Source organism: Stegodyphus dumicola, chromosome 6 (genome assembly GCF_044657685.1).
Source record: "Stegodyphus dumicola isolate Sdum_Otavi_A_Nest chromosome 6, ASM4465768v1".
NCBI classification, from domain to species: Eukaryota; Metazoa; Arthropoda; class Arachnida; order Araneae; family Eresidae; genus Stegodyphus; species Stegodyphus dumicola.
Window position 1 is genome coordinate 156,975,073 of NC_140773.1, and position 144,179 is coordinate 157,119,251.

The 144,179-nt window shown below is 33.5% G+C and overlaps 1 protein-coding gene across 4 annotated transcripts; it reads left to right on the forward strand.

The window, feature by feature from the left end:
* The first annotated feature begins 28,445 nt into the window (after positions 1-28,445).
* Positions 28,446-84,872, forward strand: LOC118179493 (uncharacterized). Of its 4 annotated transcripts, none has more exons than XM_085819093.1 (4): positions 28,446-30,499; positions 47,479-47,532; positions 48,734-48,788; positions 67,798-68,172. In XM_085819093.1, exons 1-4 carry the CDS (start codon positions 28,659-28,661, stop codon positions 67,879-67,881), a joined length of 2,034 nt encoding a protein of 677 aa, XP_085675219.1. In that variant the 5' UTR covers positions 28,446-28,658; the 3' UTR covers positions 67,882-68,172. The 4 variants fall into 4 exon arrangements, with proteins under 4 accessions (XP_085675219.1, XP_035204560.1, XP_085675217.1 ...); XM_085819091.1 differs by lacking the exon at positions 67,798-68,172 and adding an exon at positions 82,621-84,872 and having other exon boundaries at positions 28,457-30,499; XM_035348669.2 differs by lacking the exon at positions 47,479-47,532 and having other exon boundaries at positions 28,447-30,499.
* Positions 84,873-144,179: the final 59,307 nt, after the last annotated feature.

Sequence of the window (144,179 nt, forward strand, 5' to 3'; positions counted from 1 at the left end):
GTTAGCTTGATAGCTCTTTTCCCCATAAGAGCGATTTGTGTTTCTGGTCTGTTCATTTGAGGATTGCCTTCGGAGACCTTAAGAATACGATGCCCCTCTAGCTTTTTCCGCTATTCTGCGATTTTGGAACTTGACCGCCAACTGGAAGAGTTCCTGTAAGTTGCTTGGGTTTCGAATTTCGAAGTAATCTTGAACAGCACGTTGCAATCTTGGTAAGATTATTTCAATAATCTCCGCGTCTGGTTTCTTCCCATACAGCATATCCGTCAGCTTAATTTTTCGCAGAATAAAGTCAGTCAACCCTTCTATATTACGTTGATAAAAATTATACAGTTCGGCTTCTAGCTTTGCTCGGTCTTTCACTATGGGGAAGGCCTTTAATAATGATCTTTTGAAATTTTCAAAGGTATATGTTTGGCCTCCGAATTCCCCTAATAAAAATTTGCCTATATTCTTCAACCATAGTGAGGCCTGTCCTCTTAGTTCAGACGTGGCAATGGCGACTTTTTGTCTTTCAGGTACAGGGTATAGCTGGAAATGATTTTCTAGGCCATCTAAGAATATCGCCACCGAATTTTTTCTGTCGAAATTGACGTTTGGCTTGATTGATGCTCTCATCGTCTGGACCAGGTATCCAAATCCTTCTAATGGGTTCATTTCTTGTTGTTGGACTTGTACAGGAGCTTCCATCCAGTTTTCGGCCATTTCAGTTCGAAAAGTTTTCGGGTGCCAATGTGGTGTTGCGTGGCCCCAACTTGTCCGCAACAGTAGTAGTGACTGCTATGAACTGGAAATTACACAAACTCTTAAGAAGGGTTTAACTCCCTTTTTATTCCACTTTAGAAGTTACAGATGCGTTCACTTGACGCTCACAAACTACGCCGACCCGGCGGTTAAATGAAAATAAGAAAGTACAACTAAAAATATATAACAGGCTGAATAAATAAAGAGGTCACTCCCTACGAGGCTCTATAAACGTGACTAACTTAAACGCGTTCTAAGATACAGCTGAGATTTCAGCAAACTTTCTGAATAAGAAGCTGAAAGATTCAACTAACTGCCGAAGTAGGCACACAGGCCGAAACGCGCGGTTCTTAAATTTCTACCTAGCAACCTTCACGCTCGTGAATCAAGAAAGCACACCTTTTTATCTCGCTTCCCTTCTATTTAACTCAAATTACTTCTGCTAGAAATTTGAATACTCTGCGCATTCTACTAAAATTTACATACTCTGGCATTGGCAATTCCAGGGGAAAGTAAAGGCTTGACAGGAAAGATAGCTTAAAATAAATGTTAGTTAAAATAAATATAAACTTTACAAGGTTACTAAGCCGACAGTAACGTTTAACTGACACGTACCCAAAAATTATTTAAACTATCAATTTCAAAATTTCTGGACTACTCCATAAGTTCAATATTTAAGTCATTTTTTCACCTATCAGTAAAATTCATTTTTCGATTCTTAAAGATCTCATATTATTATTGTGTTAATTTAGCATTGTTTGATATGTATCGTGCTGTTTGGTGTACATTGTCCAAATTGAAAAAGCGCTGAAATTTCTCGAAAATGAATAAACAAAACCTTAAAGAATATTTTACTTCTAGATTAAACATTATGCACTAGTTTAGGGCTATAAACATTAACCTAAGTAAGTATTTTAAGCGAGTGGCGTGGTTAATAAAATGTTACAGAATTTTTATCTCAAGAATGGTGGCATGAACTGCAGATTATAGAGGTCGCAAATAATTTATACCTTTGCCTGTCTTAAAAATTCACTTTTTTTTAATTGTTTTTAATAACAAAATAAAATATATTTGCTAAACTAACCCTCACCACCATATGTTTCTATAAAAAGTATAATTCAAGAATAACAATAATTTTTATTGCATTATTTTCCCCAGCCTGGGCAAACTACAAAGCAAACGAAATTAGCAAACTCCAAGTGCTTCAAAATAAGGTGCTAAGAATCATCACAAAAGCTCCTTACTATGTTCGGAATAGGACTCTCCAATCCGACTTGAAAATAGATACTATTCAGGACTACCTCAGCAGAATAAACAACAACTTTTTTAATAATATTATCAATGTGAATCCCGCTAATTTCACGGACATTCTTATCTACGAAATCCTGCCTGAAGACAAAAACCTCCGCCCATTTGCCGCCCACCTCTTGAGTTCAGAATTACAAGTTCCAGTTTTCTGGTTTTCAAGCAGCATCAATCGGGGTCAGTTTCTGGGAGGGTGACCTCCCACGTGACTGGCTCCGACGAATGAACAGTTAGTATTCGGGCTATCCTACACAGGTCATCCGAAGTTTCTTTCTCCGGCCCCTGCTTGGCGGGTCAGGCCCCACATGGGATCACATCAGGAACTGGCAAGAGCAGGACTTTAATTTCCTGCTGAAAGCCAGTATAACCGCAAAGTTCCAAAGTTCCATTGCATTATTCAGATTTTTCATGACAGGGAAAGAAAATTTCATTAGTGGGAAGAGCCAAACGATTTTGTAAGAGAAAGAATGTAACAGGATGTGATGTGTAAAATAGTAATGAAACGTAAAGGTATTAAAAATTTGAAAGCATTTGGAAGAGCGAAATTGGAAAATTAATATCATTAAGTAAACAAGAAACATTATTAATGAAGTGTAAGTGTTCAAAAGAACCCAGTTGATTAAATGAAGAAGCTTTATGGATAATTTTTGAAGATCTCACATTAAAATGTAATTAAGTGGCCGCCATACATAGCTAAAAAAATTCTTTTTTCCTTTCGAAATTTCATTCATATTCCCTGAGGAGAAATTTCAGCGTTTTATCAATTTCGCCAATATATACCAAACAGCACGATACATACATGAACCTTATAAGAGATAGACTAACCCAGTGGGCGGAGCGTGCGTCGCCCACGTGGCCGTAAGAAAGAGTAGGGACGATCTGGCTTGCTTTAACGCGGAAACCGCTGGCGTTTGCATCACATAACTGTTCTTAATTATTAAATGTGATACGTTGTATAAGTTATGAGATTATGAAAGTCACAGGTTTTGCAAACAAGATTTAACATATCTCATAAAAGCACTTTTTACTGCTTTTCAAGCGTAATTCTTGTATAAATTTCTACTTTAGTAAAACGGTAAAAATTCTAAACGCAAAACTTATGAACTTGTTTTTGTGTACAAGTAAAATTAAATAATACTAACAGCATATGATGCTTTGAAACAAATAAGGTAAAATTAAACAAGATCTGCTAATTTTCTTTGATTTTATGTGCATTTTCAGGCAGTAGTTTTTAAAATTGTTATAGCATAACAAGACGATCATTTATTTGATTATATGAATATTAATTATTAACATTACAAGATGATTATTTATTTTAGTAATTCATAAAATTCGGAGTATAAACTTTTCTGAGTGTAATGAGGAAAAAAAAAAAAAAAAAAAAAAAAAGATAAACTCTGGAAGCACTCAGATTTGATTTTATATTAAGCCCAAAGGAGCATTTCTTGTAACGTTTTGCTTGTTACCTTTATTTATTGAACATCATGTTCTTCGCAAGTAAACCACATAAAATTTAATTCAAGAACAATATCACAAAATATTCGAAAATGACATATCTTTAGAATTTCCGCGCTAGAGATTGTTATTTTCTGTACAGGGTTGCCATTGCTTGCTTTGAACTCGTTGACTTTCTTAATCAAAACTTCGTTAAAGTTACAAAATATCAAATGGATTAAAACAAATTCGAAATTAGGCCGTTCAGGTGCCCATGTTCGGGTGGAGGATTACGTTATTCAAAATTTTATGGTTCTAAATTCTGTTGTTTTTTTCACAGTGCGAGAGAAACATACATGCATTCATGCAGATTCTTCATTATTTAATTTCTTTAAATTTAATACAAGGCGATAATATTTGGTGGCAACAGTTTGCAAAGTGAAACGGACATTTATAGTGAAACAAAGCAAAATGCCGTTTCGAAACTAATAGCTTTTCTGAGCTGCCGCCCCTTTGGGTTAATAAAATAAATTAGCAATAAATAAGAAAATTTATGCAGAACTAGACATAAATTTAAAAAATAATCACTATAAAATACTAGCACAATTAATTATTACAGTTAAATTCAATTTTTAACATTAGAATAAATGCATAAAAATTATTAAAATGCTAAAAGTGTTAATCACTATGATGTATTAGAAATATTATTGAAATAAAACTCCTTTGTAGAATATTATGCTATAATATTCAGATATACTTTTAAAAAAGCAGTACAAATAAGAATTTTAAGCAAAAACTTTCAAAAATCCATTTTTTCGATTTTAGTATTTTTTACTTATTTACACCAATAAAAAGCATAAAAATTGTAAGAGAAAATTGTTTGTTTGAATTTTTCGATTAGTTCAGATTTAAAATATTATTTTTTAAAAGAAGGAGATACAAATTTCCTTACAGCATAGGAAAAGCTAAAAACATATCCAGCCCTTTAAAGCATGAAATAGCTTTATAATTATTTGGAACGTTAATTATGCTTGATAAATATGCTAAATTTTTAAAAATCAATCTCAGTTTCAAAAATAAAAATATCTAAAAATTCTAATTTGTGAAATGAGTGCTAACACCAGGTTTTTTTTTTTTTTTTTGAAAATTATACGCGCTGCGATAGCCAATTATTGTTAAGTTTCTGCAAGTCGTCCCTACTCCTCTGGATGAAGTCAAGCTGACAGCTGGCAATACGCCAAGGCAATGGAGAAAATCCATTTGGGTTCGTCTATTTCTTATAAGGTCCATGGATGCATATCAAACAATGCTAAATTAACACAATAATTAAAAGTATATATGAGATCTTTAAGAATCGAAAAATGAATTTTACTGATAGTGAAAAAATAACTTAAATATTGAACTTACGCAGTAGTCGAGAAATTTGTAATTGATAGTAAGTTTGAATAATTATTGGGTATGTGCCAGCTAAACGTTACTGTCGGCTTTGTGTCCTGTCGAGTAAACGTGTTGATAATTAAGTGTCTCGTAGTTAAATGCCTTGACGGCTAACTCTCTGTGTCAGCTAAATGTCCTGTCGGCTAAACTGTCCGTATCGGCTAAATGTCCTGTCGGCTAAGTGTCCTTGTCGGCTAAGTGTCTTGTCGGTTATCTGTCCGGGTCGGCTAAATGACCTGTCGGTTAAGTGTCCGTGTCGGCTAAATGTCCTGTCGGCTAAGTGTCCGTGTCGGCTAAGTGTCCGTGTCGGTTAAGTGTCCTGTCGACTAAGTGGTTGTCGGCTAAGTGTCCGCGACCGCTCTGCCATCCAACCAGTCGAGGAGCTGGTGTATCAACTGACTGCTCGTCTAGGCTATTCAACCATGCATGTCAATGCCTTGATATGGAATAGGAATGACGAGAAACTGAGTCTAGTGTTAGAACTGGGGTGCTGAAGGCTACGTACTAAGGTTCTGCAGAACATCTCAGGGCACTGAAAATAAGACATACGATTTAACCAGACTAGCCAATTCTTTGATACGAAATAGGAGTGACCAGAAACCTATCCTAAAGTGCTGGAACTTCATCGCTGAACACCACATAGGAAGAAACTGCATAGAACCCCAGGACACGAAAAATAAGACCACACCCCAGCAACGACGCAGGAAACTTATTAGTGGCTGTCTCGCGGAGCGAATTAGAAAGATAATGAGAAACTCCATTTCAAATCGCATCACATTTCTGCAGTGAGTGTCGTCAGTAATGGACGTTTCACCATGGAGCATATCAATGGAGTTTTTTGCAGCATGACCATCAACCGTTTAAAAATAAACTCATTTTGGACGCCGTCCTGCTTTGCCTTCCAGACTGCATCTGGTGATAAAATCGAAATTGATGGGAATTTAAACGTAAACATCACGTTTGGAAGTACGGCCTAGAATCACATGGCATATGTGGCAGATAATAGAAATCCCTGTCATACTATAATTGGACCTTCTGAGAAATATAATTTTTCCTTTGGCTTTAAGAATAACGAACTGTATTCAGCCTCCGATGACATAACTATCCGTCATCGCGAGGGATCCTCACCTGAAAACGGCGTAGGCTTCTCTGGAAGACCCTGCTCAGAAAGCTGCCGATATTGTCCCACGGTCGAAGCGAAATACGAGCTGCTGAATCGATTCGCATGAAAAGTTGCAACTTCAACACCGGCTGATAGAGACCTAAGGAGTGAAAAAGAAAAAGTTGGGAAAAACCAGTTGGAGGAAGGCCTCCTCATAGTAAATTTAATGGAATCTTCAAAGAAGAAACCTATCTGGCAGGACATTTCATCCATAGGCCTAAGACAAAACAATCCTGGGCTCTCTCTCTGGGACTCATTCCATATGAGAAACGTCCTCTTGTACCAGAAGTTCGAATCGGATGATAGAAAGGCTTTCCGATGACAGCTGATAGTTCGAAGATCCCAGCTCCCGCAGGTTCTTAAAAAATTGCGTAACAGTCTAACGGGCGGCCATTTTGGACCAATGAAGACTTTGAAGAGCTTTCGAGAGCGCTTCTACTGGAGTAATGCAAGGGATGACGTGCAAAAGCGATGCCAATCTACCGTTGGCTGTGCGGGCCAGAAAGGACCAAAGAAAGGCAACCGAGAGAAGCTGAACGTCACAATGTAGGAGCGTCTTGTAAAACGCATCGCTTTTGACATTCTGGGACCACTGCCATGAACTGTTGATGACAGCAAATACATTTTGGTTGCCATTGATTATTTCATTAAGTGGCCTGAAGCGATCCTATTCCTGATCAAGAGGCTGTCATGGTAGCAGAGGTAATTATACAGCATTGGATTTCCAGGTTCGGAGCGTCTGTTTAGTTACATTCCGATCAAAAAAGAAATTTTACCTCGGCTGTAATTAAAGAACTTTGGAAGCTACTCGACACTAACAGAACATCAACTACGTAGGTTAGTTGATGTTCTATTACTATCAGGTAGTACTATCAGGTTGATCCAAAAAAAAGTTTACAAGCAGAAGCATTTGAAACGCAATAATTGCGGAGCGAATATTTCCACCCAGGATGGTTGAAAGATGGCGCTAGTTGTCCTACAGTGGTTCTACGAGTAAGCAGCTTCAGTACGCAGACACTTAAGAGCGATAGTAATGGCACGATGTCTAGAAATGTGGTCTTCCATACAGGTGCGAGCCGTAATTTGATTTTTATGGGCCAAGAATGTGGCCGCATCCGAAATTCACAGAAAAATCGTTGAGGTATACGGGGACAAAGCAATGAGTAGACAACAGGTAGCGAAATGGTGTCGTTCTTATCAAGCGGGCAGGGAGCATGTGGGAAACCGCAATATGGAAGAGAGCGGCCGTCCAAGTTCTTCATGGACGGATATAAACACGGCATGTGTTGAAGAAATCATCCAAAGGGATCGACGAGTAACCGTGCGGGAGATTGTCTCAGAGTTGGACCTGAGTTATGGTAACGTTCAGCGTATCGTAACCGATGAGTTGCAATATTCCAAAGTTTGTGCCCGCTGGGTTCCACGTGCGTTGTCCGCGGAGCATAAGGCCACTCGAATGATGTGCAGCCTCACATTTCTTCAGCGATACCATTCAGATGGCCAACACTTCATTGATCGCATCGTAACCGGTGATGAAACATGGTTTCATCACTTCCCCCCCCCAACATCCAAAAGAGCCACGATAGAGTGGAAACACACTGGATCACACTGGACGAGGAAGGAGTTTAAGGTCACACCCTCTGCCGGTAAAGTGATCGCAACCGTTTTCTGGGACACGACTGGTGTTATCCTAATCGAGTATTTGGAGCGTACATCTTTACATCAACAGTCAGACGGCATGGCAGATAGGTTTAATCGAACCATCCCTAATAATATCTCGCTGGTGGTTTCCAGAAACCAACAGGACTGGGTCAAGAAGTTACCTCTGTTTTTACTGGCTTATCGCTCTGCTGTCCACAAGACTACCGGCTATTCCTCATCTCAGATGCTCTTCGGTCGTTACCTTTGTCTGCCTTGTAACCTCTTGTTTGTTTCCCTTCTTGACGCGCCTTCATTGCCTAAGAAGAACATCCGAGATCTCCAGACACGTTTGAAGTGATGCACAATTTTGGACGAGAGCGAGTCAGCATGGCGACGGATATCTTGAAGACTCGATATGACACGAGAGCTACTGGGTATCGATTCAACGATGGTGAAAAGGTGTGGTTTTGGAATTCCATGGAAAGGACTCTATCCTAAACATGAATCACCCTTGGATGGTTTTTATATACCCCTAAACAGGCTCAACGACGTTTAGTTCGGATCTCATCAAATTCCAAGCTTAAAGTAATTGATTACGACAGGCTAGTTCCTTACTATGGCCCTAGTACGTAGTACCCATGGTGTATATGCCGGGTGGCCATAATTAAACTGACAGTGCTCATAGTGTTCTTTAGCGCGATCTATTTGCGAGAATGACGCCACATTTTGTAGGAAGATTAAACAAGCCGGGGGACGAAGGATTCCGCGAAAAAAAATTAGTTCCAAAAGTCACCGCTAGGGGAATATTTGGCGCTGTGTAATAGAAAATAGAGTGTTAATAAATGCAAATTAATACGGAATAAAATTACCTTTTATTATGGATATGCCTTACAGTACGGTATGGAAAATCTTAGGAAAAATTATCAAACTCTATCCGTACAAGATCAGCCGTGTACAGGAGTTACTGTACCCCTACCATGATTAAGCGATTGACTTTTGCTCTCACCTTTCTTGCCAGAATGGAGGTGGATGATGCTTGGCCGTGATGGATGATCTTATGGGGAGGACGAGGCCCACTTTTACCTGAATGGAACTGTGAAAACCCAGAACTGTCGAACTTGGGATGACAAATCACCACATGCAATCACAGCAATTCCCTTACATTCACCAAAGGTAACTGTTTGGTGTGGGTTCACAGCGGAATTTATCGTAGGTCCATTCTTCTATGAGAACATTACCGCGACAGGACCGGAAACCTGTTCTGTTACCGGAGAGAAATATCGCCACATGTTGAACAGCTTTGTCATTCCGGCACTTCAGCAAAGGCAATGAATGGGGAAATCATTTTCATGCAAGACGGAGCCCCTCCACACGCTGCTGTACGGGTGCAACAGATGCTAGAAATTCATAACAGAAAGAGTCATTATCTGCTACTTTCCAACTGCATGGCCACCTCGATCGCGTGATCTTACCCCATGCGACTTCTGGATATCGGGTTACCTTAAGTCCAAGGTCTATCAAGGAGTGGTCCAGGACCTGGCTACGTTGAAGGATAACATATCACGGACTGTACGGGAGATTCCTGCAGACATGTTACTTTCTGCTGTTGTGCATACTGTGCACAGAATGCAATATGTGGTCCACAACAATGGCAGCCACATTGAACCTCATTTGAATGCAAAATAAAAGGTAATTTCCGTATTGATTTGCATTTGTTATCACTCTATTTTCTATTACACAGAGCTAAATATTCCCCTAGCGGTTACTTTTGGAACTAATTTTTTTTCGCGGAATGCTTCGTTCCCCGTCTTGTTTAATCTTCCTACAAAATGTGGCGTCATTCTCGCAAATAGATCGCGCTACAGAACACTGTGAGCACTGTCAGTTTAATTATGGCCACCCGTTATATAGATACTAAGACCATGGTCCTATTTATGTCTAAATTTGTAAATTTGTGCACTTATTTATTTATTTAGCATTTGATTTGTTTTATGTTATTTACTGAAATTATTAAGTATTGCCTTAGTTGTAAGTGTGGCTTCCTCTCCAGGGATTGAACTGCCCTGGAAGCGCTGTCATTGGGAAGGGGCAGTACCACGAATTTCGTACATAGATAGATGATTTTAGTGCAATTATATGTGAAATTGTTGTATTTTTCTGTGTAATGTAACATGAAAAATCTAGAGAGAAAAGTTATACCAGAAAAGTAAGGATACTCGCGAAAGTCCATTTAACATACAGTAAATGGGTATCTCGGTAATGTGGCGAGATATAGCCAAGCTGGCAAAGGTTTTGACAACTTATTTTGTCACCGAATTTGTTAAGAAATCGCTGAAAATTGCCAAATATGGCGACCATTTAGCGACATATTTGGTCTAGTCCCTGTATCACCGTAATAGGTATTGTAATTGAATAAATGTAATTTATCACTAATTTAGCTATAACCGTAATTGAACCGTCATATTGCTTTCCAGTAATTTTGAGAAGCAAAGTAATTGAAATATCTTGGTGGCCGGTTAAAAACTACATAAGGCCGGAGAGAGTATCTGGCTCTTAGTTGTTGCTGGTAGAAAACTATATATATATAGTTTATATATATATATAATTTTAAATTCATTTAGTTCGAAATCAAATTATTCTAAGTTATTCATATTAGGAGATAATATAATCAATATTTCTTTAGTAAATAAATTATATATATATATATATATATATATAAAATAAACTGAAATTGAAATAAAGACATGGAATAGTAAAAAGTGAAATCCTATGTCTTCTTTGGATACCACTTTAACACTCTGCTACAGATTTGATTATACTCTGCTACTCTGCTTCATCTGCTACTCTATTACAGTCATGTGCCACGACTGCCGTGTCGTCACTTTTTCAATTTGGCCAATGTACACCAAACAGCACGATACATATCAAACAATGCTAAATTAACACAATAATTAAAAGTATATATGAGATCTTTAAAAATCAAAAAATGAATTTTACTAATAGTGAAAAAATAACTTAAATATTGAACTTATGGAGAAGTCGAGAAATTTCGTAATTGATAGTAAGTTTGAATAATTATTGGGTACGTGTCAGCTAAACGTTACTGTTGGCTTTGTGTCCTGTGGACTAAATGTGTTGACAGTTAAGTGTCCCGTAGCTAAATGTCTTGACGGCTAACTCTCTGTGTCAGCAAAATGTCCATTCGGCTAAATGTCCTATCGGCTAACTGTCCGTGTCGGCTAAATGTCCTGTAGGCTAAGTGTCCTTGTCGGCTAAGTGTCTTGTCGGCTAACAGTCCGTGTCGGCTAAATGGCCTGTCGGTTAAGTGTCCGTGTCGGCTAAATGGCCTGTCGGCTACGTGTCCGTGTCGGTTAAATGTCCTGTCGGCTAAGTGTCCGTGTCGGCTAAATATCCTGTCGGCTAAGTGTCCATGTCGGCTAAGTGTCCCTGTCGGCTAAATGTCTTGTCGGCTAACTGGTGTCGGTTAAGTGTCCTGTCGGCTAAGTGTCCGCGACCGATTGCGGCGTACGCAAAAATGCATAAGTGCCAGAGTTATGAACGCAGTATTATGCCCATCTTCAGGCTTTACGCCTATTTTAAAATAACCAGACATTAAATCTAGTGTGGTCATGTATCTAATGGAAGTTATATTTCTCAAGATTTCCTCAATAATCGGTAATGGGTACACCGGGTATTTTGTAATGCTATTCAATTTGCGATAGTGTGTTGTGAAACGCACCTCTTTGGGTGCGTAAGCGGGTATTCGTTGTTTTCTTAAACAACAGTACTGGCATAACTGCTGGAAATTGGAGAAATGATCTTCTTGTTTAGCATATCTTTGATATGCCACTCAGTAATTTTTTCTTTAGCTTTTTCATAGCGGTAGGGCTTGTGCCTAACCGGTTGCGCATCTTAAGTATTTATTGGGTGGTGTGCAACTTATGTAAAGCCCAGTGTGTCACTAAATAAAGTACAAAACTCATCACTTCAAACAACTTTTCTTCTTCTTCACATGACACGTTTGCAGGTTTAGTGTGGGAGGCTCCGCTTTCACTTCTGGGACTAGCTGCATCAATAACTTGAGTGACGCTTGCTGAAAATCTAACTGGGCTTCGGCTAATGACACACCCCCATGATAATGTAAGCTTGCAAATTTTTAACTATGAGAAACATTATTTTTACTTTCTCGTCCTTAATACGGATATATATAGAGGTAAATTGCCGTTGCTCTTACAACTTTCTGCCTGGGCAGCTATAACCGTAGCTAAAGACCCTATATCAGAGAAAGTCGATGCAGAAAGACTTAGCGGGTGCAAAACAAGACATCTGTCTACTATGTCTGTCTGTCTGTTTCTTAAAAAAAAAAAAAAAAAACTTCTGAAATAAAGCTGCAGTGAGCCCCGGTACCCAGGAAAACGATAACAGTGATATTATTCAACAGAACTTCAATTTTAGGCAAAACTGAATTTTTCACGATGAAGGTATTAAGCTTCACTACGCCCTCCCGTCAACAGAAATCCGTGTCAGTTTAAATCTTCTTTTTTATTTTTTCAGTGGCCTTCTCCTTTTTTCGCTCACCTTCGTATTTTTTGTCTGGCTACTGTTGAATTCTCGACGTTCGCCAGTTGCTTTTGAAATTTCGTTTTTCTTAGACCTCTAATTCGACTTGCTTCCGTATTTTTGTTCTTGGCTTTGCTGTGGCCTTGCCGCATGAAATTGGCTCCGTTACTCATATTGGCGTCTTCTTTCGTTGTCCGCCGTTCTTCTACTTTCGAACTGGATTGCGAGCTCGAATAATTTATCCAGTGTAGTGAGATTTCTTAACTCGATGAAAGCTTGTGCCTGGGCTAGTAATCTTGGTAAAATAACTTGGATTATTTCAGGATCCGGCCGGCTTCCATACAGAAGTTTGAATACTTGTATTTTTCTCAAATAAATTCGATAAATCTTCAATTCTTTGCTGGTATGCACTGAAAAGTTTCGCTTCTAACTTGGCTCGATTTCTTACTACCGAGAAGGCCTTTACTAAGGAAAATTTTAAATTTTCATACGTGTAGGTTAATCTTCCTGGTTCATCCAAGAGATTTTTTTCCCGATGCCCTTGAACCAGTTAAGCGCTTGACCCATCAAGGCGCTGGTAGCTAAGGTTACTTTCTGAAATTCATGCACTGGATATAGCATGAGATGGGCATTTAACTTCTCCAAGAAATTGTTCACCGCTGGCTTTCCATCGAAACTTGCCGACGGCTTCATCGAAGCTCTCATGGTCTGAATGATGTACCCGAATTCTTCTAGGCTGGCTGCTGGCAGTTCGGGATTCTGAGGAGATGCTGCAGGTGCATCAAATTCTTGATTTTCGGCCATGGTTTTTCATCTTCGGGCGCCACTGTCAGGACTGCTATTCCTTCTAATTGCCTTGGAAACATCTAGTAATCCTGAATGGGAACAGGGAGCTTACTCAAGCTATGTTCATGTGTGCGAATAATAGATAACGCAAGCAAGAAGGGTTAACTTTACCCTTTATTTCTCACAGCGTGCAGGCGCTCCCGCACTTATTATACAGAAACCAACATTTTTTATCTAAAACGTAGAAAATAAGAAATATTCACTTAATAAGAGTTATATTCTGTACAAAGACTATTAACGCGAAGATTGGCCTTTTGACACTACGTTAGTAGTCAGCGAATACTATAATAGGTCAGCAGGAACTAAGTTCTGGCCTTAAAAGCAGACACTGAAATGCACGAGCGTAGCAGGGCAGCTGGAAGGCTGTTCTCTCTCTTGGCTGGAAGCCACTTCTTAAATACCTACACAGTTTGCAAACTCATTAACATAAAAATCGTACTGGCAGGAAATGGAAAATAAGAGAGGATAGCAAAGTTTTAAAATAAAATAAATGTGCATAAAACTTAAAATCTTTATAAGGTAAACTTATTTTTTACACATTTTACACACATAAACTTACATTTTATACAGTTGTACCTCGACATACGAGTTTAATTCGTTCCGTAACCTTGCTCGTTTGTCAAATTGCTCGTATTAAGTGTCTTTGAATAAGAAAAATGTATTTCCAAGAAGAAACATTTATTTATTCACGCTGTGCTAATTTTCACCTGCAGATCGTTTAAAAAAAACTGTCCAAGGAGGTTTGTTTCTTCCTCCCTTTCAGGATATTGCGGAAATGAGTTATACAAGTTTCGGTGAACAAATCCGATACACGACCTTTTGCAACTTTTTCGGGGTGATTTTTATCCACGAACTCTACAACTTTCTCCCACATTCCCAAGATCTCCTTTATATCTCTTGTAGCGATAACCTCCTTCATCTCTGGCTCCTCTTCAAAACTAGTTTTTCGTTGAAACACCGTATGCTACTGCGAATGTAGATCGTACATTCGCAGTACAATGCTGCGAATGTTATGTAACTCCTCAGTTGTCAGCTCCTGAGACTGTTCCTCGACGAGTTCGTTCACATCTCTCTCATCCACCTCCAGACTCATGGATTTTCCCTGAGAAACAATCTCCTCCACCACTGACACTTCGGGTTCCAATCCTTCGAAGGCCCTTTCAGCTACAGCTTCTTCCATGTAGAGGTTAAGGTCCTCGTTGTAACACCCAGCCAGCCCTGATCAATAATTCTTAGGTATATCACGATGTTAAAGTGGTCCTTCCAGAACCCTCGAAGGGTAAGGTTTGTGTCACCTGCTGATCCATGGGCTGCAGGATAGGAGTGGTATTGGGTGGTAGGTAGAGAACCTTTATAAACTTGAACACTTCGAGTAAATCATATTCGAGATTTGGTGGGTGAGCAGGGGCATTGTCGAGGACGAGAAGGGCTTGCACGGGTAGGTTGTTTTCCTGTATATATTTTTTAACCGAAGGGCCAAACACCAGGTTTATCCACTCGACAAAGAATTTCCTGGCGACCCAAGCCTTCGGATTTGCTCTCCACATAACTGGCAGTTTTTCTTTTAAACTCTTATGTGACTTAAAGGTTCTGGGATTTTCCGAATGGTATACTAGCAGAGGCTTGATTTTGCATTCGCCACTCGCATTGGTGCAAAGTGCTGGAGTTAATCTATCCTTCATGGGTTTGTGACCTTGCATCCCGTCTTCTCCTCTGCCGTTATGTAAGTCCTATTAGGCATGATTTTCCAGAAAAGCTCTGTCTCGTCACAGTTGAAGACTTGCTAGCGGATGTATCTTTGGCTTCCATCAGTTCGGAAAACGTTTTGATGTAAACCTCAACTGCCTTCACATCCGAACTTGCTGCTTCACCATGCCTGACGACGGAGTGAATATCAGTCCTTTTTTTAAAGTTGTCAAACCAGCCCCGACTGGCTTTAAAGGAGTCTTCCGATTCCTCGTTTGTGGAAGTGTGTGGGATCTGCTTCAGCAAATCACCGTAAATCGCTCGTGCCTTTTCACATATGATGCTTTGTGTTAAGGTTCCTCCTTCGAGGTGCTTCTTTGTCACCCACACCATCAGTAGTTTCTCCGTCTTTTCATGGAGAGAGTCCAGAGCTTATAAATTATTGTAAAGCCCCTTAGCTGGCGTTGTACCTTTTATCAACTCTTTCTGTTTAAGCACAGTAGATATCATTGATGTGCTACGCCCGTACATCCTCGCCAAGTCAATTACTCGGACACCTTGCTCGTGGTTTTCATGCTTTAATTCAATAGACATCATCTTCTTCTTCGGACCCATGGTTATAAAAATAAATGTGATAATGTTTTGTAAATGTACAAAAAGCAAAAAACGCGAACCCAACTTATCGAAAATGCTTCGAAAACGAGGGAAACAAGCACACAGGGTCTAGTCTGAGGTGGGAGAAACTGTTAGGCGCTGCACACGACACCAACATGCGCGCGCATGTTGCAGTAGTGTGCAGCAATGTAGTGTGCGATTCCTCGTATCTCAAATCTTACTCTCATCTCAAAGCAAAATATCGCTCGCTCGGCGGCTCGTATCTCAAAACACTCGTATATCGAGGTACCACTGTACGTTTTCTTTAATGTATTACACGCAGAAATCATTAAATATTTTACATTTCTGAATTTAATAAAAATATGCTAGATTTTTCACTTCAGTGAAAATAATATGCTTAATCTTATATAGGTGTTACATTACAGTTCTTTAACATTTTGCTATTCTGTTGCTCTTAAAACTATTCACAGGAAAGAAATATTACATAAGTACTTATAAACTTTCGAAATAAAATGATTAATGGTAGATAGGGACAGCTCATCGGAGGAAAGAGCTCCCAGACCCGGCTGACTGAAAGCCGCCTTACACGGCTAAAAACGCCTCATCTTCCAGAGGCCATAGGAAAGGGTAATAAGTTATGTATTAATCTGACCATATCATAGAAAGTATAATTTTAAAAGTGACTCCATTAGGGCGCCCCCATCTCTCAAATTGCGGAAGTATCAAAATTTCTTAAACCGGCCCTACCCAAACCCACTACAGCAGTGTCATTTTGTGTACAAAGAAGGTCAAATTCTTTGTACTTATTTCATACCTTTTGCTTCTGTTGTCATGTACATCATATGGTGTCCTAAGATATGTTTATTGCATTCTCATTCTTCCAGAATCAGGTTCACACTAGAGACTTCTTTCAGAACACACAGAAAAGTGGAGGTGAAGAAACGTGAAAGTGTGTTTCTTCAAAACTGGAATGTGGTTCCTAACATCTTAAGATTGAATGAATTTAAAGTTTATTCATTTTTACGTAAAAACTCTTAATATTTTAAAAGAGATACGAAAAATTCAAAAACAAATCGATTGAAATTGTTCGTACACTTTTCTGTATTTAATTTTTATACCTATGTAGATTCGTTACAGCAGAGTGGCATAACATTCAATGTATAGGAAACTGAACGGAATTAAGTGATTTATTCATTATTTCCATGGTTTGTTATAGCGGTTCAACTGTATTTAAAGAAGGTTATAAATACTTCAAAAATTAAAAATGTAATGTGTACGGATTTTTTTATAGGTTTAACTATTTTTTATAATTTTTAATCATTTTTATTATTTTTTAAAAATTATTTTACTTCCAATTTTTTATAGATTGAAAGCTTTTAAGCAAACCAATTTGGCAAAAAAAATTCGTTTTAAGTCATAATAAAAGTAATATTTGGTTAAGGTAGCCGACCTCGTTCGAAGGGCGTTTTTCAAAATGTTTGTTCTATTTTTGAATTTAAGTAATTTTTAATGAATTGTACTCAAACTTAAATGTAATCACTGCAAAAGCGATAAAAACATCATTATTTTGAGAAATGTATGCAAAAAACTGAAAATTTTATATCAGAATTAATAAAAATATCAACCATCACTGACAGGAAAATATTGTTGATAAAATTCTATTTTCGGCTTTATTTTATACATACTTCTTAGAAACATGCATTGAACCAGAATAATTTTAAAATATTGATTAAGTAGCAAAATATGGTCAAATATGTCAGTAAGCACTAAATTTTTTTAAAAAAGACAAACGCTATTGAAGAAAAAATTATGTAACTTAAATTCTATGGGATTAATTTTTTAACTTCTAGTCTATATTATGCATAATAATGTATAAAACGTGTGTGCAAAATTTCAAGTGATTATATAATGAACGTTTAGAGTTATCATGGTTGCCGTGAACAGAAATCACGAAAAAAACAACTAATCAAAAATCACGTTTAAAGTTTTCAGATTGTTACATGACATTATATACACAAATATTCACTAAAAATGCTCTTGCATTATACGTGACAAAGTGAGAGTATAAAATTTAAAAGAATAAAAACCTCAACATTATGATTGCCTTCTAATTCATCAAAATCACTTTTTTCATTTGCAATAAATGTTACAGATAATTTCATAGACAGATGTTTTAGTTTCATTGTGATTATCAGCATCAGCAGTCACATATTTTGTGTATTCGTCGCTGTAAAATTTTCGCCTTTTTGAATGACTACGTATAAATTTTGGCATTTTCGAACTTTCAATTATTAAACAGAATAAAAAAAGTGCAGAAAAATGAATCTTTAGCTGATAAATTAGCGCCGGAAATTTATACACAAAACCGAAATACCGAAAGCTCAATGTAAACAAAACAATAAGTTTGAAACGTTGTTGCCAAACGTTAGAGAAAATACATAATGAAAATACTTTGCCAGATTCTCCAAACATATCGAAAGGCTTAAAATTATTTAATTTATAAATAACACAGAAAAAAGTGGAGGTTGCACCTTTAATTTGTCCTTTAAACTTTAACTTTCGGTGTGGCAAACAGTTACTTCCGGTCTGTTGTATCTCAGAAAAACGGGTATATCTCCACTTCTAATCAACATATCAAGAAGAGAAAAGCTGTTTTCGATAGCTAAGAATATGGCCTTAAAAAATATTAAATTTAAAAAAAATGAGGTTTTCAGTCGAAATCGGCCTTTTTAACGAGGTTGGTTACCGTAATAATATAGTTTTAATCCGACGTTCAGTTATTTGAAAAATTTACAATTAAACTCTAACGTTGTCCTTTAATAACAAAATATTTTAAAAGAAAACACAAGTTTTTGTGTGTGCTGAAATAACAGAAATTAGTACTGCATTTTAAGGTAAATTAACGAGCTTAATATTCTTTAGAATAAAAGCTTTTTAAATTTTTTAATGGTTCTAAGTAAATGTTTAATTTCTGGATATTTTGTTAAAATTTTGTGCACTAGAAATTGTTTGTTTAAATCATAAAATCATAAAATGCAATGTTCAATGCTTATAACCTAGATTTAGAATATTATCATTTAGGATATTATTTCTAAGCACGTATATATAATGGAAACATTTATTTAAAAAGAGATTAATTCTTAATTTTGATTAAAAATAAAAATTAATGCTGGTTTCTTCCAATGATTTTAATTTGAATTTTATAAGTAAATAATTAGTCTCTTTTGTCGAAATTCCGTTTAATGAATGGGAACGTCGCAAGTGCAGAGCTGGCTAGGCCTTCGGATAGCATATCGCCTTGGGCAAAATTTTGCACTTTCTTCTTACGTCCGAGACTGCACACGTCATACTCAATCTCTCATGCATCTGAGGGCTATTCATGTAGTTAGCTACACTTTAGCCTTTTGAGATGAATTTATATTGTTTAATTCCATAAATGTTGAAAAAAAATAATAATAATTTTGATTTAAATCTGCCTCTTCGAAATTTTTTTGTCTGCTGATTGTGTTGTTTTTTTATATATATGTTGGGTATGTGCTCAGTGATGATTACCAAGATGTACACAAACATTGTTTATTCTACATTGCTCATCTACTATTCTATATGATTAAAGATAATAATAGATACAGTTACAGTTACATATATAACATCTCTCTTTTTTATAAAAAATAATAATAGTAGTAAAATTAAACATATTCTTTTAAATAATAAGATTCCTTAACAGTCCTACAAGATCGAGTAATGTAGTTATGTCCATTTGAAAAATTTGATGATACTATACCTCTTTCGCTATTTAATGACACAAGACTTCTGTTACATTTTGAAGGACTTACAGGCACATCTAAAGTTGTAGTGCTCCCACTATTTTCATGTATCTCGGGTTCATCTATAACTTCATTCTCATAGTTGTTTTGTACTGCAAACTCTTTCTGATTATTTCCTTTAATAAGATCTCTTCTGTTCCTTTCTACAATTCTTCCATCTGTTCTTATAATCCTATATGAACGTGGTCCTTCTGCTTCTTCTATAATTTTCCCTTTTTCATTTAGTTTTTTCCTTTTCTCTTTTATGTAAACATGATCTCCTGTTTTCAGTGGTTTTAATGGTCTTGCATTCCTATCATAATAACTTTTTTGTAAGGTTTGTCTCTTCAGTAAACGTTGTTTATGGTCTTCATATCGTTTAGCTTGGACGAAATTCTCTTTTATAGGCATCAATCCATTTACTTTTCTTCCAAACATTAATTCTGAAGGTGACTTAATTGCATCTGAAATAGGAGAGTTACGATATTCCAGTAATACTAAATATGGATCCCTGTTGTCAACTACAGCTTTTTCTAACATTCGCTTGACAGTTTGAATATGTCTTTCAACCATTCGATTAGATTGTGGGTAATTTGGACTTGAAGTTCTGGTTTCAAAATTCCATCTTCTTGCAAAATCTTTATATTTCCTGCAATTATATTGTGGACCATTATCCGAATATACTATTTTCGGAATACCATGTCTTGCAAAAATTGATTTCAATTGTTTTATTACTGCTACACTTGACAAATCTTCAAATGTCCAATTTCAACATATTTGCTAAAATAATCTATAATCATTTGTCGCGCCACGATCAAACTGCATGAGAGGTAAGTTTCTCTGTTACGAAATGGCAACGAGAGAGATCGTTGTTCAAAAGGATAGATGATCGAACTGCGTTGTAACGATCATTTTTGTGGATGTTGCGTATTGTAAAATGAACCTATTACACTGTGCTAAATAGTATTAAAATGCTATATATTAAAAGATCTTTCATCTGATCTAAATTTTAACAAACCACTCATTATTTTCTCTTAAACTCACAATGTTCACGACACCATTAGATAATACCTTCCTTGAAAGTAAAAGAGATCTGCTCCCAATACTTCCCATGGACCATTAGGTATTTCTTTAGATATCATTGGTTCTTTAGTATTAGCTTTTTGTAAATTTAAACATGTTTGACAATTCACTACCAAATCTTCAATTTCTTTTGACATTCCTGGCCATTATATTATTTCTCTTGCTTTGATCTTGCATTTTACTACTCCTAAACGACCATAATATGAATTCTGCTTAACATATCATTTCGTAAACTTCTTGGTACAACAACAAAGGAATTAGAAACATTCCTAGGAATGATTACATATGTTTCTAGATTTATACCTAATGTACATCATGTTTAAGAGATAATAATAGATACAGTTACAGTTACATATATAACACTGATCTCCTTTCAACTCCCAGTCTTTACTTTGCAAATTCAAATCAAATGTCAAATCACATTTTTAAACCCAAGATTTCTTACATGGGATCACCCATCAAGAAAAACTGATTTGACTCAGTCAGCTCACAACGTTTTTTTCAGTTTCCCTTTACCAGTCAAAAATTATGAGACCATCTTGGTACACAATTTATTCTTGGGTTTATACAAACACCGACCTTTTTTTTTTTTTGGAAAACCGGCTTTCAGGGCATCAAATAACAAATATTCTTTTATTCGTTGCCTCAAATAATGAAAACTTAGCTTCCAGTGTCGTTGGATTTGTAAGTTTTTCTTCGGGGTCTTCAAGAAACTTATGAATTTATTTTTCCATGGCTTCTTTTAAAAAAGCATTACTCTGATGAGTAGTTTCTTCGATTTGATCTTCATCAGAATCGATTTCCACATAAGAATTTGGTAATGTTCTAGACAATATCTTTCCAGATAACTTAATAATTTCGACTTTTGAATCTAAAGAAAGTACACTAGATTTCTTCGCTCAACTAGAAATGTTTTGTGGATTTTGCAAATACAGCAAAAGAGTTGCTAATTCTACTTGTATTCTTTCTTGAATTCGTTTTTCTAAAGCAGATAATAATTTCAAACTTATTCAGTGTTTAAATGTTTTAGTTCATTTAACAGAAATTCAAATATGCCTTCACTTGTTAATAAATTTGCATCTCGTCTCCCTAAGCCTTCAGCTGTTGGACGAATCGGTCCCAAGTTTATGAAGTTCTAAAAGTTTGGGATATTGAGCTTTATTCCACATATAAGAAGAACCAATATCATTCAATGGTAAAACAACAATGATAACATTCTTTTACTGCGAGAAATCTTGGAATCATGTCATCCATACTATTCCACCTTTTTTTTACAGTCAAAAATTAAATTTAATTCCTTTCCTTTTTTGATGTAATTTTGAAGAATGATGTTTCTCACTGCAGATTTTCTAAAGAACTTCCAAATTTTTCTAATTTGTGAAACTGATTGCTTGTAATTGTCAGAAAAATAGGAATAGAATGTTCTCGGTTACAAACATAATGAAGAGAATCTTCATAATCGTTATATTCGTATTCGTCTTCATCTTCGAATTCCTCACTTGAAAAATTTATTTCGGTTTCAGCTTCAGCCAATTCTTATATTTATATAACACATCAGTAACTGCTAAGTGGATGGCTTGTGAATAATATAATTGATTAATTATAGATGATAATTTGCCAAATTTTTTCATAACAGCAGCACCATTATTTGTTGCTGCAACTATGTCAGTTTCTAGATTCAAGCTGAAATTTTTTAGCCTTCCAGACACAAATTCTAATGTTCTTTAAGTATCACAGAAGTCAGCTGTTGGCACTAATCCCAAATTGAAATCTTCTGCCAAGTGGTGTATATTAATGTTTAAATAGCTATGATTTATTTTGCTAGTCCACTAGTCTAAAGTTATACAGTATTTTTTCCCTATTCTTTTTTTATTAAATCTAATTCATTAATCGTTTTACGTTTAGCATTGTCATATGACGCATGAATGAGATCCATTACTCTAGAATTGTTTCTTAGTAATGAATATCTTTGTTGTTGAAGAGACTATCGTATGAATGAACTATTTATAATGCTATTAATAGAAAATCCATCCATAGCTTCAAGTTTTGATATGATTTCTTCTAAACTACTCCTTTTCACTTTTATAAAATTTAAAGGATTCGTGGTTTTTTTTTATTATTATTATTTTATTTTGAAGAAGAGGAATATCCACCCTTTTCTTCTTCGTCGGTCGTTTCTGGTTTCTTTCCGATAATTATTTTATGAACTGCTTTCAAATGATTATGTAGATTGCTTGTAGATGATTCTTTACAGATGAATATTTTATTACAATAATTGCAAATTGCCTTCTCTATCTCTAACTTTTGAAACCAGCCCAAACTTCTGACTTATTCATTTTTATCTAAAAAGGAAATTAAATTTATTAAATAAATATTTTTGAAGTTTATTTTATTATTTTTACTATTAATATTAATCTAATTTTAAGAAATCTAGTCTGCATATTTTTTAGGAATTTTGGAAAAATATGCATCTTCTTAATCTAATTCCAAAGTTTGGTAAAGACATAATTTATGTCTAAACGTTGCGAAAGAAAATATTAATTATTTTAACACCCTGTGTTTTATTTAAAATCCCATTAGACAGAACCCAGAACTTTTTATTTTATATGAATTTTTGAGAAAAGAAATTTATATAATAAACTTAAAGTTTTCAAATGTAAAATACATAATACAAATATAGAAATTAGAAACATACCTAATACTTACGTTATTCTTACCAAGTATAACATTTATATGTTTTTGTTTCCAGTTTTCGCTTTATAATATTAATCGAACCTGTCGTGATTCGTAACGGATTGCACATATGTACTGACATAAAATAAATCGGTTAGGCACATCTTTTTAACGTGTGCCGTATACTCCTGGCTGATCTGTCATCGAAATTAAAATTTCTAACTGATGCTGAAGCTAAACGATTATTACTACACATTATTTTTGATCTGCCCTAATGCATTGACGCGGGCCCTAATGCAGCTAATGGCGCGAAAATCTCAACGTTTGGTACAAAACTTTCATTAATTTTAAATCTGCGTCGTTCATTTATGAAGAATTGTTCCCTTCCTTACCACATACATTCGGTGCATAATTGGAAGCACGTCTCCATAAAATCGGAAGATCCAGAATTCGAATTTTTACGAATTGTCTCATGTTTCCTACTCCAAAAAATTCTAAACATCTCTACAAGTGGCGGCCGAAATAAAAGGTGAGGGATAATAATTCGTCACCACTTGAATTTGGTATCTAGATCCGTCTTCTTCTCTGTCACCCATTAAGTGAGTGAAAACATTAGGAATTGTTTCCTTCTCACTGTCTGCCTTCATTGTGCGAAAGCAGATCTGGCTAGCAATCGCTAGGTCTGAAGTCAGAATCCAGCTACAGCATTGCTGATTTTTCACGTTTTGTTTCGAAAATCTTGATGGACTACATTTTCACTTGGTCTTTTATTGTCTTCCACAGGACAGCTAGATGTCCTAGCTGCCCTTCAACTCGCCCACTGTTGATCTTCGGTATAACAATATACAAGTTGGCATTTTTGTATTCCTTGTTTAGTATTTAGTATTCTCCATTGTGACAATGTTATTCTAGCATTTCTTTTGCATTTTAATATGCATTAAAATGAGATGCAAACCAAAATTTTCAAAGACCTAATTATCCTTTTCATGAAGAATGGGAATTTATTTACATTTTTATGATAAATGTTTTTGTTTAATGTGTAGTGATTTCATAGCTTTATATAACAAGAATCAAACAGATTATCTATAAAACAGTGACTTGAGAAAAAAATAAAATTCGTGGTCTTAAAGCTCAACTAAGAGCTAATCAAAATGTTTTAAAAACACTATTTAAAATCCCGTGCAATGACTACTGCATCATTCAAAGTACGGCATATTCTAGCCAAGAAGTATAAACCACTTTCTGACGGAAAATTTATAAAAGAAACTTGGAAGTGTCGGGTTCACGTTTTTCCCTTCGTTCAAAACATCAGATTAGATTTTTCATGAATTTAAGAGTATGACTGAAATTATTGTTGCAATAACATATTTATAATTGTCTCGAAATACTGTAATGCAACGAACTGATATGAATGAAAATATAATACTTGACGAATCATCAGCTATTAGTGACACAGCACATTGCTTATTTTTATTCGTAGAATTTAAAAGATTACACATCTAAAGAATTGTTTGGTATGATTTTTTAATGGAAAGGACTAGAGTTAAATTATATTCAAGTTTTTTAAGAACTCTCTCGTTAATTTGAGAATACCAATTTTTGAATTAATTTCAATAACAACAGATGCAGCAATAGCGATGATAAGCCTCGTAAATGGATTTATGACTCTGTGTCAAAATGATAACGACTTTACAAGTTTTTCATCCAGCGTTGCGTAATTCATTGAGTGTTAGCAGAAAAGGATTAAATACAGAAGAAATAATGAACGCAGTGCTCAAAATTGTTAATTCCATCTGAGGAAGTTCTCTCAGAGGGCATCTGCTCCAATTAAAGATTGATGAAGGTCAGCGAGAATTATTATTACGTACCGTTGTAAAATGAGTGTCAACAGATGAACTTCTCTTCAAAAAATGCGTAAATTACGCTTATAACAGTTCACAATATTAATATTATATTCAGTAGATGTATATATTATATATTACATTATTTAATATATACATATTATATATTATTATTAATATTACATTATCACAACTTTAATATTATATTAGAGTATTAATATAATATCATTATATTATTCATAATAGTTCATAGTATTAATATTGAACTATTAATATTATAAAAGAATTGGATAGAACTCGTCTTTAAGAAAAGAATTCATAAAATGCGTAATATATAATGCATAAGAAGAAAATATAATATATTTAATACTTTTACAATTCATAAAAGTAGTAATAATCAATTTCTTACCTTTTATAAAGTTTATCAACTTATTTTATAAAGTTTATTTTATTTCTTTAAAGCACTCAAACGGCACACTTTATAATTTAGGGTCATTGCATGTTAAGGAACAACAATATTAACAGAAACAGAAAAATGTGTTTACTATAATTTGATTACGAGTGAGTCCACTTTTTTTTTTTCCATCAAGGATAGAAAATTCATGACACGGTGATATTTTTAAACATGTTTACTAAATTCTGTGAAAAGTAATCCCAGGTATCTTTTCAAACGTTCTATTCGTGTATCCATATGCAACATATCATATACTTCAAAAACTAATTAAGAAATTTACAGTGACTAGTCATAGTGAAGGGAGAAATATGACCGCTGATGATTCCTTTTTTTTTTTTTTTTTTTTTTTTTGTGTGTGTGTGTGTGTGTGTTAACCCTCCCTGCTTCTATTCTAGCCTCCTGGGTATATTCAGGTTTCAATTCCCAATCGCCTCTTAATCACCATTGGCCATTTTTTTAAATTTCATGGACGCCAGGGAGAAGAAAACGGCTTAGTTAAGAACTCCTGATCTAGCCTGCCCCTTTCACCTAATTCCTATTCATTCGTTATGTCCAAAATTCTCACGATTTCCTTTGGATTATTCGAATTTCTAGTCATGGCATTCAGTTTACGCAACCTTGGCAAGGCTCTGTAACGTTTCATTACCGAAGTTTTGTTCCGATTAGATTTTTTTCATTATTTCTGTGATATACTTACAGAAGAGGCTCCCTAGCAGGATCGTTACTGACCCCTGAGGCTCGATGAGATTTCAAAGAGGGTCAGTGATGATCACGTTGTTGATTGGGAGCCGTTAACTGGTACACCGCAATTGACGGGCGTTATGCCCATTAATTTCGGCCTTAAAATTTGTTTGGAATCCACAGGATCGTCCTTATGAAGATTAGGAACAACTGTTTACTTGAATAAAGATATCATTACCTTTTACAAATTAATAATTGTTCATCAAGCCATAAGAGGTGCCCGGTACTACTTATGAAATTCAGTTTTTACCATGAAGATGGCAGCCTTCATCAAGATAAGGGATTTGCTTCATCAAGATACCAGATAATTTGCTTAATTTGTCTACTAATCAGAACATTCATTTTATTGTCAGTGAACTAACAATTAATTTTGTTAACCTTGATCTGTCAACTAATGCTATTTTTTAACTCATATAAAAATGACGTTTTCAAGATCACTTTCATTCCCTTCTTAATAAATTACTGACGTAACTAAATGCATTTTTTAATACCTCATATCATAAAGATGACGAATTTTTTATTCTACAGTTAAAATTTCAAGTGAAGATAAGGTTATCTAAAATTATTCATCTGAAATTAATTTCTAATTCGAGACCAGAAAGATCTTAACATTTTTTACTCATACTAAATTCTTCAGTTCATCGATTTGGACCTTACACCTCCAGAAACTCACATTATTCATTGATTGAAGGGGGCCACTTGACTTTCGTCTCTTTTTGTCCATACTATTCATTTTGTTTTACCGATGGTCTTCACCATATGGAAAGTAAAAGGAAGCACTGCTTTCTTGGATCTTGGATCATATCTTTACTGCTGGCTTTAGCTACTAGGAACTCTTACCAGTATATTATCATTATACCATAGGCCATAAAGTTAAAAATTTAAAAGGTGTATTTAAAAATACACTGCGCCCGAAGGCGAGATCAATAAATGAGAGAACTCATAAAATAAGTCTTGCTAAATTGCGTATCATGGCATAATCATGGGTGATTATATCAATGGCAGCGAGAGGCAAAATGAAAGTCTAAGCTTCTGGGTGAGTCTAGAAGAGCAGAAACACGTGATCAGCGTCCGGTATTAAGATTGGTCGAGGAGTCAGAGTTCGAAAAATGAAGTTTTTTGTAGTTTTTGGAAATAGATAAAGTTCGACCATAGTAAAAGCAACATCTATCTTTGAATTTAAGAGTCCTATGTCTTTTGAAACAGTTGAAAATCACCGAAACTTGCTATATAATCATTAAATGAATAGGAAATTGTAAAAGGCGAAAATGTGGTCATGCGGCTCACTAGGGCTAATGAGTGAGAGTAAGCACTTGGTGTTGACCACGAACTTTGATTTTAAAACACACGATACGAAATAGTAAAAATAAAAAATAAAAGTAAAAATCTTGGTTAAATAAGTAGTAAAACGAATAATTCATCGATGAAAAATAAAGTCCTAACTTTGCAAAGTTCATCTTTCTTGAATAGTAACTGAAGAGTGATAGTAAAAAAAATTTTTTTTTTTACTGCTTTCTGAAACTCTGATTTACTATATATTCTTAGTAGTAGAAAGACAGAGTATTCAAATTTCTTGTTTTGCATTCGATAAGTCTTTTTACCCACAGTGTGGAAAGATACGTTTTGCTGAGAAGTAAAAGCGGCAGGAAAATGGCAATTTCGTTTAAAGAAAAGTAATTTCGAATCATTTGATGATTGACGACAACTTGATGATGGCGCGTGTACAGGTAATTAATGGGCGCTTAATAGAAGAGCTTTTCTAGCTCTTGAAAAATTCATCATTGTAACTGGTCAGCATGGCTTTCTGGAATGACGGTAACACCTGCAGAACTTTTACATGTAAACGGACTATTTATGGAAAGCTTTAGCAAAATATTTCACATTTTTATTCCGTACAGTTTATTCCTTTGATCTGATATTTTGTGATTTAAGAATGCAAATATAATAGTTAATTTCTGAAACAGACGTTTGATGCGTTTAGAACTTTAAATAATAAATATATTGTAGGTAAATAAAGCATACAAAATTAATAATTAATATATCAAAGTACATAAATAGTTTTTTAGGCGAAATTTCTCTAAAGTCCTGAAATTAGATCATGTATAATTCATTTATTATTTTTATATATTCTGAAATTTCCCAAACATTCCCGCGTATAACTACCTAAGCTTCCATTCAAATACATTTATTTTTTTTCCTTCACATAAATATTAACTTCTTCAGTTGCAAAAAACTCACTCAGTTAGAATTTAAAATTTTCTCTGACATTTAAAAATTAATTTATGATAGTTATTTATTATTGTTCATTTTTATTGCAAAAGAAAGAAAACCCGGAAATATCATCAAGCCTTATTGCTGATATAAATTTTCAAAGTGAATCGGCTGAGATTGAAAAGAAGATTACTTTATAAGAGAAACGGTAGTGACATCTAGCACCACATCTATTTGTCGGCTGTCAACTGGCTTCCTGTCGTAATGGAGTTGCGTATTAGAGAGAAATTGAGCTCTACACATGGTCGCCATTTTCGGGCAGAAAATCGGTGATTGTGTTTGTTGACGCTTATATTGAGCCGGCATTTATTTTGCTGATTAAATTATTTATAAATCTGTGATCTCATTATGATCAACTACATATGTTGCTTCACGATAATTCTATTCCTTTCTTTGTGAATCTACAAGCGGTGGTGATATTCCACTCTAAAGTGAAGTGTACAAATTGCATACTTTGCGTGAAGTGCATTTTTATCATGGCTGACAGCGACAAGACGTTAATTAGAGATGGTAATCTTAGCAATAATAATCGAAACGTTAGCGTTCCCAGCATTGTTCCCCCTTCATCGGGAACTATGCATCCAGATACACACCCCACACATCATGTTGCTAGCGAACCTTCGACGTTAAAAAGAAAACAAACTTCATTTCAGATTACAAGCGTGACTGTGAAAGGCTCCCGTCTTAGTACTGATGGCGGTGAAGATAGCGCCGACGATTTAGACGAGAGCCATACAGAAGATGTAAGTTCAGAAATTCTAGACTGCTCAAGAACCACAGATGTAGACAATGACCAATTGTCTGAAGATAACAGCAACACTAACAACGACGATCTGTCAAACCAAACTCCATCCATTCCTCTCAAGTGTAAAACAGAAATTAATGTTAAACATGAAGCACAAATTGACGTTGCTGTGAAAATTCCATCCGAATCTTCCAAAACTGATAAGCCAAGTATACCACCTGAAAAGAATCAAAGTGAACATGTGGTGAATCCACCTACGCTTCCAGATCAGTGGCAACATAGGTTTAGAGTAGTTAAAATTGTAAGTAGCGAACCATTTAAGAGAGGTCGTTGGCTTTGCATGGATTTTATGGATCCACCTGCCCCTGCAGTAGAAGCAAAGTCTGAAATTTCTGAATTATCTTCTGCTTCTAACATACAATTGATTCCTGGATCCTGTTTCTCAGATGCAGTACCATCTGACCGTGTTGCACATATTTATGAAATCTCACCAAGTGATGCTTATCCTGGCAGCATATCAGTAGCTGTTGGTCCTGACCAAATACAGCAGCCAATGTATGGAATATTTCTTCCTGTAAATAATGGCCAGTATCCATTTATCACTGGAATGCATTCGGTAGTAGGACCAGCTGCGAGTCAAAAAGAGACAGTAACAAAGGAAACTTCACAATCCAAAGCCACTAACACATGTGGAATCCAACAGACACAAAATATTTCTGCTGGCCAGACTACGTTTACAGAACGCCAGCAGCAACAGCAATTTGCTTGTCAGCCAGCTCAGGGATTATCAGCGGCTACTTCTCAGCCGCCTTCGAAACCTGTTCAGCCTGCCACAGCTGTTCAAGCCTGTCCTCAACATCAATCACAAACAACTGTGAAGGTGTCCACTAGTGCACCTACACAGCAGCAGCCCGCTGCTAGCGCACCAACAGTCTCTCAATCGACTGCAACTCCTGCAACAATAACTCAACCTCAATTGCCTCCTCAGTCACAACAGGCTCAGGACTCTCAGCTTACTATGCAACAGCCACAAATTCAACCATCAATAACATCACAAAGTCACACGGTGCCTGTCAGCACCATTTCTCAGAATATTTCAGAGCTAGTTTCTAAGCCCATTGTTGTATCTTCCAATACACAAATAGGTGATTTGACCCCAACACCTGCTACTACAATTTCTTCTGCACAGCCACAAGTTTCGCAAATCTCTAATGTAGCTGTGGCACAAAGTTCCACTATAGGTACTCAAGCTTCTGCTGTTGCTAACATTCCTGAGGTTGTATCAGTATTGAGTACCAAAATTCAGGAGACAGTAACTGTTCCTAGTCAAGTAATTCAAAATCACATTGAAATCAAGGAGCTTGGAACACCTCCTTCAACCAATCCACAGGTTTCTGAAGAAATTTTACCTGAACCTCCATCTGCAAAAAGTGATATAAATGGAGAAGAATCCGAAAGGTTTGTTACATTTTGTTGCATTTTTAAACCCTGTAGTAGATAATCAGTTTAAGTTTCAAATGCAGGGAAAAAACTGTACATCATACAGGTGATTATTTTAAGTTTATAAAATCCAGTTGTAAGAATATGACTGCATTATATTTCAGTTATTTTAATCATTTATTTATATTTGATGTTTTGTATTGGGCATATTTTAATATGTAAAAGTAGTTGTTCCTGATGCAAGCAATACTTTTCTGAATTAACTTTAAAGTTTTTTAGGGTGATTTCCTTTGCTACTTTTTGGAGTGCAGTCATACAGTTATTAAAATAGTTAATTATTTGGGATAGAATATATTTCTTTTGAAACATGGGGTAAAGTGCAGAATCGCCCACTTATTTGTTTGGCGCTTTTTACAAGAGTAAGACGAATTGGATTCTTGTCAATATTCTTTGACTTTTTTAATGAATGTGTACATGGATAAAGCTAAGGGAGTGTGCTGCCATATTTGTGCAATTCTGGGATTTTTTTTTAAAATGAAAATAGGTCGATGTGTACGTGGATACCTAGTATGTGCAATTCTTAAAAATGTGCCAAGCAGTGGGTGATTCTGCACTTTTTCCTAATCATGTTTGTTGCTAGTTTGCCTTCCCTATGAAATTTATGTAACTTGTAAATTTGTTCCACATGAAAGTGTTCTTTCTAAAATTAATTCTTTTATTTTTTCCAATGTGAGTTAAGGTGGATTTTTATGCTCATGCATTCACTATAATATTCAGTTTTTGCAACATAACAGAACACAGTAAAAATCTAGTATTTTGTGTTGGGTCTTGTTCTGGATGTGTGGTTATCCAAATTAAGAGCTGTTATACTCGTAGGCCATTAAAACAATATATCGTTGTGATGCAACATCAGAATAATTCCTGCATCTTGTCAAATTTTACATTAACATAAAAAATCATATTGGATTAAATGGTATTGAGAAATCCTTCTGGAAGATTTTATGACAAAAATTATAACTGAAATTATGATACTCAGGATTTTATCAATTTGTGTGTGGAATATTTTAAATAAAAACACATTATATAATGTATAATTAAGTAAATTACCATGATATAATTATTAATATCTCATAAAGGTGTATGTTGGATATTATCCCGTTCTTAAGCAAGAATATTTATTATGACATTAGTAATTTAACAATCCTTCACTCCTTGCCACCACGTACACTAAGATGAGTTTTATAAATGAAAGGTAATCATGTTGGATTACCTTATTTGATTGTTAATGTCTTGCAAATCTGAAATATGCACCTTAAAGGAATTTCTTCAATTCTGTCGCTAAACCATCACTGTATTGCAGTTCTCCAAGATATTTTTATTTAAGTTTTGTTTATATCATATTTAGAATAAAAAATTAGGTGATTTAGTTGGATCCTAGCAGAGCCCAAACCCTTGGCGCAAATGATTTTGGTTATGGCGAGTATCGATGTGTACATCGACAAAGTCGAGGGAGTGGTGTGCAGTTCTCTGACTTTTTTAAGTGAAAATAGGTTGGATAAAAGTACATTTTAGGGTACCCCTTGGCCTTTTTTGGTAGTACATGGATACCGAGTTTGTGCAATTCTTTTACTTGTTTTTTTGGCGCAAAAATTGCCGCTACGCAAGCCAAAATAACACGTCAAAGAATTGCACAAATTGGGTATTCATCTACACATCGACCTATTTTCATTCCCGAATTGCACAAAAATGGCATTGTGCATTCGCTTGACTTTATCCATGTACTCATCGACCTATTTTCACTTAAAAAAACAACAGAGAATCGGACAAACTATGCCTTACGCACTTCCTTGAGTTTGTCCATGTACACATGGATATATTTTCACTTAAAAAGTCAAAGGAGCACCCAATTCTATAGTAGAGGCAACCAAAAAATATGTAATCTCAACAAACAAAATTTATACTAAACAGTAAAATAACACAAAAAAGAAAAAACCTGTTATGTATTTTAGCACTACGCAAAGCAAATATTCCCTTACCTTATTTATCCTCCCTTACCTTCATCTTCAGTCTGTGGCACACGAAATTCCTTAACAGCATCCAAAAACTTCCTAAAATTATCTCAACTACAATCCGTATATCGGTGTCGCCACAGAAATTAACAAAAATAAGGCTAAAAAATATACTACAAAGTTCCGGACTATGGCTACTAAGTAAACCTTCATTTACACACTATTCAATTAATGCACGTTTCCCCTTTCATTCTAAATCGTACAGAAACTTCAAATTAATCCTACTACATTCAACCATTGTACCATCTAAACAATGAAACAAGTAATGTACTTCCTAAGCAACATGCACCACAAAAGCCCTTGCAAAACCTCCCATGATTCAAAATTTCCCAAAATAATGCAAACGATTATGTCATAATAGGGTTTCTATAACATTCAACTACTCAGGTTACCATAAATGATACAACAACTTGGCGATAAATGAAGCAACAACTTCGCTATGATACAAGAGGTACCTTAAAGTCAACTCTAACCAATAGGTTGATGTGTACATGGATACCGAATTTGTGTAATTCTTGGACTTGTTATTTTCAAGTTGGCGATTTTGAGAAATGTGCAAAGCAGTGCGAAATTTCCCAGTTTGTCGTAAAGGGTGTGGGCTCTCCTAGGATTTTACCGGCGATTTATTTGAGGTCATTGTAATGATACAAAAATGAAATTAAGTTGGTTTTGTAGACTGCATAATTAGTGCTACAGTTATGAACACTAGATCATAATTACATTCACAGTTTTTGTTATGTTTTAAATAGAGAAAATAGTTTTTTACTTTTATAGTATGCGTGGATTCTACTCAAATTCTTGCAAAAAATAAGAAGTTAAAGAAGTCTTTAATTCTTTACAATAGTTGTTCTTTACATAGTGTGATTCATAAGTCCCCAAACTTTCATCTTAAATATTATTTGCTATAACAATAGAAAATATGGAACTACTCTTATGCACGCCCTCGGTTGGCGACAAATTTCTCGCCAAACATTTTTCGCAAGAAGCTCCACTGCACCATATTACTATCTAAATTTTGTAGCTACATTTCGAACTTTAAGCCTAAAATGTCTGCAAAAACACGGTTTTCACATGTGCAAAAACCATGGGTTAATCTTTGGATTATGGTAACTTGGCGAAAATTTGGCGACCAACTCTGCTACAGCAAACCTCTATTTTTTTTTCGCCGCCATTTTGTCTTCACGAAGTAAAGACATGTTTCTTTTCTTTTTATTTATTGAACACCTTTTCCAACAATCTGCTATCCGAATTACACTTATCCTAGAAATTTTATGGAATAAACCTGCTTAATCATGACAAATATTAACTGCCAAATTGGGAAAAAGTGCAGAATCGCAAACTCCTTGCCACGTTTTTCAGAATCGCATATACACATAAACCATGTACACGTCGACTTATTTTTACTTAAAAAAACAGGTACTTACGTATTATCGCAACCAGGTTGGCGCGATTTGTAAGTTTAAGTAAAAAAGTATGAATAGAAAGAAAATGTACAGATAATTTTTAATACAGTTTTTTATATTATTTTGTTTTAAAATATAAAATAGCAATTAAACCCTTCCGGTTTCGAATTTGAATAAGTTGCAGAATTATTTTTTCGGCGGAAATCTTTTGGCTATTGCTTTTAGCATTGATGGAAAACCGTCTTCGCCATTGTAATTATTCCAATCTATAACAGTTTTGTCAGCAATTCCCATCTCTTCTGCACAAAATTTAATTGAGGTTAACTCTTTACACCAACAATAAGTGAAGCGCACCACTGTCACAAATGAAATTCGGCTACCTTCAAACCAATTTCCGGTTCTCACACCCAAATGTTGATTGCACTCTTTGACGTTACATTTCCAGAAGATTTGCTTTCCAAAATACAGTTTCATTTTATGAGAATTTTTACAAGTACGTTCGTTCGGTATAATGCCATATCTCTGCAACAATTCAACAGCATCTTTTTCACTCGCAGGCAGATCCCAAATACTCATAGTTAAAGTATTTCAGGGCATTCAATCTAACCAGTAAGAAAATAATTTCTTTACGAAAAACTACGTATAACATGTAGGGTTGCCGTAAATAGTGTCACCAAATTTGGCGATTTATGCGAATTTTGGCCTGGTTGCGTTAATACGTAAGTACCAAAAAAACATCCCAGAATTGCACAAAAATGGCATTGCACACACTCTTAACTTTATCCATCTACACTGCTATTTTCTCATAAATTACAAAAATTTGCACGAAAATGCAAAAAAATTCTGTGAATCTTTAAACTTGGTAAAAAGCACATACGTATATACTCGCGTATAAGTTGATACCGCGTATAAGTCGACCCCCCACCCACTTCGACATAAAAAATTCGTAGAAAATAAGAAACCCGCGTATAAGTCGACCCCCCACTTCCGAAATCAATCGAGAAACTTCGAAAAATTTTTTTTTAAGTACTACATTTATTCAAAGTCATCTGAGGAAAAAAAGTAAATATGCGATAAAAAATAACTTGGTAAATAAACAAAATCAAAATCCTTCAACGTCCGATTCATGGTCAGATTCGCCAAACATTTCATAGAACTCTTCTGTCGTCATTGGCTCGTCATCATACATATTTTCAGTCTCGAACTCTGTATTGTTACAATCACTACTAGAGCCTTCGTCGTCATTTTCACTTTCAAAAACAGCATCATCTTCTGTGCCGTCTAGTTCGTTGCTAATACAACATTTTTAAAATGATTTTATAATTATTTCAGAGGGTATTTCGTTCCAAGCATCTTTAACCCACTGAGCGAATAATGTAATATCGGGCTTTTTAATGTTGCCTCCCTTTGTAAATGTTGATCGACCGGAACTAATCCACTCTGCCCAATATTTTCTAACATTTACTTTGAAGGGCTTATTGAGGCAGACATCTAGGGGTTAAATGATGGATGTTAATCCTCCCGGAATTACAGCCACAGTCGTTTTTAGGTGTTTTGTCACTTTTGTCACTTCTTCAGAAAAGTGTCCGCGAAAAGAATCGTATACTAAAAGTGAAGGTTTTTTTAAAGCTGCTCCCAGTCTTTTATCCCACACATTTTTAAGCCAATTGACTGTTCCGTCAGCATCCATCCATCCCTTTTCATGGGCGCGAATCAGCACACCTGATGGAAACACAACGTTTTTCGGTAAAGTTTTTCTTTTAAAAATGATCAATGGACGATCTTTAAAAATGACTATCTGTATTTCTCTTTTCTTGGCGTGTTGGCGAAACTTTCTTATTGCTCGATATTGATCGGTTGTTTGGGGGCCGAAAATTCTTTGGTTTAATCGAAACGTACTCTAGTTAAAGTATGAAACTCTGTGATTAGTTCGTCACATAATTTAAGTCATGAAATTACTTCAAGTAAGTGACTTATTTGATAAGTCGTCCAATTTGAGCGCAAAAAGAAAACAACTGCATTATTTAAAGAAGTTTTTGAACTTCCAATTCTTTTGATTTTTTATGGCCCCGCGTATAAGTCGACCCCCCCACTTTGAAGTCTCTTTTTTTGTCCAAAATATCTCGACTTATACGCGGGTATATACGGTATATGAAATTACCTGATTGCGAAAAAGTATATACCCTTTCCAAGGATGAACATTTCCACGTATAAAATAAATAAAATATCCAAAAACTTTTACCTCTAAATTATCTATTATATTATAAGCGTCACCAACGAATTTATACCGCAAACATTAAAAATGGTTACAAATACTTAGTGTCAAATATTTAAATTATTTCCATGCACGTTTACTTCAACTGAAACGTATACCAAATTTCTACAAACATAAAATAACTATCATTTAATTAAAATATCACTAAACCATGTACACGTTGACTTATTTTTACTTAAAAAAGCATCTCAGAATTGCACAAAAATGGCATTGCGCACACTCTTCACTTTATTAATGTACACTGCTTTTTTCGGTTGATCTTTGAATTATGGTAACTTGGCGATTTTTTGGCGAAAATTTAGCGACCAACTCTGCTACAGCAACCCTCTATTTTTTTTCGCCACCATTTTGTCTTCACGAAGTAAAGACATGTTTCTTTTCTTTTTATTTACTGAACACTTTTTCCAACAATCTACTAGCCGAATTACACTTATGCTAGAAATTTTATGTAACAAAACTGCTTAATCATGACAAATATTAACTGCAAAATTGGGAAAAAGTGCACAATCGCAAACTCCTTGCGCGTTTTTCAGAATAGCACATACACATAAACCATTTACACGTCGACTTATATTTACTTAAAAAAACATCCCACAATTGCACAAAAATGGCATTGCACACACTCTTAACTTTATCCATCTACACTGCTATTTTCTCATAAATTACAAAAATTTGCACGAAAATGCAAAAAAATTCTGTGAATCTTTAAACTCGGTAAAAAGCACATATATGAAATTACCTGATCGCGAAAAAGTATATACCCTTTCCAAGGATGAACATTTCCACATATAAAATAAATAAAATATCCAAAAACTTTTGCCTCTAAATTATCTATTATATTATAAACGTCACCAACGAATTCATACCGCAAGCATTACAAATACTTAGTATCAAATATTTAAATTATTTCCATGCACATTTACTTCAATTTAAACATATACCAAATTCCTACAAACATAAAATTCACAAAATAACTATCGTTTAATTTAAATATCACTAGTACACGTTGACTTATTTTTACTTAAAAAAACATCCCAGAATTGCACAAAAATGGCATTGCGCACACTCTTCACTATATCCATGTACACTGCTTTTTTCTCATAAATTAGAAAAATTTCACGAAAATACATGACAATTTTCTCAATATTTAAACCCGGTAAAAAGAACATATATGAAATTACCTGATCGCGAAAAAGTATTTACCCTTTCCAAATATGAATATTTCCACATATAAAATAAATAAAATATCCAAAAACTTTTACCTCCAAATCATCTATTACATTATACACGTCACCAACGAATTCATACTGCAAGCATTACAAATACTTAGTATCAAATATTTAAATTATTTCCACGCACGTTTACTTCAACTGAAACGTATACCAAATTCCTACAAACATAAAATTCACAAAATAACTATTATTTAATTAAAATATCACTAAATCATGTACACGTCGACTTATTTTTACTTGAAAAAAAATCCCAGAATTGCACAAAAATGGCATTGCGCACACTCTTCATTATATCCATGTACACTGCTTTTTTCTCATAAATTAGAAAAATTTCACAAAAATGCATGAAAATTTTGTGAATCTTTAAATCCGGTAAAAACCATTTTCCAGTTTACCATTGACAATCAAAACTCCACCCTTAAAATTTTTTGGAAGTTATCTGTAAAACATTAGCAGCTAATTTGTTTACTGATATATATTTCGAAATGAATAGATTCATGCTTATTTTTTGAAAAAAAATTAAAGTTCAGAGCTGAAGACTCCTTTTTTTTTAATATTTTAGAAAAAGATGTTTTAACAGGAATATGAACTAATTTCCTCGAAGAAAGACCTTTAAAAAGGCATCCATTTCCTTAGACAGGTAACCTTTGTGTGCTTTGTTGTATTCGACTCATAAACTGTTAGCAAAAGGTTTAGATTTGTTGAAAACTTTTATTTTGCAAACTTTCCTCATTTTTATGTTTGTTTTATTCATTTATTTTAAAATCGGGTGAGGCAACAGTACTTATTTTAAGGCACTTACACCAAATAATTTTTGCACTCACCACTGGCCAAGTGGTAAAGTGGCTATACCCTGGTAGTTGGATTCGGGGTTCAATTTCAGTTTATAGGGTAGCTGAATGAAAGTTAGGCAGGGAGCTCTCAAGTTGATTTACCTTAATCAATCAACCCATGAATGAACACACTGAAAAATTAATATTATGAATTTTCTGTAACAAAGTGACATAACCACTTTGATGGTAATATACGCCATTTATATATATGAAATAATTTAGAACGCAGAGCAAAGACATAAATACTTTTTAATCGTGAATGATGGTTGTAGATGGCACTGGCATATGGTATGCCTAATTGCATAGTAAAAGGGTGGAGCTTCACAAACATAGCTGTAGATTCAGCACATTTTATTTTTGGACAAACTGATTCTTTCACGCATCATCGTGGGTGCAGTCTGCACCCAAACTTCATAATTTTTATTTATACATCTTGACACATAACAATAGATAATAGATAGAAGACAGCCACTACATGTTAACTGTAGGCAAGCTAGTGGAAAAGTGCAATGCATTCAGCAGAAAGTCTAAGGGTAAAAGTTTTGATTTAAATTTAAATTTTATTCAGTGATTGGCTTAAAGCAGGTGCATTATAGCATTATGTAAGATAATATCATCTGGATTAATTTTGAAAGGGTGCAGTTTAGATTGGTATACTATAAAGAGTTACTGTTTGTAAGACAGAAAAGGAAAATACCCAAATTAAATTGAAAAATAAAAGAGGTTATTGTCGGTTAAAAGCAGAAGTTTGCTTTTTTTTTTTTTTTTATTTTACACACATATATTATGTATATATATGTGTGTGTGTGTGTGCGTTGTTTTATAGGCTAATAAAAATTCAGGTAGAAGTAACCTATGAAACTTTCTTATAAAAGTCGTTAATTCGGACACCCTTAATCCGGAATGATCTGTAATCCGGACCTCAAAGCTAAAAACTTTCTGCACATGCACCGCATTGACACATGCGCATAGGCATTTACACGTTTGCGTAAGAACTTTACGAATGCGCATATGCGTGTGTGCAAGCGCAGAACACGTTTTCGCGTGCACGTTTAATGTATAACGGACGGTATAAGCTAAAATTATCTATTTCAGTTAATGTTGATGATTGCGTTGTTCTTTAATCTTCAAATTGGATCCGGCTTATTATTTTTTGCAGACTGTAAGAGCAATTTTATAAAAGTAAACTTGAACTTTCGATTATGTCAAATAGAATTTCTGATGCTGGAGCTCCCAAAGCATCTACAAAATGAAAGTATGTTTCGATGTCCATCAAACAAAAAGTGGAATTGCTGCAAAAAATTGATAAAGGCATGAAGAAGGTAACAGAGGTTAGTGAAAATACAAAAATTTCGTTTGACAAGTTAGTCGGTATTCTCGGCACAGCAATTACGGGACTTGAACAGCGGAACTTTGTAACTGAACACGAAATTATGTCTGTTTATAGAATTAAAGAGAAAGTATTATCACATGAAACGAAGCAACTTGAACAACTTGCATTGAAAAAAATGTTTAATAAAGTAAACAAATAAATATTAAGCTTTTTTTTTTTTTTTTTTTAATTTTGATACCCTTTAGATCATAATTGTTCTTTATTTCATAAATTACGGTTTCATATTTTTAATTTTAGAATTTCTGCATGCCATCTTACGAGATTTAAACTGATGATCTATAATCTGGAAAAATCGATAATCCGGAATCGCCGAAGTCCCGAAGAGTCCGGATTAACGACTTTTGACTGTACTAGATTGTCACAAGTATTACTGAAAAGAGGAATTTTAAGAAAGAGGATAATAGTGATAGAAAGTTATTAACTTTGCAAACAGTGAAAGCTTGTAATGAGTATGTACTCATGTAATATAGTCTGAGTACGCTTTTAATTTTCCAGACTGTGTATTTATGTGGGTGGCCATTGTTTTTCAGTAGTTCTGCTTTTTCTATGTCAAGTTTCTTCAATAATTTATGGTTTTTGTTAAACAATAGATGAATGAGTATTTTCCAATAAAATTCAGCGTTTAAAAAAGCAACCCATGTATAAATGTTTGTTTTTTAAGTATTAAAAGAAGGAAGGAATATGTTTTATGATTCCATATTTTCACTTAATTCTCTTTTTCTATATATATGTTGGTAGATAAATAGAGAAACAAAGAGAGATTTATATACAAGCATGAATTAATTTATTTGCATAATTTTTTCATAAATATTTAACATAATGATTTTTAATTAGGACTTTTCAGTCCAAAGGGGCTTTCTCCCTGAAGTACTATTGTTTTTGTTTTGTGATTTTGCTTCGAGTCACTATATACAGCGTATCACTTTTCAAATTATTGTCACAAAATATTAGAGTCCTGCATTATATTGGAAGAAATTAAATAATGAAGAATCTGCATAAATGTATGTTTGCTTCTCCCATTGTGATAAAACAGCGGTACCTAGAGCCACCTAGTTTTGAATGACGTAATCCTACTGCAAATATGGACATCTGAAAGCCCAAATTTGGAATTTGTTTTATTATCGATTTCATATTTTGTAAAACTTTAATGAGTTTTTTATTAGCAAACGATTTAAAAGCGAGCAATGGCAACACTCTAAAGGGAGGGGAACCTTTTTATCTCCAGTGCACGGAACTGTGTATTGGAAATTCTAAAGATATGCTCATTTTAAAATTATTTTGTGACATTGCTGTTGAACTGAATTTTATGGTTTAAGTGCAAAGAACATGATATTTAATAAATAAAGACAACACACAAAATGTTAAAAAAAATCCCTTTGGATGTAATTTAAAATCTGAAACCTCTCAGATTTTTTGTTTGTTTTTATTTATTGTTCTTAATACAAAAGCTTGGTTTCTGGTCTTCAATTTCATGTTAGAACATGTAAATGAAAACTTCATGTTACTAACAAATTTATTTACTTCGTTCCAGATTAGAATATACTCTTTGCATTATTTGTTATGCATACACATTTCATAAATAATTTTATTGATTTTAAATTGTACTTTGAACTACCTACTTATTCTAATTTGGGATTCACTTTCATCATTTTTGTATACTGTTTGTATTTGGATTTGGGTGAGGTGCTTTTTCATTTCCAGTCTATAGAGGTGGAACCAATGGATGCACATAATGTTTAAATTAATATTTTCTTTGTTTAAAGTTAATTTTGTACATTTGTGCGTTTGCCAGTTTAGAAACATGCTTCTTTTTTTCCTTCTGTTGTTGTACCCCCCCCCCCCAAAATGCACCAGCCTTTGTTTATTTTTTGCATTGTTTGCTCCTTTCCATTGTAATTTTTGCAGAATTTTGTTTTCACACATTAGTTTTTCTGAGAATTTTGAAAGAGGTTTTATTTACTAGTTATTTTAACAAAATTCTGCATTTGCAAAAAAAAAAAAAAAAAAAAAAAAAAAGGGGGGGGGGACCTTTTTCATTATTCCAGTGGTAAATATGATATTGAATTTACTTTGTTTATGTTTTGAATTTAATAAAAATTGCTATTGAATTATTTCAACTTGCAGTGCATATTTAGGTTTTGGAAGGTAACTTGTTCTTTGTTTAAAATTTATTTATAAATATAGATATAAGTAAAATTTTTGTTTCTAAGGAAAACATAGTTGAACTTATGTAAGACATTATTAAGCCTAGTCAATGCTAATCTCTTAGTCTTCTTAAGGGATGACTAAGCCAGTGTCTTAAGCTAAGGGTGTAGGGAAATAAAGGTTTGATTTTAATGAGCCTTTTGGCCAAATATATGTATAATTGCAAAGGGTTCTATATAGGTGAGGCTGTATAAAGAAGCTAGAGATTATTGCATATTAAAATACTGTAAATTATCTTACTGTATAAAGTATGCAGAAAATTATTCTTTTTTTAATTGTATTGGGTCATTCGAAAAGTTCTGCAATTTGTATATCTATATATTAGTTTTTATATATATGTATAAAGTAGTAAAAAAACATAAGAAACTTTCAATCACATAAGCATAATTTTATTCTGACACTCTGCCATCTTTCAGGCAACTGCAAAATTCCTTTTTTTTAAAAAAAAAGTCTTTAAATTTGTTTGTAAAAAAGTTATTGATATGCAGTCTCTAAAGAAGTGAACGCTAAGCCATTCAGGGAATTTTGGAGTGACCTGAAGAGATGGAAATCCTAAAGGGCAAGGTGTGTTAAATATGAGGGTGGGTTACACAAAAGGTCTTAACCACAATAAATCTTTCTCTGACATTACTGAAATGTGGGGCCAAGCATTGTCATGATGAAAGACAATGCCTCAAAGATTTGTCAATTCTGAACACTTTGCTTTAATTTCTGCTTTTAAAACTGGCTTTAAGGAATATATTTTTCCAATTTTGTCTAATTTGGTGATAGTAATTTGCAGTGTATAATTTCTTTATAGCTCCACCATACACAAAGCATTAATTTTAAGATGCAGCCCCTTCTCAGTGTTACTAAAAAGGTTCTTTAGGCTTACCTATGATTTTTTCTTATTACATTATTGCATAGAATATATTTCTAATCTCCAGTACTGAGCTGTTTGAAAAAAGGAGGTTCTTTAATATTTTTCAGTAAAGAATCTCATGCCAAAATTCAAGCAAGCATATTATGCTTTGTTAAAGTATGAGGTGCCATAAAATATGAATATAATACATTGTTGCACATAGTGCAATTTTATCATCTCTCTCTGGACAATTGTGCCGTTCAGCACTTGGCATGGAATGATCCTTGGTCTGTAAATCCTTAGAAACAATGACAGAAAGGTAGAAAAAGAGTGATGACCCATTGTCACACTATTTCATTCTTAAGCGAGTATGGGGTGTGTTTGAAACTTTGAAACTATTACGTTTAGACAGGTTGCCCAAGCAGTACTTTCCTGTTCCCTAAATTATGACCACAATGGACATGATGATAAAAAGGCATGAAGGTATTCCTGCTGCAGGAGAACTTAATGAAGAAAGAAAAAGAAGATGTCTTATTATCCTCTGAAGAGCTGAGAAACAGCGAAGGTAAACTGGGAGCTGAGTGTGTAAGTGGTGCCATCTGATGGTATGATGAGTGATGAAAACTGTAAAGTAGGAGGGTGAAAAATAGATCAAAATTTATACACTCTTAAACTACCTTCAAACTTTGTCATCAAAAAAGCACTTTTTACATATATAATATAAAGTCCAAAATTTGGATGTCCAACATATAGAATGTTTTAATATCTGGACTTTCCAGACTACCAGCCAAAAATCGTGGGTCTAACGGAGAGTTAGATGGATAGGACAACTTAAAAGTGATAATGAAAGTTATTAATTTTTTTTTTCTCTACATCTGATATTATTTTTCTTTCAGTATAAGAAATATTACATAAAAACATTGATGTAAAAAGTGTAACAAAACCAATACTTTAAAAACGTTGTTCTAATATTGCTTATTAAAAAAATACGTTCTGTATTTTATAAAATGTCTGGTTACTCAATTTTAACAAAAAAATTTATATTTGAAAAATGCTCATTTCTCATCAACTTTGTAACACACTCAACAGCAAAGGTCCAATTATTTGTAAGGGTGACTAAATAACCCAGAAAGGTATAGGAATGTAGTATAAGTATGCAAACTTGATTTATATTGAAGGATTTTACAGAGAAAATGTTTTGGGCATAGCCTCAATAATGAATGTAATTTCAGCTTACTGAGAAAGAAATATGGGAAAAAAAAAAAAAATTCAGCATTATTTGAAAAAGTTCAGGTTAATGAATAATTTCAAGAATAGACATTCTAAGAAATGTTAGTTCTAGTTAGACATTAAAAATTTTGAGTCTTTGAAATTTGTATCATTTAAAAAATTAATTTATTGAGAAAAATCAACATTAATTTTTAATAAATTGCATCAGTGGGGGACATTCAGCATTCATTTAAACTTTTGATTAATTAAAATTCTAATATAATGATGAACTAATTTTTAATATCTGAGGAAAAAATATTATTTTTAATATGGGGAAAATGTTAATACAGTACAAAGTCTTTAATCCGGAATAATCTATAACCCGGACCTCAAAAGCGCTTACGCATGCACATAATATGTTTACGCATGCGCATATGCGTTTACGTTTACGCATGTATAACGGATGGTATAAGCTAGGCTAAAATTATCTAATTATCTATTTCAGTTAATGTTTCAGATTGCGTTGTTCCTTAACCCTTTGACGGTTATGGAAATGAGCAGTTTCCGTTTACTTAATTCGCGCAACATTAGGAGTAAACAGTAGTCTAAAGTTGCAGCTGTTTTCCCCCACCGTTCTTCCGAAAATGTCACCTTTCACTGGCGATGCCATAGATAGCTCGCCTCGCGCGTTTTAAAAATTTCTTAAAGTATTTGTAGTACATAAATAACAGTTTTTACGTACTTTAAAATAATTAGTAAACAGTAAATTATAAATGATTATAACCAATTATATAAATAATAATAGTTAATTATAAATATAAGACAAATATTAAATTGAAAGGACTAAATAAATACAACTAGTGTAAAACTTTATGAAGCACAGTATAAATACAGTAATTACCTAAAAATCTTTTTGTGTGTGATATACTTTAAAACATGGAATTGCACACAATGGGGCATTACGGTCTTTGCAATATGTACGTGTTTCACGGCGAATTCTTTTTCCATTAGCATCATTTTTGCTGCAACATACCACACATCGTCTAGTAGGTTCTTTCTTTTTTTCTGTAGGTGGAATATAATCAGGAAAGTGGTGTGCTGACAATCTTAAAGTATTCGAAACTGTTTCAGCAGGTTTTAATTTCAAATGTCTATGAGTGTGATATTTCTCAACAATTCTTTCAGCTAGTTCAATTCTGAATTCTAAATTTGATTTTTTATTCCCCCTTTTTTTTGATAAGCTTTCTGTATCACAATCATAATCATCATCATAACTATCTAACTTTCGCTTTCGAGCCATTTTACTGTACAAACACCCTAAAAACCGCGCCAAAATACGTATAAAATGAACAAGGTAAAAAAAAAAAAAAAAAAAAAATTACCTTCATTATGCAAAGAAATTCATGGAACTCGTACTGCCATCTGTAGACAGTAAAACTAACTAAATTTCGCGAGTGGCATTCGTTTGAAACACAATCAGTGCAGAATAATAATGGCGAACGAAGTCAGCTCATCAGTGCGCATTGGGAAAAATTTCACTACGCGAGTAGTGCTCGTTACTAACCATTTCGGTCAAAATCTTGCTCCCGAGCGGAACTCGTTTGCGCGCATTATGAAGCACGATTCGATTGCGAGCTGAACTCGTTCATAACCATCAAAGGGTTAATCTTCTAATTGGATCCGGCTTATTATTTTTTGCCAGTCTGTTAGAGCAATTTTATAAAAAGTAAGCTTGAACTTTTGATTATGTCAAAAAAAAGTTTCTGATTCTGGAGTTGGCAAAGGATCTACAAAGCGAAAGCATGTTTCGATGTCCATTAAACAAAAAGTGAAATTACTGCAAAAAATGGGCATGAAGAAAGTGATAGAGAGGTTAGTGAAAACGAAAAAATTTCGATTGACAAGTTAGTCGGTGTTCTCAGCACAGCAATTACAGGACTTGAACAACCGAACTTTGTAACTGAACAAGAAGTTATGTCTGTTTGTAGAATTAAAGAGAAAGTATCAGCACATAAAACGAAGCAACTTAAACAACTTACATTGAAAGAAATGTTTAATAAAGTAAACAAATAAATATTAAGTTTTTTTTTTGTAAATTTTTATACCCTTTAGATCATAATTGTTCTTTATTTCATAAATTACGGTTTCATATTTTTAATTTTATAATTTCTGCATGCCATCTTACCAGATTTAAATTGATGATCTATAATCCGGAAAAACCCCTAATTTGGAATCGTCAAAGTCCCGATGAGTCTGAATTAAAGACTTTGTACCGTATAATTAATTAGAGTGTAGTTATATACAAACTGAACTATGCATAGTCAAGAATAATAAAGCATTTCTTATAATTATTGCCAATGAAAATAGCAAAAGAACTTGGTCATGTTTAAATTAGATTTTAATTATATGGTATACAGATGTGTGTGGGATTATGCATATTTAATTATGTGTATTGACATGCAGTTGTATGGTCTAAAGCTTTGTTCTTATGAGGGTTTATTAACATGTAGTTTGAATGTGTAAAATTTACATATTTTGTACTGAAATCTAAAAAGTTTTCCCTTGTCAAATTCAAGGATTTAATTTTTTTAACATATAAAAATAAAGATCTTCTTAGGGAAAAGAGGAAATAGAAGAAAAACTTGTTCTTTAAAGCAGGTTTTCTTAAATTTTTTGGTGTAGGGACCCCATAATATTTCTGAAAATTTTGTGCGATCCCAATAAGCATTGTGCAAATCTGACACACGCGCGAATGAAACAATCAGTTTCTTCATTTGTTCTGTAATATACTATTGCAGTTTTAGGTCATTAATTTTAATTTTTAAAGTAAAATAAACGTTTTTATTATAAAATAATGCTTCGAAATGTTTTCGTTTTTCCTTTGTGTATATTGTCTTATCTTTACCTGTTTTCAGGTACATTATGTAAAAATATTTGGTAATTGTAAAATTATTATAATAAGTTAAAGAAATATCAAAATTGCTAAAATTTTTGGCACACCCCTACTGCGGTCCCGTGATCCCAATTGGAGTTGCGACCCACAGTTTAAGAAACACTGCTTTTAGTTGTAGTTTGAGGTCATGACCTACAGTTTAAGAAACTCTGCTTTAAAGGCTTGTGTATAAAAGATTAAAAAATAAAGTTGTAGTTCTTTCTGTTTCTATTTTTAGATTTTATTTTTAAAAGAAATCTTTCTAGGATTATTATTATTTAGATTTCTAAATAATAAATGAAATATGAATTTAAGACAGCAAAATTTCATAAAATTATCTTCATATTGTTCTGTTTCTTCCCCTAAAATATGAAAGTAGTACATTTATTGAATTAGACTATTTTCTTTCAAAGTAATTCAGGATCATTTTGGCATATTGTTTATATTTATCTGTATTTGAAAAATTTAATATTGCATGAAAAGAAGAATAACAGTTTACTGAATAACTACCAGCTTTTTTTTTTTTATGTAAATGAATGTATAGTAAGTAGTTATAATAGTATGTTTTTAAAATTTCTGTAATGCTCTTTCTTTTTTGCCTGAAGGCTTCATCAGAGAGCCTTATGTTCGAAGTTACTTTGTGACTTCAGTAAGTATAGGTAGGTTCTCTGCAGATGTTATTTATCTTTTTGCGTAATTTAACTGTTATAGCTTGTGTATATACTGTTATAATTTTTAATCATTCATTTATCATGTTTTTAGTACATTATATTTGAAATGATTTTACAGTTTACATATTTTGCTGTATGATTTATGATTCATATTTTCATAAGAAACTTTTTTTAATGGTACATGTCAACAAATAAGCCTTTTGAAATTAAATTATTTTGCCTTTAAAATGTTTTAGTCCTTGAGAAGCACTATTATTTTCATAATGAATTGGATTAAATCTAGAATTTTTAAAACTTCATTGCTTACACTCTTCTTTCATGGAAAAAAGTGCCATTATTTAGTCTGTGGCTTAGAAAAACAACATTCATGAAATGATTCCCATGTCTAATTTCTTGTCACTTTTTTAATTCTTCTTATTATTTTAATTTACTTATATATCCTCCCTTTTTAGAAAGCATGTAACTTTGGAAAAAGTCCTTTTGTTTTGTAAAATAACATTATTTTTGAAAACTGTTTTAATATTAATGTAGAATTTTTGTGTATGTGTGTATATGTATAATAAATTCATAAATAGTTATGTTATGTACTTATGCTAGAGGAGGGCTGATTTATTTTTTTGCTAAATATATTCATGGGAAGTCTATTGTTTGTGGTATAAATTCCAAAATAATATTTTCAGTTTATTTGTAGTTAAAAAAAAATGATACCAAAATAAATGTTGAGCATCAGGTTTAAATAAAAGATTGATACAAGAGCAATTATTTCTAAGTTTGAATCATTTTTAACTGTGTTTAAATTTTTTTACTTTCCATTAAAGTTAATATTTTACTAAATTTCAAGATGTGTATTTGAAAAATATTGTATATATAGGTGTTTTTTTTTTTTTTTTTTTATGTGACACAAGGACTCTTAAATAAGTTTTCCTTAAATGGCAACTTACAAAATATCTTTCTTATTAACTAAGTGTGTCATCTTCTTTCATCTTACGCCATATCAGTAGACTTTGATCTTCTTTCAGAGAAGAATGCTTATATAATGGCTGCCTCAAACTACAGAGTTTACCAACGGTGTTTAGATAATTTCTTTTATTTTTTATGTTCAGTGATCATAAGTGTAATATTTAATTTATTTATTTAGTTGTTAAATATATCTTTTACTCATTTTAATGATATATCCACCTTTTTTTAGTGTTCCTAGTGGGACCAGCACTGTTGCTATAGATAACAAAATAGAACAAGCAATGGTATGTACCTTTTTGAAAATTTTGTGACTGCCATGAGTTGTTTTCCCCATTTTTTTCGTATATTATTGAGAGAAGTATTTTTCTAGTGGTTTCTAAATGAATATAAACATTATATCATCAGTACATTGTTTTGTTATACAATGAGAATTTATTTTTATAAAATAGCATTAGTTTTTTATGGTGGATAAAAGTAATTTGTTTATAAACAGTAAATTTTTTGTGACTTAATTTTGCATGTTGCATTATTAGGGTTATAAGTTTATCTTTGAATAAATTTTCGTAATTAGTTTTGTGAATTTTGTGGGATTTTTTAGACTGTGTGGATGTCAGAATTTGGTGTAATCTTCCAAAAAAATACATTAATTTCAGAAATATTCCTATTAATTTTTGAGAAATTTATATTACAATTGGCAAATTATTCTTAATGTATAAATAGTTTTAATACAACCTTTGATTAGGCTTTGCAATATATATATATATATATATATATATATATATATATATATATACTGCAGGATCAATAATTCCCAAAATCTCAATTAAAATTTTGAATCTTAAATTATCCTTCAGTTTTTTCTAAATTAAAAATGTTATTTTCAAAAGCAAATTTTAGTCATCCTTCATATTATCTCAGTACCATGCTGAATGATCCTTTTTTTGAATTTCAGAGTTTGGTATTTTATGAAGGGATTTATGTGTATAATACAGTATATGAAAATGATGTTCTTTTAACTTTCCAAGCATTAAATTTTGATAAATTGTAAATAAATATGGCTACTATGGTAAAAAAGTTAGCCCTAAAACCCTGGAACTCTCCAAAATGCCAAGAATAAATGGCATTTTTTATATTATAATTTCAAAATGACTCTCTCATATTGTATCTTGATTTCTTTTCTTCGAATATACATCCAACCTAAAATTGGATCCATAAGCAGCTGGCAGAAATTTTCATGTGTAACAAATTGGAATGTGGAGTTTTTACTTCCGAATACCCTTGGAGGGTTAAATGGAAATTTTGATCTTCCGTGAAGGCATTGACTGCATGACTGGTTTATAAATCATTAGCACCAAACCAAAGCTATTAATCTGCAACTTTTGTTGTTCCCATTTACATCCATTCTGTTTTTTACATTCATCCATTTTCATAATTCTACAAAGAAAAGAATTCTGAAAGAAAGAGATGTTGGATGTTTTGTAAATTTATGATGTATTTTTTACAGCCTCATCTGAACTGAATGTTATACCTCAAAAAATTTTTGAAGAGACTGAAACAAGTGAAAATTTGAGGGCACAATATCAGTTGATTATGATCATGGCAACATTTTTTTATTTGAACTCTAATAATTTTTGTCAGTGACCACACTTGTGCATGGTCTCTTTTCCAAGCTCTTACCAATGTGGCAACAAATCAGTTTGAATGTGTGGTGTCGCCAATTGAGCAGTTTCAAAGAATTCATCTTCCTGAGCTCATTAATCATATAGGAACTGTGTCCATCCCAATAACATGAGACACATGCAAGTTTGATCACCTGACAAAAATTATTGGAGTTTGGATGAAAAGTGTTGCCAAATGTATCCTGATCTTGCCTGATCTTGTGCCCTCAGATTTTCAATTGTTTCACTCTATTCAAATTTTCTTTCAGGTTATAATGTTCAATTTAGTCATCTTTACGCTAATAAAGCTAGGTTTTTTTTCATGAATGAGGAATAACGAAGTTCATTAAAAGAAACAAAGTTATCGAACGAGACAGGCAGTATACTGTTTACTGATCATTATTCTTTTATATAAATGAAAGAGAGCATAGAAAAAATGCACCATGACTTTACAGACAACCCAATAAATATTCGTTGTTGAATTTCGAAGAGCTCATGCAAGCCGCCTCTTTCTTGTTTCTTTGTTTATTAATTCCAAGAAAAACATATACCTTGCATGGTCTAATAATATTTTTATGAACATTAAATTTTAGACTAAAGCATGATGTAAAAATAAATTTACAGTATTTTGCTTAAGATAGCTTTAACAGGAAAATTGCATAACACTATTCCTAGTACAGTCAAAAGTCGTTAATTCGGACACCCATAATCCGGAATGATCTATAATCCGGACCTCAAAGCTAAAAACTTTCTGCGCATGCGCCACGATGACACATGCGCATAGGCGTTTACGCGTGCATGTAAGACCTTTACGACTGTGCATATGCGTGTGCGCAAGTGCAGAATACATTTTCGTGTGTGAGTTTTATGTATAATGGACAGTATAAGCTAAAATTATCTAATTATCTATTTCAGTTAATGTTGATGATTGCGTTGTTCCTTAATCTTCGAATTGGATCCGGGTCCGATTATTCTTTGCAGACTGTAAGAGCAATTTTATAAAAGTAAACTTGAACTCTCGATTATGTGAAATAGAATTTCCGATGTTGGAGCTCCTAAAGGATCTACAAAACGAAAGTATGTTTCGATGTCCATCAAACAAAAAGTGGAATTGGTGCAAAAAATGGATAAAGACATGAAGAAGGTGACAGAGAGGTTAGTGAAAACGAAAAAATTTCGATTCACAAGTTAGTCGGTATTCTCGGCACAGCAATTACGGGACTTGGAATAGCGGAACTTTGTAACTGAACAAGAAATTGTGTCTGTTTATAGAATTAAAGAGAAAGTATTATCACATAAAACGAAGCAACTTAAATGACTTACATTGAAAGAAATGTTTAATAAAGTAAACAAATAAATATTAAGCTTTTTTTTTGTAAATTTTGATACCCTTTAGATCGTAATTGTTCTTTATTTCATGAATTACGGTTTCATATTTTTAATTTTAGAATTTCTGCATGCCATCTTACGAGATTTAAACTGATGATCTATAATCCGAAAAAATCGATAATCCGGAATCGCCGAAGTCCCGACGAGTCCGGATTAACGACTTTTGATTGTAGTATAGAGAAAGCTTCAGTATGAAGGTTTGCATGCTGAAGTTGAATGAATTTTCAATTGAAGAAGACAACATTGCGTAGTTTCAGATTTAATGAAAGTCTCCTTGGATATAAAACTTTCAAGCAAATTCAGTCTGAAACCTTATTAAAAAAGAAAAAAGATTTTGTGAAAGATCTGTGGTAAAAAAGAAAAGGATGCATGGTAGCTTTTGGCATAAATCGTGTTACATAATTTAAACTGCTTATTATTTTAATTCTTGAAAAATGTGGAATTTTTTCAATTTTCTGCCTTCCCTTTTTTTTTTATAGTTTTCTTATTCATGCACGTTTATTTGTACTTTATTTTTTATAAAAAATAAAACGTTTAATGCAGATAACAGTGAAGTATCAAATCCTTTTATATACGTAGTGACCATTTTCAATTTAATCTGTTACATCTAATTAATAATGTAAAAAAAATTTTTTTATGTAATCTAACATTTTGTTAGATTACATAAAAAAATCCACACTTGGTGTGTTTATAATTTGATTCACGTCAGCTTGAGGAATAACCTAGCAAGTGATTTTTAATTGAAAATAAATGAAGGATTAGTTTCTGTATGCTCTTTGAGTATCATGACTTGTTAATTTTTTAGGAAAATTGTTTTCTGTGTTATGATTTGTCTTTTTTTAATAAATTTGTTTTTTTTTTAAACAGAATAGTTTAACATATATAGTTTAAAAATATTGTTAATAAGGTATTAATGTTTTTATATCTATGTACCAAACAGTTTTTACTGTCATTGGCAGGTTTCTGCTGAAGTTGTTTTTATTAGTTTAAACTGGCATGCTGCTTTTTAAATCTGCCATCTCAGTAGTAGCTAGTAGAAATTTGCAAGATAACTAAAAATAAATTGAAGTATTTTGAGAACTGAATAATGTATTTTAAAATAAAATAAATTCAACTGCAATGTTTACAATATTTATTCAAAGCTTATGAAACAATAATTAAATGTTTACCATATCAGTTTCGCCATTGAAATTCAGCCTGACCTTTTCCATGCTTTTTAGTAAGAGACCAATTTAACTGCTGTTTCAAAACCAAAAGAATTTTTCAATTTATTATGAATAATTGAAAAGTTGTAGAATATTCTTATAAGTTTATCAATACTTGCAGGTAATGTCATTTTGCAAACCAGAGTTGTGAAATCTTTATTAGTGATTGCTTTTGTTAAACTAGTTCACCGTGTAAAAGAAGAAACATGCGTATGCAAGTAATATGAATGATTTCTTATAAATGATTCAAAGTTATCTGTTGAAATCCATCTTGGTCTGCCGGCTATTTTAGTTCTATAACATTTTTTAAGCTAAGTGCATTGCCTCTAATGATTTCTGAACAGATGCCATAGGCTTCGTGACAGATGCTGATGAACTATATAAAGTGAGCAGAACACCTTAAGCTATCAGAAACAAAGAGCTTTTTCTGAATTCCATTTTATTCTTATTATGTGTTGCTAGAACTTTCCATCCCTTTTTACTTCCGTGTACAAAGTAAAGTATTGTAATCATGAAAAATTCTGGGTACCATATTTCAACGAAAATATCCATTTTGACCGCTTATGCAATTTAACGATGCTTTTGCTTGACATCTGTACATAAGGACAGAATAAATGACTCCTTTTTTTTCCCAAACAAATTATAAAACTGATTTAAAATCGATTTAAAAGAGATTTTTTTTCATGGCATCTGTACATATGTAGTATCTTGCATAACTCAAAAACGAGTAGCCTTAGAGCATTGAAATTTTATATATAGGACTGCTATAGGATGTAGTTATGCACCTCCCTTTTTGGTGGCAATCAGCCACACCGAAAGTATATAAATATATACATATATACCCACTCTGTTACTCTGTGAGCTCAGTTTTTTTATTCTTATATGTTGGTAAATTGTGCATTTTTTGCTTTAAAAATGATTTAATTATGTTGTTCTTATCTTCTGGTTAAGGTTTTTATGCCTTTAGTTAACCTGAATGCAATAGTTGTACAGTTATCAACAATTTAAAAATTGTTTCAGTGTGGCTAAGCGTAATTTTTTTACCATAGTAGCCATATTTATTTACATTTTAAACTTAGGCGAATAGTGGATTTGTTGCCAATCTAGAGAAATAAATAGTTTTGCAACAACAAAGGTAACCTCTTATTTTATTTTTGCAAATTAAATCATGCTTAATCCATCCTGGAATTATCATTTAAGTTATTAAATTATCTCATATATTGACTCAGCATAGCATCCAAAACAAATTCAGTTTCTGCGCCTTCAGTGTCTTTTGGTCTAGTGAGACCAACAATAAACTTTCAGTTTTGTGCACCGAAAAATCTGCCTTCATGCCTGCTGGCCGAATTGCTCGTTTTTGCATAGAAACTTTAATTATAAAAAAAGTGTTCTTTAAATTGTTTTAACTGTATTGATGTTTTATATTTTTCAATTTTTAATGAAGATATTTTGAGGTTTTATGTATTTTTGCCTTGTTGCATAGTGGGAACTGAAATAATTGAATGAGAAATATATCTCTAGTAAAATTTGAGGAAATAAGTTTAAATGGAATGCAGCCAAAAATGCATATAGTTTAATATTCCATACAAGGAGGTCATGTGGTGTACACATCATGTTTTTTATTTTTAATTATTGCTGCCTTGGATATTGCGCTTTAAATGGAATGCAGCAAAAAATGCATATAATTTAATATTCCATACAAGGAAGTCATGTGGTGTACACATCAGGTTTTTTATTTTTAATTATTTGCTGCCTTGTATATTTGTTCTGTCATTGTTGAGTAGCTCTAACATCCTACCAGAAAACTGTTTTCTTGCTAAGTAATCCATCAGTCTAGGTGTTTGCAAACACTGACCAAAAAATTTTCAAAAAAATCTTTTGTGTACTGCTAAGAATGATGCTGTTTTAATGAACACAGTGAAGGGTGGTGAAAAGTGAAAATGAAATTAAGAAGGAAAATTAGCTACTGTTACAAGAATGCTGCTTAAAGCAGTCTTTTATTGTCTAAAATAACATGAACTTAAGGTTCAGTTTTAAAATTTTGATATTTTTGGGGCTGACAGCATGATTAAAAGTATTACAAATAAACATTCCAGTATAATGAAGGTTTGCTTTTTGAAGCTGGAACATTTTGAGCCTCGTTTTGATAAACATAATTTCATCTTTAAACCTTTTGCTCAGTTTCATAATTTTGAGCCTTCGAGAAAGAGTTATATAGATCCAAAAGTTTGAAATGCCTGTCTGCTTGAAAGATTATGAAAAGGCTTATCTAAGAATATATTTATTAAACTAATGCATGCGCCTGTATTAAAATTTTTAATTTTCGGTATGAATTAAAAATTTTTAAAAATAGCATTCATTTTTTAAATACTTTTTTAAATATATTTTTTGTTTAATGCATAGAAAAATTAAATGTATCATTTTAGAGCAAAAAAAAAATTGTTTCTTATAACTTGTTGTGTAATTAATTGATTTTAGACAGTGAACTCTGTTATTGATTTCTTAGCTGTGAAACTTCCTTTAAAGTCAGAGTTTTATAAATAATGCTGTTATGTGCTGAAAGTAAGTGGGGTTCTTATGTTCCTCCCTCCACTCATCCCCAAAAGAATCTGTAAAACCTGTTTGTTTGCTTAAATTCTAAGTACCATATTTGCCGGCATATAAGACGCACTTTTTTCTTTGAAAATAGGTCTGAAAAACAGGTTGCGTCTTATATGTCGATACTCAGTTTTTGATTACTTCATTTCTGAAAATTTCCTCTATTCGTAGTTATTATATTTTTTCTTGTTTCCTTGCGGATTGAGGGAATATTACAGTTATGTAGAGACAGTGAATGTGCATACACTGTCACTAACGATCATAGCTGGTCTTGTTTAAATTTTCTAATTTTTTTGTGAACGACTTCTAAGTGTGGGAAATTTATATTGTTGAATTTTCTTAATTTTGTTAGCAAATTATAGCTTAAAATCAATGTCAGCATTGCTATAACATAGCAAACAAGCTACATGTGATTGCATATGCTAAACAACATGGAAACAGCTGCAGCGAGGCATTTCAAGCCATCCCCAACTTAGAAAATGATAAGAACTTGGCGGAATCAGGAAGAGGATCTATAGAAAGCAACTCATAGTAAACATAACCTATGAAGGGAAACTGCACAATGGCCTGAAATTGAGGCAGAGCCGAATACTTGGATTTTAGACCACAGAAAAAACAGGACTTTCAATCTCTACGAAAATAATTATTAAGCGATAGCGACTGAGATATAGCTGATTTTATTGGATCAACATCATGACATTCAAGATTTACAATGAGAAACTATGTATGCGGACTAAAATAAAAGTACTGGATGATACAGAGGACAGTTTGTTGTATGAGGACTCAGATGCTGATTTAAAAGAGATTTCAAGTGACTCTTATTTAGCTCTTGAGATGAGTGTCTGGGTTTTGGTGAAGAAGATTAAAAGATGTTCTTTCCCAGATAGATTAGGTATTTGCAGGAAGTACTAATTTCAGGGTTCGTACAGTCCTTAAAAGTCCTTAAATTTTTTAGAATCAATTTTTGGTCCTAAGTCCTTAATTTTTGCCAAAATCAGTAGAAGGTCCTTAATTTTAATCATCTGAAATTTCTGTCTCTTTTTACGACTGCCATTTTGAGTGTGAATTTGCATTTTGGAGGAATATTTTTGGCGATTCACTGACATATATGGTTATCTTTTGAATGTGTTCATGGGTTATAATTTGTTTCTATTTCTAACATAAATGATGGGATACTCAAGTTTCTAAGAAAGAAGTGAAACAAAAGCATTTCAAAATTCATTTTTTCTAATAAAGAGCTCTTAAACAACTTTTCACTTTTGGGGATGTAAATTCTTTTATTAAACGGTTCTAAATTTGGCGACTTATCAACATTTTGGCGATTTTAAGCTCAATTCCTATAGAAAATTTTCAATTCCGAAATCTGAGAATTTTTCGACGACTTTTTTAAAACATTGTAACATTGCTAAATTTCATTAAAATAATAGTAATACAATTAAGATACAATAACACACTGAACAAATGTTAATTTAGAAGTCAAACAACAAAAGCGTTATATTTTCAAATTTTCACCGGAAATTTACTGTGAAAATTTGAAAATATAACGCTTATTTTTGTTGTTTTACTTCTAAATTAATAATGGTAATATATTTAAAAAATAACATTAAAATAAAACATTTTTATTTTTCTCTGTCATGTTATAAAGTTTCATTTTGGCAACTTACTATACAATATTTTGAAACTGAAAAATAAACAAGCCATAATGCTATAAAGCACAATTTATGAAACAGCTCTTAGCAAAAGCAAAATTAGCTATGCAATTAATTAAAAAGTCTTCTTTTTAATTTTTTCATAGTAAGAGTTTTTCCCATGTAATTGTCTCAGAATATGCATCAGTTTTCTCTATAAAATTAATTTTACACTTTTTCCATCCCCCCCTTTTTTTTTCTAAAATATTTCTGGCTTTTTTTCTGTTACAGAATTGGTAGGGATAATTTTTCTTTGGGATTTTAGACATTGCAACTTGGAAAGTTTAGAATTATTTGAAGGTAGGATTTATAGACCAGTGATTCTAGAAGATTCAAGAAATATGTGACAAAATGAAAAATGTCTCCATGGTAGCAACACGTAATGGATGTATTTTACAGAAAGTTTCCAATGAATTTCTTAATTTTTGGAGAATGTCTAGAAGAAAAACGAGAATGTAATATTTGAATGTTTTACTTCTGATACTAAAATCTTAATATGTTTATCATACCTTTATTTTCTCTACTTTTCACTAGATACAAGCATGGAAAATATCAAAAATGCTTCTAATCTTATCACATATGCATTATATAATGGGATTTTTTTTTATTAATAAAGAAATTTAAAACTTACAATTTAAAGGATTCATCTAATATGTCTTAATGCATCATACACATAGCTGGCACTAGGTATTTTCCCACCTGATGCAATCTCTGTGGATCCGAAATTCTGCTGCCTAGTACCTTTCTAAATTCTGCTTCCAATGCCTGCTATATATTCTAAAAGTTTTGCCATTTTTAGATTTTGTTGTGTCGCTAAATTCTAAAAATTCTGCCACACTAGCTCTGTAACCAGTCTTTACCATATATATCTCATATTTTTTTCTGAATGTTTATATTACTAAAGAAATAAAATTAGCCACTTTTTCTATACATTCTGAATGCATTTAGTGTTTTTTAGAATAACAGAAATTCTTTATTAAATCAAAAAATTCTGAAATGAAAAGAAAACATGTTGAAGAAAGAAACTGAATACATAAAGAAAATTATTCTTCAAAGATATGTGTAGTTATTATTATGTAAATTGCCCAATTGTTTATGATTTCAGCCTTTACTCTAATTTCCCATTTCTATTTCCTCATATGATAAGAGTTACTGAGCCTGATTAAATTTAAATTAAATTCTATAATCTTTGACCACTAGTCCACATTTTTAGTTTGAATTTGACTGTTCTTGTTTAATTACGTCACCGTGAGCTGTAATTGATTTTGTTAGCATCAGAACATGCCTTTATGCTCGAAGTTCTTTTTAAATGAGACGCTAATTTAAACCTTTGTCTGATATTGTAGTTACTTTCAGGCATAGCGATAATATGCTTCATGTCTTTTGAGGGTTTTGGACTATTTAACTTTTACCAGATCAAGTAAAACCTCATAGATACATTGTGGAGAGGTTTACAAGTTAGGAGATAAAGCACACAGAAACTAGCGAAAGCATTGGTTTGCATATTGAGAAAAATCTGTAATTGTTAGAAAAGATGCTTAAAGAGAAGCCCAAATGTTTGGGAAGGCTTCAAATAAAAATGATGGATAAATATTTTGTTGAGTGTTGGTAGAAAACATAAATGTTTTGTAGCTTTAAATGTGTAATTATCCTATTATGGTGTAAGAATCAGCGTCATAAATTACATGCATTTTAAACTGTGAAATTTTATTAGATTTTTTTTATTTTAATAGGGCTTTTTTAACAAATATTGTTAAAAAAATAAAATTTAATAGTGGCCATGTAAATCCATATAATGACTAAGGTTATCAAACTACCTAATTTAATTATTTATAATCAACTGCTTACCCTTAAAAATTATCTCTACATACTAAAACAAGTTATTGCCTTTCATTAATACTGACTTTGGTCACAAGATAAAATACAAAAATGTAAAAATTTAAGTAAAACTTATTCTTTGCATCTAGTGAGACTTAAAGTGATACAAAACAACTTATCACATCTGATGCTTTAATGGCTTATTGGAACCTTAAAGCATTACAACCTCTCAAAATCTACATGAAGCTACGACACTAACTGCATCAAACAGAGCCTGACTAACTTTCAACACTTGCCAACTGTGCCTACATCAGGCCTTTCAGGTTTCTTCTTATCAGCAGGTCTCTATCTAGACAAGCAGCAGTGGTGACAATATTCAGTCTTTTGTTATGAGTCATGCTGATTGTGATCTTACTTCTCATTTTAACCTGTGTTGTTTGAAATAAAATTTGCCTGCTATTTACTAAACCTCTAGACTGACCAAGTATGTGACAAAATGAGACAAAAAATAAATAAATAAATAAATAAAAAATAAATGTCATTTATCTTCTTTCAAATATGTCTTAACTATTATAAGTGTAAAATATTTAATGCTACTTGATAAATTGCATAAAGTTTATTTTATTCTCAAATGCATTAATAATTATGTTAATTAATTCATGTTTAGTAATAATGCATACTACTTAGGGATCTTTTTTATTTTTAGGATGGTATTACAGTAGTGAAATTCAGGCATAGATAATATTTTTAATTGAATTTATTTAGGTCCTCAATTTTTTTCATTAATGATCCTTAAAAGTACTTTATTTCTGTGTGCAGAAATGTGTACGAACCCTGTAATTTGTATTAATTTATATTTAAAACACTGTAAATTCATTATAATGATCTCTATATATAATAAAAGAAAGAGTCTTTCTGTGTGTTTTTCATTCATGCTGCACGTAAGCTAATAGACCCAGGGCTACAAAATTCGGTACATAGGTGCATCTAGACAAGAACCAGTGCACCTCGAAGCGATTTTTTTCCCCCTTTCAAAATCCAAATCAGCTTTTTTTTTTTTTATTTTATGAAATCGCATCATTTTAAATAGTTTCATTCTTTTAGAAATGTGGTTTTGGCAACAGTTTTTCATTCAATACTTTGTATACTGGACTGCTGACTGTTGAAAATATGATATAAAATATTTATCGTTTATTTCACTGTTTTTAAGGCCCGTCCACACGAGGACGCTCCCGACGTAGTTGACGTAACTTTTTTGACGCCGGCGTAAATTCGCAGGACGCAGAAGACGTAAAACTGAGTACGCTCCTGTTCAGCTCTTTCGCCCGCAACACGCACGTATAGCCAATAGCAGACTGAGTTCATATCACGTGTCATAATCAGAAAACTTTCTTGCTTACCCGTTTCAATAGGGCGTCAGAGCCACACAGAGATGAGTTTTTGCTTAGAAATATAACTGTATACAGCAATAAAATAATCAGCATTGTTCACGCCATCTTCAGATTTCTCAAACCGTATGTATTAGTATACATTTAAAATTCTCATTAAAGGGGAAAACTGTATACGTGATGATGCAATGATCCGACCAGTATATCCATATGCTTCACCTATTTATAACACCGTAAGTAATAGGAACCTAAATAAATTACAGTTTCTACGAAATCAAAGTTTCTGCCTTACAAAATTCTCCTTAATTATTATAAATATTGGCTATATTATGTGTAATAAAAAGCTCTATAAATATCCCAATATTAAATACACCAAAAACTAACTTCAGCAATATAATAACTTCTAAAATAAAGCAGTTGACTGTGAAAGAGTATTCAATAAAATACAATTACAAAATTTTGGAGGAAAGTTACAACCTGTATCATACAGCAATCATTTATTGAAGTTTAATTAAATTACCTTTGCAGCGACTTCTACTTGTTACATTATTTTTCACAAACTCTGCTATCACAGATAGCTGAGTGGTCAGCGCGCTGCTTTGGTGGCGGAGGAATGGAAAGGTGGCAAGTTTGAACCTCACCCGTAGACGGTATAATTCAGTTAGCTTTTCTCATTTTGAAACGCATTTCTTATATTTAATCATGAATCATTATATTCTTATTTTACCTATTATTATTGTTTTCATTTCTTATTTTATTCATTATTATTATTGTTTTTAATTTAGTTTAAAAATGTGCAGTGCAAATAGAAATCCTTATGTAAAAATATATCTGCATCTATTTATCATATATCATCTGTAAATTCTCTCTTTACTTTTACTTTATTGCATATTTTATCATGCACATAATTTCTCATAAACTGTCCAAAGTTTGAACCTCATTCTAAATTCAAAAATTAATAAAAAGAAAAACAAAAGACCAAGGGAGAGCGAGTTAAAAAAATATGAAGTTGGTTTTATTATATGGTGGATGGTGTATATAAAGAGAATTAAGTAATTTAATTCTCTTTATATACTGTATTCCAAACCAATTTTATAAATCCTAATTTTCATACGATATAGAATCTGCAAGTTTGTCAAACTGGTCGATACTCATCCTGAAGGAATTAAAAAACAAGTAATATACACCCCCCCCAAAAAAAATTAAGTCAATTCCTACTTAGGTCCACAAAAAGTTTTAAAATACAAAAATAAATAAATAAATAAAAATAAAAACATAATTTTTTTAAAATTAAAAATTAAAAAAAATTTTAATATGTGAAAAAGCTGTATTAACATCAAGTGTCATTCACTTCAAGTTTAAAAAATTGTATTTGAACTTGATTGGATGAATAAAAAGCATTTTATGTACTGAAAATTTGAACAAGATATAGGGAGAGTGTGAGCTAATAGTAGGAATTTAATAATTCCAGATATTCCTTTCACAAGCAAGGCAGTTAAAAAAAAAAAAAAAAAAAAAAAAAAAAAAAAAAAAAACTATTTGAACAGGTCGCTCTAAATAAATCTTTCAGACCCATTCTTGCCATTTTTTGCGGTTTTGCCTCTGCTTAATAATTGCACATAATAGTAAAGTTTCAGCTATAAAAAAAATCATCTGATTCGGACAACTTGCCGTAAACATACAGAAGAACAGCGAAGTAATAAGATACAGCTCTGTTGACGCTATATTACAGCGTCACGTGATTTTTGCGCAAAATAATTCTATTGGTTAAACGCACTTTTCGCAAGCGTACTCGTTTGGAAGCTTTTACGCTGGTAACGTAAAAGCGCGTTCGTCAGCTACGTTTCGAGCGTACTCGTGTGGACGGGCCTTTAAGATACTGAAAAATTTAACATGATTTTATTTTCAACGGAAATTTGGTTAATTTATTTATTAGGATAATTAATATTTGTATTAAGGGATATTACTCATATCTTGTTGCTTATTTTCTTTTGATTTTTAGACAAGCTGCACGTGCATCACAATCTTCTTATTCTGCCGCGCATGTGTCTTGTGAGGCACAACAGAAAGAATTTCCTTTTTTTTTTCTCTCTCTCTCTCTTTTTATTAGTTAATGGCTAAGAGGTTTGTATATTTTCAGTTATGTCATCCACAAAGCACAATTTTGATTGGTTATTGCTTTCTGATGATAGTTTCATTCTTTTAGAAATATGGTTTTGGCAACAGTTCATTCATTGCTTTGGATACTGGACTGTTGATTATTTTCTGTTGAAAATATGAGATTTGTTGCTTATTTCATTGTAATTTTTTATATTATGCTGTAATTATATATAATTTTAAAAATATAAAAAAGTGTTGCATGATTTTTTTTTTTTTTTTTTTTTTTTTTTAGGGAAACAAAAGTTCTTAACTTCCTTTACACCATTTGAATTCTTAAGATTTTGCACCGAGATGTTAGTTAATTTATTTATTAGGATAATTAATATTTGTGTTAAGAGATATTTCTTATTTCGTTCTAATTTTTTAATATATGATACATTTTTATTTATTTAATTTTTTAAACTTATTTATTTATTTTATACAGTTGTTCTGCAGAGTAAACCTCTGTGCAGGTTTTAAATTTAATGTTTTAGGCATTTTTTATGGTACATTTAAATGCCAGACGAAGGCTGGCCACATAGCAGCTAGTCAGTAATAAAGTATTATCCTTCAAAAATGTGTATAAAAAAGAGGGGTGTCTTATATATGCCAGTAAATATGGTAATTGCTAAATGTATAATCTAAATGCTAAATGTATAGTATAAAGTTTTCATCTTTGAAATTGAAAGCAGCTATTTCTCCTTTGCTGACCATTTTTATCTGGTGATGATATTTTTTATGAAAACAAAGAGTAAAGTACATAATCACACAGATCCAACAAATAAATAATATGTTAATGTAACTCCTCATGGATGAATCAAAAAAGCTATTCTGGTCAGATAAACTTACTTTCACTTTTGAAACGTTTTCACTTTTGAAAACTGCTGTAAACTTGAAAGAAAGAAAACTTAATTTTTCACTATGCGTAAACACAAAGGACAGCATCTGTTTCCAAAAATAATGCTGCACTACAAAACAAAAACTATTTAATTAACAAGATTGGAAATGTAATCCATTATAAAATACTTACTTCTTTTGTACTATGTACACAGTTATATGTTTTCACTTAAAAAAAAAAAAAAAAAAAAAAAAAAAAAAAAAAAAAAAAATCAGAAAATTGCACAGTTTGGCATCAGACACAAATTTTAGTCCAGAAAATTCCATTGTTTACAAAGTATAATTTCTTGGGAATGTGAATTTTTCATTCACTATTGTTAAGCAAAATGTTATACAGTACAAAGTCTTTAATCCGGACTCGTAGGGACTTGTAATTCTGGCTTAGGGGTTTTTCCTGATTATAGGTCATCAATTTAAATCTGGTAAGATGGCATGCAGGAATTATAAAATTAAAAATATGAAACCATAATTTATGAAATAAAGAGCAATTATGATCTAAAGGGTATCAAAATTTACAAAAAAAAAAAAAAAAAAAAAAAAAAAAAACTTAATATTTATTTCTTTATTTCTTTCAATGTAAGTTGTTTAAGTTGCTTCATTTTTATGTGCTAATACTTTCTCTTTAATTCTATACACAAACATAATTTCTTGTTCAGCTACAAAGTTCACTGTTCAAGTCCTGTAATTGCTGTGCCAAGAATACCGACTAACTTGTCAATCGATTTTTTTTTTGTTTTCCTTAACCTCTCTGTTACTTTCTTGATGCCTTTATCCATTTTTTGCAGCAATTCCACTTTTTGTTTGATGGACATCGAACATGCTTTCGCTTTGTAGATCCTTTGGCAGCTCCAGAATCAGAACCTTTTTTTGACATAATCGAAAGTTCAAGCTTACTTTTTATAAAATTGCTCTAACAGTCTGCAAAAATAATAAGATGGATCCAATTAGAAGATTAAGGAACAATGCAATCTGCAACATTAACTGAAATAGATAATTAGATAATTTTAGTGTAGCTTATACCATCCGTTATACATTAAATGCACATGCATAAACGTGTTATGTGCATGCGTAAAGGCTACGCAGTACTCTGTTAATTATAATGTAGGTTAATTTTTGTTCCTTGCTCTGTTAGATTAATGATTTGAGGTTAAATACGGACAGTTATCATTATTTTGTTTTATTTATATCTGATATTAGATGGAACCTATTTTAAGAAATAAAAGGGTAGTAGTAAAGCGGCTTGATGTGTAGCATTCATTGATAAATCATATAAGGACATTGTTTCAAATTTTTCAGTTTGTTTATATCGTGAATTAATATACAACAATTTCTAACAGAAACGTGATTTTCTAAAATAAGTTAAAGAAATTATTAATGAAGAATCTGCATAAATGTATGCATGTATCTCGCATTGTGATAAAATAAGGATACCTAGAGCCATCAAATTTTGAATAACGTAATCCTCCTGCAAATATAGGCATCTGTAAGCCCAAATTTGGAATTTGTTTTATTATTGAATTCATATTTTGTAAAACTTTAATGAATTTTTGATTAACAAACTCAAGGATTTCAAAGCGAGCAACGGCAACGTTCTACAGAAAAAACATTTCTATCTCCAGCACATGAGACTGTGTATTGGAAATTCTAAAGATATGCTCATTTTTAAATTATTTTGCATATTGCATATTAAACTGAATTTTATGGTGTAAGTGCGAAGAACATGATATTTAATAAATAAAGTTAACAAACAAAATGTTAAAAAAAAAAAAAAAAAAAAAAAAAAAAAAAAAAAAAAAAAAACAGACGTAATTCAAAAAAATCTGAAACCTTTTTTTTGGGGGGGGTACGAGTAAGATAGAAATGTATAGTATGATTTATGTTCATTGGTGATATATTAAAATTTTTATGATAAAAAATACTTTTAGCAAATTTTTATTATGCGGAAGATTAAAAGACTTTTTATAATAATTTTTAATATACAAGATGTTTATAAAGTCCTGGACCCATTTTGATGTTTAGTAACTCATAAAATAATGAAGATATAAACAAACTTATGGCATTTATATATATTTTCCTTTTCAGGTTTGAATATCTTTACTTTTGTAAATATCGTCTGCGCATGTGGTTAATTTCAGATAATTTCATTTTCCAGTCTGAATATCTGTACTTTTCTAAATATCGTCTGCTAATTAATTGCATTTTTCTCTCTTATGTTTTTGGCAACTATTGCAATGTTATGTTTACTTTTGATGTGTTTGTTCTAGTACTTTTGTATGTGATGTTTTATTCGACCGGATATTAAGGAGAATGCATACACCACAAGAGAAGGCATAGATTTTATGGTGGTTCAAGGAAGATAGATGGATTGGGCGAGGAAGTCCAATTCCTTGGCCACCTTGATCACCTGATATAACACCGCTGGACTTTTTACTTTGGGAATTTGTAAAGGACAACATTTACAGGAGGAGAGTGTCAAACATTGATGACCTAAAATCCAGAATTACAATCGCAATAGCCTCTGTGGATGCCGACATGCTTGCCGGTACCTGGTGTGAAATTGAATATCGACTTGATATTCTCCGTGCGACGAAGGGGGCACACATGGAAGTTCATTGACAAGGGTCATGAAACTTTTTGAGTCTATCTAACCATTTATGTTATTAATTTTAATCTATCTTTATTATTATTTTATTAGTTATTAAACATCAAAATGGGTCCAGGACTTTAAAAACAACCTGTATTAAATTGTTTGATTGACTGTTAATTGGAGTTTATTCTTAGTATTAAAAAGTATTAGTTCAGAATCTTGCTTTTAATAATATATCTTGCAAGCATTCTGTTCTGAATTTTATATTTATTATATATTCAACACAATTCATAACACAAATCAAACTTCCTGAAAACTTTGCTTTGTGGGATTTTAAATTAAAAATGCTCATTTGAATGTATTGATTTTGCATTAAATTAGAATAGGGATCACCAGACCATCGATCGCATACTATTACCTCAGGGCAACATTTTCTGTAGATCACGTTAACGCACGTTATATATATATATATCCACAAAGTGTTACTTTTATGACTATAATAGTTGTTTTCTCCACTGAGGATTGAGATTAGAATCTGCCCAATACAGATTAAAAAATGTCTTTTTTGCAGACATTTTGCAGCTAAAGGAAGAAAGCAATCTGTTTAATGATATTTTAAAGTAAATTCAAGTATTTTATATTTAATTAGCACCATACATAGTAAAAAATTTGCACACTAAATTACGTGATGGTAGGTCGTCATACTGCTAGAATTAGTATTTTCATAAGTGTGCCAGAGAAAATTCCCTGAAATTTGAAAGCATTATTAACTAATAATAGATAAATTTAGAAAGAAGAGGGTACATTAAATGACACGAATATTATTTTAATAAAGTTAATGACTTAAGGATTAAAAATTGAATAAAAAAAATTGACGCTCTTTTGATGATTATAGATATATTAAATGGTTAGCCTAGATGACTGATTTTTTTTTTAACTGCAAAATGACAAATAAGGCATTAAAGAAAGAAGAAAAGGTTTAAAACACTTTTGTTTTATACGAGAATGGAAGAATTTACTTTTGTTTAACATGAACTGCAAATGCGATTCCCTGGATTCTTGAGGCTACTGGTAACCAAAGATGCTGAAAACTTGCTTTGCCTTTCTAAAAAAAAAAAAAAAAACAATCTGATTGGCTCTATACCTGCAGTTCGAATATCGCTCATGCGATACATGATTCACCAAGAAAGGTGGTCGCAAACGGCGCAAAAATCACTTTTTGGGAATTGCCATATGAAATTCCCTGATTTTTCCAGATTTTAATTAAAATAATAAATTTCCTGACTTTTTTGGTCAGTTTTCGAATTCCCTGACTTTTTCAGGTAGCGTGGCAACCCTGGCACATGGCTATGTTTGTTGAGAGCACTGACTGATGAACCAGATTGCTGCTATGGTATGGTGATCTAGTGTTTCATACAGAAGCTTGTTAAGTAGAGGCAGAGTTTTAGAACATTTTCAAGAGTTGTTTCCTGTCTTAGTAGAATTTGAAAGAATGAGGCTAATCCTTCCGTGAACTAAAAGATCCTGTTTGACTGCAGGATTTTGCTTTTCTCGCAGACATACCGAAAAGTTAAATATCCCTAACTTGCAGCTTATTGTTTTATCATACACTATGTGTGATAAATTTTATGATACATTTGATGATATATAGTGTACACCTTGAATGATATATTATTTTGTCATACAATATGTGTGATAAATTTTATGTTACCTTGAATGATATATAGTGCTTGAAACAAACTCACCTTGGATGAGTTTGTTTCAGACACTTTGTCTGTTTGAAACAAACTTGTGACAAGCAAGGGTTTTCAAGCCTCATTACAACAGCAAACAATACATTGAAATTATTTCAAATTTAAGAAGTGAATTCAACAAACATTCCCAAGATTTCATATGTTTCATAGTTTGTAAAATTGCCTTTTATAGAGATTGATGCTGAAGAATTCTCTACTTGTGTCATGGAGAATTTTGATTTTCAAGAAGGCAAAGCTGCATTGGAGTTGGAACTGATTGATTTCCAAAATGATTTCTCTGTAAAATCCCTTTTGTTTTTCAAGCTCTGTAAATATTTGGCCCCTTGTTCCTAGAAAAATACCCAGAAAGCAATATTGAGCTCTACATATCTGTGTTAGATTTCTTTTTGTGGTATGAAATTTGTACAAAAACAGACTCACTGATGAACACTTGGACAATGGTATTCAAATGGCAGCCATTACCTACACTCCCAGCATTAAAAATCTTGTTTGATGACAAAAAAAATTCCCATCCTTTTCATTAAAGTTAATAAATCTGATAAAAAAATTTGTTATTGCATTTATTATTTATTACTAACTGCACTTCAATTTATATATATATATACAGTTTAATTGAAATTGTTTACATATTTACTAGAAATATAAGTATATAGACAATAAACACATGTAAGATTATTTTAAAGTTGGTAGTTCTTTTGTTTGGTCGCTTAGAGTAGGATTTGAAAACGGTACGGTAGCTCAGAAGCTTCATAAGTTTGCCACCCTATGTGTCATCATATGCAATAAATCATGATAGTTTTGTAGCTGATGATCACTAAGATAATGGAGCTTTGAAAACTTAAAAACTTGCACTTAAACCATAGTCCTGTTTCACTTAACGATTCCTATATTTGACCATAATATGCTGTGTTTTAGAGTGAAGGAGAATCTTGATAACTAACCAATTCGAAGAGATCAGTATTGGACTGGAACAAGACAGATTAGGTTCACTGGTACAAGGTGTAAACTGATGGCTACTGCATCTACCATATTCTGGTCAACTTTTACCACAGCTAATAAGCATTCATAGCATCCACAAGAAATCAGGCTCCTACTCAGGATTAAATATATATGAATTTCCTCTCCTTTGCATTACTACACAAATGTAAAGGGAATGTAAATTTCAGACACTTTCTCACAGCAGTGAACAGAGAATAAAACAGGAAAACACATTCATTAATTGAAGTTGAAGACCTAATATATCTGTACATTTCCTGTATTTGTCTGTACCAGAATTGTTTTGTAAAAATAACTGTGATTATTTCTGCTGTAGATGTGTCAGTGATGTCTTTCTTACCATATAACTCTAATACACTGGCTCTCAAAAGATAAGCATGCAATGGAAATTAGTAATTTTTAAAACTTTAGTTGAGTAGATGAAAAATACTGTAGGTGGCACTATGCAAATGTCATATGTTACAGCCAATCATGATTAACTGTCTGAATATGTGCTAATTATGCAGTTACTGAAAATACCACCATTCTGAAAGGTTTCAGAAGACTCATTTAAGTGCTTTTATGATTGTTTGTGTTTTATGTGATTTTAACTTTCATAGGGTAATTTTTAATGAAAATACCTGTGGATTACTCTATGGTCAAAAGAATGCCAGATAGTGGGCATTGACTCAGGGCGTTCAATCCAATTATAAGTTTCATTAGATTCCGCATCTTGTGTCTGTGGATGTAACTTTCTGATAATGACATTATTTCTTTCTTTCCATTTTGTGAGCCATCCAACAGTAGGGACAAACTCCTTTCCCAGCATTTTGGGAAATTCTTTTGCCTTTTGATACAAGATTTCTCACTACAGTTTGGTGTTCTTGTTCCTAGCATTTTAAAACCACTCCAAGAGGGCAGTTCTACATTGGTAGACTTTCCACTTTGCTTCCGCTTATGTGAGACATTTTAACGTGCCATCACTTCATCCAAAATTGCCTCCCTTCTTTTTAACAACATACATATTGCAGATTATGAAATTCCGAGCTGTACAAAAGCTTCACCATGATTGCATTTTGGTAAAGTATTGTATTGCTTTAACAATTCTTTATCCTTATTCCTTGCATTTGGACATTTTGAGGCAAGACCAAACAACAAAAGTATGATGTGGATGGGTGATCAAAGCAAAAGGCAGTTTTTTTATACAGATTCTCCCTTACGTCCTTTTTATGTGTCCCTTTTCACCCACCTGGTATGAGCCAGTTTTGACCAACCTTTTGTAACCCACTTCTACCCATGATTTATTAAAAGAAAATTATAGCATTTGTAGGTCCACGTGTAAAAGTGAATAGACCTTGAATGAAATCACTGACCTTGAAAGACAGACTTGGAGGGTCTGACAATTAATTCCACATAAGAAAATTCTTGCATTAGGTGCATGCATATGCAAAATTGAATAAACTTTGAACAAAATCAGTAAACTTGGAGTTTTGGGACTTATAAACAGTAACATTTATATTTTTAAGCAGTTATTTTATAATGATATTGTATCATTTGAATTCATTCCTTGGGTTTTGATTTTAACAAGTGGTTGATTTTATTAAGTGGTACCCACTGTACACACAAGTTTTATTTTGATATATGCATTCTTAAAGAACACGTAGAAAAAGACACACTTACAGAAGAAAAGAAACTTGGTTCCAGATCTAAAAAATGAAGAAAAATAATTTTTTTAAAATCTGGAAATATTTGTTTTAAGCTTAGTTTATTTCAATAAAATACAATGAAAATGCATTAATTTGCATTTGTAATTTAAAAAAGTTCATGAATTTTTTAAAAAAATCTATTTTACACATAAGAAGATTTTACTTTCTAACTTTTGTTTGAAAGTGAAAATGAATAAAGTAAAGTCATACATAATTGTATGCATCATTTATTAATGGTGCATACTGTTATGTATGACTTGTATATCACTAAAATTGTTGTGGTCATTGTCTTCTTTTCTGTGATCTCTTGAGCAGCTCGAGTTGCCTCTGATTTTGGTGATTTACTGGTTTTATGAAAGAATTCAGTTATTAATAATGTTCATATTTCAGTTTTTATCTGTAACACAAGCATAGTTTTTTTTTCCTAAAATAAATACTGCATTTACATTATGTGGCCGAGTTAACTGAAGTTAATTACGTTTAATACATAATTCAATATCATGTTTTTTGCCATTGAATTAACATTTTCATAAATTTCATCAACATTTTCAAATTAATTAGAGATACATCCCACCTTACAAACAAGCTAAATTCCTAACATACTGTTGTATCATGAATTTGTTCATATAATTTTACTACATTCACTATGAGATAAGATCAGTTAAAAGGGCTAAAATAAATCAATTCTCATGCTGTATTGATAATACTGAGTTAGCAACTTCACTTAACATTTCAGTGATTAGGATTTTTGCTTTTATTAGCCCTACATTCCTGTAGTTTATACCCTTTTGTATTGTATTTATAATGCCGAAGTGCTTTACGTTTTGTATTCTTAGACAAACTAAAGTTTGCAGTACCATTACATTTATTAACCCATAGGTGGCTGCAAAAATTAGCCGTTCTTTCTTCCCAAATGTAAGTGATATCTGTCATTCGTGCTGATAAGAAATGGCACTATCTTTGAGCGAGAAAAATAGAGACCTGTTTGAAGAGGAAAATATGCATGAATCTTTATAGAAAGTTAACTATTTTTTTGTATTAATTCTTAAGAGAATGAATATAATATAATGAAAAATGGTATATTGTAACAAATATACAGAATATAATATAATGAAAAATGGTATATTGTAACAAATTCTTAAAAAACAGTACTTTGTTATTTACCATTATAAAAGGAGAGACCGAAATGTAAGCCGACTTATGTCATAATAATAACTGTATTCTATATTTACATATAAATACATCACTGTCCTTCAAAGTAGTTCCTGCCATCTACAATACACTTCTGACAATGTTCAATTAAGTTCTGGGACTTTTGAAAAAGTCCTCATTTGAGACTATGTTCCTTGGTAACAGCAGCTTGAATGTCTTAGATGCTTGGAAATTGGTGTCCCTTTAATGCCAAATTCAGTTATGGAAAGAGGGAAACGTCTGCTGGCACAAGACCAAGGGAATAAGGAGGGTGAAATAACTCTGTAATTTTTTGCTGCGCGAGGAACCGTATAACACGCATTGCAGTATGAGGGTGTGCATTATCATGCAACAGAAGCCACTTGCCTGATGCAGCGAGATGGGGCCAAACACGACGAATGTGAGCCGGGAGGCGCTTCGTAACACAGCAATAAAATACACCATTAACTGTTTGACCTTCTGGTACGTATTCTTTATGGATAATTCCCTGTGCATCGAAAAAGATAATCAACATTATCTTAACTTTTGATTTTTCGAAACAAAACTTTCTCGATTTTGGCGATGAGAGACTGCACCACTCCATGCTTTGGCATTTTGCTTGTGGATCATACGTGAAACAACCACGTATCATCTGTGACGTGTGTCATCTTTATCTGCTGTATTGATGAAGTCGCCACAGGAGTGCAATCGCTGCTGTTTTTGTTCATTGCTTAAGTAATGAGGGACAAACGCCGTATAAAGTTTCCATTTACCCAAATCCTACGTCAATATTGTTCGGACGATTTCACGAGGAAGCTTCAATTCGTTCGTCATTGTTTGGATGGACAAATGGCGATCTTGAATTTCCCAACTCTTTCAACATTTGCTGTCGTTCTGCTCGTCAATGATCTTCCACTGTGATGCTCATCCTCTATGCTTTCACAACCTTCATGGAAAAGTTTGAAATACTGTCTTGTGAGATAAAGTTTCTTCGGCATACACACTTCAAAGCATTTTCAAGGTTCCCGTAGCAGTTTTACCCATTTTAAAACAGAATTTCGGATTCGTTTTCTGCTCCATTACGTAATGCACTATCACTTTTCAGGTTTAAGCAACTGCACAAACAAACACAAAACAAAAAGAAACAAACAAAAAACAAAGAAACTTTGCAAATGACTCTGAACTTCAAAGTTGCATACTGAAATTTGTAATGCACATGTGTCAGGTCGTTGGGCTGTTTTCATTTTCGAAAGGAGGAGTGAGTCACCTTACTTTTCAGTCTCACCTTGTATTTTCATATGTTATTAATCTGTCAGTATAATAATGTTTTAGTACTGAATTTTTAAAGCATAACAAAACAAGTTAAGTAATTAAATTTAAAATCAAGAAGGCATATAATATTATTATAATCAAAAATTTAATGAATTATATATATTTAGTTACCTAAGAACAACTATGTGTGTACTAGATTTTGAAACATGAAATGGTATGCAATGCTACATTCTGCACTGCTAAAATCTTCTCCATCGAATCATGTTTGGAACTTTCAGAATCTGAATAATTTTCATTCTCTGATAAAAGATTTCGTCTTTGGTATCGTATTCTTCATTCACAAAAATATGCTTAGGCTTTCTCTATGACGCCATTTCTAGGTATAATGTGAATTCAAAATATAGTAATAAAAATTCCTGAAAAAACTGTCAAATTCACCTTTATTAGGTAAGAAAATATTTAGTATTGCTAACTCTAGATATACCAAGTAAAATGACTAATTTGCAAGTTCAACTCATCTGTAACACTTAGCATTGGATTGTTTCGAAGAATTAGCCCATTTCAGCTATGCGCAATGAGGCAAATTCATGAGTGGAACTCATTCATTAGTATTTAGGCAGAAACTTTAAATGCAAGCTATGTTCATTTATGCCCACTGTGGTACGTAATCTGAATGTGGAACTCAAAGTTGACCATCGAAAGATTAACTAGAACACCCTAAACTAGTTTATTTCCTGTGTTTTAAATTGGTTTTTTCTCAGTTAGGGTTTTTACTTTTATTGTTACTACATTCTAATTCTTTTACCCTTTTTTGTTGCAATTAAAGTATCTAAATGCTTTAGGTTTTGTATTCTTAGAAGAATTTAATTTTGCATTAACATTATATTCAGTAACTAAAGAACTCTGAAATTTCTGTTTGTTGATTGGCCCAACAGCGAAAAACTGTTGAATACTGGTAGTTCCAGCCTGGTTCTGTTCCAGGTGAACAAGGTGGCTGCATGGGTGCTTTCGCGGTCTAACATGTATAGGATTTGATTTCCCTCAGAAAGTCCTCCACGAATGCATCTTACCCCTTAGGCAAATAATCCTAATGTGCATTGCCATAATCAACTAAAGAAAACGAACCTATTCATTAATTCCAGCTTTTGATATTAGCAAAAGTTTGGTAGTCTTTGGTATGCAACTTTGAAGAAACAAAATCTTAGTATAATTATCATCCATTTAAGAAAATTTCATAAGCTTTTCATTTGATAAGCAAAAATGGGTTGCTTTGAACACCTTCATGCATTTATACTGAATAATATAAATTATTCGTATTATGGATACTAATGTCCAAAATGTAAGCAACAAATTCATTTTGCTACACAGTCATAAAATTGTTGAAAAGGGATTTTTGTGATCAGTACAATGAAATGTCAGCTCTAGAAAGGTAATGCATTTGCCAATGTCAGCACTGTGACATCAGAAGGTAAGTTAAGATACACAAAACACAAGGGTATCTGTGGGTAGTGTAAGGCAACTTAAAAAGAAGAAAGGCATATTCCGGGTTCTTCTACAAGTGACAGTGATATTGTATATGTAGTTTGGCTACGAGAAAACTTCAAGAGGCCTTTACATGGGGTACACAAGCTTGAGGAGGAGCATAGTTTGACATCTGTCACCTAAGTGTTTTAAAATAATAGAAGTGTTGTTCATGAGCTAGAAAACCATCCAAACAACAGATACAGTTGTAAGAATGGTTGATGGTGGTAGGCCAAGGAAAAACACGGTGACTGTTGTCTGATATATTGCCCTGCAGGTGAAGATATCGAAACCAGACAGCAAGTGACATTACTCAGCAGTTGTGTAAGGTAACCCAATGACAGAAGTCCCTGTTTACTATGCACAGGCAACTTCATAAAGGTGGCCTATTCGCCCATTGTCCTGAATGCTGCATGTTATTCGCAGCAGCAATGTTTACAGTGATGTAGAGAATATAAAAACTGGACACTTCTTCAGCAATGTCACATCCTCTTTACTGAAGACACTCGTTTCAGTCTGGCAAATGTTCAGGACGTCTCCTGTCCAGAGCCTTTATGTTGACTGTTACGAACCATCACTCCGTTTGAGGCGTGAGGAGTTGTCTCTTTTACAGTATTTTAATATTTTATCTCAACCTGATCATCCTTATAACTTGTGTATACGTGACAATAGCTGTGACCTTTTATTTGAGGCATGTCCATCCTGTGTGCCTTCTTTTCCTGTCAGAGTTCGTCCCCTCATTGAAGAATTCTCCCTGTCTGATATTTCCCCACAGGCAGTACAGCATTTTGAAATTGCACCTTGGGAAAATGCACAAATCCACCTTCTTGACATTTTCCACAATTACGGAAAAACAACTACTAATGAGAGCATCTACAGACAAATTTTTGCTGAGCACAGGCATAGTTACAGGAGTTACGTTCCCATATATACGGGTGGATCTAAGTCAGCTTGCCATGTTAGCATGTCATTTATAATTGGTGACCACATGGAATGCAGACGTTTACACGACGCTTCCTCTGCCTTAACCTCCGAACTGACTGCCATATATTATGCGCTTTTGTACATCTCAACGCTCCACCATCGAAAATTCATTGTATATACGGACTCCTACAGTGCATTGAAAGCTTTAGAATCCTTTTCTAGCACTGAGAATCCTGTGATAGTGGATGTTCTCAAGTTGAATATTAAATTGACATGTGGTGGATTTGAACTTCTGTACTTCTGGGTCCCCGGACATACAGGAATAAAGGGCAATGAGCTGGCGGACATTGCAGCGAAATCTGCTGTTGAAATGTCCGGCCGCCTGATCCCTTTTAAAGATATCCGTTGTGTCATAAAAAAGAAGATCCGAAAGAAATGGCAGCAACTTTGGAACATTCAACTTCATAACAAGTGGAGAAGGGTGAAGCCTAATATAGAGCACTGGGATACTACTAGCAATCACAGGGAGGAAGTTCTTTTGACTCGCCTTAGAATTGGTCACAGTAGAGTGACACATAACTACCTTCTGAAAGCTGAGAACGAGCCTATTTGTGCAACTCGTAATGTTTGTCTTTCAGTCTATCACATTTTAATTGAATGTTCATATTTTAATAGTCTTCGTGAGAAGTATTTTAATAGCTGCGACCTGCCTCTCGACTGTTTAATCGGAAGAGAGGTCAATACCAATTTGTTTCACTATCTCAAGGAAACAGGTTTCTATTATTTAATTTGATTTTTGTCCTGAGATTTTATGTTGGAATTTTAATTAATCAGATGTTTTAGGATTTTATATCTATACTGCATATCTCATTATCAAAGTCATAATCAGCATTTTCATCCCATCGTTTAAATTTCTTTTTACTTGCCTCGATTTAAAAGTGTGCTGTTGTCTTTATATTTTTTTCCCTTAGTTTATATGTTAAAAAAGAATCCTGTGTTTGGCGCATATGGCCTATTGAGCTTTGTGCCATAAATCTACTACCACCCCACCACCACCAGTCTGGCAAATGATTTTCGGACCAGCTGATACGAAGAGAGCTAAGGACATGCTTTCACCCCACTAACGTCAGGGAAAGAAACTGTTGGGGTGGTCCTGGCATTCTTATATAAGGATGTACAGAGGAACAGAGCTCTGCATTTACGACTGATTTTCATGTAATGGAAATTGTTACTGTGATGAAGTTATCCTCCCCTACATTCATCTGGGTCCCGACTTTTTATGGTTGACAGTGTACAGCCACACAGGTGACGCTGTTTGATAATCTCCTAAAAGTAAAGCTATCCACAGAGTGGATTGGCCAGTGCTTTCCTGATTTAAATTCCATTGAACATGTTGGGATACTCTTAAAAGACACTTGTTGGCATGATCTTACCCTCTGGAGAACTCCAAATAAGTGAAACAGATGTTCCTTGAAAAATAGGAACTCTTACTCCAAGAACTGTTAGATAATCTGATATTGAATATCAGCAGATTGGGGAGATTGTATTTCATAAAGCCTTTTTCTATTCATTCCATGTTGTTTGCATCTTCCTCCCCCCCCTCCTTTTGTACTTCTGCCTTATCTTGGTGAAATTCTGATTGAATTGCATTTCTGATTATAAATAATTTTTCTTAATTTTATGTGAGTCTAATTTTATGACAATCTCTAAATTAGAACAAAACTTTGAATAATTAAGTTTAGGAGGTAATGATGGTTATAATATAATAAATCCTCTCATGGCGACCGCATGTGAAATTGACCTTTATTTCTGAGGACATAAACAAACATCAGTATTGAATATAATCATTTTAAAATAACCTTCTCCAGGTAGAACACAAGAATTACGTAGAACCATGAATTCATTGTTTTTGCAATTGATACTTATTGTTACTTGCTTACTATTTCAAGATATATCACAAATTACGGCAGTCTTAATTTTTTAGTCATTTTTACTTACTTGCTTTTTTAATGTACGGGTAAAGTAGCATTTGCAATAAGTTATTTTCCTAAATATACTATATTAACCTAATGCAGAGTATGGCTAGTTTCTTCCCTTTTAGAATAAAGTTGATTTTTGAAAATCATAGCAGTCTTACATGCATAACCTAGCATTTGAAAAGTGTATTAAGATGATTTTAGTTATCTCTTAACTCTTAACTTTGAAAAATGAATATTAACTGATATATTAGACAAAATTAATGAATCCTGCCCGCTACTTCGTCCACATAATTCTCTTTGGCGTTGATCCCAGTCCTTGCACCAGTGTTAGAATTCTTCATCGTATCAAATTCTCATTTGATTGGCATATGTCTTGCTTTCTATGCAGTGGCATATATAGGATATTCCAGGCACAGCATGTGCCGTGGTCGCTATTCTGTCCCTGAACAAATCAAAGAAAAATAAACACAATTTTAAATATTTTAAAAGGGATGCAATTTAAATTCTTGCTACTTGTTTCTTTTTATAATATCTTTATAAGATCATCTGTCTTACCTGCAAGCCTTTTAAATAGGCTGTCAGAAATGCAGACCAGTGCAGTATTTTTAGTATAGATACACTGATGAGACAAAATATAGTGACCATCCGTACATTTTTCATTGAACTCGTGTGGATTACTTGGAGGGCACATGATTAAGTGGGAATGTTATTTATCTGCTGCTGGAGAAGGTAAGGAATCATTCTTGTACTTTTGCGTTTTTGATGGGATGGGAGATGGGAAAGGCTGCTGATCTAAGCAAATTTGACAGAGGGCCCGAAGACTCGAAATGAGTATTTCCGAAACTGTACGACTATTAGGTTGTTCATGATCTGCTATTGTTAGTATTTATGCAAAGTGTATACTGTAGAACCAGCAGTAAATGCCAAGGTATTGGATATCCATGTATCATCAAAGAAAAAAAAAAGCCGTCGGAGACTGTCCTGCTTGGTACAGCAAAATCGGCACCAGACAGTGTATTAGCTGATAGTCCAAGTGCAGGTATTTCAGAAACACATGGTTTCTCTCTTCCTAATTGGGAATGGAATATTCCAGCAGGACAATGCCCATGCCACAAGGCTTAAATTGTGTGGGAATGGTTCAAGGAGCAGAAGGATGAATTCCCGTTGATGTCCTAGCCACCTAATTCATGGAATTTTAACCCAATAGAGCACATTTTGGATATCATGGAGCAGCAGCTCAGAGCTCAAAGACCACCATGTCAGAATATCTCGACTTTGCATAACCGCTGCTCAGACATACGATACAATCTGTCTTCAGTCATCTACCAAAGAATTATGGCATCCATGCCAATTCGAGTTGCAGCTGTTTCGCAGACCAAAGGTTGAACAAAATTTTTTATTGAGTATGTGGTCATAATGTTTTGGCTTTTCAGTGTATATAAAAAATATTTTATTTTAGTAGCATTTATTGTATTTGTTATTAATGAGACATTGGCAACTCTATACATACAAATAAGCATTTATAGTGAGTGTTACCAGCATGGGTCATGTAGTATATTTTGTTTAGCAAATCTTAAACCATAAGAATAATAAGTTGGGATTACATGAATAGTTATATACAGTCAAAAGTCGTTAATTCGGACACCCATAATCTGGAATGATCTATAATCCGGACTTCAAAGCTACAAACTTTCTGCGCATGCGTCGTGTTGACGCATGCTTGTAAGACCTTTACGGCTGCGAATATGCTGGTGCGCGTGCGCAAAATACATTTACGAGTGTGCGTTTAGTATATAATGGACAGTATAAGCTAAGCTAAAATTATCTAATTATCTATTTCATTTAATGTTGCAGATTGCATTGTTCCTTAATCTTCGAATTGGATCCGGCTTATTATTTTTTGCAGACTGTTAGAACAATTTTATAAAAGTAAGCTTGAACTTTCGATTATGTCAAATAGAATTTCCGATATATATTTACTAATATGTAAAGGATCTACAAAGCAAAAGTATGTTTCGAAGTCCATTAAACAAAAAGTGGAATTGCTGCAAAAAATGGATAAAGGCATATCCTTTGTTTATCCAAACTTTAATGCTTGTTTATCTTTAACATGCAATGAATTGGAAGTTGATCTGTCAGCACTATCCTTATCTTCAGGGCAGATGTTTTTATTTTATTTGGCTTAAAACGTTTTAAGATTGGTTCTTTTTACTTCCTTGTACGAAGTAAAAAGGAAGTATTGTAATCGCGAAAAGTTTCAGGCAACATATTTCAACGAAAATATCCATTTTGACCGCTATCGAATACAATTTAACAACGTTTTTGCGTGATATCTGTACGTAAGGACAGAATAAAAGACTCATTTCCTCAAAAAAAATTATAAATCTGTTTTAAAATGAATTCTGAAGAGAACTTTTCGTGGCGTATGTACGTACGTACGTATCTCGCATGACTCAAAAACAAGTAGCCTCAGAACATTGAAATTTTGTATATAGGACTGCTATAACATGTAGATGTGAACCTCGTATTTTGGTTGCAATCGGCTGCACCAAACGTATATAATTATATTTATATATATATATCCACTCTGTTACTAGGCTCAGTGATCTCAGTTTCTTTACTCTTATATGTTTGTAAATTGTACATTTTTTGCTTTAAAAATGATTGAATTATGTTGTTTTTATCTTCCGGTTAAGGTTTTTATGCCTTTAGTAAATCTTTATGCAATATTTTTAGAATTATCAAGATTTTTAAAGTTGTTTAAGTGCCGCTAAGCCTTTTTCTTATGGCGACCAGTGATTGTTTACATTTGAAACAGCAGACTAGTGGATTTGTTGCCAATCTAGAGAAACTTAGCTTCGTAACAACAAAGATAATGCCTTCATTTATTATTGCCAATTAAATCATGCTTAATCCTTCCTGGAATTTTTGATTTACTTCGTAATTTTTAATATAGATATTTTGAGTTTTTATGTATTTTTGCCTTCTTGCGAAGTGAGAACTGAATTAATTGAATGAGAAATATTCAATCATCTGTGAAAAACTGTTTCTTTTTTGTTTTATTTGCTTAATTTCTTTTATACATCATTCTAGCTTTATTATTTATTATAGTATTTGAATAGAACATGTGGCAACGATTAGATAATTCTATTCTTTAAATGATATAAATTTTGTGCATCATGAGTTATAATATGAATGAAATATAATACTGTTAAGTGAATCTAGCGCCAGAGTGTCGCTATGGTAAACAAATAGTAGAGTGAATTTTAAAGAATGCATTTATTCTATTGTGGTTTATGCGCTGTCGGCGAAGTAGATTTAATTCAATCCGATAAGTTTAAATGAAATGCAAGAAAAAATGCATATAATTTAGTATTCCGTACAAGGAAGTCATGTGGTGTACACATCAGATTTTTTATTTTCAAGAAGGTAGGAATGCTGTCCAAGCCAAATATATATATATATATATATATATATATATATGTATATATGTATGTAAACACTGCCTAAACTAATTTTCAAAATTTGGATATTGAAAATGCACCATATCTTGGAAGGGCATTTGAAGCTGATGAAGACAAAAGTATTGATTGAAGCAAACTACTAAATAATAGCAAGAAACTTTTGTTAAATTCAGCCACTGCATATACATGTAAAATGACTGAGTTTCATTTCAAAGCTGGATATATGGTTTTCTTCAAATGTTCTTTAAAAAGATATTTGCTCTGTCACATTTATGTCTGTGATTTGCTTCTCAAGAAATTGATACATTTTTTAATAGTAAATGTTTGTAAAAAATGAATTGTTTACAGCAGTCGAATGCAGGCGGTCATGGGATAGAAGAGATGACCCACTCAGAGCACTTCAAAAGCAATTAAGTGATATTATCAAACAAAAGGTGTAGCTGTGTCATGATAGTGTCAGAGCTCACACAAATTTAGTAACTTGTCAGAAGCTGTTAAAGTTTGAATGGGATGTGCAACCTCATACGCCACATTTGTCAGATCTGACACCTTTTAATTATTGCTTGTTCTAGTCCTTTACAAAATTTTTTAAATGGGAAAACATTAACTTCAGAATAAGGGCATCAAAAATCCTTGGATCAGTTTTTGTAAGCAAATATCAGAAATTTTATAAGCGAGCAAAAGTGCTCTTTTCAGAAAGATGACAAAAAGTATTAGACCAAAATGGTCACTTTATTTATATATTATATGAAAAATTCCCCCTTCCCATGGAAAATATGAAGTTACTTTCTGAACAACCTAATTTCTGAACATTGTTACGAAATGCTTGTTGCATTAAGATAGCTTCCTCGCTAGGGTTGCCAGAAAGTGGCAAGGAAAGGCAGAGATTTGGCATAAAATCACCCATTTGGGGGCAAAACTGGCATATGTCATGGACGGAGCGAGAACATTGTAAAACAAAATCTTACTGGTTTTTTTCCAGAATGTTCTCGGAAGCAGGTTAAAAGCTATAAATACGCCTCTATGTGAAGTAGCAGTTTATCGTAAAGAGTGTGTTGAGTTCAGAGATAAGCTTGAGAGCAGTCAACTGAGTTGGGAGCTGTACTTTAGTGTTTTGCCATGAAGCTGTCTTCACCGTTATAGCCTGAAGGTTGTGCTGCCGATTGTTTCAGCATGTTTATCATAGTTTTTCGACTACTGAAACACATCTTTGGAACTGCCCAGTGTAATACTGATGAATAAATTGTGTTTTGATTCTTCATCAAGTGTTGTCATCAATCACTCTAAATCCAGGAACTGGTAGAACACAACATTTATTTCAAATAGCTGTATAAATAAAGAAAACAGATTTAAATTAGATGAAATTTGGGTTACATATGTAAAAAATTTTGTGTTCCAATTTAAATGCATATTTTGAGGAAGGGAGTTAAATGCTTATGTCTTAATTTTAAAATTTAAAATGTAATTTGAGTTAAAAAGAATATTGTACTTATTGAGATTTTGATACAGGCCATTGCATTTTCTAATTCTCCAAATAAGTGCAAGAACTTTTATTGTAGAGAATTATTTAATTGCATTGTTGTAAAGGTAAGAAATAAAACAAAAGGGTTTTTTAATAGTAATTAAGTATAAATTATATGTAAATAAATACAAAATTGTACAGAAATATGTATGCATTTGCAGAGTGCTTACAATCAATAATGGCTTTGGTAACTATTATAGAAAAGGAGTTTTGCACACAGCTTGAGAGTCTCTGTAGCTAAAGTTTTGAAATATTATATACCATTTGTCATTAAATATTTTTATAACTGCCCATAAACTTTCCAAATACTACATATTAATACAATTTTGTTGATATTATATTGCTTTATTTAGAGGAATTTCTACAATTGAGAGTATTTATGACAGAAGGTGCATATTTCTGTTTTGAACATATTTCATTTTATTGGAAGTGATTGAATCTAAAATAAAGTTTTTGTTATAGGATTTAGTAAAGAGTCATTTAATGTTTGCTGTAAGAGAAGAAGTAGATGTTCTAAAGGAAAAAATTACGGAACTAATGGATAGAATATCACAACTGGAGTATGAAAATGGATTTTTAAGGGCTAATGCCAGCCAACAGACTTTAGAGCAACTCAACCAATCTCAACTTCTTCAACAGCAGCAGCAACAAAATCAGCCTTCTACAGTTTCTATGAACTCATTTCCTCAACAGTCTGTTCCTCAGCAGCAAATAAATATTCAAAATCAGCAGTCAACTTCATAACAATGATTAAATACTTTTCAAATAGTACTTTAATAAATACTGTAAATGTTTTTGGTAGTTTTGCATGATGGTCAGTATAGAAATCTGATCCGGAATTATTCTATTTTATATCTGTGTAGTACTAATTTTTTTTTTAATAAAAATTTATTTGGTGTATTTGAATTTCTTTGGTCCCACAGTAGCAAGAATTAAGTTAATTTCTTTCCTTGCTTAAAAATTAATGAATTTTCATTTTTGCTTTTTAATATTTTAGATGTAAATGCAAAAATGGTGGTTTATTAAATCAATTATTGTAAGACAATTGAATTAATCTTCATTTTTGCATGTACAATATTTTAACTGCCTTTCACAAAAAGCTTAAAAGAATAAACTCTTTAAAGCTTGAAGATTACAGTCCTAGAACTCGTATAATATCTAATATACAGTTAATTAAATATAAATTATTTATATGTGCACTACTGATTTCTTGATTATTAGATCATTAGTTATACTATTAAAAAAACTCAGCTGCAAATTATAGTGGCTACACCATATGCAATACTACCAGATGCTGTTACTCATAGACATAGTCTAAAGCATAGAAGTACTTTAAAGAAATGTTTTTGGATTCTCATACCAAGGTAATCTCTTCATTAAAAATATTTGTTAAAAAGCATTTCTAGATCTGTTGCTTGCAAATAAGATGCTTAGAAAAATTACTGGAATAATTCATTAGTAATATTGTAAATTATGAAGATTGTCTTTTATAATGCTTTTTGTAAGATAAATTTTTTAAAATAGCTATGTAGAATTTTTACCTATCTGCAAGAAATAAAACCTTTTTTGGTTTGATTATTTATCACACATTAGAAATACTGTTGTGCTTGTGTATTTATGTATGTTTTAATCAACATAGAAAGATCTGTTCTCTTAAAGACCTTAAATAGTAGCCATATCTGTATTTTTTTTATATATATATATACTATATACATAGCTGCTATTTAAATGTTCATAATGGGATATGTTGATTGTAATTTATTTTGATCAGTATTAATTATTTGGTTTGTTATGCTTACAGTGTTAGTGTATGCTGGTCTTACACGAATGCTTTGTTCGAAAAAATTCATTCCTTTAGTGTGAACGAACAATGTGCCACAATTTATGTCTGTGTCATGTCTTTGAAAGAGTGTGTGCGAGAAAAAACGGCGCTCCAGGTGGACCAATGCAAGATGTACAGGAAACTTTTGTATTTCATGAAATACTGTTAAACAAGTGAACTGTGTCAAATTCTTACACTGTCAAGTATGCGTGTAAAGAGTGTTTTCGGATTAGATGCAAAAATGCTTTGTATAGGGACTAATTTTCTCAATAAGAAAAACAGGTCTGTCATAATACGCCTTATAGGTTACAAATTGTGATAAAATTAAATACTGTAGAGGTTGTGGTATTGTATATTGTAACCTTAAACATGCCAAGCGAAATTAAACAACCACTTAAGAATGTGATAAGTGTATTAAATTCAAAGAATCTTTCCTATCTTCAGTCTTGTTTTTCTTTCTGCACTAATTTGAAGCTAAGTCACTTGAAATAGAACATTCCTTACACCTTACGTTGGTGCTCAGTTCATGGGTGCACTTTTATTTCTCAACCTATTAGGTGCTATTGTGATCATCAGTTTTACCGTTCCTAATCACAAGTATTTTGTACTGTGATGTATCATATGTAGCTCTCTGCTTTCTGTAGAATTGACATTCTAAAAGGGCTTATGTATTATATTAGTATGTAAAATGATACTGCATTGAGGCAAAGGAGCTGGGCCAGTTTTATAAGTCTTTTTAAGGAGCATCTGTAGATAAATGCTATGACATCTAGCTTGAATACTTACTCTAAGGACTCCTCTGCTTCAATGTTGGAAATGCAACTGTTTCTTTCTTTTACAGTGTGATATAGTCATCAGCTTGTACAATAAAGTTCTATGATTCTGACTTAAATCATTTTGTCTTTATGTAAATCTTTAGTATTTCACTAAAAATTTAATTCTGTGAAATTTATTCTTTACTATAAATATTTTATTTAATGTGACTTAAGTACCCCTAATTACAGGTAATTATTAAACAATTTTTTAATGTAAAAAGATTCAATAAAAATAATTATATTTTGAATACATGAAACATTTTCTGAATTTTGATTATACAGAATATGCCTAGCATCATTAATGATGTACTTGAATTCCTAGGTGTATATAAAATTGCATTCAAATGACTGAATAAAACTTTAGGTTAATAAAACTCAGTATTTGTTATCTGATGATCCAGTTATTTGCATCTTAACTTCGCTACTTATCTTTTACATGATTATTGTACAAATTGCTAGTGTCTGTATTACAGAACAATAAAATTTGACAAGAAATTGCCAGCGAAAAATTACAGTTTTAGTATTCTCCATATATTCTGCTCATGTGACTTCAAGTTATCAATGTAAAATGCATTAATTAAAGGAAAAAAATAGTTTTCTTCAAGCAAAGTAATATAGCACTACAATAAGTCAATATTTCTGAACTTTGTTTGCTACTAATAATGCATAAAGAAAAATAATTTTATTTATCAAATGAGAAGGTGTCTTACAAAGGATTACATAATTTTCTTCTGCAGTATATGGAAATCTTGTATAAAAATCATATTAATTAAAGTGATTCTTCTGATTGTAAATTAGGAGTTTAAAATTTTTTACCTTTATTTATGTAAAACAAACTGTGTTGTATAATTATTGTTTTATGAATTTCTATTAAACAGCACAGTAAACATATTTACTGTAAAACAAAAAAGTTATATTAAATTATTTTTGTAGATATTTTGAAATACTTGCCTTTGGAAATATTTTCAAAATTAAATGATATTACTACTTCATGTAATAAACTATTATAGTCTGTGTATTTTTAAAAATAACAGAATTTTTTAACTGTATCTTTAATCCCTAAATTAGTAGATATTATTCTGTTAATATATATCGTATGTTTATATAATAAGGTATTTTATGTTAATGAACCAGTATTTATTATTTGTAGCTTTACTGTGATTTCTAATTTTTGTTAGCCCTCAACAGGATGCAAATGAGTTTAAGGTACAGATTTTGAATGTGTTAAATACAGTCAAAAGTCATTAATCTGGACTCGTCGGGACTTCGGCGATTCCGGATTATAGATCATCAGTTTAAATCTGGTAAGATGGCATGCAGAAATTATAAAATTAAAAATATGAAACCATAATTTATGAAATAAAGAACAATTATGATCTAAAGGGTATCAAAATTTACAAAAAAAGAAAAGCTTAATATTTATTTGTTCACTTTATTAAACATTTCTTTCAATGTAAGTTGTTTAAGTTGCTTCGTTTTTTATGTGATAATACATTCTCTTTAATTCTATAAACAGACATAATTTCTTGTTCAGTTACAAAGTTCCGCTGTTCAAGTCCTATAATTGCTGTGTCTACCGTCTAATTTGTCAATTGAAATTTTTTCGTTTTTAGTAACCTCTGTCACTTTCTTCGCTATCGGAAGCGAATTATAATGACGAGGAATTTTATTTAAATCATATCAAAGACGAAGTACATCGAGATGAAATACTACATTTAGTAAGGAATTATAAGCCAAATAAAATAAAAACATCTGCCCTGAAGATAAGGATAGTGCTGACAGATCAACTTCCAATTCATTGCACGTTAAAGATAAACAAAGTTTAGATAAACAAAGGATATGCCTTTATCCATTTTTTGCAGCAATTCCACTTTTTGTTTAATGAACTTCGAAACATACTTTGCTTTGTAGATCCTTTACATATTAATAAAAGTTCAAGCTTACTTTTATAAAATTGCTCTAACAGTCTGCAAAAAATAATAAGCTGGATCCAATTCGAAGATTAAGGAACAACGCAATCTGCAACATTAACTGAAATAGATAATTAGATCATTTTAGCTTAGCTTATACTGTCCGTTATACATTAAACGCGCACTCGTAAACGTATTTTGTGCACACGCACAAGCATATTCGCAGCCGTAAAGGTCTTATGCACATGTGTTAACGCGATGCATGCGCAGAAAGTTTGTAGCTTTGAAGTCCGGATTATGGGTGTCCGAATTAACGACTTTTGGCAGTGATGCTAGTCACAGTAAAGCTTTTATTATTTATCGCCAAGCTCTGCCAATTAATATTCTGCCATCAGCCATTTTCTAGCCCAAGTTAAACCATGCCAGAATTTGAGCCAGCTTTGTTTGGCCAAATTTATTACTTAGTTAAGACAGCTTACCATAAGCACAAGAGGACAGGATCCAACCTTTGTCAAAACTAACTGTAAAATTTATAATTATTCATAGGTCTGAGTGATTTAGGTATAAAATACTAAATTTTAAAATTATCTCATTATTATGATAATTCAGATGTTCCGAGAAGTGCACACAGTTTCCTTATGAAAACCCACATGTACGAGGAACTCTTGAAGAAGAAGTTCTATAACATAGAACAAATGACCGTGTAAATGGAATCAATAAGGACTACCGAAAAATGCATTAATATAGAAAATTAGATTACTAAGAATAACTATAGGTCATTAGCATTTTCTGGAGAGTAGTAGTTATCTATGGGATTATGCTATTGGTATTTTTCCTGAGGCCTAAAGGGAAATTTTGGGTCATGAGATGTTAGTAGTCACATAGCTGGGTAATACTCAATTCCTAGTGAATTTATTTACCTCAGAATGCAGTTATGAGTTATTTGAAACTGTGATTGATGCAGCAGAAGTATGGGCAAGCATGAGAAAGCATGTGAGGCAAGAGAGTTTTGTATATGAGGAACATGTCAGTAGATCAACAAAAAGTTTCCTGTAGCCGAGTGTAATGTAATGTCAATACATAAAACGTTGGGTAATAAAGAGGTAGAGTTTTACTTCATGTGACCAGATTTTCTGAACTTCTGTGTATAGGGACCATGAAAGGTTACGGTCAAGGATCATCCCCTAATAAGTGACTTGCTCAGGGCAACATGATTTCATGAAGGCTAAGATTGCCAGTGATTTTCTTTTTCTTAGTGAAGGTAATTGCTGTTGATTTGTCCACATTAATTTCTTGATTATTAATTGATACATTAATTTTAGGACTTGATGGTTGGGAGCCTGAAAATTCCATGCCGAATAATTAACGAATGAGGGCTTGTAGCAGTGGTCATACTGTTCCTTTAAAGTTTTTTTCTGACATTTCCATCTGTTCTTTGGAGTAATGTCTTTAATGGGTTAACATTTGAATTCTTAACTACTTAAAATAAAAGATGAATATTCGAGCTTTAGTACATGAAATGCTGTATACATTGAAGCATAAACATTTCAAAATTATTTCTTTTTTGTGAATGAAGAGAAATATTACATCAAAAAACTTTTCCCTTTTTGAAATATGATTTCTTTTATTAAGTGGCACTAAATTTAGTGACTTATCAACATTATGGCAATTTCAAGCTCAATTTGTATCCAAAGTTTTTTATGGAGATCTGCGATTCTTTTGACAATATTTTTTACAAACATAATAACATGGATAAACATCATAAAAATAATGATAATATATTAAAATTATGTTTAAAGAAAAAACATTAAAATAAAGCATTTCTGTTTTCAAGTGACATTACTTACCATTTTTGTTACTTGGAAATATTTTGATTCTGAAAAATAAACAAAATAATAAATGCTATAAATATAAAACATAGTTTCTGAAACACTTTCGAGAGGTAAAAACTACTGTAATTACCTCTAAATTAATTTCCTTTTTCATCTTTTATATTTTTTCATTATAAAAGTTATTTCTCATATAATTGTGTTGGAATATTTAAATGTGTATCAGTTTTCACTTGAGATGTATCTATTAATGTTTATGAGCTTCTCTCACTTTACACTTTCCTTTTCAAAAATCTGCCTTTTTGCTGTTAAAGATTTGCTAGGGCTTTTAGACCTTGCACCTCAGAAGGATTTAAAGGCAAGACTTATAGACCTATGATTCCAGAAAAATGTGACGATAGGAAAAATGTTTTCATATTATTAATGTGTTTTATAGGAAATTTGTGATGGATTTCATTTCTTTTGGAAGAAAAGTAAAAACAAAATTATTAGAATTTTCTCCTTTTGACCCCAGAAGTCTTTCTCTTAAAGATGTTTTATCTTCTTTTTATTTTCTTATCTTTCCACAAGCACAAGCAATCAAAGAAATGGAAAGCCGATAATTTATTAAAAGATTCATCTTATGTCTTAGTGTACCATACATACCTCAGGGCCTGCCTTAAACTTAAATTCTAAAAATGTTGGCATCACTAGATTTTGTAGCTTGGTGCATAACTAAATTTTAAAAATTCTGCCATGCTGACTCTGGTGCTGTCACTGATTTTATATCACTTCATATTTATTCTCAATACTCATATTATTAAAGAAATAAAATTGGTAGTTTCTTCTATTCGTTCTAAGTACAAGCGCTTCTTTAACAGAAATCTTTAATAAAATTTGAAAATTCTAAAATGAAGAGGAAACTCCTTAAAGAAGAAACTGATTTTATAAAAGATAGGAAATTATTCTTCAAAGGTACATTGTTGAAACTTTAACAAATTAGGAGATGAAGAGGAGACTAGTGCAAACGATTTATTTATTGAAATAAATAAACTTGGAAAATATGCTGAAGAGAAGGAATTTAAAAGATGCATAAATATTTTTATTATTTGTTGCCACTACAAAACATAAATGTTTTGTAGCTTTTAATGTAACATTACACTACTATCATTTTAGAATCAATATAATAAATTATACTTGCTGTAAAATGCTCTTAAATGCTTTCTTAATGTATATTTGTTAGAAATTTAAAAAAAAAAAAAAATGTAACCCTGTAAATCTATTATGACTAAGGATATTTAAGTATAGAATTTTAATTTTTGTAACTAACTAACTGCTCATCCTTAAAAGTTATCTGTACATGCTAAGGTGAGTTATTACCTTTCCTTATTGTGGATGACGATTCAACTCAAAAATGTAAAAACTAACATAAAACTTTATTCCTTACAACTAAGGAGACTTAAAATAATATAAAACAACCTATCTTCTCTGGTGCTTCAGCTGTATATTGGAACCTTATATTAAATGCTATATATTAACTGGGATACAACTTCAGCAAATCTGCATGGAGCTGCAACATTAACTGGGTCAGAAAAAGTGCAGCTAACTTTCAATACTTACCAAACCATATCAATGTCAAGTGCACCACGTCTGTTCTGATCAGTGGCTTTCTGTCTTTAAGCAGGCAACAGCTAAGCTTCTGTTATGAGATATGCCAATTATTATTTTACTTCTTAATTAACTTATGACAGACATAAAATCTGCATAAACCTTTGAACTAAGCGAGTACATGATAAAATGAGGCATAAAAGAAATTATAGTATACTGCAAATTGTTTGTAAAATTTAAATAGAAAGTCACTAATCTTCTTTAAAATATCTGGGATTGCTATGAGAGCAAATGTTTCAAGAATTTTTAGAAGTTGATGCTAATTACTTCAAAAAAATGTAAGAAGTTGATTTTATTCTTGATTTTGTTTTAAGTTAAATATTAGATTATTCTAATAATAATGCATCCTGCTTGCAGATTTATTTTATTCTTACAAATTATAAAATGCTATTGGAAAAGCAAAGTTCAGATAATTAGTTTATTCAGTTCCTGCTTGCTGATAGGCTTTAATTTTCCCCCCCCCCATTTATGGTTCTTAAAAATCCTTAAAAGTACTTAATTTCCATGTGAAGAAGTGGGTATGAACCTGGTTTAACTAGACCGTATCAAAGGGTTTGGCTATATCAAAAGTCCAATGGCCCTCAGAAATCATTTCCACCACACTGTACAGTTAGTGAGTAGTTGATGAATTTCGAAAGCCAGATTGTTGTGTAATTATGGTTCTATTGGTATTGATGAAAGCGTTGAGTCTTGCCAATATTACTACTTCTTCGATTTTACTATTATAACATAACAGACTGATTGGGGTCCGTGACACTTAACCGACAGTGACGTTTAGCTGACGTGTACCCAATAATTATTTAAACTTACTATCAATTACAAAATTTCTTGACTTCTCCATAAGTTCAATATTTAAGTTATTTTTTCACTTATCAGTAAAATTCATGTTTTGGTTCTTAAAAGATCCTATGTGTGCTTATATAGTAATGAGTGATTCATTGGTTAACCAATGATTATAGAAAGTGTTTTCATTCTTACTTTTTGTCATAAATTTATCAAACTTGAATAAAGAAATTAGCTCAAAATCAAGCTTGTACTACCAATTTTAAATTTGTCTATTGCAAATGCTCAACTTTGTTTACTTTCAGAGCATATTTTTGCTGCAAAACTGCATGAATATTTATAAATTCTTAACACATATTATAAAAAGATACATTTTGCATGAAAACAATTCATATAACTGATTATATTGAACGACTCATCATGACTTGCAAAACGTAATACACAATATTACTTTAATTAACAATTATAGATATGTTTTAGCACCATCCACTTTCGGTAAATAATACTCAAAATGCATGCGCACAACTCGACCCAAGTTGTTCATCGGGTGGGGTTTTAAAGTGAAAGAAAGTCTAGACAGGGGAGTTGGATATCAGCATCTTTTTCAAAATACAAAGAGTGAAAGTTTAGGTTTTTCTTCAATAATGAATAATAAAAAGACTTTTAATAATATTTTTCTTCTAAATTATCATTATACTACATTATACAATAATTTATTTCTCTAAACTTAAATCATTCTAAGTAACGTTTTAAGCGAGAGGCGGGGTCAGTAAAAATGATGTTACAGAACCGCGTATTAATAGCAAAATAAAATAGAGTTGCTAATCTAAAACTCCACCGCCAATATTTCATTTAAAAGCATAATTCAAGAATAATAGTAAATTCTACTTCGGTATTTAGATTTGGAACATTCTTCTCATTTTCTAGCAATGCCATTTATAAAGGGCTAGCAGCCTAAAAAAGCAGTTTTCGTTGGAAGAGACTGGTTATATATTAAGTAAAACGGTGTCAATATTTCTGTTAGGCCCAGCAGTGACCGAGAGGTAAAGTCGCTGAGCAATCGTAGTTTGGTTCGCATTTCGAATCCAATGTACGGACTGGCTGCATGGGTGTTTCTGTGGTTTTCCTCATGTGTAACATGTATACGGGACAGTTTCCTTTAGAAAGTGCTCCACAAAGGTATCATTAGGCAGATAGCCCTCTGGCTTTGCTGTAATTACATAAACCAACTTCTGTTAGATGGCCACGAGGCACCAATTCCTGGGCTGGAACCGTATCCCACATCAATAAATATACAATGCCTAATGTGTAAATAGCATTTCCGGAAAAATGTAGTTCCAGTAAGGCGAATTACTCTATTTCCTGACGGGGGGAAAAAATTTCATTAGTGGGAGGAGCGAAATGACTTTATACGGGAATCAATGTAACATGTTGTGTTGAGCAAAGTAGTAATGAAATGTGAAAATATTGAAATCTGAAAGCATTGGGTTGAGCGAGACTCATTGTCGGCTAAATATCTTGTCCTCTAACTGTCATGTGGGCTAAGTGTCCGTGTCGACTAAATGTCCTATCGGGTAAGTGTCCATGTTGGCTAAATGTCCTGTCAGTTAAGCATCTCGTCGGCTAAGTGTCCGCGACCGGACTGATTGGACAGTACATTGTTTACATATGGACGAGATGACCACTGTTATCCAGTGTGACTGAAAGTATGCATCGTTCAGAATGATGTTGATTATTTTCATCAGCAGAAAGACCATTTTCATTGGAAAGATCTTTACCATTATATTGCTCATTTTGTCAGGTCGAGGACTCTTGTTTATTTTCCTGATGTAATCATAGACTTCAAGTCTTTAGCGACGAATCCCGCTTCTAACTATGTTGTGATGATCATCGGAGACGCCCAGACCAGCATGCCGATCCTGCTTTCACTATTGCACCCCACACAGGGCCCTGAACCAGGAGTTATGGTCTGGGGTGCCATTTTCCTTGATAACCGGATCCATTTGGTCATCATTACAGCACAGCAGTACATCTATGACATTCTGAAAGATGTTTTGCTGCAGTTCCTTTTGCAGTACTCTGGCCTTATTTTTCAGCAAGGCAATGCCAGACCACATATGGCACGTGCTGCTATGAACTGTTTTGCAGCTTGTCAAACACTTCCTTGACCAGCCATATTGCCAGATCTCCTATCGAGCAGGTCTGGGATATGATGGGAAGGCGATTGCATCTACCAGGGAATGTTGACCCCTCTACTACCCTCTTTGCACATTGACCTTGGGTAACAGAAACCAGCATGATGTCATTAAGTTGACAAATTGCGCATGCGCGAACCTGCTTTGACATGAAAACCGCCTCACACCTTTGTGCTTCCGTGACTGCGAACGAATACAATCTTAAAAACCATACTCTCGCTAATAATATCCGTACGATTTTAGCCAATAAGCATGTTTGTTTCTTGGAGGGGACATAGATTTCTTTTGGATTTGTGAATCATTGCTTTATTCTTTGCAGATTTAAATGTAAGATTTTCTCACATTTTAAATTTCTAATTTTTATATTGGATACTTTTTATTGCTTTCTTTTTTTCTCACATTCTTACTAAATGAAATTTATTCCTCCCACGTTTATACATTTTTGTAGATGTAAATTTTGCTTTTAATTTTTGCAAATTGATGTTTCCGCATCAATTTGCAAAAATTTGTACAAATGTAATACAGTCAAAAGTCTTTAATCCGGACTCGTCGGGACTTCGGCGATTCCGGATTATCGATTTTTCCGGATTATAGATCATCAGTTTAAATCTGCTAAGATGGCATGCAGAAATTATAAAATTAAAAATATGAAACCGTAATTTATAAAATAATGAGCAATTATGATCTAAAGGGTATCAAAATTTACAAAAAAAGAAGCTTAATATTTAATCGGGTTAAAATGCGGTTTAGCCCACTGCTTGGCGATTGTTTTTCAATGGGCAATAAACTCGCCAACATGGCTAACCCGATGTTTTGAAGCTGTGTTGTTATTCTGTTGCCACTAAATGTTATCGCCCTGTGTTATATTTAAAGAAATTAAATATTGAAAAATCTGCATAAATGTTTCTCGCATTGTGATAAAACAACGGTACCTAGAGCCATCAAATTTTGAATAACATACGTTTCCAACCTAATTTGAGTATCTGGAAGCCCAAACTTGGAATTTTTTTTATTATCTGATTGATATTTTGTAAAACTTAAACGAATTTTTGATTAGCAAACTCAAAGATTTCAAAGCGAGCAACGGCAACACAGTGCAAGGAAAAAAAAAAAAAAAAAAAAAAAAACATTTTTACGTGCAGAGTGCAAAACTGTGTATCGGAAATTCTAAAGATATGCTCATTTTAAAATTATATTGCAATATTGCTGTTGAACTGAATTTTATGGTTTAAGTGTAAAGAACATTATATTTGATAAAGAAAGGTAACACACAAAACGTTAGAAAAAATCTAAAAGCTTTGATTTTTTAAAATTTATTTATTTATTTATTTATTTTTATTTTTACTTGTTAATTCTGTTGCGGTTTGAATATTTTTATGCAGTGGTTCTTTTTTTAATGAGTGTTTTCCCCCCTGTGGGTTTTAGCCTTTTTTCTGCATATATTACGGAAATGGCGTATAAAACGTTAGTAAATTTATTTAAAGATGAGGAGGGATCCAAAAGGGTTTCCCCCTGAGATAAATTCATATATAAAACCCCTCTGAAAGACTTTACATTTTTCTTGAAAAGGGTAAGTGAAAAATTTGTTCTTGTATGGTTCGTTTTAAAGTTGCTTATTTTTAATATTTTGTATTTCTTTTTGGCTCAATCCTAGAAGATTGGAAAAGCTGACGTTGTGCTATTCTCTGATGTTCTTTTTCATGAAAATAGATCGATATGTACATGGGCAAAGCCAATGCAGTGCGCAATGCCGACGTTGTGCGCGATGCCGAGTATGTGCAATTCTGGGATGTTTTTTTGAAGTGAAACTAGATCGATGTGCATATGGGCAAAGCTAATGTGGTGCGCAAAGCCGACGTTGTACGCGATGCCGAGTTTGTGCAATTCTGGGATGTTTTCAAGTGAAAATATATCGATGTACACATGGGCAGAGCCAATGTAGTGGGCGATACCGAGTTTGTGCAATTCTGGGATGTTTTTTAAGTGAAAATAGATCGATGTGCACATGGGCAAAGCCAATGTGGCGCGCAATGCCGAGGTTGTGCGCGATGCCGAGTTTGTGCAATTCTGGGATGTTTTTTTTAAGTGAAAATAGATCGATGTGCACATGGGTGCGCAATGCCGAGTTTGTGCAATTCTAGGATGTTTTTAAGTGAAAATAGATTGATGTGCACATGGGTGCGCAATGCCGAAGTTGTGCGCGATGCCGAGTTTGTGCAATTCTGGGATGTTTTTAAGTGAAAATAGATCGATGTGCACATGGGCAAAGCCAATGTGGTGCGCAATGCCGAGGTTGTGTGGGATGCCGAGTTTGTGCAATTCTGGGATGTTTTTTAAGTGAAAATAGATCGATGTGCACATGGGCAGAGCACTACAGACCAGGCTTCCGGCCTCAGGTATAACCAATCGGAATAGTGCTTGACCTGTAGAAATTATCTACTATCTACTTCCGCCACTGCCAGGGCGAGCCCCGCAAACTAGCGGCATTTATTGAGTCTAAGTCAGAAGTTACCGATTCACAGTAATGGTTGTTACAATGGCACCTTTGCAGACGTTGTCTGCTACATGAAACGATTTAAGTGCTGTACTAAGCTGAGTATTATTCATACGTGCGTGTAATTACAATTGCTCTGATTGTGTAATGTTCCATCGGCAGTAATGGGTTAAGAGCATTGCATGAAATTTAGTACATTGAGTTAGTAAGGTGTCCGGACTTCACTACAAATCATTATTAGTGAACTTGGCTTAATCTATGCTGCGTATCTGTCCGTGTCACATACTAAAGACATGCTGTACATACATAGCATGATGATATACATAGCATGAAGATTACATACATAGCATGAAGATTATACATAGCACTAAAAATTACACATAGCATTAAAAAATAGACATAGCATCAAACATTATTACTGTTTTGCTCAATGAACAAATTATATAACTTACTATCCGCACAAATATTGTACTCATTAGTAGCTGTGCACACAGAATATTATAAACATTAAATAGGTCCTAGCAGCCACACGTTATTTACATATTACATAATATATGCGTTTCATAATATGCGCTTACATAATATGTAGGATTATAAGACAAATAATTAAATACTCGAATGCAGAACATTGCAAATTTGAATAGCTAAGTAAATGAATGATACTGAGATACATTAATAACGATTAATAGTGAGTAACTAAAGAATAGTATTTAATACTAAAGCTCATAAGTGCATAACAAAGTTCGCAAATAGTACTATAAGTTTCAAAATTTCTTAATTTAATGCAAAACATACAGCTGTGTTTCAGGAATTTTGTGCGGAAATCGAAATGATGCAACTATCTTATATCTATTAATACTAAGTAAGCGCATGATAAATTCTAGATTAGATATGCTTGCTTAGTAGGTTACACGATCTGCAATAAGGCATAATTAAATAGCAGTAAAATAATAAAGAATATAGGGAAGTGCTATGGCTGACATGACTTAGTGCGCATTTTGATTACATGACACTTCTTGGTAATATGCAATAAAAACATAAGAGATAAAAATGGCAACATACTGAGATGAATGAGTACTAAGAATGAAGTTTCTGAGTACAGTAAGCAAAGCACAGAATACCATGGTACAATGAATAAACAAGCATGAAATTTTGTACAACTGGCTACACATATTATTGATACGCATACAGGATCTTGCTTACATTACTTATGGTAATGCTTAAATATACATAATAAAATACATTCTTAAGATAATTTGCTTATGAAACATACTTATAAGAGTGTCAGTTCATTACTTAATGCTGATGGGAGTCCAATTACATATATATACGTTGGATTATGTATTTACTACATTCAATTTAAGTGGAAGGCATAAGATTACGATTATAATGATTAAATTAATATATTTGACACATTAAGGTGTTGGCAACATATACTGTAGTTACAACATTCAGATTAAAATGAAAGCATATGATATCAATTATAAGAATTAAGTTAATACTATAAACACATCAAGGATGATTATTACAGTCAAGTAAAAGTCACATAAAGTGTAGTATTTAAGGTAATACGTTAAATGCATCTAACGAATAGGATAAGAGTATGATGAAAATAATATGGACATAACAGTAGTAAACAGATATTACTTATCTGGTAGCAGGGTTATGCTCTGGGAGGTATTAGGTGACAAATGAAAAGTACCCTGCAGAACTTGATGATCTTGTGAAGATTAAAGCACGCACCCCTCCGTTCTAATAGCACTTTTGTCCATTGCCTAAATATCTGTCTGAAGGAGGACGCATGTGGTGCGCCTCTGTCAATCTGCATGTAAATGCATAATGGTCTGGCGTTCCGACTACTCCACATTCACAGAGATCATAGTCTCTAAGTCCAAATCTGTGTAGGTAATCAGGAAACGGGCCGTGCCCAGAGAGGAACATAGTCAATGAAGATGAGAAGACTAGGTCTGTAACTTATGGGATAAATTTATACGTCCTTCGACCTGTCCGGGAAGTATCCCATCTCTGCTGCCATTCTGCGTAAAGGTCGCCCCGTGTAATCTTTTTGAGATAAGAGGAAGGCAGAGGTACAGCATGTTCTGGCAGGAAGATACCCGAAGCCGCTTGTTTTGCCTGTTCATCCGCCAGCTCGTTGCCGACTACACCTTTGTGCGCTGGTACCCAGCTAATGATGGGACGATAATTGAGTGGGAGGTTGACTAATGCCCTTTGTATGTTGAGTGCGAAGGGGTCTCGGCTGGCTGGTCCTTCTATGGCGGCTATGCTCGACAGTGAGTCACTATAGCTATAGACAAATTTTTGGTGACTATATGAGAGATCGATTGCTTTTTTAATAGCTGACAATTCAGCTTGGTAGACTGTGTTGTTCGGATTGAGTCTACGATTCCAGCGGTATTTGATTTCTCCATCAATCATTGTGCATAAGCCGCATCCAGTGCCATCCTTGGTTTTGGAACCATCTGTGTAGATGGCTATTGAGTTCTGCCGACAGAGAAGTGTCTGCGTGTATATATTTTCCGCGAGGTTATGCTGGGCTGGGTGGCAGGGATAGTCAAAGATCTTGTGCATATACTCCGAGGTATGCAAGTTCCTGTTCCAGAGTTTATAGCCTTTCCCAAGTCGGAGAGTATTGCAGATGGCCGCCTCTCGCTCTGCCACCAAGTCTAGTGGTGGTATCCCTGTTAGGACTTGCAGTGCCGCTGTTGAAGTTGTCCTGTATCCTCTGCTTATTTGCAAAAGGTGTGGGCGTTGGAGTGAGTTAAGTAGGCGCCTCTCTTGTACCGTTAATGTTTTACCCAAATGCCGGATCCGTATAAAACTATGGCCTGAGTAACGGTGAGATACCAATGGTTCAGCAGTTTCGATGAAATACCCCAAGTTGGAGCCGCTGTTGACTGTCTGTTTTTATTTTTAGATACTGAAGATACGGAAGCCAGGATAACCTTGAGTCAATGATTAAGCCCAAGTATTTCAGTTGTTTAACTATCTTGATGGGGTTGCCATAAAGTTTGATGGATGGATTCCTTTTGAGAGGTCTTTTGGCGTATACGAGCAAAGCTTAGGATTTTGAAGCAGGGATCGTGATCATGTGGTCCCTAGCCCAGAAGCTAAACTTGTCGAGGTAGAATTGCGCTGTCATTTCTAATTTGTACCTTTCATGGACTATAATCAAGAAGTCGTCCGCGTAGGCCAGTATGTAACAGTCCTGGCAATTGTCATCAAATTCCTTGAAGATTGAGTTGGCAATTATCGACCAAAGTACTGGTCCAAGGCATGAGCCCTGGGGGCGTCCCTTCTTTAGGTGATGTCTGACTATACCATCGTTCGCTGTATACTGGAGTGTGCGATCGCTGAGGTAACTATGAATTAGCTCTTGTAATTCTGCCGGGCAGTTCATCTGAGATAAAGCCTGTATAACGTCTGGCCACCACAGGGAGTCAAATGCTCCCTGGATGTCCAGACTAATGATCAAGGAGTGGTGCCCCTTGCTTCTGTTGCACTCTATCAAGTTCATTAACTTGGAGATGGCGTGTTCTGTAGAAAGTCCTCCTCGGAAGCCAAATTGCCTGGGGTCTATGGAATTGTTTCTTTGTAGGAAAAAATTTAGTCTTCCAAGTACTACCCTTTATAGCAGCTTGCGAAACGAGGGGATCAGACATATTGGCCTGTAGGATGTGGGTTGTTGTGGATCTTTGCCCGTTTTATGGAAGAGTGCTACCTCTGCATTTTTGGTCGATTTCGGGAAGTGTCTATTCTTCCAACAGTCACCGATATACTCTGCGACTAGGTCAGGCGCAAAAGCATAAATCATGCGTATTACGGCATTGTCTAGCCCGTCCGAGACTGGTGCCTTCTTTGTGTGTAGGTGTTTGACAATAGCCTCTATCTCATGCCTAGTAGGAGGGGGTTCCAAAGAAGTCTGATATCTGGTGAAGTTATTGAATGAAGTTCTTGTCTCTGATTGCGCAAGGTTGTCATCTGTCGGTGGGTCTTCTTTGAAGAGTGACTTAAGTATGTAGCTGATTGCTTCGGTTGCACTAGTGGCTGTTGGAGCTATTGACAGGGGGATTTGTGTTGGTCTAAAGACCTTGTTGGTTGCAATCTTGAAAACCTTGTCGTATTTCTCGACGGTGCGAGAGCAGTATTCGCGCCAGGAGTCTTGCTTGGCTATAGAGATCTGTCGCTTATATTGCGCTTGTTGTATTTTGTAACGGGCGAAGAGTGTCCTGCGGATCATTGGCTCCTGTGTGGATTGAGCTTGCCGTCTCACTTTTCTGAGTTTGCTCCGTTCCTGTGACAATTGGGGTGTCCACCATGAGGCTGATGTCCGAATTTTAATTTTCTTTGTCTTGAAAGTCTTGCGGCAGGCATCAGTGCATTGGTCAATTAATTGGTAATAGGCTTTGTCTAGAGCTGCTCTGGTCGTGCTATTCCGAAGTGCTGTTTTAATAGAGGGGATGAAGGAAGAAAGGTGTTGTTCCAGCTTTTGTGTCCCACCATATGCTGTCTTAAATCTTTGTTTAATTACAATGCTGCGTGGGGATTGGAAGTAAAACATGATAGCTTGATGGTCACTAAGAGAAGGGAAGTCTTCTACTGTCCAGGCTGCAATATGTGAGGATAGCTGTGGTGTTGCCTAAGAGAGATCAGGCCAGCCTCTGGCACGTATTGTGTCAAAGGTGGGAGGGGAGTCGCTTTTATTGAAGATGACCAATCCATGCGAACTTATGGAATCTATGACAGGAAAGGAGCGTGGACTGTCTGTTGGTGACTGTCTGTTGTGCGGGCAAAGCAAATGTGGTGCGCAATGCCGAAGTTGTGCGCGATGCCGAGTTTATGCAACTCTGGGATGTTTTTTAAGTGAAAATAGATCGATGTGCACATGGGCAAAGCCAATGTGGTGCGCAATGCCGAGGTTGTGCGCGATGCCGAGTTTGTGCAATTCTTGGATGTTTTTTTAAGTGAAAATAGATCGATGTGCACATGGGCAAAGCCAATGTGGTGCGCAATGCCGACGTTGTGCGCTATGCCGAGTTTGTGCTATTCTGGAAGGTTTTTTAAGTGAAAATAGATCGATGTGCACATATGCAGAGCCAATGTGGTGCGCAAGGCGACGTTGTGCGCGATGCCGAGTTTGTGCAATTCTGGGATGTTTTTTTAAGTGAAAATAGATCGATGTGCACATGGGCAAAGCCAATGTGGTGCGCAATGCCGAGATTGTGTGCTAGGCCGAGTTTGCGCAATTCTGGGATGTTTTTTTAAGTGAAAATAGATCGATGTGCACATGGGCAAAGCCAATGTGGTGCGCAATGCCGAGGTGTTGCGCGATGCCGAGTTTGTGCAATTCTGGGATGTTTTTTTTAAGTGAAAATAGATCGATGTGCACATGGGCAAAGCCAATGTGGTGCGCAATGCCGAGGTTGTGTGCGATGCCGAGTTTGTGCAATTCTGGGATGTTTTTTTAAGTGAAAATAGATCGATGTGCACATGGGCAGAGCACTACAGACCAGGCTTCAGGCCTCAGGTATAACCAATCGGAATAGTGCCTGACCTGTAGAAATTATCTACTGTCTACTTCCGCCACTGCCAGGGCGAGCCCCGCAAACCAGCGACATTTATTGAGTCTAAGTCAGAAGTTACCGATTCACAGTAATGGTTGTTACAATGGCACCTTTGCAGACGTTGTCTGCTACATGAAACGATGTAAGTGCTGTACTAAGCTGAGAATTATTCATACGTGCGTGTAATTACAATTGCTCTGATTGTGTAATGTTCCATCAGCAGTAATGGGTTAAGAGAACTGCATGAAATTTAGTACATTGAGTTGGTAAGGTGTCCCGACTTCACTACAAATCATTATTAGTGAACTTGGCTTAATCTATGCTGCGTATCTGTCCGTCTCGCATACTAAAGACATACTGTACATACATACATAGCATGATGATATACATAGCATGAAGATTACATACATAGCATGATGATATACATAGCATGAAGATTACATACATAGCATGAAGATTATACATAGCACTAAAAATTACACATAGCATTAAAAAATATACATAGCATCAAACATTATTACTGTTTTGCTCAATGAACAAATTATATAACTTACTATCCGCACAAATATTGTACTCATTATTAGCTGTGCACACAGAATATTATAAACATTAAATAGGTCCTAGCAGCCACACGTTATTTACATATTACATAATATATGCGTTTCATAATATGCGCTTACATAATACGTAGGATTATAAGATAAATAATTAAATACTCGAATGCAGAACATTGCAAATTTGAATTGGTAAGTAAATGAATGATACTGAGATACATTAATAACGATTAATAGTGAGTAACTAAAGAACAGTATTTAATACTAAAGCTCATAAGTGCATAACAAAGTTCGCAAATAGTACTATAAGTTTCAAAATTTCTTAATTTAATGCAAAACATACAGCTGTGTTTCAGGAATTTTGTGCGGAAATCGAAATGATGCAACTATCTTATAACTATTAATACTAAGTAAGCGCATGATAAATTCTAGATTAGATATGCTTGCTTAGTAGGTTACACGATCTGCAATAAGGCATAATTACATAGCAGTAAAATAATAAAGAATATAGGGAAGTGATATGGCTGACATGACTTAGTGCGCATTTTGATTACATGACACTTCTTGGTAATATGCAATAAAAACATAAGAGATAAAAATGGCAACATACTGAGATGAACGAGTACTAAGAATGAAGTTTCTGAGTACAGTAAGCAAAGCACAGAATACCATGGTACAATGAATAAACAAGCATGAAATTTTGTACAACTGGCTACACATATTATTGATACGCATACAGGATCTTGCTTACATTACTTATGGCAATGCTTAAATATACATAATATAATACATTCTTAAGATAATTTGCTTATGAAACATACTTATAAGTGTGTCAGTTCATTACTTAATGCTGATGGGAATCCACTTACATAGATATACATTGGATTATGTATTTACTACATTCAATTTAAGTGGAAGGCATAAGATTACGATTATAATGATTAAATTAATATATTAGACACGTTAATGTGTTGACAGCATATACTGTAGTTACAAAATTCAGATTAAAATGAAAGCATATGATATCAATTATAATAATTAAGTTAATACTATAAACACATCGAGGATGATTATTACAGTCAAGTAAAAGTCACATAAAGTGTAGTATTTAAGGTAATACGTTAAATGATGAATAGGATAAATAAAAACGATTAAAACGAATAGGATAAGAGTATGATGAAAATAATAAGGACATAACAGTAGTAAACAGATATTACTTACCTGGTAGCAGGGTTATGCGCTGGGAGGTATTAGGTGACAAATGAAAAGTACCCTGCAGAACTTGATGATCTTATGAAGCTTAAAGCATGCACCCCTCCGTTCTAATAGCACTTTTGTCCATTCCCTATAATATCTGTCTGAAGGAGGACGCATGTGGTGCGCCTCTGTCAATCTGCATGTAAATGCATAATGGTCTGGCGTTCCGACTAGTCCACATTCACAGAGATCATAGTCTCTAAGTCCAAATCTGTGTAGGTAATCAGGAAACGGGCCGCATATAAGCAAAATGTACACTGCTAGGACAACGTCTTCAGTTTGGCCAATGACAATCCAGATAAGGGTCACCATTAACTCCGCCCACATGAGTGATGTCACATTTCTGACGTTTGTTTATATTCTGCTGTTCGGCGTTACGAAGTTCAGCGTTTTCTTTCAATGAAAAACATTTTTAATCTGCAATGTAAATTTGCTCTAGTAATGCTATTTTTTTAATTTTTCTTTAAAGTATTATTTCTTAGTGTTCCAGAAGGAATATAAATTTATGACACAAACTTTACAAAATTTCTTTCTATATGCGCGTGTGTGTATATATATATATATGTGTGTGCATGTGTAATACACACACAAACATATATTTTCAATATATAATCATATATTAATTATACGCATCATTACATGTGTGTAAATGCGAATACATGCATATGAGCGAGTGTGTGTATGCATGTATTCATTTTTCAGGATGTCAGATTTTTAGCAAATAATATTTTTCACATCTAGCTGGGGAGGGGGAAATCTTTTTTCTTTTAATAAAAAGCTTTTTTTTAATTAAGAGAAGGCTTTTTTGCTCTTAATTTTTCACATCTTCACATTCACTTTTTTAAAATAATTAAGATGAATGTATTCATATTTAATATTTCTTCAGAACTTGATTTATCACTTAAAAATACATTTATTTAGTTTTGAATAAGGTGGGATGTGAATTCCAGCAGCATTTTTAATAGTAGAATAATTTCTCTAAAGAAGCTTTTGTTTGTTTTTATTTTTTAATTCCTTTAAAAGAAAATTACTAAATAATATTAGAAATAATTAATATATTACTCCTTACACACGTCTTAAATATGTTAATGGAAATTTTCATTCAATAGCTTTATGAATTTATTTTATGCAGTATTTTAATTTAATAAGAACTAGTATTGATAAATGAATTTCCATTGATTTCCTTGTACATTTAGTTTAAAATTCAGTTTTCAGTGCATGTAATTATTCGCCTTTATGGCCCTCTACGCACAGCCCAAAAGCGGCTGACTGGAACTCTAATAGTTCGATTCCAGGTGGATAGGCCGGCTGCATGAACACTTACCTGGTTGTCCACATGTGTAAACATGGATATGAGTTTTTTTTTTTTTTTTTTTTTTTGCTTAGAAAATCCTCCGCAAAGACATCCCTCCTGCATAGACCCTGCATGCTTCCCATAATCAAATAAACCAAACCAAACCTTCAAGCAAAACAGCTTCTCAATAAAAATTCTTCATATCTGTCAAGCAAATGACATTCACTAATGTAATAAATTGTCATTATACACACTAAATCAAACTCGAAAGTTTTATTAATTATGCTTACAGAAACAAAGTACTTAATATCAGATTTTGTTGATTAATTTGCCCTTTTAGAAATAGTTGAATAAATTTCTTACCTTTAATAAATTACCTTTAAATTTAAATAATCTAGTGGCCTTTTCTAAAATGACCACTAGCAGTTCTACATGGTTTTAATTTTGTGCAGAGCTTGTCATCTCAAAGAGAAGATGTTCAGTAACCAGAATTTTTTGTATATTGAGGAGAAGTGTCAGTCTCAGAGGTGATCACAAAGAAGAGTTTTGCCATGTTAAAATTTTAATCTGTTCCTAACTTTTTCGCAGGGTTTGGTTAATGTGATTATGGCGATGCCTCGAGGGCTATCTGCCTAAGGAGAGGGATGCCTTTGTGGAGGACTTTCTAAGGGAAACTTGTTTGTATACACGTTACATATGGGAAAAAACGCTCAGACGCTCAGACCGCTGGATTCGAACCTCAGACCGAACAACTAGTGTTCAGCGACTTTACTGCTCGCCGCTGGTGGACACCTTTTTTTCAGGGGAGGAAGTGTTTTCTAAGTGTAGGACATAACATATCAGTCTAAATGGTCCACATTAAGATTTGATCTAGGAAATGAATAATGTTGAAGCTGAAATTAAAATTATATAAATTTGAATGCCATGCATGTAATGTGAATCTCAAATTTAGTTTCCTGCGATGTGATTTTTTTAATGTAAAGATCAGGCTCTGGTATATTAATATATACATAAATTTTAAATATAGCATGAAGTTTTATATTTGAGTATAATACTGAAAAATGTTAGACATATGAGAAAATAAATGTATGTTTTCTTCACATATTATGAATATTCATTCCTGATTTAAGGGAACATATTTGAGTTATACAATTTCAAATCCACTAGAAAAATGTATGATAGTCACAAATTTGACAAAAGATTCTTTGCTCAAACGATAAAAAGCTTTGGGGCTTTGGAGAACATAGATGCTAATTAGAAATGTGTGCTAAATACGAGGCCATTGCCATCCACATAAATGCACTGCATTAATTTGAATACTGTTTAGGTTCTTATGCATTATCCCTTTGACCGGCCAAGTAGCATGATTTAGTGCCAATTATGGATGACTGTGCCTTTAGTAATTCCATAGCAATGATTGGTGCTTGGTTACCATAGCCCAATTTTCCACAAACAATCGGTGAGATAATACATAAGTATCCTATTTTATATTGACAAGAATGAAAACTAAATTTTTTATCATATACCTTTCTACTAAAATTTTTTTTGTTTTTTTTTGGTCCTTGGTTTGGTTTGGTTTATTTAATTATGCAAAGTACTTGCATGCTATCTGCTTAAAAGGAGGGCTGCTTTCATGGAGGACTTTCAAAGGGAAACTGCCTCTTATACACATTACACCTGAAGAAAACCATGAAAGCGCCCATGCAGCCAGCGTATTTTGCAGCATTTGAAACCCGGACTGAATTGCTAGTGTTCAGCGACTTTATCACTCGGGCGCTGGTGGTCTGGCCATCGGTGCTATCAAACTAAAATTCACCTATATTTATAAAGGGCCCATCAGAAAAATGCACACACTTTAATTAATAAAATAAAATTATTGTGCTTTAGTATTGAACTGAATTATAAGTTAATTAAATCATACATATCAAAGGTTAGCTTAAGTTTCATATAATATTCCTGAATACGTACCTATACAGTTACTTAGATTGCTCAAAGTATTGCAGTGGTAGCCATTAACAGCTAGACACATGGCACGATACTGATCAGTTATTTGAACTATGTTTAGTCGATGTGTCTGAGGGGACTTCATAATTTTTTGATGAAGGACCTGTAGCCTTACCGATTTACTATACTATACAACATCCCTCCAAATTCATTTTGGTTCACTGTTATGTGTCACATATATGTGAGAGTACCAATATGTTAAGGAAATATCATACTACATATTATAAAGATAATTCAACTTTGAAACCAATACATAGATATCATCTGTTAAAGTCTGTATGTGTTTTTCTAGCATATCCTGTATGTGAAGTTGTACTTTTCATTAGTCCCACCTTTTAATTAACATAGAGGTATTACTGTACAGAATATATATGAAACTGAACTGATAAATTTTCATATCTGTCTCTTTCATTTGTTTGCTTTTCATATATTTCTTAATAGTTTTATTTTTGATGTTGCTTTACATGACATCAATTTAAACAGAAGCAGAGAACAAAAGAAATTCACACTGAAACTAAATTTAAAATTAGTGTGACGATTACTAATGTAAAATAAATAGTGGCTAATTTATTATCAAAATTGCATAAGAAGGCAAATGAATAATTAGCATATTCAGATTTTAATTACAAGTAAAAATTTTATATTCCTAACAGTAAAAATGCACATATTACAATGTTATTCATTTATTATTCACAACCAACTCAGCAGAACTCGTCAAATTTTTAAAATGTACCAAACTCTGGCAACCATGCTCATAACAATCCTTTAATAGGGCCGTTTTGTATATATTATTTGTGTTGTATTCCAAGTTTCAACAATTTTATGAACAATTTCTTGCCTTAATTTTAAAATATGTGCTTTGGAATTTGCCAACAATGGAAAAAACTATGATGAAAATTATACAGGAATACAAAATTTTGCCAACACATTTTTAAAAGGAACAAAAAGGAAATACATTTGATAGATACCCAATGCTGCTGAGGTTTGTGCGATGCCGAATCTCTGAAATTCTTTAATGTTTTTTCAAGCAAAAATAAATCGCTCATGGAAAAGAATAGGGCAAAAAAATTACAGAAAGATTTGGAGATGAACGTGTTTTAATTTTAATGTATTATGTAATCCTTATTTAATAATTAAAATTTATATTTCAAATTGCTAAAATATGTTTTCTTTTCATAATTTGATAATGTTAGCCAACTTACTATAAATATCAATAATTTGGGTATCTGTTTAAGAAAAGTTGTGAAAACCATCAACTTGCACCCAATGAGTAACTTTTACCTTTTCATGTGTTAAATCCAAATTGAGCCAAGGTGGTTGTGTTAATATGTACCATTAATTTTACAGGCAGTATATTGTATTCTTTTATATACTGCGATATTTAGTTCGTACTGAAATTATGTAGTGACAATAATTTTACTTATAGAAATTTTTCAATATTACAAGTTTACATTTTGGTTAATTTTTTCTTTTTTATGTGATGAAAAGCAGCATGTTAAAAACATTAAAACAAATATTTTGGAGATCTTAAGTTTTGTAATTGTACTAAGTATTATATTTTAAATTACTCGATGGCTATTCCAGAAATAAATAATTTATTTCTGTATACTGGAAGAAAAGCATAAAAATCATAATTTTGAAACAGTAGTAGAAAAATCATTAAAAATACTTATTTTTAAAAACTCTAATGCAATAAAAGCAGGTTAGCGTGAAATGTCTGAGTAAAAGAGAAATTGTGATCATTATGTATTTACAGTCATTCTTATGTAAATAAATGTTACATGATATCTTAGACCTCTGCTTTTCAAACTCTATCTATTAATCTGGGAATCTGAGTATTTCACTATAATAAATAAATAAGTTTTAATAAATGCATTATAGATGTCAATATTTTTGTTTTCTGTAACATATACTTTGAACATTTTAATTAAATAATTTTTCATCTTCAATTTTTCATCAATAATGTGTGCATATATTTTACTTATGATGAAGAAAAATTAACATTTAAAAAATGAATTATAGGCTGAAAGTATTTTGTAAAAGAAGATATCGGAAAAAGAAATTATTGCAATTCGTAGAACTTATAAATGAATAAATGTGATAATTAGTATCATATTGTTCTTATTTGTTAAGAATGGATATTAAATTATGGATAATAGAATGGACTTCTGAATGTGAAGCACATGCGAATAATAATACTAATTCACAACATTCTGATATTGATTTTAGTACTTAATGTAAATATTAAGTCTTATTAAAAGCTTAGTGGAACTCGTATTAAATAGTTACAGTGTGATCTTAAGTCCAATGTATTTATTACAAGATAATGAAATATAGTCTGGATTTTAATTCAAAACTCTTTTCACATATCTTTAGAAGCCCAATTTTAACTACAGTCAAAAGTCGTTAATTCGGACACCCATAATCCGGACCTCAAAGCTACAAACTTTTTGCGCTTGCGTCGCGTTGACGCATGCGTATAGGCGTTTACGTGTGCACGTAAGACCTTTACAGCTGCGAATGCGCGTGTGCGCATGCACATAAAACGTTTATGCATGCGCGTTTAATGTATAACGGACGGTATAAGCTATGCTAAAATTATCTAATTCAGTTAATGTTGCAGATTGCGTTGTTCCTTAATCTTTGAATTGGATCCGGCTTATTATTTTTTGCAGACTATTAGAACAATTTTATAAAAGTAAGCTTGAACTTTCGATTATATCAAATAGAATTTCCGATATATATTTGCTAATATGTAAAGGATCTAAAGCGAAAGTATGTTTCGAAATCCGAAATCTGTTTATCAATTTCACGCTGCTCGGTGGGGGGAACGACGCGGCGCGCAATGAATTGGAAGTTGATCTGTCAGCACTATCCTTATCTTCAGGGCAGATGTTTTTATTTTATTTGGCTTATAATTCCTTACTAAATGTAGTATTTCATCTCGATGTACTCCGCCTTTGATATGATTTAAAACAAGTTCCTCGTCATTATAATTCTCTTCCGATAGTACAGAAAGAGACACTGAGGTTATTGAAAACGAAAACATTTCGATTGACAAATTAGTCGGTATTCTGGACACAGCAATTATAGGACTTGAACAGTGGAACTTTGTAACTAAACAAGAAATTATGTCTGTTTAATAGAATTAAAGAGAAAGTATTATCACATGAAACGAAGCAACTTAACCCTTTCACAACCAGTTTTTTCTTTTTTAAAAAAAAGATAAATTAGGGGTTTAGTAGGTAAAATAAAGTAGAAATAGCAATATTCTGCCCAATTATAAGCAAAAATTTACTGTAAGGGCCATTTTGGAGGTGGGACATATGTGTTCCACTGGTCTTTTTAGTTGGGACACATGTGTCCCATTGGGGTTGAAGTGACAATATAAAACATAGTAAAAAGTTCAGTTTTCTAGTTCTAAATGAATTTCACAATACTTTTGAAACAGTTTTATCAGAAAACACCTACCTACACAACATTATTTATGAAATTTCTATGTATGGTACATTGCAAAACAGTTTTTACATAGTGCAATTTTACACATGGCGCAAACAGTTTTTGTTCGGGTTTCTTTATTTTGTTTGGCACAGCGGGCACATCTTCTTCTTGTTGGCCCTTCTAATGGCAAATGATCTCCAACATTCAACATCAGTTTTGTTGCATTTGACGGTCGACCTGATTTCTTCCTCTTGACAATTGCATTTTCTTTGCCATGAGCAATCATTAATTCGGCTAGGGGGACAATGTATTGCAAGAGAGGTATTTTCCTATGTTTGGTTTCTTGAAACAATATGTGTGCATTCACAACAGCTGTCATCAAAAGTTTATAAAATACTTTTTTCCACCATTTTGTAGATCTTCTGTCAAAATCATATAGGCATATCTTTTGATCAGACACATCTACTCCTCCCATAAATCTGTTATAGTCGGCAATAGCGGTAGGACAATTTGTCATTACTTTTTCTCCATCTTTCTGCTTACGTTTTACTTGTATGACATCAGGTCCGTGGCAATTACTCAGAATCAGAACTTCCTTTGAATCCTGCCATCTTGCTGCAAGAGTTCCTCTTCTATTCTGGAGAAATTCTGAATCACCTTTTTGAAGTTTTTCGTCAGAGAATTTTGGCATGTCTTTTCTACGAGAAATACAAGTACCAACAGAAGGAAAGGATATGTTATCCAATAAGTTTACACTTGTAAAAAATCTATCAAATGTAAGTGTAACATCTGGGTTACGTATTGTTGAGGAAAGTTTTAGAACAACTCTTTCTCCAAGTATTGTACCCTCATGATCTGTATTATCCATGTCTTTGCCAGAATATATATTGAAGTCATAAGTGTAGCCCGTAGCAGCATCACATCTCTCCCACACTTTGATTCCCCGTTTTATTGGCTTTAGGGGTAAATACTGCTTTAGGCTAGAACGACCTTTGAATTTAGCCATGGATTCATCGATGCTTTGAAAGGGACTATCTTCGCGAGCTTGCATAAATGTCTTTTTGAAACATGCCACCACTTCATCCATATAATATGTCTTTGGAGCATTCGCATCTTTTTCTGGATCATTGAAGTACATTTTTGCAAAGAGCAATAGGCATCTGTTACGGGAAATCGCATTTTTGATAGCTTCGTTTCCCAATGAAGAATTGCTGGACCAATAATCTGAAAAGTTCGGTACTTGATTATACGACATGACAAGCATAACTCCCAACACAAGCATAATTTCTGAAGGGTCTGTGTCAGGAATATCTACTTTTTTTTCATGTCTCAGTATTTCAAGGCGCTGGTTAGTACATTGAGAAATAAAAATAAGAAGACTTCGTGGAAATACACATGAGAAACATTCTAATTCATTAGAGGATCTGTTGATTTTGGCCAGTATTGCAGTTGGACGGTCTTTAGATACATGGAGCCGTGGCTCAAAATTTGGACCAACATTTGACCAAATGACAGGATCAGAAGGTTTTGAAATAGTTTTTTTTTTATGTTTATTTTTTGCCTTGCACTTATATTTTGATACCTGCTCTGCTTCATCGGGTAAGAAATCATCAGAGTCCGAGTCAACGGAGGGTTCTGATGAATGCTCAAGACATGACAGCTTTCGTTTTGGTGCCCTTGATGTTCCTGAATTTTCTCTCAATTCTTCACAGCTATCACTGTCTGAGGAACTAGGGACATATTCCTTGTCTATATCTGAATCGTCCAATTCATCACTTGAATCCGGTTCATTCAGTAATTTAATTATTTCTTCCTTTGTCAATCCCTTCCTGCGATTCATGATATTGCTATGCCTAAAAATACAGAAATGACCACTTTGAGAATGAGGCATAGATATATTTCAATAACCACTGGGACAATAATGTCCCAATAAAACAGATCATTGGGACATATATGTCCCATAATATTATTTTTTTTCAAAATCTACAATGAAAATTCACTTACTTCAAATAAATTGCTTGATATGGCAAAAATAGACGAAAATCACATACAACGAAAACAGCACGTGTGTCCATTCATGTATCTTCGCCTAAAATGGCTGCCAGAATGTCCAAACTTTCCCGCTTGTCAAAACTGTTACGATAAAACAAAGAGCTCACAGGGCACTAGTGTCATCTATCGAGAAAAAATTACACTAAAAGGTAGATGTAATCACAGGAAACCAGTGGGACACTCGCGGCAATAAATTTTACGCTTGTTTTTCCCATTGGGTGATTTGGAAACATTTGCGGGACATATATGTCCCGGTGGGGCCGAAAGGGTTAAACAACTTACACTGAAAAAATGTTTAATAAAGTAAACAAATAAATATTAAGCTTTTTCTTTTTGTAAATTTTGATACCTTTTAGATCATAATTGTTCTTTATTTCATAAATTACAGTTTCATATTTTTAATTTTGTAATTTTTGCATGCCATCTTACCAGATTTAAACTGATGATCTATAATCCGGAATCGCCGAAGTCCCGACGAGTCCGGATTAACGACTTTTGACTGTAGTACTCTTCTGTTATCGGGACAGGATTCAGAGATGTAATGTATGTAGCCACGAGTGGTTTTGGTTTCATTTTAGTTTAGTATGGCAAAGCACACTAGGGCTATCTGCCTGTGGGAAGGAATGCCTTTGTGGAGGACTTTCTAAAGGAAACTGGCTGATATACACATTACAAATGGGGGGGGGAAAAGAAAACGTCCACGAAGCCAGACAGTTCTTCTGAATTCGAACTCAGTGTTTAAAGATTTTAACACTCTCTGCCATTGATGGGCCTATGCACGTGTGTATATACACACATGTACATGAATACATACCTACATTTCTCAATCTGGTCCCAAAAATAGAATAGCACCTTTTAACCTTACAGTGTTTTGATTAATTTTATGTACTGTCACCAAAAATACATCTTATGAGATACATCAGCAATGCATCTTATTATCATTTATTTCTTACTAACAATTCAATTTCAATTGCCACAAATTGATTCCTGACTCATACATATCTTATATATATATAAATAAGTTGTTTCAATACAAAGATCAAAGTTACATAGCATATTTACAATAATTATTTATTACTTATACATATAATGCATAAAAATCAGGCAGTAAATTGTAAAAAAATACTTTTAATGAATTTGGAAATAAATGAAAATATAATATTTAAATGCACAAACTTCACAGTCAAAAATACATACTAATGTAAGAAAATCAATATTGAATACTTTTTCTCAAAAAAAAAAAAAAAAAAAAAAAAAAAAAAAAAAAAAACTGTCGGTACAAGACATATTTTATCGAGTCCAATCATCAGTGGAACTCCAGGTAATTGGTCTTTAATATGTCAAAATGTAAAACTTGAAATGTTCTTTAAGTTAATTTTTTTAAATCCATTCAGTTTTGGCTTATTTAAGTTTTACAGTATTTAACTAGATGTAAAAAACTATAAACACACATTCAAGCAACCCATTTGAAGGTATGTTTCCTGGAAATAAAAGTATACTTATTGGATTGAATTCAGCATTACACCTTGTACCTCATTTTCAAGCATTTTTCGATAACCTCATTAATGATGATACCTCATTTTTACCTAATTGATAATGATACCTCATTTTTAGGCATTTTCGATAGTCTTGAAATATCATAACTGGTAACATATCTTACTAAATTCAGTTCTTGCTAAATTATGTTCAGCATCATTTAGCATTTGCAGTTTTATAGCTAAATTAGATTTTGTACATCTATTACACTAAGTTATTTAGTATTATTTTCTTTACATTTCAGCAAAACAATGGACTTCTTTTCTAAGAATGCATACTGAACAATGAAAATCCCAGATATGATACTATATGGTTTACCAGAACTATAATATGTCAGTTAATAGTGATTTTATTGAATTTGATTTGATTAATTTGAATTGCTTGAATGTGTTTTTCCTGGAAATAAAAGTATACTTATTGGATTCAATTCAGCATTACACCTTAGAACAGGTGTGATTCAGCATTACACCTCATTGTTAAGCATTTTCAATAGTCTTGAAATATCATAACTGGTAACATATCTTACTAAATTCAATTCTTGCTATGTTCAGCATCATTTAGTATTTGCAGTTTAGATTTCAGTAGGTCTGTTACACTAAGCACTTACAGTTATTCAGTATTATTTTCTTTGCATTTCAGCAAAACAATGAACTTCCTTTCTAAGAATGCATACTGAGCAATGAAAATTCCAAATATGATATGTGCTTTACCAGAACCATAACCCCGTCAGTTAATAGTGATTTAATCTTCCTAGATAAGCATATACAATAGTCTTGAAATATCAGAGCTGGTAGCATATCTTAAATATATTCATTTCCTATTAAATAACGTGTTCTTCATTTAAGTTTCACAGCTAAATTATACGTCAATATCTTCATTAGAGTGAACCCACTTTTTCATCTTTATACTCTTTACGTTCTAATAATAAAATGAAGTTTATTTCTAAGCATATTGAATCCAGTAAAGAAATCAAATCACAGTTAATAATGCTGTAAATATTCAGATAGATATATATATATGAAATGTATTTTAAGGATGTCTTGACACACACTATGTTAATTCATTGCAATGGTAACTGGTGGGATTTTGATTCAAAATATTTACTGCATTAATTACTGACAGAAATTAGCACTTGCTTTCACTAACTTAACATTAACTTCCCTTGGTTTAATTCACGCATTTTATATATCAGATGATTTAAGTCATTATCACTTAAAAGTTTCTGATTATCAATATGCAGAATAATTTGTAAATCACACTTTTACATGCATCTTCCAGCTATCAATAACTTCCATCCGACTAGATCTAATTTTCTATTGCAACAGTAGAGTAATCCTTAATATCCCAAACAAACATTAAATCGTTATAGACATATATAAACGCATATATATAAACACTTTCATTACGAAAAACTAAATGTACATTCAAAGAACGCACTGCATAACTCCGAAGAGCGGAATGTAAACAAACGTCAGAAATGTGACATCACTTATGTGGGCGTAGTTAATGGTGACCCTCATCTGGGCTGTCATTGGCCAAATTCAAGCCGTTGTCCTAGCAGTGTACATTTTGCTTATATGCAAACGGGCCGTGCCCAGAGAGGAACGTAGTCAATGGAGATGAGAAGACAAGGTCTGTAACTTTTGGGATAAATTTATACGTCCTTCGACCTGTCCGGGAAGTATCCCATCTCTGCTGCCATTCTGCGTAAAGGTCGCCGCGTGTAATCTTTTTGAGATAAGAGGAAGGCAGAGGTAGAGCATGTTCTGGCAGGAAGATACCCGAAGTCGCTTGTTTTGCCTGTTCATCCGCCAGCTCGTTGCCGACTACACCTGTGTGCGCTGGTACCCAGCTAATGATGGGACGATAATTGAGTGGGAGGTTGACTAATGCCCTTTGTATGTTGAGTGCGAAGGGGTCTCGGTTGGCTGGTCCTTCTATGGCGTCTATGCTCGACAGTGAATCACAATAGATATAGACAGTTTTTCGGTGACTATATGAGAGATCGATTGCTTTTTTAATAGCTGACAATTCAGCTTGGTAGACTGTGTTGTTCGGATTGAGTCTACGATTCCAGCGGTATTTGATTTCTCCATCGATCATTGTGCATAAGCCGCATCCAGTGCCATCCTTTGTTTTGGAACCATCCGTGTAGATGGCTATTGAGTTCTGCCGACAGAGAAGTGTCTGCGTGTATATATTTTCCGCGAGGTTATGCTGGGCTGGGTGGCAGGGATAGTCAAAGATCTTGTGCATATACTCCGAGGTATGCAAGTTCCTGTTCCAGAGTTTATAGCCTTTCCCAAGTCGGAGAGTATTGCAGATGGCCGCCTCTCGCTCTGCCACCAAGTCTAGTGGTGGTATCCCTGTTAGGACTTGAGTGCCGCTGTTGAAGTTGTCCTGTATCCTCTGCTTATTTGCAAAAGGTGTGGGCGTTGGAGTGAGTTCAGTAGGCGCCTCTCTTGTACCGTTAGATGTTTTGCCCAAATGCCGGATCCGTATAAAACTATGGCCTGAGTAACGGTGAGATACCAATGTTTTAGCAGTTTCGATGAAATGCCCCAGGTTGGAGCCGCTGTTCTCTGCATGTAATTTTTAAGAGTGTCTGTTTTTATTTTTAGATACTGAAGATACGGAAGCCAGCATAACCTTGAATCAATGATTAAGCCCAAGTATTTGAGTTGTTTAACTATCTTGATGAGGTTGCCATAAAGTTTGATGGATGGATTCCTTTTGAGAGGCCTTTTGGCGCCTATGAGCAAAGCTTAGGATTTTGAGGCAGAGATCGTGATCTTGTGGTCCCTTGCCCAGTAGCTAAACTTGTCGAGGTAGAATTGCGCTGTCATTTCTAATTTGTATCTTCCATGGACTATAATCAAGAAGTCGTCCGCGTAGGCCAGTATGTCACAGTCCTGGATATTGTCATCAAATTCCTTGAAGATTGAGTTGGCAACTATCGACCAAAGTATTGGTCCAAGGCATGAGCCCTGGGGGCATCCTTTCTGTAGGTGATGTCTGACTATACCATCGTTCGCTGTATACTGGAGTGTGCGATCGCTGAGGTAACTATGAATTAGCCCTTGTAGTTCTGCCGGGCAGTTCATCTGAGATAAAGCCTGTATAACGTCTGGCCACCACAGGGAGTAAAATGCTCCCTGGATGTCCAGACTAATGATCAAGGAGTGGTGCCCCTTGCTTCTGTTGCACTCTATCAAGTTCATCAACATGGAGATGGCGTGTTCTGTAGAAAGTCCTCCTCGGAAGCCAAATTGCCTAGGGTCTATGGAATTGTTTCTTTGTAGGAAAAAATTTAGTCTTCCAAGTACTACCCTTTATAGCAGCTTGCGAAACGAGGGGATGAGACATATTGGCCTGTAGGATGTGGGTTGTTGTGGATCTTTGCCCGTTTTATGGAAGAGTGCTACCTCTGCATTTTTGGTCGATTTCGGGAAGTGTCTATTCTTCCAACAGTCACCGATGTACTCTTCGACTAGGTCAGGCGCAAAAGCATAAATCATGCGTATTGCGGCATTGTGTAGCCCGTACGGGCCTGGTGCCTTCTTTGTGTTTAGGTGTTTGACGATAGCCCCTATCTCATGCCTAGTAGGAGGGGGTTCGAAAGAAGTCTGATATCTGGTGAAGTTATTGAATGAAGTTCTTATTTCTGATTGCGCAAGGTTGTCATCTGTCGGTGGGTCTTCTTTGAAGAGTGACTTAAGTATGTAGCTGATTGCTTCGGTTGCACTAGTGGCTGTTGGGGCTACTGACAGGGGGATTTGTGTTGGTCTAAAGACCTTGTGGGTTGCAATCTTGAAAACCTTGTCGTATTTCTCAACGGTGCGAGAGCAGTATTCGCGCCAGGAGTCTTGCTTGGCTATAGAGATCTGTCGCTTATATTGCGCTTGTTGTATTTTGTAACGGGCGAAGAGTGTCCTGCGGACCATTGGCTCCTGTGTGGATTGAGCTTGCCGTCTCAGTTTTCTGAGTTTGCTCCGTTCCTGTGACAATTGGGGTGTCCACCATGAGGCTGATGTCTGAATTTTAATTTTCTTTGTCTGGAAAGTCTTGCGGCAGGCATCAGTGCATTGGTCAATTAATTGGTCATAGGCTCTGTCTAGAGCTGCTCTGGTCGTGCTATTCCGAAGTGCTGTTTTAATAGAGGGGATGAAGGAAGAAAGGTGTTGTTCCAGCTTTTGTGTCCCACCATATGCTGTCTTAAATCTTTGTTTAATTACAATGCTGCGTGGGGATTGGAAGTAAAATATGATAGCTTGATGGTCACTAAGAGAAGGGAAGTCTGCTACTGTCCAGGCTGCAATATGTGAGGATAGCTGTGGTGTTGCCAAAGAGAGATCAGGCCAGCCTCTGGCAAGTATTGTGTCAAAGGTGGGAGGGGAGTCGCTTTTATTGAGGATGACCAATCCATGAGAACTTATGAAATCTATGACAGGAAAGGAGCGAGGACTGTCTGTTGTGCGGGCAAAGCAAATGTGGTGCGCAATGCCGAAGTTGTGCGCGATGCCGAGTTTGTGCAATTCTGGGATTTTTTTAAGTGAAAATAGATCGATGTGCACATGGGCAGAGCAGTACAGACCAGGCTTCCGGCCTCAGGTATAACCAATCGGAATAGTGCCTGACCTGTAGAAATTATCTACTATCTACTTCCGCCACTGCCAGGGCGAGCCCCGCAAACCAGCGGCATTTATTGAGTCTAAGTCAGAAGTTACCGATTCACAGTAATGGTTGTTACAATGGCACCTTTGCAGACGTTGTCTGCTACATGAAAAGATGTAAGTGCTGTACTGAGCTGAGTATTATTCATACGCGCGTGTAATTACAATTGCTCTGATTGTGTAATGTTCCATCGGCAGCAATGGGTTAAGAGCACTGCATGAAATTTAGTACATTGAGTTAGTAAGGTGTCCGGACTTCACTACAAATCGTTATTGGTGTACTTGGCTTAATCTATGCTGCGTATCTGCCCGTGTCACATACTAAAGACATACTGTACATACATACATACATAGCATGATGATATACATAGCATGAAGATTACATACATAGCATGAAGATTATACATAGCACTAAAAATTACACATAGCATTAAAAAAATATACATTGCATCAACATTATTACTGTTTTGCTCAATGAACAAATTATATAACTTACTATCCGCACAAATATACTCATTAGTAGCTGTGCACACAGAATATTATAAACATTAAATAGGTCCTAGCAGCCACACGTTATTTACATATTACATAATATATGTGTTTCATAATATGCGCTTACATAATATGTAGAATTATAAGATAAATAATTAAATACTCGAATGCAGAACATTGCAAATTTGAATAGGTAAGTAAATGAATGATACTGAGATACATTAATAACGATTAATAGTGAGTAACTAAAGAATAGTATTTAATACTAAAGCTCATAAGTGCATAACAAAGTTCGCAAATAGTACTATAAGTTTCAAAATTTCTTAATTTAATGCAAAACATACAGCTGTGTTTCAGGAATTTTGTGCGGAAATCGAAATGATGCAACTATCTTATAACTATTAATACTAAGTAAGCGCATGATAAATTCTAGATTAGATATGCTTGCTTAGTAGGTTACACGATTTGCAATAAGGCATGATTACATAGCAGTAAAATAATAAAGAATATAGGGAAGTGCTATGGCTGACATGAATTAGTGCGCATTTTGATTACATGACACTTCTTGGTAATATGCAATAAAAACATAAGAGATAGAAATGGCAACATACTGAGATGAATGAGTACTAATAATGAAGTTTCTGAGTACAGTAAGCAAAGCACAGAATACCATGGTACAATGATTACACAAGCATAAAATTTTGTACAACTGGCAACACATATTATTGATACGCATACAGGATCTTGCTTACATTACTTATGGCAATGCTTAAATATACATAATATAATACATTCTTAAGATAATTTGCTTATGAAACATACTTATAAGTGTGTCAGTTCATTACTTAATGTTGATGGGAATCCACTTACATATATATACATTGGATCATGTATTTACTACATTCAATTTAAGTGGAAGGCATAAGATTACGATTATAATGATCAAATTAATATATTAGACACGTTAATGTGTTGACAGCATATACTGTAGTTACAAAATTCAGATTAAAATGAAAGCATATGATATCAATTATAATAATTAAGTTAATACTATAAACACATCGAGGATGATTATTACAATCAAGTAAAAGTCACATAAAGTGTAGTATTTAAGGTAATACGTTAAATGCATCTAACGAATAGGATAAGAGTATGATGAAAATAATATGGACATAACAGTAGTAAACAGATATTACTTATCTGGTAGCAGGGTTATGCGCTGGGAGGTATTAGGTGACAAATGAAATGTACCCTGCAGAACTTGATGATCTTGTGAAGCTTAAAGCATGCACCCCTCCGTTGTAGTAGCACTTTTGTCCATTGCCTAAATATCTATCTGAAGGAGGACGCATGTGGTGCGCCTCTGTCAATCTGCATGTAAATAAATGCATAATGGTCTGGCGTTCCGACTAGTCCACATTCACAGAGATCATAGTCTCTAAGTCCAAATCTGTGTAGGTAATCAGGAAACGGGCCGTGCCCAGAGAGGAACGTAGTCAATGAATATGAGTTGGAAAAGACAAGGTCTGTAACTTTTGGGATAAATTTATACGTCCTTCGACCTGTCCGGGAAGTATCCCATCTCTGCTGCCATTCTGCGTAAAGGTCGCCGCGTGTAATCTTTTTGAGATAAGAGGAAGGCAGAGGTAGAGCATGTTCTGGCAGGAAGATACCCGAAGCCGCTTGTTTTGCCTGTTCATCCGCCAGCTCGTTGCCGACTACACCTGTGTGCGCTGGTACCCAGCTAATGATGGGACGATAATTGAGTGGGAGGTTGACTAATGCCCTTTGTATGTTGAGTACGAAGGGGTCTCGGCTGGCTGGTCCTTCTATGGCGGCTATGCTCGACAGTGAGTCACTATAGATATAGACAGTTTCTTGGTGACCATATGAGAGATCGATTGCTTTTTTAATAGCTAACAATTCAGCTTTGTAAACTGTGTTGTTCGGATTGAGTCTACGTTTCCAGCGGTATTTGATTTCTCCATTGATCATTGTGCATAAGCCGCATCCAGTGCCATCCTTTGTTTTGGAACCATCCGTGTAGATGGCTATTGAGTTCTGCCGACAGAGAAGTGTCTGCGTGTATATATTTTACGCGAGGTTATGCTGGGCTGGGTGGCAGGGATAGTCAAAGATCTTGTGCATATACTCCGAGGTATGCAAGTTCCTGTTCCAGAGTTTATAGTCTTTCCCAAGTCGGAGAGTATTGGAGATGGCCACCTCTCGTTCTGCCACCAAGTCTAGTGGTGGTATTCCTGTTAGGACTTGCAGTGCCGCTGTTGAAGTTGTCCTGTATCCTCTGCTTATTTGCAAAAGGTGTGGGCGTTGGAGTGAGTTCAGTAGGCGCCTCTCTTGTACCGTTAGATGTTTTGCCCAAATGCCGGATCCGTATAAAACTATGGCCCGAGTAACGGTGAGATACCAATGTTTTAGCAGTTTCGATGAAATGCCCCAGGTTGGAGCCGCTGTTCTCTGCATGTAATTTTTAAGACTGTCTGTTTTTATTTTTAGATACTGAAGATACGGAAGCCAGGATAACCTTGAGTCAATGATTAAGCCCAAGTATTTGAGTTGTTTAACTATCTTGATGGGGTTGCCATAAAGTTTGATGGATCGATTCCTTTTGAGAGGTCTTTTGGCGCCTATGAGCAAAGCTTGAGATTTTGAGGCAGAGATCGTGATCTTGTGGTCCCTTGCACAGAAGCTAAACTTGTCGAGGTAGAATTGCGCTGTCATTTCTAATTTGGATCTTCCATGGACTATAATCAAGAAGTCGTCCGCGTAGGCCAGTATGTCACAGTCCTGGCAATTGTCATCAAATTCCTTGAAGATTGAGTTGGCAACTATCGACCAAAGTATTGGTCCAAGGCATGAGCCCTGGGGGCATCCTTTCTTTAGGTGATGTCTGACTATACCATCGTTCGCTGTATACTGGAGTGTGCGATCGCTGAGGTAACTATGAATTAGCTCTTGTAGTTCTGCCGGGCAGTTCATCTGAGCCAATGTGGTGCGCAATGCCGAGGTTGTGCGCGATGCCGAGTTTGTGCAATTCTTGGATGTTTTTTTAAGTGAAAATAGATCGATGTGCACATGGGCAAAGCCAATGTGGTGCGCAATGCCGACGTTGTGCGCTATGCCGAGTTTGTGCAATTCTGGAAGGTTTTTTAAGTGAAAATAGATCGATGTGCACATATGCAGAGCCAATGTGGTGTACAAGGCCGACGTTGTGCGCGATGCCTAGTTTGTGCAATTCTGGGATGTTTTTAAGGGAAAATAGATCGATGTGCACATGGGCAGAGCCAATGTAGTGGGCGATGCCGAGTTTGTGCAATTCTGGGATGTTTTTTTAAGTGAAAATAGATCAATGTGCACATGGGCAAAGCCAATGTTGTGCACGATGCCGACGTTGTCATAATAGTCATAATACAAGGAATATCCAATCCTCCTAGTCCCACTGGACCATATGACCGTAAAGAATCGACGCCCTCAAGACCACAAAAGGAAAGAAGAGAGAAAAAGAAGCTAATTAGCTAAAAATAATTGGAGGTTAATTAACGAACTAAAAATAAGGAAGAGACATATAAACTACGAAGCACAGCACGAAACATTCAAAATCCAAAAACAATTAAAAACCCCACGGGCAAAGAGAGTGGCGGAAACTCTCAAGAAACATTCATTCACATGAATTTTCGGAACAGGCACAGGCGGTCTAAAGCCATCGAGGAATTCCCAATTTAAATAACCTGTAGAAGGTCAAACCGAATTCCCCACAATATTACTTTAATAGCATATTATTTATGTAATCATAATTCTATTTAAACTATTAATTTATTTCAAAAATTTACTTTAATAGTCCTACCACTATCTGAATTCAAATGTATTAATTATCTTTAATAATCATAGAAAAGAAGCTCCAAGACTGCCAAAAACCAAAAACCAAACCAAAACCAAAACTGGAAAAACTTAAGATTGCCATGTATCATATTAAAACTTTAGCAATTACTCCATTAAGAACAAAATATAAGAAAAATTTTAAAACTTTAAAATTTCAGAACATTTTAAAATCAAAAACTACAATTTAAAATTTAAGAAAAAATATAAAAATTCGATAAAATTTAAAATTTAAAAATCAAATTCCTGAAACTCAAAACCACCATTAATTTCGATAATTTAAATCTGGTAATCCATCAGGATTCTCAACATCTGCAAGGCCATATCCATGAAACAATCAACCGCATCCCCTCGAAATATCACATGCACAAAACATCCACAATGCATTAAATAAAACAATACACAAAAAAATTTCAAAATTTTCGTAGTAAACCTATAAATACTCATAACTGAGAATATAATACATATAATCAAAAGATAAATATACACAATACTAAACAAATATTCCAAATTCAACTCTATTCGAATTAATCAAATTCATTGCACATTTAGAATATGTTTTTAAGATTTCCAAGTTCCATGACTTATCTCCCAAACATTTCTTTCTCAAATTTTCCAATAAGGAACAATGATTCAAGAAGTGATCTGCGTTACCAACTTGATGGCAATGAGCATACAAGTCTGAATTTTGTAAATTAAATCTCGAGAGGTACGCGGGAAATATTCCATCCGTGCTAAAAATGCCCCATAGAAACCAGTAAAACTTTTTATGGGTACCCATAAGATTTTATTGGTTTTTATTGACTTTTACTGGTTTCTGTTGGTCTCTGTGGGTTTTTCTTACTGGTTTCAAAATGGCCCATACAAAACAGTAAAACTTTCTACTGGTACCTATAGAATTTTTGATGGTCTCTACTGACTTTTACTGGTTTCTATTGATCTCTGTGGGTTTATCTTACTGGTATCACTTGACACCCATACAACCAACATCAATGGCAGAACTTTGTACTGGTTTGTATAGGTTTATATTGACTTTTACTGGTTTTCTTACTGGTATCAATATAATAATAAATCTTCTGTTGGTTTATATGGGTTTATGCTATTTTTTTTATCTGACGTTAATAGACTTCTTGTAAACAATAAAATTAACAGAATGAAAATATGATCTCTTTAAGACCACCAGAGTAACCTGGAAATGCAGGTGGTCGTTTTAGAGAGGGTTTTTACTAAATATGCTTATTTATTTGATTTAAAAATTGTTTTTCAGAAACAATAACAGTAATCATATACATCACACACAACGAGGTCTCTCTAAGGCGACCAGCCGCAAATAAAAATTTATCTTTGAAAGTGGTCGCCTTAGAGAGGCGATGCTCAATACCAATATATACTCACGTTCTCAGAGATACGGTTATCTTTTAGAGGTGGTCGTCTTAGGGAGATTGCATCTACGGAATGAATCTCTCTAAGGCGACCAGCCACACTAGCAGAATTTTCTTTGTGAATGGTCGCCTTACAGGGGGAATATTCAATGCCAAAGTATACTTATGTTTTCAGAAATACTGGTCTCTTTCAGAGGCGGTCGTCTTAGGGAGGTGGTTTTTGCTACGTGTTAGTTCTCTGAATACACACACATAAGCACTTACATTTCTGATATTACAAATAAACACCGGTATCAACCAACATCTCTTTAACGCGAACAAGTTCATTCACAATCGCAAAACTTCTCTCTGTTAACGCTGACTTGAAGAAAAAAATTCCCCCTGAGAGTGGGGGAGGCCCCCACTCTCAGAAGTTTCCCAAACAAGCAATATGGCGCCGCCCTAGTTATTGTTGTGCGATGGTGGTGTTATTTTCTTCGTGGTTGTAGTAATGCAATATATTATTTACTATGCTTTACTGTATTACAAATTTTACTATGTTTTACTGTTTAGAAATTAATAATAAATAATAAAATACCAGCACTGGCTATGAATATACCACTAAAGCCATGCACGTGTAATCGTGTCTAATGTTTGAGAGAACGTTGCTGATAACTGACTAGTTGTGAAATGGAGTTTCTGAGCGTGAAATTGATTTTCCATCTTTACTTTTATCCTGAAAAACAATGTGCTTAAAGACTGAAAAGTGATAATTTCAGACTTGATAATTTGGTTCAGTGTGCAGATGCAGAAATATAGTTTTTGCATTCTACTGAAATTGTATTTTGGAAAATTTATTTTTTTGATTACAGTTTAGAAATACTTTTTTAAAGCTTGTTCATGTAAATGCTTTATCATTTGAATATTATGTACTAATAAATTTGAGCATACCTTACTTAAAAATGATCTTGCATGATTCAATTTTCAATTTTTCGACTAATGTGATGTGGCCGAGCAAAAAGAATACTTTTTTACGTTTTAAAAAATGTACTAATTATATTTCGCAAGCAAAAAAGGTAAGGTTTATTAATGAAATAAACATTGAAATATTTAATGTGTTTATTACTTATTGAATGGGGTACACAAGACATACAAGCTTAAGGAATCTTTTTTCCACTACTAAAATTATGTGAAAATTTAGATGATCATAGTAGCTTACATTGTTTTTTCTTTTTGGTCTATTTTTCTTTACAAGTATGAGACTAGAACCACATTTTTACATTAAATATTTTGTGGTATTTTGTTAAAACACATATAATCATTTTTATGCATACTTTAATTTCCATTATTATTTGTTTGATGAAGAAAATTTCAAATGTGTTTTTCATAAATTGCTTTTGAAATAGAAATAGATTTGTGAATAAGATTTATGTAATATTAAATGTACTAGTTTTGGGAGTATAAAAAGTGAATTTTTTATTTGAAAAAAATTACATTAAGTTGAAACCTCATATAGTGGTTATTTTCTTAAATGACCACCTCTGGTAACGGCACATTTGTCAGGACAATAATTAAATAACAGGACTTAAAAAATCACTCATAGTTTTGTCATTATCTTGAATTGTGGAGTTGATTGTTTTAGGAACGTTTTGCTGTATAATCAATTGACTTCGGTGTAGTAATTTTTACGTGGGTATGAATTTTGCAGAGGTAATTGAAAGTTTTTACGAGACAATTAAAACCAAAGCTTTTCGGATCATGAGTCTTATAAGGGCACTGTTATAGCATTGCTTTAAAGTAGTTAGAGTAATATTTAAACATTATTTTCGGAAGCACTTCCACAGAGAATCCGGTTGCTCTCTGCGGATGAAAACCCACATAAATAAATCTTCTGTACAGCCTTATACAAATGCAGTTAAAATTACTGTCATTACAATTAAGCGAATATAGCTACATTTTTTTACAAAAAGTTATTATTGCTAAAGACTGCACTATATAAATTTCATTTGGCATTGTAATTTCAGAAAATGCTCAGCATGAGGTATTTTTATATTATATAATCTACTGTCAAAAACATTAGCTACCTTTTCAGTACTTTAAATTTTACTCTTTAGAATTTTTATGGTTCAAAATAATATTTCTAAGCATTTTCTAAAGTATTCTTTCTACAATAGAAATCTAAATAACTTACACCTAAAACACTGACTAAATGTATTCCAATAATGCATCGCTTTAATTAAATTTATGTTCCTTTGAGATGATATATGAAAAACCTTGTGTAATAATAAATTATTAATATATATACGTAAATGGTATTTTTATATATTTTTTCGGGTAAAGTGCATAATCGCCTACTTATTTATTTGGTACTTTTTACTAAAGTAAAAAGAATTGGATTTTTGTCAATTTTCTTTTGACTTTTTAAGTGAAAATAGGTCGATGTGTACCTGGATAAAGTCAAAGGAGTGCGCAATGACATTTTTGTGCAATTCTGGGATGTTTTTTTAAGTGAAAATACATCGATGTGTACATGGATACCGAGTATGTGCAATTCTTAAAAACACACCAAGCAGTAGGCGATTCTACACTTTCCCCATTTTTCTATAGGAATTTAGTTTCATTAAATTAGTTATTTAGTATAATTATTTGTATATGAGTATATTCATACTTATTCACAGTACGAAAATTTCGTACTTTACAGTACGAAAGTTGATCTTTTTTACATCAAGAACTACATATAGTATAAATACCCATTATATTATAGATTTTATTTATATAAAATCTGTGGAAGATTATATAGCACTAAAAGTGAGATACGGAATAAAACTTTATACGCTATGAGATATTTCCTTGATTCCCGAACTGTGCGTTGAGAATTGGTATTTGTTGAGACTTGTAAAATTTTAAAATTCGTTTCATTACAATATAATTTATTGTATTTTGGGTATTATTAAGTTTATTATATGTTATCTTCATGTTTCATTTATCTTTTGAGAGATACAGGTAACATTCAAAGTATTGTAATAAGGGGTCGACACAGTGTTTGTATATTATTATGGTTAATCTTTGGATTATGGTAACTTGGCGAAAATTTGGCGACCAACCCTGCTACAGCAACCTGCTAGTTTTGTTTTGGACGCCATTTTGTTTTCACGAAGTAAAGGCTTTTTTTTTTTTTTTTTTAACTCAACATTTTTTCCAACAATCTGCTAGCCAAATTACTCTTATACTAGAACTTTTATGGAACAAAAATGCTTAATCATTACGAAGATTAGGTGCGAAATTCGGAGACAGCGCAGAATCGCAAACTGCTTGCTGTGTTTTTAAGAATTGCACATACACGGTATCATCCATGTACACGTCGACCTATTTTCACTTAAAAAAAATCCCAGAATTGCACAAAAATGGCATTGCGCACACTCTTGACTTTATCCATGTACACTGCTAAAGTCCTAGCTAGTAACCTTTATCGCCTTACCAAAATGTCGCCAAACTACCTGTTACCATATTCCAAAGATTAGCCATTATTATTTCTTCACTACATTATATTCTAGGATTCATCCTTTCTTCCACGCAAAACATCTATGTGTATGCGTGTCATAATAAACTGTAGGGTGTTACTATCAGTGGTAAGCGAGCCTTAAGGGGATAGCAAGTATGCTAAATTTGAACTCTATGTTAAGTTTCTAATTTGCAAGTCCTGTATTCTTTTTGCTTGCTTGTTAATAATGTTTCTTTTCCTGAAAATTTGGGTTTCTTCTAATTTGTTTTTTAATTTGGTTTAGTGCATTGTAGGTAACTTAAAATTTAAGCAGATGCTAGAAAGTATCATCCTTTGGCAATACATTTCTCATTAGGTATCAAATTGTTAAACAAGCTGATGTGATTAAATACAATTGTTTAATTTCCCAATTAAAGAACTGAAATACAAATATATGCAGTGAGATACTATATGTATATATTTATAATGAAATCAATAATATATATACAGTCAAAGTAATGATTCGCAACCATCAGATGAAATGATATGTATATACAGTCAAAAGTCTTTAATGCGGACTCGTCGGGACTTCGGCGATTCCGGATTATCGATTTTTCCGGATTATAGATCATCAGTTTAAATCTGGTAAAATGGCATGCAGAAATTATAAAATTAAAAATATGAAACCGTAATTTATAAAATAATGAGCAATTATGATTGTGTGGTGTCTCTCTTCATGAGTCATAAATTCAAAGATCATTTCGTTTCAGGAGTCAAGGTTGGGAGAGCATTAGAATTTCAAATCAAAATTTCAAGAGTTCACGGAACATAGAAATAACATTTATTAACGATAAACTTATATTACTTCCGCTTATAGCGGCCATGAAACATAATCAAGCATCAAATATATATGACATGCGTCATTCTTCATGTTCAAGCGTCAAGTGATATATTTTTCATCGGCGCGCATCAAGAGCGCCACCTATCTACCAAAAAGACGGAACATACTCCGCCCCGATGAACATTGGTTCATTACAACATTATTATAAAAATCTTCAATTTTAGATTCAAACAAGTTTTCCAAAGTTCAACAGTATATCATATAAAATAAAAATGCATAATGACAAATTTAAATTGAATAACAACATTAAATTTAGCACAAAATTTTACAAATAAAACATACTTACAATCTCTAGAAGGAAAACAATATAATGAAACTGCTAAATTACCATAATCCACAATTGTGGTCCATTCTCTGAATCTGAAACATAATTGAATTAATAAAAATATTAAAGACACAAATTGTGAATATACAATTATTTTTTTTTTTTTTTAGAGTCTTATTCACTCAATGGTAAGCGGGAAAGTTTATGTATAGGACGCTTCATTTCGCCCAATAAAGTTTTTAGTTTCACAACACGAACTTTTCCATCAGCACCAGGATATAGTTCAATTACTCGTCCAAGTCGCCACTTTAATGAAGGCAAATTTTCGTCCTTTATCAAGACTAAGTCATTGAGGGCTAAATTTGGTTTATCCCTCAACCATTTGGTACGCCCTTGTAATTGTGAAAGATAATCTCTAGACCAACGTTTCCAAAAGCTCTGGAAAATTTGCTGTGTCAATTTCCATCTTTCAGCAGGGGTTAGCTTATTATTTGTAAGATCAGGTTCAGGAATTGCTGTTAATGTAGTCCCAATTAGGAAATGTCCAGGTGTTAAAGGATTAAAATCTTCAGGGTCAGATGAGATGGAAACTATTGGCCTGGAATTCAAACACGCCTCGATTTGTGTAATTAAGGTGTGAAATTCTTCGTATGTCAGAACCTGGGTTCCAATAGTCCGCTTTAAGTGAATCTTCATTTGTTTCACTCCAGCCTCCCAAAGGCCTCCAAAGTGAGGGACAGCAGGAGGATTCAAGATCCATTGAATATTTTCACCGCTCAGGTAGTTTTGAAATGCTTCTTCAGAGGAAAGTATAGCTTTGTATCTTCTTAATTCTCGATCAGCCCCAACAAAGTTGGTTCCTCTATCTGAAAAGATTTTCTTGGGTTTTCCTCTGCGTGACACAAATCTTTTAAGAGATGCTAGGAATGCTTCAGTTGTTAGATCACTGACTACTTCTAGGTGAATGGCCTTTGTGGTGAAGCATATGTAAAGGCAAACGTAACATTTATATCTCATTCCTCCTCTTCCTTTCCTAGCTTTAATTAAAAAGGGGCCTGCAAAATCTAGTCCTGTATTCGAGAATGTTCTATCCGGCAATACGCGAGAAGCAGGTAGGTCGCCCATTATCTGACTGGATGTGCTTGTTCGATTTTTAAAACATTTTATACATTTCCAAATTATTTTTCTTACAATTTCTCGGCCATTAACGATCCAATATTTCTGTCGCAGAGCAGATAATGTTAATGTGGCTCCTCCGTGAAGGTTCACTTCGTGAAAGTGTTTGACTATCAATTCAGTAACTTGGTGACTTTTGGGAAGAATGATTGGATACTTTGTGTTTTCTGAAAGATTCGAGTTACAGAGTCTACCACCGACTCTAAGGATTTCTTCTCTATCAAGGAAAGGATTTAATTTCAGGATTTTACTGCTAAGATTCAATTTCTTCCCTGCTTTCAAAAGTCTAATTTCTTCTCTAAATTCTGAATTTTGCATGATTTTAAAAATCAAATTGCTTGCCTTATCCAATTCTTGAACTGTTAAAAAACCCTTGAGTTTTAAAGATGTAGGTTTAATATTGTGGCAGAATCTTAAACACCATGCAGTTACGCGTTTCAATTTCTTCCAGGATGAAAACCTGGATGTCAATTCAAATTCAGCCTCTTGGCTAATAACAGAACATACAGTAGTTTGACGCTGTTCTACCTGTACCTCTTCCACCATAGGCTCGATCAAAGGATCAAAAAATGATGAAGGTAAAATTTTCTCTTTTAACCACACTGGTCCATTGAACCAAAGTTTATTTTCCACTAGATCAGAAGCTCTTAATCCACGTGAAACTATGTCAGCCGGATTGTCATTTCCCTTACAGTATTTCCATTGCGAAGGTGATACAACATCTTGTATTTCACGTACACGATTAGCAACAAAGGGTTTCCATTTATCAGCGGTACCCCTGATCCAGTGAAGAACAATTTTAGAGTCACTAAAACAAAATACATTATCTTCTTGGATATTAAATAATTTCCTTAAATATTTAACTATTCTTGCGGCAATAATGGCTCCCATAAGTTCTAACGAGGCAAGGTTAATTTTTTAAGTGAGGATACACGGCTCTTTGAAAGAACAAAAGACGTACAGCAAGAATCAGGATCACGAAAATATGCAACAGCTCCATATCCCTTGAGGCTGGCGTCACAAAAGACAAAAAGCTCTATTTTATCGAAATTTACACATTCATCATTTAATATGTATTTTCTAGGGATACACAAGTTGAGAATAACTTCAATTTCAAAGTACCAAGTTTTAAATTTTTCACTCAAATAGCTGGGCAAAATTGTGTCCCAATCAATACCCAATTCCCATAACTCTTGTAATAAGAATTTTATTCTGATAACAAAGGGTGCAATGAATCCAACTGGGTCATAAATTTTTGCCACAATCTGTAATACCTTTCGCTTTGTAACGTGTTTCCAGTCAACTGGTTGTAAAAGTTCTTGTACATCTAATTTCAATGTGTCCTCATCCAAATCCCAAATTATTCCCAGCACCTTTAATGTTTTCTTATCCAAATTATCTTCCTTATTAATTAAACCAATATCTTGCCAATGATTTTTTAAAGATACGGAATTTGGTTCAAATTTTTTTAAGTTCATACCAGCGTCTTCAAGAATTTTAACTGCATCAGTTGATAATAAGAAAACTTCTTCAACGGAGTCTGCTCCATGGATAAGGTCATCAACATATAGGGACTTATTTAACATGTCAACAGCTTTGCTATATTTCTTTTCATAACCCTTAATATGATGTTTGATAGTGGCGGACAAAATAAACGGACTTGTTGTCATTCCAAACGGCACTCGGCACATTCGGAAAACCTTAAAGCCTAAACTATTGTCACTATTGTCGTAAGAATGATCAAACCACAGGAACCTTAAAAAATTTCTATCTTCACTATCAATTTGAATTTGGTGAAAAGCCTTCTCTATGTCTGCACAAAATGCAACTTTATGTACGCGAAATTTTAAAATTATATCCAACAAGTTAGGATTTAAATTAGGGCCTGATATCAAACATTCATTTAACGATTTAGCTCCTTCAGACTTAGAAGAGGCATCATAAACTATTCTTATTCTTGTTGTTACTTTTCCTTCACGTATAAAGGGCCTATGAGGCATATAATAACAGTTAGGTTCATTTTCAACAAACTTACATTGTTCAACAATCCCCCTTTCAACTTGTTCTCTAATTATATTATCATATTCATTATATAGGAAATCATTTCCCTTTAATTTATGCTTAAGTCCTAGAAATCGTTGTTTAGCAACGAAAAAATTATCAGCGAGTTGTGATTTATTGTCCTTCCAAAAGAGTTTTGTTTCGTATCTGCCGTTATTAAATTTTAAACTGTCGTTAAAATGCTTAATAGTATCCAAATCACTTTCCGAAAATGTTTTGTTTTCATTTTCAATTCCTATCGAATCCAATTTCCAAAATGACTGCAAATCAAATGTGTTTCCTTCAACGGCAGATAAAAACAACGCATTAATTCGAGTATTATTATTTTTTACTTTACCCATCACTGTGTATCCAAATATGGTCGGTGCTATAAACAAACCATCATTTATCATTGAATTACTTCCTGTTTGTATATACCAGAAATGCTCCGCGCCAAGCAGAATATTTATGTTCTCATTAACGGGACTTGTATCCGAAAGTTCCAAGCCCTTTTTAGTCATAAATTCTTTAATGTTTTGACATGTTGATGGCGCCTGGAATTCTATTGATGATATTAATTCTATCCCTATAGCTTCTACAACAAGGCAGCGATCATCGTCTTTATTTTTTATTTTTAGACTATATACATCAAATTCTTGCGAGTTACCGCGCTGATTTCCAAACGAATAAATTGTTAGAAATTCTTTTCTAATGACTTGCAGTTCCAAATCGCGCGCTAACTTGTGGGTGATGAAGTTTCGTTCACTACCTGAATCAATTAATAATCTTACGATTCTCGATTTATTTTTGCTTTGAGCAATAACAGAACATGTCTGTAAAAGCACACTATTTTCAGGTTTTAGAGTGTTACAGTGGGAAGTAGATACTAAAGTTTTATTTTGCGTATCTGCGGAGTTAACATCTTCCATTTCTTTCGATTTCAAACGGCAGAAAAGTTTATTATGATTTTTGTCGTTACAATTTTCGCATGGTTGTATATTTGACCAACAAAACGACCGCAAATGTGATCTCAGAAAGCATCTGTAACAGCGACCTTCATGTTTCAATTTCTTTCGTTTTTGTTCGTCGGAAAATTTCAAACATACGGCAGATGTATGTTCGTTTGATTTGCAGAATATGCAAAACATTTTTACAGATGTGTTAAAAGCAGAAGCTTGTGATTTGACTTTATAATTTTTTAACCCTTGTTTAGGATTAACCCCTGTGTATTTATTACCTTTTGAGCTATTAATCAAAATACTTGCTTCTCGGCATTCAGTTTCTATTTTAATGAACTCTATTAATTCACTTACTTCTATATTTTGGTTAGATGTTCTTTTTCTATGGAATTCAAGAGCTAAATCTTCAGGTAACAATTTAAGAATTATTGGATTCAATAACTGTCCGTATGAACCGCTAGTAACATCTAAACTACTTAAATTTCTAACGCAGATTTGTAACTGATCATAGAGCTTTCTTAACCCAAAAACATTTGAAGAACTTTTAACTGGTTCTAACTGTAACAACATCTGCATGAATTTTGATATAATAACATCTTTACGACCAAACCTCTCTTCTAAACTTTTAATGCATAGATCATAATTTTCTTCAGATAAAGCATAACCAGAAACACAATTATATGCTGAACCAGATAATAAACTTTTCAAATATGTAAAGTTATCTATTTTAGATAAACTTGGATTAGAATGAATAGCATTATCATACGAATTAAAGAATTCGAGCCATTTACTGGGATCACCAGCAAATTTTTCAATATTTAATTTAGGTAACTTTACTGAAGCACTACTTTTAACAACATTATTACCATTCAGAGTACTACTAATACCATTACTAGATGCAATTATACTTCTTTCAACAACTTCATTACTGTTAATTTTCTTTACTTTACTAACAATCTTAGCTTTAAACGTTATAATTTTTTCATCATATTCTTCACATACAAGTAGTTCGTTATCATATTCTTTTTCATCAATTATGAGAGCATCGATCTTTGAGTCAAGAGTTTTAAGTTTCTCATGGTATTCAATTAACAATTCATATGATGAATTTAAATCTTCTAGATGTTCTTTACTTAATGCTTCCGATAATAATTTCTCAAGTTTATTTAGAAGTGTAGTAACTTTACTACGTACAATAGCACGTTTCTTTTTCTCTTTTGCTAAATCATCCATCATGTTTCGTTTTCAAAGATCGATACCAAGAACAAATAAATCAAATTTCTTACCTTTCAAAAGGTAATTCCCCTTGTCGCGGGTTTCAGACACCAGAAAAAAATGTGTGGTGTCTCTCTTCATGAGTCATAAATTCAAAGATCATTTCGTTTCAGGAGTCAAGGTTGGGAGAGCATTAGAATTTCAAATCAAAATTTCAAGAGTTCACGGAACATAGAAATAACATTTATTAACGATAAACTTATATTACTTCCGCTTATAGCGGCCATGAAACATAATCAAGCATCAAATATATATGACATGCGTCATTCTTCATGTTCAAGCGTCAAGTGATATATTTTTCATCGGCGCGCATCAAGAGCGCCACCTATCTACCAAAAAGACGGAACAATGATCTAAAGGGTATCAAAATTTACAAAAAAAAGAAGCTTAATATTTATTTGTTTACTTTATTAAACATTTCTTTCAACGTGCGCATGCGTAAAGCATACCTTACGCATAGCCGAAATTAGAAAATTGCAACCACAAAACTATTTGATTTGTATTCGTGATAATTATAATGACGAGGAATTCGATTTAAATCATATCAAAGACGGAGTACATCGAGATTAAATACTACATTTAGTAAGGAATTATAAGCCGAATAAAATAAAAACATCTGCCCTGAAGATAACGATAGTGCTGACAGATCAACTTCCAGTTCATTGCGCGCCGTGACGTACCCCTCCCCCCTCCAGTGCAGAGCAGCGTGAAATTGATAAACAGATTTCGGAACGGTTAGATAAACAAAGGATATGCCTTTATCCATTTTTTGTAGCAATTCGTTTTTCTTTTGATGGACATCGAAACATACTTTCGTTTTCTAGATCCTTTGGGAGCTCCAGCATCGGAAATTCTATTTGACATAATCGAAAGTTCAAGCTTACTTTTATAAAGTTGCTCTTACAGTCTGCAAAAAATAATAAGCCGGATCCAATTCGAAGATTAAGGAACAACGCAATCATCAACATTAACTGAATTAGATAATTTTAGCTTATACCGTCCGTTATACATTAAACGCGCACGCAAAAACGTATTTTGCGCTTGCGCAGACGTAAAGGTCTTGCGCGCACGCGTAAAACGCCTATGCGCATGCGTCAATGAGGCGCATGCGCGGAAAGATTTTAGCTTTGAGGTCCGGATTATAGATCATTCCGGATTATGGGTGTCCGAATTAACGACTTTTGACTGTATATATATATATATATGTAATAGATTCTGTAGTCGAATACAAGCAGCTGAATCCGTAATGAACAGCAAGAATTTTGACGGCTTAGAGATGTTGAAACTCCAATCCACAATGAATAAGAAATTTGGCAGTCGAGGTAGATTTAATTCAACTTTTCTGTCAGCAAATATGTTGCAACCACAAAAAAGTTGGCACATTATTTATGCCTATTCCAAAAATTAACATTTTTGATAAATGTGTAGTAAGAAACAAGGAGCAGACAGACTGCAATCCAGCTAGGCCAAAGCGTAAAAAGCAAATACGTTATGTTAAGGGTGAAATCTTAATTCAGACCGAGTTAATTTTGGTTCTCGATGCATTTTTACTCGTATTTGATAGTTAATACTGCTATAAAATTACTATTGGCTGTTTGAGTTTTAGTTCCTTTTACAACATCAAATTATGTAAGAGTCATATGACATGAATTAATCTCGAAGTGATGCAGTGCAGAAAGATTACTGTTTTTAGAATAGAGAAGGAAAATTAATTTTATGCTGCTAATTTAATCTTTTGCTTAATCCTTATTTTTCTTACGTATATATATATATGTACATATATCATTCGATGGTTGTGAATCATGACTTTGGTTATTATTTTTCTCTTCATTTTATTTTCAAAATTATATAATGGTAGTTTAAAATTTTGTAAAGAGAATTTATACAAATATTTTGTAATATGTTTATAGATATTGACGTGCATTAAGGACAGGGGCTCGTAGGCTTCTAGATATTTAAAAATTTTTATTTGCATTGAATTTTATTTAAAATTACTTTACATGCTTTCTCAGCCATTTAGTTCTGTACATTTCAGTGCTAATTATGTACTTCTGCTGGTTTATGTTTTTATGGAAATTTGATTTACAGTTCTATTTTTGTGTATTGTCTTTTATAGGGATTCTATATATGAATACCCGTGGAAATTTGGCCAATGGATATGCATATAAAGTTATGATTTTTGGCTATGGGTTTTTACTGGGATTTTGTTTATAGTCCCTACAGTTCTACAGGTTTCTACAGAGATTTGGCCTACTCGTATCCGTACAATTGTACAGGTTTCTGTTTACAGGTACCCGTACAGCCATGCAGGTTTCTTTCTTTGGGTTTTTACGGGTATTTGGCCTATGGGTACCCGTACAACCGTACGGGTTTCTTTTTATGGGTTTTTACGGGTATTTGGCCTACAGGTACCCGTACAACCGTACAGGTTTCTTTTTATGGGTTTTTACGGGTATTTGGCCTACGGGTACCCGTACAACCGTACGGGTTTCTTTCTATGGGTTTTTACGGGGATTTGGTCTACGGGTACCCGCAGAGCTGTACGGGTACCCGTAGGCCGATTCCCCGTAAAAATATTTAATGGGTTTCTACGGGGCATTTTTAGCAGGGATGCCCAGTTAAAAACTGGTTTAAATCAATATTACTAATTGGTCGCATACCATTTTGAATTTTAATAGACTTCAAAAGACCCACACACCTCTCTGATTCATTCCATCTAGTATTCCAAATATCATCATAAAAATTTTTCATGTTTCTAATTGCATAACTTATCAAACCAGAAATTTCTATATATTCACAATCATCATTAGTGGTCGCCTCTTTAGCCAGCACGTCCGCCCTTTCATTTCCAACAAAGCCAACATGGGCTTTTATCCAGTGTAAATGAATGCACATATTCTGCATCAAAAATTTCAATAGACATTTAATATCAAATATTAATAAATTAGTAGGACGGGCCGAGGTCAAGGATTGAAGCAAAGACATACAATCAGTATATATATGAATAGAATTAACACAAGTCAAATTTTTCTTAACCCATTGAAGGGCTTTTAGTAAAGCACAGCATTCCGATTGAAATACAGAATTATAATTATTAAGCTTATATTTTTTATTTTCAATTTCAGTTCCATAATGATAAATCACAAATGCTGCACCCAATTTATCATCTTGCCTGGACCCGTCAGTATAAATATCCAATTCTCCAATTATTGGGAGTTATCATTCAAATTCAAAAACACATAAATCAGAAGGATGTACCAAAATATTATTAATTCTTTCAAACATATGCCTTGTAATCAAAATATCTTTATACAATTTAAAATCAAGTCTACCAGTTCTGAACAAAAATTTTTCAAAATATAATTTATGTAAAATTGAAAGAGGCGGCGTGCCGGCTAGAACGCAGAGCATCTCAGTTGAGACAGTACGGAAACATCTTGTAATCATTAAGCACCAGCTCCTCTGTATCGCATCGAGTTTGTTCCTCAACCTGACCAAATCCCCGGCTCTGGATCCCCAGGCACCAATTCCATAGAAAACTCTAGGGATAATTACATTATTCAAAATATCTTTAAGAATGCATGATTTGTTACAAAGTGTCTCACTAGAAAAAGATCTCCTGTAAAGCATTAACATATCATCTGAGAGCCGATGAATTGTTTTAAAATGATCTGCGAAGGTCAACTTGCAATCAATTTTGACTCCCAAATATTTAATAACATCAACGAACTTTATTCTTTTTCCTTGATATCTAAATCGTGGAGCTCTCACTTTGATCCCAGCCCGCGGGAAAATGATTGCAAAAGTTTTTTCTAAGTTCAATTCAAGACCCTCACCGATTCTCCAGTTTTCCGGTTTTAACATAACATTCTCAAATGATTTCTCGAGTTTTCCCAATGATGTACCATACATCAGAACAGCAAGATCATCTGCATATGCAATAAAGTTAACATCACTGGGGAATTCCAAAATAAGAAATTTGTTTAATATGATATTCCAGAGCAGGGGAGCACTGAGGGAGCCCTGCGGACAACCAATGAAAATCTCTAGTTCTATCTCTGCAGTTTCATCCTTAAAAGCATTAAACAAGATTTTGCGATTGTTAAAATAACTCCTATAACATTGAATCAAATTCCTTGGCAATTTAAGGTTAATCATGGTTTGTAAAATAGAGTTCCAGCACACTGAATCGAATGCAGACGAAACATCCAAGGACAGCAGCACTACGTGATGCGAACTCTTATAGCTTCTAATAAAGTCAATAGTATCATATAATTCATCATCTGTAGAACAGCCAGCTGTGAAACCATACTATCGCCGACTGAGTATCATTCTACTATTCAGGTAAAACTTCAATCTATCAACCAAGATTCTTTCATACACTTTTCCAAAAACACTCAAAAGTACAATTGGTCTATATCTGTCATTCTGCTTTGGAATTAAAACAACTCGACAGATTTTCCAATTTCTTGGAAACACATAAAATTTAAAACAGTAATTAAAAAGCAATATAAAAATATCCACATATGTAAAAATTAAAATCTGAACAAATATAGGATTAAAACAGTCCGGGCCCGGAGCGCTTCGACGCCTCATTTGTTCAACTGCACTTCTGATCTCTGCCTCTGTAATTACAGCGTCATCCAATGGACAATCAGAAAGTCTATCCTCATCTAATGAAATAGCCCACCAGCGGCCGAGCGGTAAAGTCGCTGAACACTGGTAGTTCGGTCCGAGGTTCGAACCCCGCGAACGGGCTGGCTGCATGGGCGTTTTCGTGGTTTTCCCCATGTGTAACGTGTATACGAGCCAGTTTCCTTTAGAAAGTCCTCCACGAAAGGCATCCCTCCCCTTAGGCAGATAGCCCTAGTGTGCTTTGCCGTATTCTCAATACACACACACAATACACACACATCTAATGAAATGTCCTCAGGTGCTGCCAATTTGAGTGATTGCAAAAGCTTTTGTCTATTGAGTTCAATCAAATTGTCAACGTGCTGAGGATTATACAGAGCAACAGCACGTCTCACTTTTTTAGAGGCAATTCGATAAAAACCATCATAATAATAAAGATTATTAAGAAAAAATTTCTTCTTAGTTTCAAATTTTGTCTTCCGAATTAGACGTTTATAAGTTGCCAATTCTTTTTTATATGCAATTTTCCTTTCATTACGTATATTGTCCGCTAAATTCAAAATTTGCGAACTTTTCCTCAAAGCACGTATCCGGCGTCGCATACAAGTAAGTTGTGGAGTCCACCACGAAATCTGCCTACTTCCCTTTTGTTTTGTTTGTAACTTCTTTTTAACATCGATAGACAGATCCTCAAAATTTTTTCAATCAGAGTCCTCACACTTCAATAAATCTAATTTAAATTTCTGCATTATCGGAGCAATTTTATAACAATATCTTGTAATCCGGTGGACATCTCTTGTTAAAACAATCTTAGGAGCACAATGAATATTTTCATCATAATTCAACTGCAAATAACGATGATCACTAAGACTCTCATCCATCAGAACTTGCAGAGCTCCAGAATTGATAGACAAACCTGGTGAGGTCATAACAAGATCAGTCCATCCCTCACCGATGGTAGATTTGAAAGTTGCAGGAAAACTCAAATCATTTAGTAAAATTATATTATTAGAGACGATAAAGTCAAATACCAATCGCCCTCTTGCATCAATATCTCCTGCGCCCCAGCTTGGATGTTTAGAGTTAAAATCACCGGTAACAATGAATTTATTATAATTTTTCATCACAGATTCCAGTTAAGAGAGATATTCCTCTATGTGCTCTGCCGCAGAGAAGTAAACTGTAATGATGCCCAGTCTGCCCGAAGACAAATAAATAGAAATAGCTGTAATAATATCAGTTTCATAGTCTCATGTGAAATCAACATCTGGTTTAGTTACTATAATTCCCGTTCTTCCTCCACTATTATATGCGGATCTCCATTCAGAATTTTGAAAAGCCAATTCATTCTGTACCGCATAGGGCTCCTGCATACAAATTATTTCAGGAGAGGAACCAATAATCTCTTTAAGTACCTGGAGCTGGGCTTGGGCGAGTGCGCAATGATTTAAGTTTATACTCAAAATTTTCATACCAGACTCTTTCATGATTAATCTCCAAAGAACAAATATATTATAAAAATTCAATAAAATTACAATAAAATTTTACAATAAAATTGAATAAAATTCAATAAAATAGAAAAAAAGAAAAACTTGGAACCCAACCACAAATAATTAAAAAAGTCTAAAACTCACAATCAGTATCTAGATGATCCTTCAGGAAATTTAACTCACTCAAGTAACATGGACAATTTTTATCCATGGCATTATGTTTCATATCAAAGTTAGTCTGAAATTTTTCATTAGAATAAGTACAATTAATGCAATTAAATTCTTTACTACTGCATTCTTTACTCAAGTGAGCCCCCGTACATTTGGAACAGCAAATTTCAGCTTGACAATTCTTTTTGGAATGACTAAACGAAAAACATCTTGTGCATTTTCTAGGTCTAAGAAACAGTTTTAGGTCATAATTTCTCCAACCTCGGTTAATACCTCTTGACAGTAATTGATCTTTCTGGCAAGAAGCGCTCACTAAGAATACTCTATGACTATGATTCCGATTTCTTGTTGGAAAATTGAAAAGAGGTCTAACGCAGTCTCCGGAACACAAACAATTTCTCTTTAAAAGAATTCCCGATTCCTCATTTGTAAAACTATTATCAACATCGTATACAATCACACGAGGCCTTATAAAGCGTTTCCTCCTAATAATCAAATTCTTTTGTAGGCCTTCATCATCAGCAATTGCTCTTTCCAGCCTCTTAACTTCCTCCCTATCTCCCAATTTCAATCTCAATTCACCTCTTTCTCCAAATGAAGACTTTTTAATATTAATCCCAATCTCTTCCTGTTTAAACTTATCGCAAATTTCATCATATGCGTTAATATCTGGAACCGCAGGTTTAATTACTATCTCATCCAATCCTTTAGCCGTGACCTTAGCATATGTAGGAGATCCATCTCCGTGCAGTTTTTCAAATTCGGAGGTCATTTCACTTCTCATTTTCATAATCTTTTCTCTCAAAGCAATTACTTCATTAGAATTTTCACATCTACCACACCCGGTAACTTGAGAGTTTTTCCTATCTCCAAGAACTCCAGCACAAGTCAAAATCATATTTAGTCCATATGTCAATTTTTCAGTTAAAGTACATCCAATTTTACGCTGTGCTTTGATTTTATCGACAACTCCATGTAAACTATTAACGATTTGCACAATGTCCCTTTCTTCATCTTCAGTTGTATTAACCTCATCTTCTATTTTATCATCTGCATTAGGCATAATGAAATTATATTAAGTGGCCGGGCTCCAAATATAATGTATTAAAAACACATAAATACAGTTAAAAACATTCAATTGCAATCTTTTATCAAAAGTATCAAAATTCCGCACACTCTGTAGTACATACAGACAGTTTAAAAAGAAAATAATAATATACAAATTTATAACACTACAAGAATTTACAAAATTCTAAATACGCAGAATACTAATTTGCACTAATTTCAAATCCAACTATATTTAAAGCTTAATAAAATCAAATAAAAAATATATGTTCACACAATGCACGCTATACAATCGTGCTATGATAAATTTAAAAATCTCTAAAAATCAATAAAATACCACAACATTCAAAATTTCCTATTTAAATACATCAATATTACATAAAAGTAGCACAATAAGCAAATAAACAAAATACCACAATAAAATTCCATAAACTACTTTCGAAACAGTCCAAAAAACATTCAAAATGCCTAAAATTGACTTCTACACAAAAAATAGAAAAATCGACCAACGGGCCGAAAGTTTCAAACGCTGGTGCACCATTTTATCAATTAGTTACTCCTAGAAAAACATAAAAAAAACAGTTTCAAAAGATTTTTCCACTTCGTAATAAGACTTGACCGGAAGGTGCAAAATACAAGGCTTTCAATTGTCAACAATCGGCATCCATTAAAATATAACACCACTCTAAGTTTTAAAACACGTATTTCTTTAAAACCAATAGAGCTAGAGCCGTCCTTTTTCATATATAGTTAGAGTAAGTAACAAGGTTTCTAAATATACAATCAGAAGTTATTTACACATAATATGTAAAAAGATATAAAGGATAGAAAACTTTTCATATGCAGATGAGCTGGTTGACCAACGCTGAATTTAAAAATCTTCATATCTTCAAAAATATCCAGCATCCAGTAAAGTGTAGCACCTTTTCGCAAACAGGAGCAACTAAGCAATCATTTAAAAGTGGTTTCACAAAGCAAAATTAAATATGCACGGAATTATAAACATTTCAAAAACCACACACCAACACACCACATTGTGAACACACACATTGTCATGCCGACGTTGTGCGCGATGCCGAGTTTGTGCAATTCTGGGATTTTTTTTAAGTGAAAATAGATCGATGTGCACATGGGCAAAGCCAATGTAGTGCGCGATGCCGAGTTTGTGCAATTCTGGGATGTTTTTTTAAGTGAAAATAGATCGATGTGTGATAGTATTTGTTTATAAAGCATAATTTTAAGTTTTAATATTTTGGCAACATTGAAATTAAATTGTAAAAAGAATGAGTTAAAAATGTATCTGGAAGAGAGTTTTTTTATTATTATGGTTTGGTAGAATGTGGTAAGATTTCTTATGTCTGATTTTCTTTAATAAAGTTTTCTTTTTGTATATTGCCATAATGTATTTTTATTAGAAGTGGATGATTCTTTTGAGAATGTTATATATATGCCAATCTTAAATAACCAACATTTGGTAGCAGAGCGGGGTTGCCCCCTCTGTTAATAAACTTTCAGATAGAACATCGATGTTGTTTAGGCTTAACAAAATAGCCAATTTCTCTAAGAGATAAATTAGACTTGTATTATAATTAGTGAATATAAATTAGAAAATATGGTATATAATATGATAAATTTGAGTCATATAGAAAAATTAAGTGACGATAATTATCTTATTTGGGCCAACAGAGTTGAAAGTGAATTAAGAAGTTTTAAGATATGGAGAAGTGTGATAGAAGCTGATGAACCACCAAAACCATATAAAAAGGATGATGTTAATTTCGAAAATGAAATAAAAACTTGGGAAATATGGGATGATAATAACGCGATAGCAAGAAATATAATGAATCAAACTATGACAGCTCCACAAGCGTTAAAATATGCGAATGAAAAGAACGCAAAGAAGTTATGGGAGAAAATCAAAAATGAAATGGCGGCAAGAACAGAAGATATTCAAATCAAATGCAGAATAGAATTAGCTCAACTGAAAATGAGTCAAAATGAATCAGTAGATGATTATATGAATAGAGCTGTTATTCTGAAAAGTAAAAGTATTCAAGTTGGAGATGAAATAAGAGATAAAGAATTAATTTACTTCATACTAGAAGGACTTAAAAAGGAATTTGAATTTGATGTTAAAATTATTAAAAGCAATAAAGAGAAAGATCTAGCTTCAATTAGACAAGCTTTAAAAGAAACAGAAGGAAAAAATAAACAAAGAGGAAAAGAAATAGAAGTAAAATCTCAGGCAAAAGAAAACTGGATAAAATCGAAATATGAAAGAAGATGCTTTAATTGTGAAAAATTAGGACATTTAATAAAAGAATGTCGAAACAATAATAATAGTATAAAGTGCTTTTGCTGTGGAAAATTCGGCCACAAATCAACTGAATGTAAAATGAAAACTAAACAAGAACACCAACAGCAGAGAAATGTAACAAATAAAACTTATAGAATGTCAAGCAAGGAAAGAGAATATGAATCAGCTACATGCTTATTTGAAGTATCTAAGAAAATAAAAAGCTCATATCTTAATCAAGATAGAAATGATGGAAAGAATAAAATAAATAAACAAGAGAATAGAAAAATTAAATGGATTATTGATTCAGGAGCCACATCTCACATGGCAACTAATAAAGAAATATTTACTAATTTTAAAGATGAAGAACGACAAATAATGACGGCTGAAAAAGGGGCCATGATCACATCAGTTGGTATTGGTAACATTAAAATGCAAACTGATAGAAATAAGAACATCTTGAGAGTAGAAAATGTTCTGCAAGTACCGAATTTAAGTGAAAATCTGCTGTCAGTATCAAAAATTGTAGATCATGATTTAAAAGTAATTTTTATCAAAAATAAAGCAGAAGTGATCAATAAACAGGGAAACATTCTATATATAGCTAACAGAAATGGAAATAAATTTGAAGT

Bases quoted from the DNA above. Each gene is read 5' to 3' on its own strand.
- LOC118179493 (XM_085819091.1), top strand. From the start codon at position 28,659: ATGTTGCTTCACGATAATTCTATTCCTTTCTTTGTGAATCTACAAGCG. The intron at 47,533-48,733 runs GTAGGTTCTCTG...ACCTTTTTTTAG, and splicing joins TGTGACTTCAGTAAGTATAG to TGTTCCTAGTGGGACCAGCA. The intron at 48,789-82,620 runs GTATGTACCTTT...TTTTTGTTATAG, and splicing joins ACAAAATAGAACAAGCAATG to GATTTAGTAAAGAGTCATTT.